Source organism: Dreissena polymorpha, chromosome 5, assembly GCF_020536995.1.
Source record: "Dreissena polymorpha isolate Duluth1 chromosome 5, UMN_Dpol_1.0, whole genome shotgun sequence".
Taxonomy (NCBI): domain Eukaryota; kingdom Metazoa; phylum Mollusca; class Bivalvia; order Myida; family Dreissenidae; genus Dreissena; species Dreissena polymorpha.
The window spans coordinates 104,283,830-104,428,008 of record NC_068359.1 but is presented as its reverse complement, the minus strand read 5'-3'; the positions used below and the strand labels follow the sequence as shown (position 1 = coordinate 104,428,008).

General features: G+C 37.4%; 4 protein-coding genes across 17 annotated transcripts; 1 reads left to right on the top strand and 3 right to left on the bottom strand.

Moving 5' to 3' along the window:
* Positions 1-1,231: 1,231 nt before the first annotated feature.
* LOC127832389 (uncharacterized) lies at positions 1,232-10,060 on the bottom strand. 2 transcript variants are annotated; one of them, XM_052357855.1, is made up of 3 exons: positions 9,808-10,060; positions 7,629-7,838; positions 1,232-3,579 (listed from the first exon to the last, which is right to left on the bottom strand). In XM_052357855.1, the coding sequence occupies exons 2-3, from the start codon at positions 7,708-7,710 to the stop codon at positions 2,417-2,419; spliced, it is 1,245 nt and encodes a 414-aa protein (XP_052213815.1). In that variant the 5' UTR covers positions 7,711-7,838; positions 9,808-10,060; the 3' UTR covers positions 1,232-2,416. The 2 variants fall into 2 exon arrangements, with proteins under 2 accessions (XP_052213815.1, XP_052213814.1); XM_052357854.1 differs by having other exon boundaries at positions 7,629-7,788.
* Positions 10,061-23,143: 13,083 nt separating this feature from the next.
* On the top strand, positions 23,144-61,999 carry LOC127832379 (O-acyltransferase like protein-like). 7 transcript variants are annotated; one of them, XM_052357822.1, is made up of 15 exons: positions 23,144-24,463; positions 29,168-29,391; positions 29,593-29,683; positions 30,356-30,449; positions 30,766-31,133; positions 32,210-32,395; positions 35,733-35,826; positions 36,174-36,275; positions 36,950-37,130; positions 37,936-38,015; positions 41,522-41,620; positions 58,634-58,763; positions 59,775-59,967; positions 60,745-60,887; positions 61,698-61,999. In XM_052357822.1, exons 1-15 carry the CDS (start codon positions 23,476-23,478, stop codon positions 61,824-61,826), a joined length of 3,102 nt encoding a protein of 1,033 aa, XP_052213782.1. In that variant the 5' UTR covers positions 23,144-23,475; the 3' UTR covers positions 61,827-61,999. The 7 variants fall into 7 exon arrangements, with proteins under 7 accessions (XP_052213782.1, XP_052213783.1, XP_052213781.1 ...); XM_052357821.1 differs by lacking the exon at positions 58,634-58,763 and adding an exon at positions 42,160-42,289 and having other exon boundaries at positions 23,147-24,463; positions 61,698-61,990; XM_052357820.1 differs by lacking the exons at positions 58,634-58,763; positions 59,775-59,967 and adding exons at positions 42,160-42,289; positions 42,710-42,902 and having other exon boundaries at positions 23,149-24,463; positions 61,698-61,986.
* LOC127832388 (beta-1,4-mannosyltransferase egh-like) lies at positions 47,182-55,365 on the bottom strand. Of its 2 annotated transcripts, none has more exons than XM_052357852.1 (3): positions 55,266-55,365; positions 53,690-54,504; positions 47,182-49,936 (listed from the first exon to the last, which is right to left on the bottom strand). In XM_052357852.1, the coding sequence occupies exons 2-3, from the start codon at positions 53,775-53,777 to the stop codon at positions 48,750-48,752; spliced, it is 1,275 nt and encodes a 424-aa protein (XP_052213812.1). In that variant the 5' UTR covers positions 53,778-54,504; positions 55,266-55,365; the 3' UTR covers positions 47,182-48,749. The 2 variants fall into 2 exon arrangements, with proteins under 2 accessions (XP_052213812.1, XP_052213813.1); XM_052357853.1 differs by having other exon boundaries at positions 54,390-54,504.
* A 10,233-nt stretch (positions 62,000-72,232) lies between the features above and the next one.
* On the bottom strand, positions 72,233-139,286 carry LOC127832382 (beta-1,4-mannosyltransferase egh-like). 6 transcript variants are annotated; one of them, XM_052357830.1, is made up of 3 exons: positions 139,152-139,286; positions 76,514-76,797; positions 72,233-74,040 (listed from the first exon to the last, which is right to left on the bottom strand). In XM_052357830.1, exons 2-3 carry the CDS (start codon positions 76,791-76,793, stop codon positions 72,848-72,850), a joined length of 1,473 nt encoding a protein of 490 aa, XP_052213790.1. In that variant the 5' UTR covers positions 76,794-76,797; positions 139,152-139,286; the 3' UTR covers positions 72,233-72,847. The 6 variants fall into 6 exon arrangements, with proteins under 6 accessions (XP_052213790.1, XP_052213789.1, XP_052213791.1 ...); XM_052357829.1 differs by lacking the exon at positions 139,152-139,286 and adding an exon at positions 119,049-119,190; XM_052357831.1 differs by lacking the exon at positions 139,152-139,286 and adding an exon at positions 97,730-97,775.
* Between the last annotated feature and the right edge of the window lie 4,893 nt (positions 139,287-144,179).

The following is a 144,179-nucleotide window of genomic DNA, read 5'->3' as shown; positions in this document are numbered from 1 at the left end:
TTATTTCTTGCTTTGTCGTATACATGTAAATGATTTTCGTGATTGTATCTGCATTTTAGCAAGCATTTACTACTAATTTAGTTTATGTATAGATTGCTTTAAATTTCATAAGTAAATTGTTGATAGTGTACTTGAATTGCTATGTTTCTTAAATATTTTTCCGTAAGAGGTATTGTATCATTTCGAGAAGTGAAGTACCGATATAACGAACTGCTATGTCTTGATCCTATTTAACGGCCCCTGACCTAGCGATCAACTTAAATAAGCAGTCACAGGTTTTAGCGGTTAGTCGAAATTCCTCCAAACAAAAATATGTCATTATTACATCTGGATTCCAGAACTAACTATATGTAGGATTTCGTGGTAATACACATATCTCTGCTGGGAATGTACTTTACTTACTATGAGCTACGTTTGTATTACCTTCTAGATTTTCTTCATAATAAATTTCATCAGCTTTTGTAGTTTTTAAGTATTATAAATTATGTAGATTATGTTCATATGTTGTCATACGACTTTAAGTATTATATTTATATTAATAATTTACGAGAAACATGCATGTGTTAAAGAAACAAAATAAATACTAGTATATTGAATCTTGGTATTAATGGTCACTGGCTGTCTTTGGCCAGTGGCCTGAAGTTTTTTTAATTACTAGTACAGATTAAGTCCTCACAGTGCATTAAACAAACCCCGAGGACATTGTTTTTTTTTCAGATCGCAAATAAGCCTCTTGCTGCAGACTAGATGTTGGAAAGCAGCTGTTAAATTTAGGAAAATGAATATTTTAACAGCCAACAGACTTAGCGCTCGGTTGAGATGCTCCCGTTCGCAAATGACAATAGAAAAGATAGTTATAGGATTCAAGTCCTTTACAAATAAACGATTGACAGCATAAAGACGCCAGGACAAGTATAAGTAGGTATAAACCTGGTCAATTAGAGGACAGTCTGAACAAACAGTTTGAAATAAATGCGTGTGTTACTTTTCTATATGGCATATGTTTAATTCGTTTTTATGAAACAGATGAGTCGACAAAGTTGAAGGACTACATTTAAAGCCTTGTGGCATATTACATATGCACAGTGGGGACTGTATATGGTCCAGTAAGCAGATGTATTAATAATGGTAATTCATGCAAAAAACGAATGTTTGATTAGCAGCAGTCGTTATCGAGTAAAACAAGGTGAAAGCCAACTAGAGAAATTATTGAAAATATAAAGCTGGTCAATTAAATTTAAGAACTTTTATTAGAAATATTGACAAATATTGTAAAATTGAATTGTAAAACTATGAATGCACAATAACAAAATTCGATAACGATAATTGACAATGCACTTGCATTTAAGAATGTAAAATATATTTAATCCAACACGTTGTCACATAAACATATATGCATATCTAGCCCGGAAGTTGATTACATGATCACGTGGTAAGTTTTTGAATTCACAACGGTCGAAGTTACTCATTAAAGGGGCCTTTTCACAGATTTTGGCAATTTTTTAACTTATTCATTAAATGCTTTATATTGATAAATGTAAACATTGGATCGTAAAAGCTCCAGTAAAAAATCAAGAAAAAAAATTAAAAAAAAGGAAAAGAACATTGCCCGGAGCAGGTTTCGAACCAGTGTCCCCTGGAGTCCTGCCAGAGTCCTGAAGTAAAAACGCTTTAGCCTACTGAGCTATTCCGCCGAGTACACATTCCTGACGTATTTTATACCTTATATAAGCAATCTTCGTAGTTGCACAAAATTTAACGACAAAAACAGAACTCTCCAAATTATTCAATCGTTTCGCGTTGCAACGCTTTATAATTTTTAGGTTTTAAAATCGTCAAAAGATGCATATAATGGCTATATTAGAGCATGGTTAATGTTCAGTATTACTGTTTCCTCACAAATATCATAACTAAAACGAAAACTTACAAATCTGAAACAACTTTTTTCAATTTTGTCAATTTACCAAAGCGTGAAAAGATCCCTTTAATTGCAATATATAATATTAATTAGACCTAAAAATGTAATAGACTAGCGGACGTTAATTAAAACAAACATGTAAGCGTTATTATTGCAATCCATAAGTGAAATACAAATTTAAAAACAAGCAGATGAGAAAAAAAATGTACATAAAACGTTCAATTGAGTTGACTGTAAAATAATGATTTGGTAAAACAATATTAACATGTTGCGATATTCACTTGTCGATAAAATCGGGTTTGCTATAAAACCTAATTATATGTAATTGGTTAAAAAATAAAACATCCAGAAATCTGTTGTAGTTAAACGCAAATCGTTTCCATCTTCTGGATTTTAAAATTAAAATTACATTATATTTACCATGAGCTATCGAATGGTATATGTACAAATGTATATACAAGATATTTTACCTAAGAGATTCAAGAACGATGTAGGATTTCATCTGAAGGTATGACGACGAAACAAACTCTTGAAACCAGTTTTTTTCTTGCCATACTCTTTCTCTGGCAATGTTAATGACTCAAATGACTCCACTTTGTCCAATATTTCTGGGGCAAGATACTTCGCGTGTTCTTTATATTCACCCAGATCGTCTTTGGCGTATTTGCCGTAAAACAAGTCCTTGAACGACCCCTTGAAAGGCCCTGCCGACAGGCGTCGGCTCTTCATGAAAAATGTGTTTCCAGTATGTGTCATTTTCATGTCCCCCGCGGACACAACTATCGTGGTCTTTTGTGACGCCGTTTGCGATGCCACTTCCCCGACTGTTGTTTTCGCTTTCTGACTGGCATTTAACGGAGCGTATGGCTTGTCGACGTGACCAGCCGGCAGTTTGAAGGACACACTGTTTGACTTGCGTTTGTCGTTGCCTAGCGATTGTCGGTTAGAAATGATTCCAGTTCGAGAATTACCGGAGTTTCCGCTCATGGTGGAGGAGCGCGAGGGCGGCTGATCTTCAACGTTGAACACTTCCTCCTCATTAAATGCCTCAAAAACGCCAAAGGGTAATACATCGGCGACGATCTGATACAAGTTGTCGTCAGCTGCGGTTTTAAGCAAATGTTCGGTTTTATATTTCTCTAAAGTGTCATCAAGCTCATTTATTGCGTTTCTTTGTTCTTCTGAAATCGTGTCCGATTCGTTGTCCTCCACTTTTGATAAATCGAGACTTTCGCGAATGACCAGAGGCCACGCCGGCGTGCTTGTGCGCGGCAACTCGTTGTCACTGACCTCTGCCTGTTGGGTCGATCGCTCCGACTCTCGTTTGTCTCTGGATTTCAGTAGGCCGTTCAGTTTGGCCGCTGCATTGTTTTGAGCGCCGTGAGGTTGGCGAGCCTGATGACTAGGGACGCGGACCACTGTATATCGGCTTTCTAGGTGGCTGTGTCGAGCTGCACTGCCCGGCTTTTGGTGCTGGTAAGACAGTTTAACGTGCACATCCGTCTGGACGTTGGTCACGTGTTTGACATGGTGTTCCAGCAGTTTCCGGTTCACGTGCAGCATGTTCATTATCCGTGTTGAGTCTTTTGTCCCCTGTGGTCTAAAAACGTCATTGGTATGCCGTGGAAATAACAGCTGCTCTTTTTGTTTAAGCTTCTTCCCTGCAACAGAAACATTCACGGTCATTGTGAAAGAGCATGGTTAATGAAGAATTTCAAAACGGAGTTTTAAATAATTTTCCGACATGTATTTCGCAATTGATTCCTCAATTACTAATGACTGCCTTCTTGTTTTAAGCAATTGCGCTAAATAATATTTGCTTTAACTACGACATTTTTTAATTTAATGCGTTGTAAATAATAGATCATGTCTCGCAATGTATTGTATTGTCCTTTGGTGTTGTTTTTGAAATGCTTATTTCGCTATGGGCAAACGGGGCTTAATGCATGTGCGTTATATGTCGCCCCATGTTATCCTGTGCAGTCCGCACTGGCTTATCAGAGACGATACTTCCCGTCTAGACTGAATTATTCGAATAGAAGGTACTTCCTTAATTGAAATGCATTTTCTAAAATAGGAAGGTATCGCTCCTGATTAGCACATGCATTAAATCCGGATTTCTCATAGCGAGGCTTTGTTATGTTCATAATTATACTTAAAAAGTCGAGCTGACGACGACATTTGATGTGGATTTGCAAATCACGGTATACCTGTACGATTAACATACCGCAAGGTTTAAGGTAGTATGAGAATCAAATAGTGTTCCTTTATTTATAAAAACTTTTTAAGTAGAATGGCATTCTAGCATAAACAATTGAATTCTGCGTTTTTTTTTAACTAGTACACCAATCAGTTTTCATTCAAACTTCGTTTTTAAATCTTAACAAGAAACCGTCGGAGACGGGTGATGCTCCCCAAAGTTTTTTTTGTCACAATATTGCACTATATATTCAGATAAAAGGAAACGTCTTGAGGGCACAGTAGTTGGAGGAACAAGAATTTGTTTATAGAAAATTTCAAAGGGCCATAACTCTGTGAAAAATCATCCGACCAGAACCCGCTGATAATATGCACATCTCCTCTTGGTAGTGATGCTTCCCATAAAGTTTCATTGAATTCCGGTCATTAGTTGCTGAGAAATAGCATAGCCCGGACAAGAATTACACTATATGTACAGTTAATGGAAAATTTCTAAGGGCCATAACTCTGTGAAAAATCATCCAACCAGAACCCGCTGATAATATGCACATCTCCTCTTGGTAGTGAAGCTTCCCTTTAAGTTTAATTGAATTCCGGTCATACATTGCTGAGAAATAGCCCGGACAAGAATTGCACTATATGCACAGTTAATGGAAAATTTCAAAGGGCCATAACTCTGTGAAAAATCATCCGACCAGAACCGGCTGATAAGATGCACATCTCCTCTTGGTAGTGAAGCTTCCCATAAAGTTTCATTGAATTCCGGTCATTAGTTGCTGAGAAATAGCCCGGACAAAAATTGTGCACGGACGGACGGACGGACACACGGACGGACACACGGACGGACAGACGAAGCGGCGACTATATGGTCCCCCTAAAATAAATTTTGGGGGAGCATAAAAATGAAGTCGAAATGACAGCTGTCGCGACCAATTTATTTTCCCGCCAACGCAATTGCGTTTTGTATGCCACAAGTCAAACGTAACAAATACAGTAGCAACAATAAGACCAATTCATTATGTAAATGTGATGCTGTACAGCGTTGTTGAATTACAGTAATGCCTATGGAATACCTTATGTAGTGTATTTGATTATGCGATGATGCAAATTCAATGAACGTATCTTTATGGCCCTCCCATTTAATTATGTCTCTCCATGGTTTGTAATTGAAATTGTAATTGTGTTTACATAGAGTGGAGTACAGCATGTCATGATTGTATACAATTATTTCGTCACAATGTATTCAATTGAACAGCAGTCATCCATTGCAATCAGCCAGAACATTACAAAGTACCATACGATATTTAATCTGATAGGGAAATATTGTTACTTCAAGTAATTGAGAACTGACCTATTTATTTCTTCTACCGAAGATTGTTCTATTTCAATCCACGCGCAGATATTGACAAGAAGGATCGTTATGACATACTGCTATATCCGGTTAACATTGGACATGTTAAGTCCTTTGTAAGTGCACAATGTGCTCCATTATTTTATTCCAATTGTTTTTTTATAAACACGTAACTTATTATTTATAGAAAATTATTAGGATGAACATACATTTTTTTATAAGAAAACAAACGTCTGTCTTCAACCATCCACTGTCCACAGAATTTGACTGAAAAATACGTATTAGATTCAAGTCGTTGAAGGGGTATCTCAAATGTATTTCTCCTACATATAGACACACATTAAACTATGCATATTTCAACTTTTCACCAATACATTTTCTAACAACAATAATATATTGATCACATGGTTTAAAAAATATAAAGATTTAGATATGCAATCAAATAAAGCAATGTAGACATTTTAGTTGTTTAAAATAAGTTCTTCATAAAATTTATTTCGTCGGCAAAATGTCAAAAAAGGACTCTCTACACCCATCAAACTGATCTTCCTTTTCCGCACCAACGCGGTATGACCGTTAAACTAGCATGTCTTATAAAGAAATGTTAAGAAGATAAAAACAGTTCAGATTAAATCATTGATTTGTATGTGATTCATTGAAATATAGTACGTTCAAGCTAAAGCAAAAAAATAGCAACATTAGTTGTTGGTAAAAGAACAACTTAAAATATTCGATACACAGCTTCTGTTATGATTCGAACACTTACAAAAAGCACTTTATTACCAACGCTGCGTGTGCGTAAATCAGTACTGCATGAATATTTCACTCCGAACAATTTCCCCACGCTCGCGAAGAGTACGAGTGTCACATATGTATACTTTTTGATAATTGTATAAATTATGTAACACAAATATTTTAATGACAATCGTTTTTTAATACCTGTGTGGATTTTGAAACATAATACCGTATTAGTACCGATATGCCTCTTTAAAGCCTCAGATAGATTTTCACACTGTGCCAAGTCCGGATTATACGATACTACTATGTTCGGCAAAACATATGTAATAAGACATCGTGATATAACATAAATATGACATGTCAATTCACGGCATTTACACCTCTCGCGTACGCGTTTATGCTTTCAAAACCCGATTAACATAAATATGACATGTCAATTCACGACATAAACACCTCTCGCGTATATGTTTATGCTTTCAAAACCCGATTCTATGGCGTTGAAACGACTCGACGAGTGTTGCTAGAAACAGTTGAATGTGACTAGATCAACACACCGGTACATATTAATAATCGCAAGTTTTCGCTACAGGAATGTTTCACTAATAACTTATTTCTACAGGTCCGTTTTAGCGAAGTCCTCGAAACTCTATTCATGGCAAACCGGTAGGCTCTTCATTCACAAGCTTAAACGTGTTCTAATTTGTTTGTTTGTTCCTATATATAACTGTTCATCACGTCGTGTATTTTGACGTCGGATATGATAAAGCATTACTCAGAACCAATCATTGAAAGGAGGTTACCAATCATATCTCTGAGAGGAGGTTACCAATCATATCTCTGAGAGGAGGTTACCAATCATATCTCTGAGAGGAGGTTACCAATCATATCTCTGAGAGGAGGTTACCAATCATATCTCTGAGAGGAGGTTACCAATCATATCTCTGAGAGGAGGTTACCAATCATATCTCTGAGAGGAGGTTACCAATCATATCTCTGAGAGGAGGTTACCAATCATATCTCTGAGAGGAGGTTACCAATCGTATCTCTGAGAGGAGGTTACCAATCATATCTCTGAGAGGACGTTACCAATCGTATCTCTGAAAGGAGGTTACCAATCATATCTCTGAGAGGAGGTTACCAATCATATCTCTGAGAGGAGGTTAACAATCATATCTCTGAGAGGAGGTTGCCAATCATATCTCTGAGAGGAGGTTACCAATCATATCTCTGAGAGGAGGTTACAAATCATATCTCTGAGAGGAGGTTAACAATCATATCTCTGAGAGGAGGTTGCGTGTTTTTCAACTGCGGCGACATCCTGAGTCTTTATTACCGCTTATTAGAAACTTGTATCGCTTTTGAGATGTCTCTCGTTGTTGCTTTGTACTTTCTTTACTCATGTGTTATATAGCTCATATTTACCATTAGAGATGAGCTTCTCCTTCTTCTGACGGCGATACGGACTTGGTTCGGCTTCGTCCAGACATCCCCCGAAACAAAACATGGCCCCCGGATGTTGACCGCGTGTCGCGTGCTCGCACCGTGTCACGTGACTCCAGCAAACGACAGTGGGGAAGGTTTACTGCAAGAATGGTTCAAATGCTGATCAAATACTTCGTGTTTAACGCCGCCCTACAAGCAATCGTTAATCTTTTAATACTTTTTTTAAAAATATAACACAACAGGCACAGTGCGCAATCGCGCAGTCTGGTCAGGAACTATGCTGTCCGCTGTGAAGTCACGCAGGATTTCGTGGTCTCGATGGCGGACAGGATAGCTCCTGACCAGGCCGCATATGACATAAGACCCATTTTTTCATGACGCGGCTCAAATTGTTTAGTCTGTATATGTGACTTGATAACAATACAAATTGATTGCCTGTGGTATTAAAATGTATTACGTGTGAATAAGGAAGACATTTTGTTTAACCAATTTAGAAAGTTATTATAATTTGTAGACTTACTTTCGTTCACTTAGACAACTGCCTTCAATACGATTTCATAACTACCGTTAGTGTATGGAGGTAATCTTTCAGGCTCAGTATGTTGTTATATGAGTTCTTATGTTAATGAAAATTACTTCAAATTATCAACCGAGAAAAATCTAAGTGATATCAACTTTAATGACAGCACACTGCGCGAATTTATTACCTCCGTAAATATGGACCGATTTTACCATAAGTCAATTGTCATGGGTACACTTCATCCATCCATGTACAGGAGTTCTTAGTCCTTAAAATGTCCATTTTATGAATGAAGGGGGATCTTTATCTGGGAATAAATTTTTGGTAACGTTAATTTAAGAATTCTTACCGATTTGGATATAGACACAGAAAATACTGCAACACTTCATCAAGTTGTGATGAAGACAGATTCGTGTTATCAATGATTCTTTCATTGCGACTGTAACCTTGTAAAGAGACAGTGCCAGACTAAAAGATGCGAGTGTTTCAAGGCCCTGTCCAGAGACTTTGTAATAGCAGATGACATAACAGTCTGACATGTACAAATAAACAAATGTACCAAGTAATTGACGTGTGGTATATCGCAAGAGTTTACTTGCAAGTTTTAATAATTCCTAGATAATAAAAAAATGTAATTAATTTACACGTTTTCTATTTTTGTTTTACTGACATGTGTCCATTTCGACATTGAGAAGTAAAATGAGATGATTATCAAATATGCCCAATGGTATTCATTGAGAACAGATATGAGATTGATTTACATGAGAAGTGTCATCTTTTGTCTTAAAATGTGAAGTATCAAAAGCGTTTGAAATATCTTGTTAGATATGATGATGCATATTTTCAAAGGTGTACACTTTTACACTGAATAAATTAATGTTTGAATTTTATTTTTAGTCGCATTTATCAAGCAATTAACAATTGGCATAAGGCTGAAGTCGTTTCAGGAATTTCATGAAATGACTGAAGGCATTTTTCATCCTTTTCACGAAATTCCTGAAGAAATCAGGCATTTCGTGAATTCATGAAGAAATCTGGCATTTCGTGACGTTCCTTAGAGAAACAGTCATTTCACGGAAATCCTGAATCATTTGAGAATTTCGTGCAACTCCTAGTTTCACAGATTTACTCATGGACCGATTATAAAAAGGTTAATAGTGCATATTAAACACAGGTCAAATAGTGAGCTCTAGTTGTACATGTCTAACATAACATGCATACTAGAATAGTATTGTCCATTATCCGTGCTATGTATTGTAGATGCACCTTGTGCATGTCTAAATATATCATACATTGTGTTTCTAAACTAATACCAACACATGTTTAACTTGAGTCCAGATAATTATTATTATCTCATTATGTGACATATTAGGTCCTAATTAGGAGTCAATTTACTCGCCTTCGGGAGATACAACGTCCTTATTAATAGATAGCTCGTCCTTGCAAGGAAATTTTACATTATATTTTACATAAACGGGTTATAGAGGCACTTTCACCTGTAAGTAAAGTCAGAATACTTTAGAATACAAAATACAAATTGTATGATTATGTCTGGGGCAATAGTAAGTTTATATATGTACTAGCCCAAAAACTTGACCGGATAATATAACAACACTTAAAAAATGAAGTATGTTTTACCTTATTTGGAATATCCTATTATATCTTTGATTTCCTATTCACTAGCTTTCTGATGGCGAGCTTTTCATAGCAACTGTATACGCATTCCTACACAATAGACTGCACAATGTCCTCGATGTGCAGATATTTTACATGTCAATATTTATCACTGCCAACACCCGAACTTCCAATTGTGATGATTGTGTAATCGTCTTTTTTTAATTATCCGCTTTATCCAAGGTATCGTGCTAAAAAGCCTTTTGTTGTTGTGCCTTTCGGCTTTTCACACAAACAAAACAAGTGCGAATTTTCCTTTTTGTCCGCCCCAAGCTAACAAATCCGATACGGCTTAAATATAAAGAGTATTTCTTTATACTGAACCACGGTCGTGACGCTCTTTTGTGTCAATCTGACCGATGATGGGAATATAAAACGCGCCGGAATAATTAAGCGGTCGTCCACTTGGCTCTACAAAAAATACCCATGGATGCACATTAATACCTGTTATTATCAAAATTTTTGGCGGGATTAAAATTTACACAGTAGTTTATATTAAATAAACGGTTATGGATGAATTGCGCTGTTTAATGTTCGTTTTGACAAAGTATACTTATGCTCACATATAAAAATTACCTTTAGGATCAAAAACCTATAATTGGAATTGATTGGAATTGGTGAACGAATCGAAGCAAAGTGACTGATCAAATCATATCTTTTCTACAGAAATACTGCATTTGTTTTAAATGTTCATGTCCGTTTTGTTAATATAGTTTTACTTTGTTCATATTCAGTTTTTATTTAAACACAAATATAAATTTAAATACAAAATATGAATTTGCAAAGTTGATTTTGTTCTAACAAAAAATAAACTAAGTATTTACTGCTTAGACTTAACATATGTTAATACTTATTATCATATATCTACAAATATACTTTGTGGGTTCATAACGAGCATTTGACAAAGTGATTACTCAGCCGAAATCCTTATAGCGCTAATTATGTTGTAACAATTTAATTTTAAATAAATGGCCCTCTTTTGAGCTCAAACCATGTTTTACATACTTTCTTGTAATGCATCAGAAATCATGATTGTTTGCTATTTTTATATTGAACTTGAAAGTGCATCAGATATATTAATGTTATGCCAGAAAGTACACGTATTGCTTCCGAACCAGTTACATTTTGTCTGTCAAAAGCTATTATAAACTGGTAAAGAGGGTTGCTTTTTATATGAATGCATCAGGTGAACCGGTTTAGACCAGAACAGAACACAAAGTTTATTGATATAACTTGAACAATTTAAGTTCATCGTTATATATACAAAACTAACAATATATAGTAATGCGAAAGTGACCAAAATAGTACAAAATAAGGTGTTAACAATTATATTACTTCATGTTTGCATTCAATACTTTAGTTTTAAAAGCATTTTTACAATATGTCGCGAGTTTATTTAGGACTTAGGTTTTAGTATTTGTTCACAAAAGTATAAATATATGCATACTAGGTCGGTAATAATAGAATATGTCAATATAAATTTTGTTTGATATCGGTATAAAGAGGTTACAGAAACGATCAATTAACCGGTCAAATAGTCTAGATAAACCTGCAACTTTTTTTAACAATGTATTTGTCATTAACTAAATCTGAATAAATTTCATCTTAAGCGCGCTACATAATGTCATAAACGCTGTCGCCTAAAAAAACAAACAAACATGCCATACCGATGACGAGAAACAATAATGTGTCAAGTAATCAAGTAACGAACACGTTCCTACATAATGTCATAAACGCTGTCGCCTAAAAAAACAAACAAACATGCCATACCGATGACGAGAAACAATCATGTGTTAAGTAATCAAGTAACGAACCCGTTCCTTTGTTTCTGATCGGTTGTGACGTTTTACTCGCCAAAATTTAACTTGCGATCAGTGGGGGCTATTCGCGTAGACATAATGGACACTTTTATTTTACATGCGTAAAGTCATCAATTAAGACTTTGGTCTTCTATTTTAAAACAATTAACAAGACTGATCGCTCGTCAAAGAAGAGCAAAGAAATATCAATCGAGTCAAGATTATTACTTTGTTGTTGACATGTTGAGCACCACTTAATGTCTTTTTTCTGTATCCGAATTTAATATACCGGTAATAATTCCAAGTAATTTACGTTATCAATGACGCCACCACCCTCGTTTGAAGCAAATTTTTATTACGAAAGCAAATTACTCGTACTACCGGTTAACTTATTTATCTACAAACAACATTCGCAAAGGCCTGATAGAGGAACTTGAAGAGAGTGGTAATGGTCTGTGCATTTATGACATTAATATGGCTTCGCCTACTGTGGCCGATGACGTGGTTATAGTATCAAACTCTAAAACGATCTCGAGAGGATGCTTAAGATTTGTTATGAATATGCAAACAGGTGGAGGTTTCTTTATAATGCATCGAAGTGTTCCGTACTAGTCTATAATAAGAAGACAGAAGAGACTTCAACCTTCTATCTAGGACATGAACGTCTGCCCGCTAGCGACAAGTATACCCATCTTGGTATTGAATGCAACTCTTTTTTGACCACTAATAATGCGATTCTGATGCATGCGTTGGACTGCGAGGAACAAACATGAGCTTGTGCTCTAAAGGGGTAGCGCCTGAAAGACTGAGTCCACCAACTCTCTTAACGATATTCAACTCATCTGTTATCCCAAAGGCCTTATATGGCTGTGACCTATGGAACAACAACTCGCAAAGTGATCTTGTACAACTTTCTATTGCACTTTCTATTCTTTTGCATGAAACACATGCAAGGGTATGACGGAAACATCTCAACAGATTATTGCCTGTCAACCGTTAATACCTTTCCAATAGTGAACTGGAAATAAGAAAACAAACATTCTTCGGCCAAATCTACAGATTAAATCCTAAATACCTAGCTAAAGATATCTTCAACAATAGACTTATACGTCACATTGAAATAGAAGGCCAATCCCTCGAACATATCCCTGATGCATACAGGATACTACAAAACTACGACTTAATGAACTCATACGTCCAGGATGGAAATTTCCATACAAAGCGACAATGGAATAAAATAATTGAGCGAAAAGTCGAATGATCATAAAAAACGAAATAAAGAGTCGCGTTAAAGGAACCGATCAATGGGGAGTAACTGCGCATGTAATAGACTCCAATAATTACTCCCCTTTATGGAGTGTAGCAAAGGACAATCCTAAAATACTTACCGTCTGTAAAACAATATTGATTAGCAAAGGCATGTTTGTGTCTAGACAGTTTGTACGAGAATGCAGACATTGTTGCCTGGAAACCGTTAATCTTGTAGTTCATAATATGTGTTATTGTCACTTGCTAGAGGATAAGCGAAAACATTTATGGACAATACTAATTGAATGCATCGGAATAACGGAATTTTCACGCTTCATCCACTTAAATGGCTTAGAACAAAGTGCATTGTTGCTGAAAATTATATCTGAAACTGTTGACTTATATTTTGTGCATTTCACATTGTGCAAAGCTGCTGTTAGCATCCTGAACAAGTGTTGGACGCTCTGAGCCAGGTTTTTTACACATATGATGTTTACGTGTCGATAGAATCTTGTTAGTGTATATTAAAGGGGCCTTTTCACAGATTTTGGCATTTTTTAACTTATTCATTAAATGCTTTATATCGATAAATGTAAGCATTGGATCGTAACAGCTCCAGTAAAAAATCAAGAATAAAATTTAAAAAAGGAAAAGAACATTGCCCGGTACAGGTTTCGAACCAGTGACCCCTGGAGTCCTGCCAGAGTCCTGAAGTAAAACCGCCTTAGCCTACTGAGCTATTCCGCCGAGTACACGTATTTTACGTATTTTATACCTTAAATAAGCTATCTTCGTAGTTTCACAAAATTTAACGACAAAAACAGAACTCCCCAAATTATTCAATCGTTTCGCGTTGCAACGCTTTATAATTTTTAGATTTTAAAATCGTCAAAAGATGCATATAATGGCTATATTAGACCATGGTAGATGTTCAGTATTACTGTTTCCTCACAAATATCATAACTAAAACGAAAATTTGCGAATCTGAAACAACTTTTTTCAATTTTGTCAATTTACCAAAGCGTGAAAAGATCCCTTTAACACTTTATAGCAGTCTTCCATGGAAGGCAAAATGTGTGACTTATATTAATTATTTTCGTTTTCGCTTTAAGACATATCCTCTGCGAATACGTTACACTGAAAAAAAGCGCCGTCTCCTATATATATATATATATACTCTAGTTATGTTACTTATCTTTGTAAATAATCTAATGGCTGTTTTGAGTTACTTCATCCTGATCTCTTGTATGTGTATATACTCGATTGTACTTGATTAATTATAATCTGTATTATATGTTATGCTCTTCATGAATGGAGGAAAATAAAAGTTTATTTATTTATTTATTAATTTATTTATTAATTAATTTATTAATTAATTTATTAATTTATTAATTTATTAATTTATTAATTTATTAATTTATTAATTTATTAATTAATTAATTTATTTATTTATTTATTTATTTATTTATTTATTTATTTATTTATTTATTTATTTATTTATTTATTTATTTATTTATTATTTATTTATTTATTTATTTATTTATTATTTATTTATTTATTTATTTATTTATTTATTTATTTATTTATTTATTTATTTATTTATTTATTTATTTATTTATTTATTTATTTATTTATTTATTTATTTCAGAGTTGCGCACTACAGTGAGTTAAAACACAAAAGTAATCAGCAGTATTTGAGATACAAATGCTTATTAACATTATTATTAAATTAATATAATGATACTTTAATATACGTTATTACCCTTTTATTCAAAATTAACTTTATTGTTGTTTGTATACATGTGTCTATTTTAAAGGCGTCAAAGTTCTTCAGGAGAACGGGTTAAAAAGTTCTTCCTGTCACCTTTGCTCTGCAACCACCCAACCTCATTGCCGTACACCGAATCAGCTAGCTTTGTAATTGTTGTGGTATATATATATTATATCAGCAATACTTACGTTTTGTAAGTATTGCTGAACATATAAATTAACATGTTTTTGCATAAGCTTCCTTGAACAGGTCTTATATATATGTCACAGGTGGGTCTTGATGTGGCGTACGTTTCATTTGTACAGATTATATATAATGAGATGTTGAGCAAATTACCTCATAAGCTAGTTGATATAAGATCTAGTAAAAGAACAAGTAAGAAACATAAAGTACATAAGCCTTGGTGGTCTGTTCATTTAACTGTTTTATGGAAAAGTATGTGTTTAGCTGAAAAGCAACGGTTAAAATGTTTAAATGGAAATAGGCGGTTGTTGAAACATGTATATGTTACAAAACGTAAAGAATTTGACCGTAGCGTCCAGAGAGCTAAAAGGCAGTATATTTACCAGGCACAAGCAGAGCTAGAAGCTGCTGTCTCCAGGGATTCTAGAAATTTTTGGAAGAGTATTGTTAGAATTGGGATTGGTAATGAAAGATTAAAAAAGATTCCATTTGAAGTTATAATGTCAGATGGTTCTGTATGTACTGATCCTAGGCAAATCCTTCAAAAATGGGAGCAGTGGTTTAATGGTAGGATGCTGGCTTAGGGATCGAGAGGTCCCGGGTTCGAATCCCGCCCTGACCGCTGGAATTTCCTTGAGCAAGAAATTTATCCCACAACTGCTCCTCTCCACCCAGGTGTATAAATGGGTACCTGTGAGGGAAATAAGCCAATGTGCCGTGGCTGCATACTGCGCCAAGATATTAACGGACGACTTATGACCCAGTGATCAGGGAAAAACTGTAAAGCGCCTTTGAACGCACATCTCGAGTATGATAAGGGCGCTATATAAATGTGGTATAAAAATAAAAAAGAATAAAAATGGGGTTCCGATTTTGAAAATCTTCTAAGCCCTCAGGTCGCTATGAATGATTCAGACTATGTACCACCTATTGATGGTGCGGGTGGTGATGCTTTTGATGGGTTAGGCTTTAACAACTTATTCACCATAGAGGAAGTCAGAAAATGCATAATACAGGCAAAATTTGCAAAGGCACCTGGCCATGACGATATACCGAATGTGTTGTTGAAGAATGACCTAGCATTGGCGATGCTGCATAGCCTCTTTAGACGATGTTACGTTAGTGGAACTGTACCATCAGAATGATCTAAAGGCATAATAACACCTATTCCAAAGTCGTCTACGTCTGATGTTAGAGATCCACTCTCTTAAAGGGGTATTACATTAGCTCCTTGTATGTATAAGATTTATTGTAGTCTTTTGAATACTAGATTAACAAACTGGAGTACACAAGAAAATATTATATGTGATGAGCAAAATGGCTTTGTTAAAGGGAAAAGCACTATTGATCAAGTAGAGTCATTAACTACAATTATAGAAAATCGTAAACTCAAAAGTCTCCCCACTTTTGCCGCCTTTATCGATTTTAAGAAAGCGTACGATTTGTTAGATCGAAGTACACCATGGAAAAAGTTGCAGCATTTGGGATTGCGGGGCAGACTGTTTCAAGCCATATTTTCATTGTATAAAGATGTTAAATGTTGCGTCCGTCTGAATGGCTTCGACACGCATTGGTTCGATATAACGTGCGGCTTGAAACAGGGTAACCCCCTCTCACCTATGCTGTTTAATTTGTATATTAATGATTTGGATTCTACAATAAATAGTTAAGCTAAAGGAATCAAGATAGGAGATACAAAAATAAGTATTTTATTATATGCTGATGATGTTGTATTATTAAATGAAAATGCCAAGGATTTGCAGTTCATGTTGAATCAGCTATTAGTCTGGTGTACTCAAAATAAAATGACAGTAAAGATAAGTCAAAGAGCAGAGCATTTGGTGGTTTCCATTACTCAACTTTCACAAAGCTCTATGATAGAATGGTATGGCCAATCATTAGCTACAGCGCTCCCTTGTAGGAGACAGGTCTTTTTCGTGTATAAATGCAGTCCACAACCGTGCCATGCGGTACTTTCTTGGGGTAGGGAAATATACTCCAAATGCAGCTTTGATTGGGGAGATGGGTTGGAAACCGCTCTATGCTAGGCTCTGGGGTGCAGTTTTCAGACAATACTTTAGGGTGATGAACATGCCAAATACAAGAAAGAATAAAGTTGTATTTTTGTGGTAAAAAAATGCTAATGTTAGAAATAGTTATTTTAGATTGAAAAAGTGTCTTCAAAATATTAATTGTATTGAATTGTTGAATCTTGCTAGTGGCAACTCTAAACCTGTAGTGCGTTCAGTTACAGCGAACGTTCGCCAATGATCGTTCGTTTCCGATTCGGTCTTATTGAACGATAAGTTCGGCGCGAACGTTTCAAGATGGCGGCTCCCAGATAATTGATTGCGATTTTGATGGAGGAAATCGCGAATAACAATATTATTAAGTTTTTGGCTTAACATGCCAAGAGATGACATGGAGGTATCATAAATCGTGTTTAATGACCAGACACCTGCGGTTTATGACCCCATACAGAGACATACAAGTATAGGTCCCTGGGTTTATGACACCCTGTTTTCTTAGTAATTGTCTGGACAGTATCCGATCATATCGAGATAATCGGTTTGTGATGAACAAAGGGGCAATTAAACACTGGGTGGTTAAAAATGCTGAAATAAAGAGTGTCAACATTGGTGTGAACAATTAAATAAAACATTTACATGTATCAAGAGGATTTAGTTAATCTTTAACATGGTAAGTTTTTACAGACATATAGGTTCAAATCAGTTTCTTTATGTTGATTACATAAAATCAATCAATTTTGTTGTTTGTTTTCGTCCTTATTTTCGTTCGTTCATTGGATTCTATTTAATCTGAAAGAATTTCAATTTCTCAGTATTTTGTTGTTCTTAAAAAGGGTCGCGAATATGATTGAAACCTTATCACGATGCGGTTCATCAAACGCAAACAATAGCAGAATGGCCGCAGTGTTGACGGCCAAAATTGGAGCAAGTGCAAACTTGACGTCATTATCGAAATCCCCAAAACCTCCTATACACTTTGTTTGTAATTCAATTCATTCTATGTACTACAAAAAAATAAAAAAATATCGAAGTTACACTGAACGACAACTTATATGTCCGCCATCTTGGTTTCGCTAGCGAACTACCTCCCGAGAGGGTTCGCTTCGGTTCGCGAACGTTCGCTGCGAACCGAGCGTTCAGTAGCGAACGTTCGCGACCGTTCGCGAACTATAGCGAACGTTCGCTGTAACTGAACGCACTACTGTAATTAACTACATTGAAGATAAACTGTTTCATGTTGAAAAGTTGAAATGGAAAGCATTGTTAGATAGAAATACATCTATAAGAGGAAGTAGTGGAAACAAGCTGAGAACTTACAGATTTTTTTAATCAGATTTTTGTACAGAGAATTATTTGAAAATGAATATACCTTTTAATTACCGTTCAGCTTTTACAAAATTTAGATGCGGTGTTGCACCATTTCGAGTTGAGACGGGAAGATATTAGAATTTAGCACTACAAAATAGATGTTGTCTTTATTGCCAGAATGTTGTAGACGATGAAAAGCACGCACTACATCATTGTATGATAGTCCATTTAGTATGCGAATACTACGAAGTGTGAACTCAAACTATCTCAGCGTTTTAGCCTTTTATTGCAAGTGCTATTGTTATCAATACGATGTGAACGCGGCGCTTTCAAACTTTAAATACATGAACATTTTTAATTTGCTTATTTCTTATCTCTATGCTTGCAAGCAGTAACATTACATACAAAAGCAAGCCTACATTTGCAAATATATTAAATTATTAATTATAAATTTATATCACGAACATGGTAATGCCTCATACGTAACCAACATAAGAAGCCATAAATAACTTTCGTTTTTAAAAGGATTACCTCTTCGAAAGTATACATTTTTAAGTTGTCCACTTAACCGGCAAATTAACCGGATACAATAATAGGTTAACGGGTAAATGTGTCTGTAACCGATTGCATCCCTACTTTTTGAAGGTTAAGCTTAGTTGTGAAACTTACCATTAAAAAAATTCTTGTTACTTCTAGGAGATTCCAACATACAAGACTTAACTCACTGTGGATTTAAACCCAATATAGTTCAATGTAATCGTCACACATTTCTGGAAAAAATCATAGCCCCCGTTGGACGGCAATAACCTTATATTATAGTTGACAAAGCATTTCGCATCATATCATTAATGCATGTTTGTTTGTGTTTTTCAATCTGCGAGAAACGACTTCATGCGGTTGGGGAAAAGTTTGAATTTTATTCGAAAAAAACATTCTTATGAGTCGCTTAAACTGTTAAACTTGCTCTTGGTCTGCTGAAGCGGGGGAGTGCAAGTTGGAACCATAAAAATCCCGCCGACTTAAGTCGCATGCGCCGGTTAAGAAACTATAATGTGTCTACTACGTGTAGCTGAGAACTTTATCTTCCGAACGAGTCTCCTATTCAATGTTTAAGTACATTTTCGAAGATCGAGACGTATAGTTCATGCACTGAACTAAATCTGGTATAAACCGAATTACAATATTGTTTCGACCAACCCGATAAAATCGTATAATTCTTATGAAAATATTTGCATATTACACATAGTCGATGAACGGATCTTGGATATACTTGCTTTAAACGATAAAAGGTAAATGTTAAACATTATTGAACATACATTAGTTAGATACAGGATGATTAACGACCAATCTTTCACATAACCTGTAAGCGTATTTCTAATACGAAAAGCTTGCGTGGACGCTAAAGTTGTTTGTTTTAACTTACAACACCAATAGGGCATGTAACTTGTAATGTCGGCTTTTTATGTTCCCCATATATATATATATATATATATATATATATATATATATATGGGGAGCATATAGTTGCCAGTTTGTACTTCCGTTCGTCCGTACTTCCTTCCGTCAGACTTTTGTTACAGTTTCTCAAAGCGCCTTCAATATTTTATCGATCTCTTACATATATGGCATGTAGGTACCTTGCATGGACCTCTACCTTTTGATGAGGTTTGACGTCACTGTGGTCAAGGTCACCGAGGCTAATAATAGATTTTCACAAAGTGACACTTCTTTTCAAACAATTTACCCATATATCGACAAAGTATCATCGGGGAGCATCCATCAGTTTTACTGGTATCCTTGTTTCAATTAATTTTTATGATGCACTATATTTTGATGTTATTAAATATAATACATGAAAGAAATGTCCAATTCACTATTTAATAGTAATTTTATAGGTAATAGTATATGTAAACGTAAATTTAGCGAATATGTTAAATGTAGCAAAAATATATTTGATTATTTAGTATTGTAATCTTCATACCAAGAAAAAATGTTGAGCCGGCACTAAAACAATAGCGTCGGTCATGTAAGTGGAAACATACAACTATTTGTAGCGTCGGTCATATTAGTGGAAACATACAACTATTTGTTGCGTCGGTCAGGTTAGTGGTAACATACACATATTTGTAGCGTCGGTCAGGTTAGTGGAAACATACAACTATTTGTAGCGTCGGTCAGGTTAGTGGAAACAAACAACTATTTTTAGCATCGGTTGGGTTAGTGGAAACATACACTATTTTTTGCGTCGGTCGGGTTAGTGGAAACACACAAATATTTTTAGCGTCGGTCAGGTAAGTTGTAACATACAACTATTTGTAGCGTCTGTCGGGTTAGTGGAAACATACGACTATTTGTAGCGTCGGTCGGGTTGATGGTAACATACAACTATTTGTAGCTTCGGCCAGGTTAGTGGTAACATACAACTATTTGTAGCGTCGGTTATGTCAGTGGAAACATAGAACTATTTGTAGCGTCGGTCAGGTTAGTGGAGACATACAACTATTTATAGCGTCCGTCTGGTAAGTGGAAACATACAACTATTTGTCACGTCGGTTATGTCAGTGGAAACATAGAACTATTTGTAGCGTCGGTCAGGTTAGTGGAAACATTTATTTTTTTGTAGCGTCGGTCATGTTTGTGGAAATATACAACTATTTGTAGCGTCGGTCAGGTTAGTGGAAACATACAACTATTTGTCACTTCGGTTATGTCAGTGGAAACATACAACTATTTGTAGCGTCGGTCAGGTTAGTGGAAACATACAACTATTTGTAGCGTCGGTCAGGTTAGTGGAAACATACAACTATTTGTAGCGTCGGTCATGTTAGTGGAAACATACAACTATTTGTAGCGTCGGTCATGTTAGTGGAAACATACAACGATTTGTAGCGTAGGTCAGGTTAGTGGAAACATACAACAATTTTTAGGCTTTTACATAGTATAACTTGCACACAATAATTGTAAAATACACGTTTATAGATTGAACTACAACGTTAAACTAATTGGTCAGCTGATTTGTTTTCACAATAGTATTTAAAAACTTTCATGATAATGTTAAAAAATTATCCCAAATCATATTTAAACTGTGCAATATTATTAGTATCTAGTGACTGTACTGTTTAAAATTCACTCATGGATATAGCAGTATAAATGTTTATAAAATTTATTTAAAGAAATGTATTAAAAACCATACTCTTTACCCATGGCACGTACTTTCGATAGCCAATATGACTGACCATCTCCACAATCAATACAGCACCGACATTTAGTTTTAAAATTTACATTTTCTGAGTTGAGTATATTCAGGCTGTATTGTGTAATGCATACACAATGGAAAACGTCCTGGTTCACTATATCTTGTAATGCATACACAATGGAAAACGTCCTGGTTCACTATATCTTGTAATGAAACAAGGGTTATTTTTACCTTTAATGTGTCTTGTTAATCGATTTGCTTATTAAAATAGTTCCATAAAATGTGTACAAACTAACAAAATGATAATATTTGATATAATGTTTCCCTTCAGTTTATTCGAACAAAGGACCATTTGGACCAATTTCTAACCAACGATTATCTTTGTTTAACATTGCGTATTGTGCCAGTAAATGAAAAAGTCATTGTAATATCTGATACAAAACTTTCTATGAACTCTTTCAATGTCATTCAAGTAATTCACATGCATATATGCAATTTAAAATTGAAGCAACAGTGGTATATACAAGCGTGCACAATATTTATTGTTAAACATCTACATAGTAACATATTCATTGCTTTAAAGCTTTCGGTACTGCATGTTGTAATTTAAAATGTCGTTTAACTAATAATTACTTATAACAACTATATCAACTGCAAATGACTAAAGCATTAAACTTGAAGTTGTAAGCAATTATAGTAAATAGGACTTGGGACGTAAACTCGTCTTAACCGAACTGAAAATTCAAATAGTCATGCTAAATTAAATATCTTTGAGGAAATGAATGAAGCGGAATGAAGCTTTTGATGAATGTCGGTTACAATTCGCATACCATTAAGAATTTGGACCACGAGCAATTTTGCGAACATGTTTTTATTTTAAAGCAGTTCCGTGCAACCAAACGACGTAGTAAGTAATTAAGGTTTAGTTCATAGTGCGTTTAAATGTATCGCATTTATTACTCACTGAACAATGAGATTAGCAAGGAGTAAACCATTGACCGTAAGTTGTCTCCATTAATGGTATCAGTGGCCCTTACTGATACGGCGTCAGTCTTACCCACGACTGTATCAGCAAGCAAACACATCAGTTGTTCGATAACACTCCTTTGAAAAGAAGCGGACTGGTCTCTTTATGTGTTGCGCAATTCTCTTACTTAATTAATGATTATTAACGTGTCTAATCGTAACTTAGCTAACAATGTCAATAAAGACTAAACGTAAATAATTGCCCCAATCTCTGTATTGCTGACCTATATAATTTATTTAAGTACGTGCGCTAATAAATTGATGCATATACAATCATAACAACCGCTTTAAATCACTCTACTACTGGCTTCAACTGCATGCAAATAAGGCAAGGAAGTGATTTCAATCATATTGCATGTGGTCAAGTGTTGCAGTTAGTCTTCTTGAGATCATAGATCATATCATGTTTTGTTTTAACCTATTTATGTAAGCTCGATTGCATCGAAAGACTAAGGCTTATTTTCACGTCCTCGAGTCCGTTTCTTGTTTGAAACAGTACTTAGTGTCTACGGGAGAGATCTAAACAACGCTCCCACAATGGAGTTGAATCCGTGACCTCCCGGTCACAATATGTACTACACTACGGCGAGCTGTTTGAAAGCAAGCGTGTTCGGGTCTCGACAGGTAGAGTTCACACGAGTTGACTGCATGCGGTGAGCGGCGACGTCTCCTTAATGCCCTCATCAACGTCCTCTATCGGTTCAAGCGAGACAAGTTAAATCACAGACATCTTTAATCTCACTCAATCATCAACATATCAATACGTCACTGGCAAATAAGTGATAGCAAATCCTTTGAGAATAATAACTTTGTTTAAATAGTGCACGTATTTTCAATGGATAAGAGTGTACTTCTGTCTCGGGAGTCATAGTCGGTCTTTTGAGGTGGTACTTACGTTTTGAACATACAAAAAAGATTCGCAGATGGATTAATTAATAGTCACTTTAAACGGATGTATTACTGAAAATGAATAAAGTTAGCATTTAACCACGAACAGTTTAACTTGCCTGTAATACACTATCGTGTATTTTTGTGAAATCAGTTTGCAAACTATTTATCTCGACAAGATTTATGTGTGGTAAAATGTTTGTCAGCTCAATATCGTTACCGATTCTGGTTGTTTTTACAATGTTGCAAGGAAACATCCGGGTAACGAAGGCTCAAGCGCTAACACCAGCCGCGATTTCCAGCCTGATCAACAATTTCAGCGACAGAGATTTGCTTTTGTTCGCAATGGATATAATTATTAACAATCCAAGCTGGATAAAAACGCTCAAAGAGACGGCTATAGCTGCGTTTCCGCTCCTGAGTCTTGACCACCCGCCAGAATTGTTCACTTCCTACGTGCTCCCGTGGGCGTTCAGTCACCTTCCTGACGTCATCAGTAACGAGGAACTCGTAAACGCATTGCGGGTGTTCATCAATGAAGTAGAAAACCATCGGGCGAACGAAACTTGGATTCTTCAATCAAATGATACTCAAACAGTCTTGGACCACTTTGTCGGAGAGTTGTTACAATCGCTGGACTATTCTACCATCGTAAGGAACATAAGTGCTACAAAATATGCCAACAGTCCCGAGCTGATTTACACTCTCAAGGATACATCCCTGGCGGCAGTGGGCATTCTGGATATGGACGAGCCACCCTACTGGTTCACTACGCTGGTTCTCCCGTGGGCACTGAAACAGTTGCCGATTGTCCTAAACAATGAGGACATAAAGGACATCATAAAAAACTTTATACACGAAGTTGAAACTCATTCGGCAGCTCTACAATCTGAGTCTTATGAGAACACAACACATGAAGACTCGGTTCTGCATTTACTTGGGTCATTAGACTACATCTCCATAGCAGATGGTGTTGTCCAGAAGTTATTTTACAACAATTCTACGGTTCTGCATTTACTCGGGTCATTAGACTACGCCTCCATAGCAGATAGTATTATTCAGAAGTTTTTCCCATACAATTCTACGGATCGGCCACTGAGCGAAGCGTGCTACACAGACACCATGGTCTTCTTCGACAGGCTCTTCCGGGGCGACGACTGGGCTCTGAATAGTAAGTGGTCATTTGAACACATCGAACACAGCGACATGGGCTGATTTAAATCAAAAGCTTATAGCAAAAGCTTGTCCTTGTGTCCGATGCCTGTAACAAGCAATATTGTCTGCGCCCATGGCAAATCATAGATCAATACACTATATACAATAAAGTTTAATGCTGCTAATGTAAAAATAACTATTGATTTTTGACCTAGTGACCCAAAATAGGTGTGGCATGTAGAACTTATCAAGGTGCAGCTACATATGAAGTTTCAAAGTTGTAGGTTGAAGCACTTTGATTTTAGAGCCAATGTTTAAACCTTAACAAAATGTTAAGGTTTTGCGGACGACACGGACACGCTGGCTATGACAACAATGCTCTTGTTTGGTCTTAATTTTTTTCAGCACGATTATATTTCTAAAGATTAATTGTTTATTCCGAAGTACATAAAATATAGGAGGTTTCCTGTCGCTCATCATCTAGGGCATTGCCATAGAAAAGTTTGAATATTACACCACTGCTGCCACCAATGCGCTTGGTACCTGTTTCGCCCTTTCAATCCCAGGACAGACTCGAGATGGCAGAACAGTCATGCAAAACATTACCTTTTTGTGATGGGCTTCCATCCACTGAAATTGTGCTTGTACCACAGAAAGGTCGAGCATCTTTTAGAAGCATCTGTTATCTTACTGTCTTGACCTATTACGCCGAATGTTCTCAACATTTTCCAGTGTGCAATGACGCCGGTGCAAACAACTTCCACTGGGTAGTTCCTGCTTTGCCAGTTTTGTGTTTTTGAACCTTATCAGGTGGTATTGATACTTCCTCCTATTCATTTCGTTGGTTTGCGAACATCACTCCTCCCAAGGAATAATAACAAACAGCTGATGACAAGATGTAGTGTTTCTTTAAAATATGTCCGGAAACTGCAGTGTCTGTTTGAGATCTACTTTTAGCTCCAATTCATCGCGTCATTGAGTGAGGACTAAAATTATGGCAATTGAAGACATTTGCTACATATGATACTTACAGTAAAAAAGACTGTTATTATTGTTCACCTCTGTCTGATTTGCAATTGTTTCATAGTTACATTCCGAAATATACGTACCGGGTTAAATTTCACAAACAACAACACTGCACAGAGAAAAAATAGCATGTCAAGAAGTTTTTGGTGTCATAATAATGTCGGTATAATATTACTTAATATAACATAATATTACATTTGAAATCCAACTAATAATATATCGATGAGGCAAACACGTACATTTGTACTTGTTATCAACTCGAACTCGTGTCACCTTGTGTTTACATAAAAATAATATTTGCAGAGTTAATGCAAAAATGAAAAATGTTTATTTTTCAAGCCGCATATATTGCCCAAGCATAAACCGCTCTTTAAGAGTGCGTACATCTATTAATTACAAAAGAAATAAAGAAATTACTTTGATTGGTATTCATTTTTAACCCGTATATTTCACTCACTTGCGTGTTTGTATAGAAATGTACCATTGTTTTACATGATTGAGACTAAAATATTGAAAAGAATGCGTCATACATACACATGTTTGAAGAGTCTACTAAATCGTTTAAGCACATTTTTCCTTTAATTCATTCTAAACAATACTGCGCAATTCGTAATGAAATAGAGCATAAAATCCACCTGTTAATCAATGTGTATTTGTATCAATAAGCAAACCCCTCCCAAACACCCATCCCCTTGGTACTTTTATGGCAGCCGAAATTCCAAAGCAAATTTTTTTTTAATCCATCCATAAAGACTCAAAATATATTCCGGGTCAGTATTGTGGATTCAATGTTGTTGAATAACTGTCATGTATAATTGCTACTTATTACATGTATTATTAATCATATTTCATCCGAAATGGAAAAATAAATAAATCGTATCAATCTAGTGTATATCTTAATCGTACATAATATCGTAATCGACTTTTTAAGTTTAAGGACATAAACACCTTACGATCAGCTTGTCTGATAAGGACCGGAAAAGGCCGAATGCCGTCAGGTATTTTGGACGTTTAAGTGAAAGGATTCATGTCCAGTTAAAGCTGAAGTCTTTTCAGTTTATGCGAAGGGGTATCCAAATGCAAAGATAAACAATTAAAAATAATTTAAAACATTTACATTACATGTAACACTATCGATTTAAGATTGCTAGCTCAACTTTTCGAATGAAAGAACAACTTTCTTTATTTTTACTCCGGGATCTGTCGTCAGCGTGCGAGCAGCTAGCATTCTGATGGGTTTGGTTGAAACTTGAGACTTGAAACTTGCAATGTACCTCGTCCCACGAATTCCAGTCTCAAGAGCAGTTTAATCCATAATATCGTCTATGTTATCGGTCTGGATAATGCTTTTTTTGAACTTGTCAAGCATGTAACTGCATCGTGCATCATCCGATTAAAAAAATTAACATAAAGGTTCACCATGATGTAACGCCGTGTCGCATGTTAGTCCCGTGTTTCCAGCTCAAATGTAAAGGTCACATGGAGAGAACTAAATTTGGACATACTACAGCTTTTCGGGATTGTCACTTCATCATTTATAAAACAACGTACCTAAAGTGTTCATCTACCGGGCTGTTACGTTATCATGCACTTTATATGTACTTGTAAAATATCTTACACGACCATAATGTAACGGGGTGTTGCGTGTTAGACCGATGGCTCTTGTGTTATAGAGAGAGTCAAGCTTAGATGTCAAAAATCAAAGTCGGACATAATAAAAAGGGTGCAGGATCACGTGACTTTGTGAGGTTGCCCCTTTTAACTTTAATGGATGTATACATGACGGCATGTGAGGCTTTGTTTCAAATAACTTTAAAAATATTTTTCTTAAGAATTTAAACTAGTACATAAAAGACAGATTTCTGTGCTGCTTATGTCAATGTAAAAAACATCGGCATTATTTTATTTAAACACCTTTGTTTTTGTTCAAAAATTCGGTATTTACTGCATTTATTGTACACGGTAATGCAGCACGCAACATGAAATTTTGTCAAAGATTTCAGACGTATTCAAGGATACCTTAAGATATCGGCACAAACATCAAGAGAAAACTGTCTTTTATGCACTAAAGATTTTTGCAAATGTATTTCAATAACTTGAGATATTTGCAACAATAAAGTTGTAAACGGTGTGTTTACATTCTGTCCATCTCGTGTGAAAAACCCAGGAAACCCCGTTGATTCTTCACCCTGATAAAGCTCGTTTAGAATATAACTTCATTAGGTAATTGTTAACAAACTTTTCCCACTGTATATCCGGTATTTTCCACGCAAGACTGTATGCTTAGCTGAAAATTCACATTTAAAGTTGCAACTCAAATTTGGGCTTTGTGAGCAGAATGTTACTTAATCCTTCAATGAACAAAATACCGTGTCACACATTTCCACATGTTGAAGACAAAGTGGGTCCCTTGCTCATGGTGATAAATTCTCGCACCACAGAATGTTCACCATTAATTAAACATCGCGGGCCCCAGATTATTCGGACAGCTTAAAGAAACATAACGGACCCAAAATAAAGTTGGCCTCATCACAGGTAGTACTTTCAGAAAATAAACGAACGTTTTCTGGCCCATGCGTTACCATAAAAATAACTACATCACGGTAACACACTTGCCAATAAATTTGCCATGCATTTGAAAAGCAAAGCACGTATACAATAAAGTATACATATCAATTGAAAATGATATGATATAAATATAAGTTGTATTGATGAATTTTTGTTACGCATATACAACGTAATACTATGTACACCGCTTTGTCGTGTTACGAGACGTCTTTGATTTTATTAAATCATGTTAAACATTATACATTGGGAAGTATTAACTGGCGAAGTTGTTAAAAGGCACAATTATAAATCTTTCGCGATAAAATTAAACCACAATGCAAACATAAATTAATATTGATATCGATTTTTAATGTGATTTCACCATTAATTGAACAATGTCCCGAAAGGCAGTCAAAACGCGACATGAATTTTTTTTATACGTTTTGGTCGACACGTGAATAGTGAAACTCTTTTTATAGAGCGTATATTTAGACTAAATGTCATATTGATTTGATTATGTGAATGAATACAATATGCTGTTTACGATACGCAATTATCTATATTTTCTTAATTATCTTCCGTTCGAAAGTTTTTGTCGAAAGTTTATTGATAAATTAATTTTAACAACTTGTTTTACTCCCTAATGGTATGCACCAGTTACTGGTTGACATTATAAAAAGTAACGTTGCATTCCTTAAAATTAGAAAAAAAAAATCGTGATTCTATTTGGTATGATATTCTTATCTATAATAATCTCAACTATTATAGCACTCATGACTAAGAACGTATAATTAAATATTGGTTCGTGTATGGACGATCATCAGCAAAGCTAAATTCACAATAGTGCGCGTATCTATTGTCAGCGATGGTCTGTAGAATACGCGTGTTAGGAATAGTATATAATCTTCTTAAGCATTGAGTCAACCAGAGCTCGTATGAACTTACTCCTAATCGTATTTCTAGTTTGAATTCGGATTGAGGCTAAAATATTATCTAATGCCGAATATTATATTGAATATAGTTATACGAGTGCATGTGATTGCTTGAGAACTTGCTATGATCTACCCGGTTAATTCCAACTCTTGCTGGAATCCGCTCTTATTACCGTTTATTTATGACTGATCAAGCTGTTACACGCCCCTTTCAGTGTTTGATGCGATCGGGAAGCCAACGACAGGCATCCGTCGCGGAGTCTTGTACTTCGGAGGGACCTATGATGAATGCCAGGCAGTGAGCGCTAGGGTAACGAGAAACGTTTCCGGCGACGAACACCCTGCTGACGCTGACATCGCGTTCCAGGGCAAGTACTGCCGAGCGACGTTTGTCCCGCCTAGAAGCCTCATAGAGAGTGTGGCCGGGGAGCACATTAACGTAAGTAGCAGAGCGCAAATCATGCATGAGTGGCTGGCTTTTCTTATATTACTTGGCGAAGACTTTTTACACTGTTTTTGTTTTCATTTAAGACAGTCGAGAGAATAGTACATATTTACGCTTTTCGCTTTCAAATATCGTATTCAATAATGTTAACACACTTTAAAACCTTTGTGAGCACGTACCGTGTGTGTGTTTCAGAACACGTACGGTTTGCCCCTGACCATATCGCTGGGTCTATGCCTGCCAGACACGTGTACAGGACAGGACATTGAAGGGCTACTCCGTCTTGGTAATAAGAACATTGGTACAGGGTTATTTGATACTAATTCGACCAGCTGGTAGTTCGGTCTTTTAGGTACACGTTTACAAATAGAACAGCCCTAGATATGGTTAAATTTGAGTGCGTTGTTTTAAGGCCTTGGTTCTGAATCTATGCCAATGCTAAAATGCTGACCTTATCACAAAAATACGCGTAGCCATCACTTTCAATACCTATATTTTTGCAACTACGGTAATGAACGCGTTTTGGATCAATTCGTGAACAAAGAGACCGCGGGGTCACCTGCAATCTCCAGTATCAGATTGCTTGCTTGTGTTTCGTGTCAGTTATTTAATGTTTATTGATTTGTTATCCACATATCACAATTTTTAGATAACATATTAGAAAAAAGCGGAATTCGTACAGAAACACTGTATAATTTACTCGTACTAAGCGACATGACATGCATTATATAATTTATATTGTACAACTAAAAAACACCGTCCCATTGACCTAAATGACATAATTTATACTTAAGACCTGATTAACCCCCGTCCTATTCATCTAAATGGCATGCGTTATATTGAACAACTGATCAAAACCTTCCTATTGACCATTATGACATGCTTTACACTGTGAAACTGATGACACCCGTCTTATTGACCGATATGAAATGCGGCATACTGTACTACTGATTAACAGGTTTGCTACGATCGCTGTTCAACCTGTCCGTGGAGCGGGCTGTATGCACAGAGGAGCGGAACTTCCTTGCGGACACAGACGCGCACATTGTCATGTAAGCTTCCGGCATTCAAACACGGTGCAGTCTATTATTTGTCTGATTGCTCACCTACGTTGGAAAATCCAAATGCTGTATTATCTCTTGTCAAGTATTGTAAGCAATGATTTCACTATTTTTGGTTGTAAGAACGTTAAATGAACCGCCGTTTCCATTAATTTAATGAAACTAAATGTTGAGGTTTTAAATCCTAAACGCTTTTAAAAATGACGTATTCATGTACTTGTAAAGGTAAAATCGAGTTTTTGTTACATTTCAAAATAAAATCCTCACAATAAAGAAAATAGTCGAACTGGGTACTTCGTGTACTTAGAGGTATATTGGGCGGTCTGGCGCTGCTGGTTCTCGTCTCGTCTGCGCTTGACCTGTGCTGGATGCGCTGCCGGGAACCAACACACGACACGACGCTCATGTCCTACGGGTTGCACGATGCGCCGTTCCGCACAAACAATGCGTACGAAAGCTTCAATGGCGAGAAGACGAATCACATAGGAGACTCTCCGCATAAGGACGGCTACAAGGACGTCACTGAGACGAACGCTGAAGATTCGGTTCTGGAAAACACCGAGGTCGCTCCGAAGAAAAGCAAGAGGACTCATCAAGAGCTCTCTGAACTAAACATTTCTGTCGACAGTGATTTGACAGAAAATATTTTAAACACCAGTGTAAATGTAGAAGAAGGTAATTCAAACTGCACTTGCATCTATTATTATTATTATTATTATTATTATTATTATTATTATTATTATTATTATGATTATTATTATTATTATTATTATTATTAGTAGTAGTAGTAGTAGTAGTAGTAGTAGTAGTAGTAGTAGTAGTAGTAGTAGTAGTAGTAGTAGTAGTAGTATACAAGTATTATTATTATTATTATTATTATTATTAGTAGTAGTAGTAGTAGTAGTAGTAGTAGTAGTAGTAGTAGTAGTAGTAGTAGTAGTAGTAGTAGTAGTAGTAGTAGTAGAAGTAGTGGTGGTAGTGGTAGTGGAAGTGGTAGTAGTAGTAGTAGTAGTAGAAGTAGTAGTAGTAGTAGTAGTAGTAGTAGTAGTAGTAGTAGTAATAGTAGTAGTAGTAGTAGTAGTAGTAGTAGTAGTAGTAGTAGTAGTAGTAGTAGTAGTAGTAATAGTAGTAGTAGTAGTAGTAGTAGTAGTAGTAGTAGTAGTAGTAGTAGTAGTAGTAGTAGTAGTAGTAGTAGTAGTAGTAGTAGTGGTAGTGGTAGTAGTAGTAGTAGTAGTAGTAGTAGTAGTAGTAGTAGTAGTAGTAGTAGTAGTAGTAGTTGTAGTAATAGTAGTAGTAGTATTAGTAGGAGTAGTAGTAGTAGTAGTAGTAGTGGTAGTGGGAGTGGTAGTGGTAGTGGTAGTGGTAGTGGTAGTGGTAGTGGTAGTGGTTGTGGTATTGGTAGTGGTAATGGTAGTGGTAGTGGTAGTAGTAGTAGTAGTAGAAGAAGTAGTAGGTGTAGTAGGTGTAGTAATAGCAGTAGTAATTTAATTTTGATTATGGTTTTGATTTCGATTTATATTATCATCGGTGTCCTTCTTCTTCTTCTTCTTCTTCTTCTTCTTTTTCTTCTTCTTTTTCGTCTTCTTCTTCTTCTTCTTCTTCTTCTTCTTCTTCTGCTTTTTTAATCTTCTTCTTTTCTTCCACTTCTTCTTGTTTTTATCAACATGATTTATATTATCATCATTATCCCGATTCGCTTCTTCTTCATTCATTCATCTTTTCTATTCGTATGATTATAATTTTATTTTCAGGAAACGTTTACAAGTTGCTTCGCAGCTTCTCAGTGTTTACAAACATGGCTGCCATTTTCAACTCGGAGTCGCAGCCTGGGGACATAACGTGTCTTTACGGGATCCGAGTTCTTTCCATGTTCTGGATAGTCCTGGGCAATACCTACCTGTACACCACCCAGTCTGTATCTGACGTTCCAGTGGCTGGTAAGAAGAGTTGTCACTCACCCATGGCGTCTGTTTAATAGATGATTGTTACTATGTTATTATTTGTTATTATTAAAGTGGCCGTCCAACAGATAAAGCGTCGTGTGACGCGAAACGATATTTTGGGAAACTACGAGGATTGCTTGTATAATTAAAAAATACATCTGCTTTAAGCATAAGCGTGGATGGCCGAGTGGTCTAGGCGAGAGACTTTTTACTCCAGGAATCCAGGGGTCAGTGGTTCGACCCCTGTTGAGGGTTACTTTTTTTCCTTTTTTAAATTGTATTCTTGTTTTTGTACTTGAGATTTTTAGTTTAAATGTTTAAATTTATCAATATAAAGCATTTAAAGCATTTAATGACATGCTTCAATACATGACAAAATCTGTTGGACGGCCCCTTTAAATGGTTTACCGGTAATTCGACATCGGTTTAAAACAGAAATACTGCGTATATTGGTTAATGAAATATGTGTTATTTACATCTCGGACGCTCTGGACACTACCATACAAAATCAAAAGGTCTGTCGAGGTAAATTCATTCGTTTGAAATAAACCAGACGTGTTAAAAATGCTTAATACTGTATACATAGTAAACTCTATATACACGTGTAGATTTGTCCATGGGAGTAACGGTTAATATGACAAAAGTAAAAGGATAACGGTACATATGAGAAAAGCGAACAGATAACGGTTCATATGACAAAGCGAACGGATAACGGTACATATGACAAACCGAACGGATGACGTTACATATGACAAAAACGAAAGGATAACTGTACATATGACAGAGCGGACGGATAACGGTACATATGACAGAGCGAACAGATAACGGTACATATGACAAAGGCGAACAGATAGAGGTACAAATGACAAAAGCACACGGATAACGGTAAATATGACAAAGCGAACGGATTACGGTATATATGACAAAGCGAACAGATAATAGTATATATGACAGAAGCGAACAGATATATGCACGTATGATAAAGCGAACGGATAACGGTACATAAAGCACAAGCGAACACAAATGGTACATTTAACGAAAACGAACGGATAACAGTACATATTACACAAGCAAACGGATAATGGTACATATTACAAAAGCAAACGGATAATGGTACATATGACAAAAGCGAACGGATAACGGTTCATATGACAAAAGCGAACGGATAACGGTACATATGACACAAGCGAACGGATAACGGTGCATATGACACAAGCGAACGGATAACAGTACATATGACACAAGCGAACGGATAACGGTACATATGACAAAAGCGAACGGATAACGGTACACATGACACAAGCGAACGGATAACGGTACACACGACACAAGCGAACGGATAACGGTACATATGACACAAGCGAACGGATAACGGTACATATGACACAAGCGAACGGATAACGGTACATATGACACAAGCGAACGGATAACGGTACATATGACACAAGCGAACGGATAACGGTACATATGACACAAGCGAACGGATAACGGTACATATGACACAAGCGAACGGATAACGGTACATATGACACAAGCGAACGGATAACGGTACATATGACACAAGCGAACGGATAACGGTACATATGACACAAGCGAACGGATAACGGTACATATGACACAAGCGAACACAAATGGCTCATACGACAAAAGCGAACAGATAACGGTGCATATACAAAAATCGAACGGATAACGTTACGTATGATAAAATCGAACGGATAACGGGTAATATTACAAAACCAAACGTATAAGGATACATATGACTAAAGCGAACGGATACTGGTACATATGGCACAGACGAACGGATAACGGGACATATGACAAAGCAATCAGATAACGGTTAATATGACAAAAAGCGAACGGATAACTGTATATATGACAAACAAGAAATATCTTTAAAAAAGATATACGGCGTTGATAGTTCAATGAATGAGATCAAGGATAGCGAATGTCTTTTTCTGTGCAGTTCTTAGCTGCATGACACGCAGTACGGGATGTTACGCGGAGTTTTCGCGGCTTATTTTACATTATTACATATTGCTGGTCATAAACCTATAGATACAAAACAGAAAACCAAAAGAAGAATGGAAGTTAAATTAAAACATATGAGTCAACCGGCAACACGCGAAGTATCCGTATTTATAGGCGCGTTCTTCGAACAAATCTGTTTTAGTGGTTTGTCGGGCATTGCTATTTGATTGATAAATAACAGTATCGAGAATCATCGCGCTCATGCTTAATACATTAGTCAATATGGTGGAATAATTATTGTTAAATTAATCAAAAAAAAATTATCATTGTATTGTTGAAAACACATTAAGAATCTTTTATTGACATACCATAATTATATTGCTGAATATCACATATTTTTCTGGTCTAAAAAAAATCCAGGTCACCCAGTTCACGGATAGCGTCTTTAATATATAACGATTATTTTACTGGCCGCGAACTCCGGTGATGACCTGTATATAAACTCTGACATTCACACACTTGCCGCGAATTGACCCGATACCTCGCGGGTTGAAATGCAATGCATTAAAGTGAGGCCTCGCTTCTACTGCTCTTTAATGGAATAAATGAAGTGTATTCATTCGTACCTAGCCGCGGGAAATTGTATTTGAATTTTATTGGACACTTAAAAAGGTCAGGTAAGGTGAAAAGCTTGCTTTATACAGCTACGCCGAAAAAAACGAACCGATACTTTAACATGTGAGAAATCCGAACGGATAAAGGTACATATGACAATAAGCGAACGGATTATGGTACATATGACAAAAGCGAATAGATAACGGTACATATGACGTAAGCGAACGGATTACGGTACATATGTAAATGCAAACGTATAACGGTATATTTGACAAAAGTGAACGGATAATGGTAGACACGAAAAAGCGAACCGAGAACGGTTCATATAGTATAAGCACACAGATAACGGTATATATGATAAAAGCGAACAGATAACAGTAAATCTTACAAAAGTGAACGGATAAGGATGCATATGACAAAAGCGAACAGATAACGATACATATGACAAAAGCGAACAAATTACGGTAAATATGACAAAAGCAAAAAGATAAATACTATACTATGACTAGGGGAACGGGTTACAGAAAATATTATCAAGCGAACAGAACACCACCATCACTGTATTTGTTTTGAAAACGAATCTTTTAATTGGTAGATTGCCCCTGCAGCATGGGACAATGCAACCAAAGAGTTGTCTCTTTACATATTCATGCCATGCTAGCCTTATTTTCCACGGTCAATCAAGTAGTAAAACGTATTGAAGTACACATGGGTTCCGATGTTGTTGAATGTGACAGTCGTGTTTCAGTGGACCTGATGGACTCGTTCGATCTCATGAAGAGGTTCACTATGCAGGCCGTCATGTCAGCGCCCTATGCTACCGACACTTTTTTCGTCATCAGGTTCGTATATGATATAGTCTTGTGTGGAAATATTAATTATTTAAATCTTTTTTTCAGCTTCGTCAAAATAATTATGCATTATACTTGTGGATTTATATATTATACGTTGTATTTAAATGACTAGCTGCTTACAATAGCAGTGTTCTGGTCGAAGCATAAGTAATCCATATCGTTAATATCTTAGTATGACTTTGTAATACGTGTGTTTATGTACATGTACAATATCTATCTATTAATTTACATACATTTATAAAGTCCAATGTCTAATGTTAAGACGTTTTAAAACTCTACTTTGTATTCGTTACATGTGTTTTTTCCACCACTGTAACTTCCCCTATGTGTTCCAGCGGCTGTTTGATCTCGTATTGGTTCCTTACCAAAGACGAGATGCGAAGCACGAAGATCAATATCAAAATATGGCTCAAGTTCTATGGGGGCAAGCTCTGGAAGTAAGTCAACAAAACCCGAACACATTCATAGAGGCATTGTTCAAGCTCTGTGGGTAAGTCATAAATAGTCGAACACATTCATAAATACATGGCTAATGTTTTGTTGGTAGGTCATGAATAGTCGTAAACATTCATGAATACATTGCTCATGTTTTGTGGGTAAGTCATGCATAGTCATACACATTCATAAATAGATGGCTCGTGTTCTGTGGGTAAGTCATGAACACCCGTGCACATTCATCAATAGATGGCTTATGTTTTGTGGGTAAGACATGAAAAGTCGAACACATTAATCAATACATGGCTCGTGTTCTGTGGGTAAGTCGTGAATAGTCGTGCACATTCATCAATTCATAAATACTCGTGTACATGCATCACGATATTGTCCAGGTTCTATTGAGGCAATCTCTGGGGGTACCGGGTAAGTCATAAATATCCGTACACATTCATCAAGATATTGTCCAAGTTCTATTGAGGCAAGCTCTGGTGGTACCGGGTAAGTCATAAATACTCGTGCACGACTATGTAATTCGAGTAGTTTGTAATTAATAGTGTCTTGTTATTTCATTTGAGTTATATTTATAATTATTAATATTTCAAATTATTATTTTAAACGTAACACATCGATTGATCAATTGTTTGCCCTTCGTTACACAGTATCAATGTTTATTCAGAATGACCCCACCCTATATGCTGGTCATGGTGACCTTTGTGTACCTGTACATGTACCTGGGGGACGGGCCCATGTGGCCGGACAAGATTGCCGTCGCCGACAGCTGCCGACAGGACTGGTGGAAGCACCTTATATACATCAATAACTTCGTCGGCGTGGAAGGTGTGTCGGCTGAAAAACAGGTATTCAAGCACCACGTTTACGCTTACTTATGCTAAGTTTATTTAAAGGTAAATCATATCAATAGTGTAAAACACTGAATATTTTTAACCAATGTATGACCAGTCGCGAATTGCTTAGCATAATGAGAAGAAGAATATTACATATGTCCTCCAGAACGTATGTCATCCCGTTGATTTAATCAGGCACTTTTTTGGCATATCTCCAACCAGAAATACCCCACCATGTCAATTATTTATTTTCATCAATAATAGCCTTCTTATTAAGGTCAGCATATATATCAATCATTATAAAAATGTTTGAATACTACTTTAATATGAAAGTTTGACTTCAAGAACCCTTTAAATTAAAATAAATTTATTAAGCATCGTTTTAGGAAAACTGAGCTGAATACATGTGTGTAAAGTGTCGTCTCAAATTTTCCTAAGCAGTCCACATAGGCTGATGGGCGACGACACATTCCGCATGTCCACATAGGCTGATGGGCGACGACACATTCCGCATGTCCACATAGGCTGATGGGCGACGACACATTCCGCATGTCCACATAGGCTGATGGGCGACGACACATTCCGCATGTCCACATAGGCTGATGGGCGACGACACATTCCGCATTTACTGTTTTTTTAGTTAGAAGAGACATCCTTTATACGAAAAACAAATCATAAAAGCGGGAAGTGTCGTCAATGACGAACTTGTGCGTTCTGCACAGGCTAATCTGAGGCGACACTTTACGCTCATGCATTAAGTCCAGCTTTCCCAGAAAACTCTGAGTTGGCCAGTTAAAGGATTCTCCGTGTGTTTCAGTGCATGGCCTGGTCCTGGTATATTGCGGTCACCATGCAGTTCTACCTGATTTCACCTATTATACTCACCTTCATGGCGTTGTGAGTATTGCATACAAAAAAACCAGTACGAATCAGAAGCTGGGTTATTCAATATATGTCTCCACTTGATATCAACATACATTTGTACTCATATGATTACAGTGACCGCATTTATTTTATCTGTGTTATTTAATTTTGTGATAATTGCTATACAGTATATCGGTGAGCGTTCACACGCCGATAGCTTTCTGATATATACAAGTACAGAAAATATACATCTAATAATATAATTGACAAAATATTCACATATTTGCTATCACTGACCTAAATGCTGCCACCTTCATTTAGCTGCCTACACTATTACACTGCACAGTGTGCAGTCAGACTGCATGTCGTTATTACCGCTACTATTCCACTGCACAGTGTGCAGTCAGATTGCTTGTCGTTATTACCGCTACTATTCCACTGCACAGTGTGCAGTAAGATTGCATTTCGTTATTACCGCTACTATTCCACTGCACAGTGTGTAGTCAGATTGCATGACGTTACTACCGCTATTATTCCACTGCACAGTGTTCAGTCAGATTGCATGTCGTGATAACCGCTACTATTCCACTGCACAGTGTGCAGTCAGATTGCATGTCGTTATTACCGCTACTATTCCACTGCACAGTGCGCAGTTAGATTGCTTGTCGTTATTACCGCTACTATTCCACTGCACAGTGTGCAGTCAGATTGCATTTCGTGATTACCGCTACTATTTTACTGCACAGTGTGCAGTCAGATTGCTTGTCTTTATTACCGCTACTATTCCACTGCACAGTGTTCAGTTTGATTGCATGTCGTGATTACCGATACTATTTTACTGCACAGTGTGCAGTCAGATTGCATGTCGTTATTACCGCTACTATTCCACTGCACAGTGTTCAGTCAGATTGCATGTCGTGATTACCGCTACTATTTTACTGCACAGTGTGCAGTCAGATTGCCTGTCGTTATTACCGCTACTAATCCACTGCACAGTGTGCAGTCAGATTGCTTGTCGTTATTACCGCTACTATTCCATTGCACAGTGTGCAGTCAGATTGCTTGTCGTTATTACCGCTATTATTCCACTGCACAGTGTTCAGTCAGATTGCATGTCGTTGTTACCGCTACTATTCCACTGCACAGTGTTCAGTCAGATTGCATGTCGTGATTACCGCTACTATTCTACTGCATAGTGTGCAGTCAGATTGCATGTCGTTATTACCGCTACTATTCCACTGCACAGTGTGCAGTCAGATTGCATGTCGTGATTACCGCTATTATTCCACTGCACAGTGTTCAGTCAGATTGCATTTCGTTATTACCGCTACTATTCCACTGCACAGAGTGCAGTCAGATTACATGTCGTGATTACCGCTATTATTCCACTGCACAGTGTTCAGTCAGATTGCATGTCGTGATTACCGCTACTATTTTACTGCACAGTGTGCAGTCAAATTGCATGTCGTTATTACCGCTACTATTCCACTGCACAGTGCGCAGTCAGATTGCTTGTCGTTAATACTTCTACTATTCCACTGCACAGTGTGCAGTCAGATTGCATTTCGTGATTCCCGCTACTATTTTACTGCACAGTGTGCAGTCAGATTGCTGGTCTTTATTACCGCTACTATTCCACTGCACAGTGTTTCGTCAGATTGCATGTCGTGATTACCGCTACTATTTTACTGCACAGTGTGCAGTCAGATTGCATGTCGTTATTACCAATACTTTTCCACTGCAAAGTGTTCAGTCAGATTGCATGTCGTGATTACCGCTACTATTTTACTACACAGTGTGCAGTCAGATTGCTTGTCGTTATTACCTCTACTATTCCACTGCACAGTGTGCAGTCAGATTGCTTGTCGTTATTACCGCTACTATTCCATTGCACAGTGTGCAGTCAGATTGCATGTCGTTATTACCGCTATTACTCCACTGCACAGTGTGCAGTCAGATTGCATGTCGTGATTACCGCTACTATTTTACTGCACAGTGTGCAGTCAGATTGCATTTCGCGATTACCCCTACTATTTTACTGCATAGTGTGCAGTCAGATTGCTTGTCTTTATTACCGCTACTATTTCACTGCACAGTGTTCAGTCAGATTGCATGTCGTGATTACCGCTACTATTTTACTGCACAGTGTGCAGTCAGATTGCATGTCGTTATTACCACTACTATTCCGCTGCACAGTGTTCAGTCAGATTTCATGTCGTGATTACCGCTACTATTTTACTGCACAGTGTGCAGTCAGATTGCATGTCGTTATTACCGCTACTATTCCACTGCACAGTGTGCAGTCAGATTGCTGGTCATTATTACCGCTACTATTCCATTGCACACTGTGCAGTCAGATTGCATGTCGTTATTACCGCTATTATTCCACTGCACAGTGTTCAGTCAGATTGCATGTCGTTATTACCGCTTCTATTCCACTGCACAGTGTGCAGTCAGATTGCATGTCGTTATTATCGCTACTATTCCACTGCACAGTGTGCAGTCAGATTGCATGTCGTGATAACCACTACTATTTTACTGCACAGTGTGCAGTCAGATTGCATGTCGTTATTACCGCTACTATTCCACTGCACAGTGTGCAGTCAGATAGCATGTGGTGATTACCGCTACTATTCCACTGCACAGTGTGCAGTCAGATTGCATGTCGTGATTACCGCTACTATTTTACTGCACAGTGTGCAGTCAGATTGCTTGTCGTTATTGCTTCTACTATTCCACTGCACAGTGTGCAGTCAGATTGCTTGTCGTAATTACCGCTACTATTCCATTGCACAGTGTGCAGTCAGATTGCTTGTCGTTATTACTGCTACTATTCCACAGCACAGTGTGCAGTTAGATTGTATTTCGTGATTACCGCTACTAGTCAACTGCACATTTTGCAGTCAGATTGCATATCGTGATTACCGCTACTATTCCACCACACTGTTTGCAGTCAGATTGCTTGTCGTTATTACCTCTACTATTCCAAAGCACAGTATGCAGTCAGATTTCTTGTCGTTATGACCGCTACTATTCCACTGCATAGAGCGCAGTCAGATTGCTTGTTGTTATGACCGCTACTATTCCATTGTACAGTGTGCAGTCAGATTTATTGTCGTTATTACCGCTACTATTCCACTGCATAGTGCGCAGTCAGATTGCTTGTTGTTTTTACCGCTACTATTCCATTGCACAGTGTGCAGTCAGGTTGCTTGTTGTAATTACCGCTACTATTCCACTGCACAGTGCAGTCAGATTGCATGTCGTTATTACCGCTACTATTCCACTGCACATTGTGCAGCCAGATTGCTTGTCGTTATTACCGCTACTATTCCATTGCACAGTGTGCAGTCAGATTGCATGTCGTTAGTACTCCTACTATTCCACTGCACAGTGTAGTCAGATTACGTGTCGTTATTACCGCTACTAGTCCATTGCACGGTGTGCAGTCAGATTGCATGTCGTGATTACCGCTACTATTCAACTGCATGTAATTCCTTTACGTGCACCCTGTCAACTCAGATTACGTGTCGGTTTAGCTCCTCTTCCATGGGTGCTGTGGTGACGGCGGTGCTGGCGGTTGCGGGGATGGTGGCTTCCGGTGTCAAAGAGGTGGAGCACGGCGGTGAGATAATCACGTACGTTGTAGCCGCGTGTTTGCTACACACTGGCAACATAGATTGGGTTCAATATATCGAAGTAACTATTATAACATAATCGGTCAATCCCGAAATAGTACAATTATTATGATTAAAAAAGAATGTCGATATATATTGATCATGTACAAATATAATGTGCAACTCGTTGCAATCTGGAACACAACGCCATTCCATTCAATTGCTCATATAATCGGCTATTGTTTTACACCTATGTACTAGAATAATTTATATAAATACCAACATCAACCACGAACATCATTCCTCAATATAAATGTAACTTTCAAAGGAATTATTCAATCACATCGCACGTACCAATAAGTTCATGACAATAACAATAATGTTAACGCGAAACACATCATCTGAAACAGTTTACGTTCCATAAAACGTCTCTGCATTCTCTGGTACAATTCGGGTTTTACGGCAAAACTACTAACTGAAAGAGTCCCATCCGTCCACTGTCAATCATGTACCTGATCCCATCCGTCCACTGTCAATCTTGTGACTGATCCCACGTGCAGGAGCCGGCTGGACGGCGGCGCCTACTGGAACCACGTGTTTACGAAGCCCTGGTGCCGGGTGGCGCCCTACTGTGTGGGACTGCTACTGGGGCTCATACTGCTGCGCGCCGGCTCTAGGCGACCCAACAAGGTATATAAGAGTCTTGCTCTTAACAGAAATTAAGTAATGAACATGAGGAAACTTATATGTGAACTATTTTATACAAAGACGCCCATCGGTCTTTAAGTTTTATTGATTGAAAGTAAATAAAACAACAATTCTAAATAGAAATTGTCATCTTTTCATTTGTTTAAAGGGGTCTACTGTAAGTAGTTTTGATTGACGAGATACAGAAATAAGTGAAAATCTCGGCATAACATTTAACAAAAGCAACTTCGGTGAAACAAATAACACATAATGTGCGTGTGTGCGTGTGAGACTATGTGAATTTCGTAATTTAAGCCTATACATTTATTTCATTCATTGGTAAAAGTTGCAAATATAAACAAATACTATTGTATTCCAGCAATGATAATGAATAATTCTGTCGTGTGTTCCTTGTATTCCCAGTTGGTGGTGGCGGTTGGCTGGCTGGTGGCGCTGTGCCTGGGTATCTTCCTCGTCTATATCCCCTATACCAAGTACGCAGATGGACTCGAGCCCTGGACCCTGGCACAGCAGGCAGCCTATGAGGCACTGGGCAGGCCCGTCTGGGGTCTTTGTGTTGCATGGGTAGTGTACGCATGCGCAACAGGATTTGGAGGTACATTCGCGTTATTATTTTGCTATAAATAAGTGCCGTTTTATTGAACAAAAACTCAACAACGTTTATATGATTTTTCCACTTTTCATTTATTTTCTTTTTCGACATAATAAATGACGTTTCTAATTATAGATTATTGTTATCGTTTCTTGCAAATACGTGTTTAAAGGAGTTTTCAGGATCAATAATCAATAACGGGAAGGTCGATTTTCGAAGTACGTTTCGATTTTTTGTTGTGAGCACGATTCAAACAACTCGAATGATACCATTTATCATTTTGAACATCATCTTTTCGGTGCAGGTCCACATTTTCCAAATCTGAATGAAGTGCTTCTTAAAGCGGTTACAAGCTTCTCTTAATGGTAGTATTTTAAGTTTGTATCTTTCTAAGATATAACCTGGTGACCTAGTGTTTGACCGCAGTTTGACCAGATTTGAATTTGGCCTATATATTTTCAAGGATCATAGTATACCAACTTTTATCTGAATTAAGTATTAAATGTGGTAACAATTGGTTTAAGATTTTATTAGGTGGTGTTTTCTTTGTTTTAAATGTCTTGAATCAGATACGCACTTGGCCTTGACAATCTTAAGAGCCTGCCTTTAACAAAGTGTCAAAAAGGGTTCATCAATGTGTGGTCTCAGGCGGGGTTATTTGTTTTTTTACGATTTCACCTATTGACCTTTTTTTAGTTCCCATTTGACCTAGGTATTTCAGAATTACGTGTGATTTTTATTTTAGTACTAATTATAAAACATGCTTTATAAATCTGAAGGTCCGCTGAACGAGTTCCTGTCGTGGTCGGGTTTCATACCGTTTTCCCGGGTTACGTACCTCGTGTACCTGCTACATCCGGTACTCATGGTGCTTGTCGTCTACTCGCGGCGAACATTGTTGCACCTCAGTGACTTCGAAATGGTGAGTAGCCCCGTCTGCTAACAGGGAGGCGTTTGTACATGTGTAGTACACTGTAGGATGTTATATAGCGCACTGAAACGCTGCATGTCTTATTCGAGGCATAGACTTGAGCTAACGCCTTTATGCGGTTCTTTTCAATGCATATACAGGGCGCTTTAATGCGAAGAAAACGCAAATCTACTCTGCATAAATGCTATCATTAAATACGACGAATTCACTATTGAATGTATCGCTGATATACAGTTTGTTTTTTCCGTCCTCCATACTTTATTCTGTTTTTCCATAAGTTATCCTTTTTTTTAATTCCCTGAAATGAAACAAGATGAAAAACATCAAAGCAGAAATCAGTGTGATTGCATCAAACTCATGGGCCTGATCGGAGTCATACAAAACTTGATATCTTCGTGTAACTCTTGAAAACGTTGAGTAGTTTCGGTACCTGGACCTCACGGTCGTGTTTTTACTAGACTAATACAAACGAAACGTTACTGCATTTATAAGGAATGAAAGTCAAGCCTATTATAATAAATATCAGCCTCGGTCTGAGAAAACGGGGCTTTATGCATAACGTGCCGTCCCAGATTAACCGATGCAGTCCTAACAGGCCAATACGGGACGACACTTTCCGATTTTATGACATTGTTCGGGTCAAGGAAGTCTCGTCGAATCAAATACATTAAGCTCCGTTTTCGCAGAGCGCACCACATATAGATTGCCCGGTGATTTATGTACGTGTAATAACTTTCTCACGCATCTGTTTCATCTGCATGAGATAACAGGTAACGTCCGTGAACTCTCTCGTTTATATGACAGGCGTACCAGTTCGTGGGTCACCTCGTAGTCAACTATGCCGCTGCCGTCGCCGCCGCCCTCGTGTTTGACTTTCCCTTCCGCAACCTTAAGCGGGTCTTTCATGGTAAAGAGCTGGATGCTGTCTTCTAGGCGCCTCGCGTATAGCACGTTTCCTTCGGGTGTGCTTTTTCTACGCACAACAGATATACGTATTTGCAACTGCTGCTCACTAGTGTATAGAAATGTTAGAAGAGGACATTTTTATTCGATTTTTTGTAGACTTTAGTGCGAGCTAATACTATTGTGAACAGTGTAACTTCATATGTAAACTTCCTTGTGAATTTGTCATTGTTATATATACTCATGTATATCATTTAGAGACTACCACTTGCCTCTTGAATGTATTGTTGCTTTCACAAGTTAAATGAATTTGTTCGAAGATTTTCTTATTTTTGAAAAAAAATCATTAAATATATTTACTAACAAATCGTTAATGTGTTTAATAATATTAAATAAATAACGTATTAGTAAAAATAATATCGAATTCCTCGTGATTCGAAAGCGAGAGCTACTGTGCCACCCTGCGCCACGCGGGATTACATCTTGTTACCAAGAAATACACGCCATATTAGTACTGAACATATTTTCCGAATTGTCGAGGAAAAAGCAATACTATTTAAACGATTTCGAAGGAATAGTATCCATAACTTAGCAATTATGTTTAACTTGTTTCTTATTAAGAAGTTTTATTTAACTTGTATAAAAATAATGTATACAGTCTTTTTGAATATGTGACAATTATTTTGACAATCGTCATTTGACCAAACTGTAAACACGTCCCTTTAAATAAATATTATGCGTTTACAGTATGATATGTAAAAGATATACGTAATGACACTCAAAGATTTTTTTCAAAACCTGTTTATGGTTTGATATCTTTTTTTATTTTAGAAAAGAACATGTTGGTGGTTATTCTGTTCAATTGTTTGTTTTTGTTTTAAACAGACGATCTTTTCATTAAAGGTAAAAAAAACAATAAAAAACACATAATAGAGTGACAAAAAAGAAGGAAAATGATAGTGTATTTAACTAATACATATTTACACAATGCTACCCCCATTTACATTTTGTCAAAACATTTCCATGGATAGCACACGACAGCATCCTCTTTCAGCGCATGCGCTTTACACGGTTTAAATAGAATAGTAAGCATAATACTAGCAGAATACCAGCGATATACTGCAATTTAATTCACTCCTAAGGTACATGATTATATCCGCTCGCAACCAGTAAGTTACTGGACACACGCAGCTTAATTTCGGCTAATCTTCGTAGGATGGATGCCTCTTATTGGCGTCGCACTGAAGTGCGGCGACTAGTATGCAATACGTTTTTTACGCTTATGAAGTTATTTTACGGATCAATGTATATATTTTTGTTGTCAGAATATCTTGCATACTGGTGATTTTGTGTGTAAATTATTGTAAATAAGTGCTGCATTTGTGCCTATTACATTTACTACAACATTTATTGCCAATAATGCAAAGCTAATTCTTTAAATTAATAACTGATCACAGGGACTGGACAATAATAAAAGATCACAGGGACTGGGCAAATACGCGAACCGGTGAAACATTCTGGTTTTGTATAAAAATAAAACTTCTTTGTTCCACTATCATAGCAACCACCTAGTTACTTATAAAAGCGCTATAGAGCGCGAAGCGCGACACTTATTATTATTGTAATAATGAGTCTTGATAAAGGAAGCAGCCGCTTATCAATGAGGAGCACCATCACAGCACCCCAGTCTCATAACTATCAAGTCCTCATTCAGTTTTTTTTTTAAGAACCACATATAGAAGGCCGCAGACCTGACCCGAATTTTGCCTGTGGTATGGACCCTTTGGTATGGACCTTTAACCCCGCTCACTATCCAGCGTTTAAACTTCTGGGTTTACATTTAAACCGACTATAAATAGCTTATTTATATCTTAGTTAGAAGGTGATATTTCAAGCGGTTCCGTAGTGTAGTGGTTACACGCTCGCTTCACATGTGAGAGGCCCAAAGTTCGAGCCCCAGTAGAATCAAATTATTTTATTTGTGTTTTATGTTAACTTTTTGTTTTGATGTAGTTATTTTAGTTTAAATAAATATGCTGTTTTATTGTAACCATTTTTTTGTTTTTATTATGCCCATGAAATATATGTGTGAGAGGAGGGGGGGGGGGTCGTAAACACATTAAAACTTTTACAGTGTTTTCATATCAATGAGTACTCAACCCCTATCGTAAATGAGCAACGTAAAAATAAGTTCAGAATCATCTCCCCTTGAAGTTGAGAAAAAATATGAAATCACGCTTACAAGATGAAGCAGATTCTTTAAAACCTACACAGTTCCAGAGGGGGTAATCACGTGATAGTCAATATGGCGAAGTCCATACCGAGACGGTTATTTTTCGCCGTTTATACCCTTTATTACTTCTGTTTATTTTTTAAATGACGCTAATTTTCCAGCCATATCAGGAAACAGGTGATTAGCGTTTATTTCGTATTTAAATTCGCTTTATATCTCGACTTTACTCCCCGCAAATTTTCTTAGTTGAGCCCTAATTAGGTCATCCCGCTAAGAAATTTCGCACCGAGTAAAATCGATATAGAGCGAATATTACTATGCTATAAAAGCCAGTAACTTTCTTCCTAATTTGACTGGAAAGTGAGCGGAATAAAAAATAATAATACAAGTAATACAGGGTATAAAACGACGAAAAATACCTGCCTCGGCATGGACGTCGCCATCTTGTTTGTCACGTGATAACCCCCTCTGAGTTGTGTTCCATTAATGAAAACTGCACACGGATGCCAGTAAAAAAAAAAATGAAACCAATGTAAATAAAATAAACTATGAAATACTTGGGGGTTATAACACAAAATCATAGATAATGGTAATTTGGGGGTTATAACACATAAACATAGACAATGGTTATTTGGGGGTTATAACACAACATCATAGATAATGGTTATTTGGGGGTTATAACACAAAATCATAGATAATGGTTATACCAGTATCTTTTTCTACTTTGTTTAAAATAATCGGCCAATATATTAATATTTACAGTAGAAAAAAATCATTCCATGTCACTTCATTGAGTGCCTTTTACACTGAAATTCCAGGCGCCCTTTGATGCTTTGCATCAATACTTATCTTGTAACAGTGCTGTGATATTACTAGGCATATCATAAATTTAATTGATCTTGTAACTTTAACAAACACTCAACACATTATCGCGGCTGAACGGTTATTCTCTTAGGATTTCTGTAGAACTCTTGTCAAATAATTTTACAACAATGTGTCTTCGTGATTTGTTTTTTATAATTCGACTTAGTTCATTTTATCAATACAACTTTGGTACATGCGACCGCAATAAAAAAAAGACACTACGAATGACAAGAGAATAACCATACATTCGGTTTAGTCCAGGATTTTAAGCTGGAATGTACCAGGATAGAAGAACAAGTTGAGCCCTGCGCATTTCAAGCCATTTGTATGTGAGTACAATACAATTTTGTACCATGCATGCATTGAGATAACTTGAAGTATAAAGAACAAACATGTATAAACACCATTACAAAATATATGGACAACATCTTAGGAATGGACAATATAAAAGAAAATCGGGCTTTTAACCACGGAGTTATAAACAGTTAGCACGAGAGGGTATACGCGACCACCAACTTGCATCAAGATTAGCTTAATGACATGGTATAATACGTATGTATGTGTAAACATGAAATCTAAGTTATTTATTTAGGCCAAAACAGACACACGCACTGTTTCAATGTGCGAGAAATCTCGTAATCAAGGTAGACCACTATGGATGAGCTGGTGTATATTGATTGTACGAGTTGTCTTTCAAGTGATGAACTACATCCTTACTTTTGGACAGTAACACGAAAACATTTTCAGTTTAAATATCAATATATCTAATTAAATATGTATGAAAGGTCGATGACCGTATGTCCCACTGTGTCAATTTGTGAAAATATATAAACTTTCCTCACAAAACAACAAAATAAATAAATGCACTATGATAAGGCTCGATTTTTGTTTGCATAATTCCTAATAGCCCTGAATTCTATTAGATCAAGTCCATGTCGATCTGAGACGATTGTCGTTTCGTTTGTTTCTGTGTTTCCTTCATAACGATATGGAAACCCCTGGAATTACGCGTGTAAAATCCGTACACCGAAGCGATGGCATCCAGACAGGCCGCCAGTGGGATAATACGAATTGTAGCGAAAATAAGCAATATTTTCCTGAATAGTCCATATTTTCGCGACCTAAATGATTTTGTTGATCCGAATGTAAACAATAACAGAATCAGTCCTCCCATACTTCCAGCGGTAACATTCAGCACAAGCGGAAGTGGGATTGGAAACGCAAACGAGGCTGGAAAATTCAAAATATTCCCAACCAGTAGAAAACAGCCTAAATCTGTTGGGATCATGCCGAGTTTGCACTTAAATGGGACTTCAGGACTAAAAAGGGTATACACGTGACCAACAAACCAGCGCTTTCGCTGCTTGATGTAGTCCCCGAGCGTGAAGGGACTTTTCTCCCACATCTCCCCCTCCACGAAGTTGAACTTGTATCCCTTGCCCCAGGCCACCAGCGCAAACATTACGTCCTCCGCCACGCTTCCCTTCGGTCCAAAGTCAAACCCGATGTCTTTTTCCACGGACTCTTTCACGATGATGTAAGAGCCCTTAAACCCCATGAGCGGGCAGCCGAGCTTGCTGAATGAGAATCTCATCATGCCCAGGTCCACGGAGACGCGCACGCAGTCGGCCAGGGTGGTCCACCAGTTGACCATCTCCTCATTGGCATACGAGATGACGCCCTGCCCGATTACCCCGTGGCCCTGACTGGCAAAGTTCGCGTGTTCGATGGTGGAGCTCTCGGTTAGCAGCGTCTCCAGATGCACCACCCAGTCATCGTTGGAGAGGATGTTTACCGACGGCTCGTTGCAGTACTGCAGCGCGCGCGCCTTAAACAGCGAGTTCTTCAACGTTTGGTAGTCGTTAGGTACAACGAGCTCCCGTACCAGTGCAGACTTGGGGAGATTCAATGCGTTATCAGTCACCACCTCAAACTTTAAGTTGTCAAGACCCACTTTATAGCACGTCTTGATGTTCCTTTCCACATAGGTCTTCACGAGGTCGGGGTACAGGCCCCTTGTGACTACCCGGAAGCAGAGGACCGGGATCTTGGCCTTAACAGCCTCCAGTGTGGGCGTTGCTGGAAACGTTTTCATCGTCACTATGCCTGAAACAACAATAACTCTATTAAATGTCGTACCTTTTTACTCGGCCATGCACTATCGTACCTTATCCTTATATTTCGCAATGTTGTATTTACAATTTACACGGCGATCTACAAGACAAATGTTGTACCTTTACAATTTGCCATACAATATCGCACATAGTTTTTATATTCTGCAACGTTTTATTTTATAATTGACAAGGCGATCGAAATGATGTACCTTTAGAATTAATCATGCACTCTCGTACCTGATCTATATAGACCGTTCCATAATCGATAAATTGACCGCCGCCATATTGTCAGTCACGTGACTGTCCGCCATTACACTGCTGCTAACTGGTGCGAGACTGCGATTCCAAAAGCCAAAAACGTAGAGAATACCCGCTTAACCGTTGTCGGATAAATAAATTACTTAATGAATTAATGTGAGGCGATTATCACATTTTTGTTGTTTAAATGATTGTTTGAAGTTGAGATTGATTGTTACAAATAAAATGTTTTAAATGCTTTCGTGTATTTGTTTTTTTTATATCTGTAATCAAGTGGTAATCATCGGCGAAAATTTGCCGGTTCAGTCGCTCATACTATGTCTTTGATTAGACTTGTTACTTTTAACGTTTCACAAACAATTCACGCATGTATTGTTGTGTTGATTTTAATAGCCGCAACATCAATCAATTTATATTTTAATTAATACTTATTAAAGATTCTCGCGCAATTAATTACGCTAATTGTTTGTAATTGGTCTCATGTGGTAAAAATCTACATTCCAAAATCATAACATATTATATTAAGTATGATATTTTTGATACGCCTTCCTTTATTTTTCTTGTTCTAGCTGATATCAAAGATAAAAAAAATTGTGGTTTGGATTTATATTTAATTATGGAATTTTGTCACGTTAAATAACGAGCTTTTTATTATGAGAGAGTGATATTGATCTTGACGATCTTTTATGTGATTATTCGGAAGATGAAGAGAATGTGATCTATGTGATATATCTATATTTTCATCTGTGAATCATTTAACAGCTATAAAGCTAAAAAATACTAAAAAATGTATTTTATAGGTCTTTGAAGTAACGCAAAACATATGGATAACGACACCAAATGTTTAGTCAATTAATCCACACAAAAAAACTCCGAAAAAAACACCTAAATAATATTTCAAAAATATATTATTAAGCGCCAAACGAATTTATTAATACATTTATTTGCAACTTTAAAAACGCGGCATAAGCATCAAATTAAAGATTATCTGAAGACTGAAAGGCCGACAATTTGACACAACAAAGAGCTCTATGCATAAGCCGTAATATTTTTTGCAGAAAAGCTTCAATAAATTACAATAGTAATACATCTAATTATAAAAAATATAATTATGAATGGCATGAGTACGTTAGTGTGATAAACACGTGAGTAATAGAAAGTATAAGGGGTGCATTGAAAATAAACGTACTACAAAGCCCTATTAAAAGCGAAGTGCATGACAGTATTAACATGTAATTTTAATTTGATGGGTTTTGTACAGAGAATGACGCTATTGAGGAATATAAACATACAACTGAAAAACACAACTTTACATGATGCAATTTGAACTGTGTATTCATGTATATTGAAAACTCGTTACTAGTGAGTATGAGTGGCAAATATCTAACATTTTAACACACATATATCTATATTAATATTTTTTTAAACAATATTTACCCCCGTTCGTGTCAAATGTAATTTCTTGTTTTATGATGTCGTTCGTGCATTGCCGTAACATTAAATCTTCATACGAAATGACGTAGTTTTAATTAACCGATACCCGCTAAATACGTTAAATGTTATGTTTTTAGGTAAATTTTATAATTATCAAATACTTTTTTTCATAAATTAAACCAGGAATTAAACGGGCTAGTATCTTTACGGTGTACAATTTCTGATATTCTATATTGGACATAACTTTTAATTTGTACAATATGTAACATATCTAATGAACGCAACTGTTAAGTATGTCGGAGGTAAAATATTAAACCAAATGACTGCTTAATACTACCAGAAAGAGAAGACATGGTGGCATCATCAATTGTGTTTAATGACCAGACTGTCATCTGCCACCCAGTGTGGTTTATGACACCCCGGGATGACGCCATGTTGTTAGTTAAGTCTGGATAATATCTGATCAAAACGAGATAATCGGATTATGCAGAACAAACGGGCAATTCAACACTGAAATGCAAAGGATTACGCGATTTTAAGATTGATGCATATTATCAAATGATAAATATTGCATTTAGTTTAATTAAATGGTTTTTTTAATGTGTTAACGTGTTTATTTTCCTAGACAAATACCTAAAAAATGCACGTTTTTCAAACATTTTTCTGTTATAACACTAACTTAACATCTCCTCTAGCAGAAAAACTTTATTTCATACAATTTGCATGACAAACAAACAAGTTTTACAAAAAGAAAGAAATTCACCCGTTGAATAATCGGTGCTCTCTTATATATGTTACCGGTTGTTTGGCAGTAGTGTAATGGCGGACGCGGAGAGTATTCAGGGGAGATAATTGGGTAATTACTAAATTATGGAACGGTCTATATTCCGCAAAATCAAAATTATTCCATTTGATAATTGAAACGGAAATTGAAATTCTTGCCCCGATTCATTTTGAACGGGTCTTGTATTATTCTGAACATCCGAGTAAATTTCTGAGATCGATATAAATAATGATATTTTTTAAAGGGCATATAAGGCAAATACAAAATAAAACTTAACGTTTTGTGGAAAAAAAAAGATTGACAAATCCGGTTTTAACCAATGCATGTGCAATGGTCTAATAGGTCCCAATTCTCGAACAATAGATTCACTTAAAGATTGTGTTAAAATTGAAGGTGGAGATTTGTTACTATTGTTTGCGAGCCATGTGATGAACTTGCAGAACAAAAATGTGTTTGCAATGTGTTTGCATACTTTTTACTTTGAACTGGTTTGAAAGTTCCAGTATGTGTTAAACATAATAAATGCATGTCTTTATATGATACTAAACTTATGAGTATGTCATGAATATCTCTGATATTTAAGATTAAAAAAGTCTTGATCTTATGTCCTTCTTTTATAGCTGACTTAGTGTGTAATACAAGCATTACTGTAATAGTATTTTCTACTGGTAATAATAATGAAACATAAATTTGAATTCTTTTACAAAACATATGTCTAAATTCCGCTCAATCGTGCAATAACACCAAACATTAAAAGTAGTTCGTAATTAAAACAGCATTGTCATCATTGATTTATTGAACTTGTTTTTATTGCTGTTTAAGTTAATGGAGATTTATTTCATGTTTGTAAAGAAGGAGAACTGAAGTTGAAACCGGCGCTGAGCCTCCGGGAAGAGATTTAATTAAACGATTAATAAATCAATAAAACTCCGCGAGTTTAGGTCTGCTATTTCTATAACACCGGATTGTTCCCATCCGTATGTAACTCACCTATCAGGGCATCTAGATCGATTCCAGGGCAGAATTGACAGACACCTAACACTTTAATTAATAACGTACAAACGTACCCTATAATGTAGGGTCGATACTCAGTCAATAAGCTTTCTTTAAAAGTAGAGCATTTCATTTCATAAATCCGAGTTAAGTAAGGTCTTCGTTACGTTTAGAATACAGAAAGGCTATGGTAGGTAATGATAGGCCTTACCAACTGTGTTCGTATATCCGTTATTCCTATGGCATTTAGGCATAGATTTAGGAAATGTGACTTACCGGTATCTAGTATGTTAGTTACATTCTTCCATTGCCCAAGTTCTATTGGGGCTAGCTCTGTTAGTGAGTCATAAATACCCGTACACATTCATCAAGCCATTGCCCAAGTTCTATTGAGGCAAGCTCTGTTGATGAGTCTTAAATACTCGCGCACATTCATCAAAGTATTTTGTCCAAGTTCACTTGAGACAAGCTCTGTAGGTAAGTCATAAATACTCGTACACATTCATCAACACATTGTCCAAGTTCTATTGAGACAAGCTCTGTTTTAAATATTCGTACACATTCATGAAGACATTGTCCAAGTTCTATTGAGGCAAGCTCTGTTAGTAAGTCATACATACTCGTACACACGCATCAAGCCATTGTCCAAGTTCTATTGAGGCAAGCTCTGTTAGTAAGTCATAAATACTCGTACACATTCATCAAGACATTGCCCAAGTTCTATTGAGGCAAGCTCTGTAGGTAAGTCATAAATACTCGTGCACTACTATGTAATTCGAGTAGTTTGTAATTAATAGTGTCTTGTTATTTCGTTTGAGTTCTATTTATAATTATTAATATCTCAAATAATTATTTTAAACGTAACACATCGATTGATCAATTGTTTGCCCTTCGTTACACAATATCAATGTTCATTCAGAATGACCCCTCCCTATATTTTCTGGTCATGGTGACCTTTGTGTACCTCTACATGTACCTGGGGGACGGGCCCATGTGGCCGGACAAGATTGCCGTCGCCGACAGCTGCCGACAGGACTGGTGGAAGCACCTCATATACATCAATAACTTCGTCGGCGTGGAAGGAGTGCCGCCTGAAAAACAGGTATACAAGCAGCACGTCACGTTGTGTCTTGTGCAGTTCACTTACATATTGACGCTTACTTATTCTAAGTTATTGAAGGTAAATCATATCAATAGTGTAAACGACTGAATTTTTTTAACCAATGTGCGACTAGTCGCGTATTGCTTAACATAAGGAGAAAAAGAATATTGCATATGTCCTCCAGAACGTATGTCATCCCGTTGATTTTATCAGGCACTTTTTGTGGCATATCTCAAACCGGAAATACCCAACCATGTCAATTATTATCATCAATAATAGCCTTCTTATTAAGGTCAGCATATATATCAATCATTATAAAAATGTTTGAATATTACTTTAATACCTAAGTTTGACTTCGAGAACCCTTTAAATTAAAATTAATTATTAAGCGTCGTAGGAAAACTGAGCTGAATTCATGTGCGTTAAGTGTCGTCTCAAATAAGCCTTAGCAGTCCACATAGGCTGATGGGCGACGACACATTCCACCTGTACTTGTTTTTTGTTAAAAGAGACATCCTTTATACAAAAAAAAACAAATCATAAAAGCGGGAAGTGTCTTCAATGACGAACTTGTGCGTTCTGCACAGGCTAATCTGAGGCGACACTTTACGCTCATGCATTAAGTCCAGCTTTCCCAGAAAACTCTGAGTTAGCCAGTTAAAGGATTCCCCGTGTGTTTCAGTGCATGGCCTGGTCCTGGTACATTGCGGTCACCATGCAGTTCTACCTTATATCACCTATTATACTCACCTTCATGGCGTTGTGAGTATGACATAAAAAACCAGTACGAATCAAAAGCTTGGATATTTAATATATGTCTCCACTTGATTACCACCTACATTTGTACTCATATGATTATAGTGACCGCATTTATTTTATCTGTGTTATTTAATTGTGAGATAACTGCTATACAGTATATCGGTGAGCGTTCACACGTCGATAGCCTACTGATATATACAAGTAAACAAAATTAAACATCTAATAATATAATTGATAAAATATTCACATATTTGCTATCACTGACCTAAATGCTGCCACCTTCATTAAGCTGCCTACACTATTACACTGCACAGTGTTCAGTCAGATTGCTTGTCTTTATTACCGCTACTATTCCACTGCACAGTGTTCAGTCAGATTGCTTGTCGTTATTACCGCTACTATTCCACTGCACAGTGCGCAGTCAGATTGCACGTCGTGATTACCGCTACTATTCCACTGCACAGTGTGCAGTCAGATTGCATGTCGTGATTACCGCTACTATTCCACTTCACAGTGTGCAGTCAGATTGCTTGTCGTTATTACCGGTACTATTCCACTGCAGAGTGTGCAGTCAGATTGCATGTCGGTATTATCGCTACTATTCTACTGCACAGTGTGCAGTCAGGTGGCTTGTCGTGATTATCGCTACTATTTTACTGCATAGTGTGCAGTCAGATTGCTTGTCTTTATTACCGCTACTATTTCAATGCACAGTGTTCAGTCAGCTTGCATGTCGTGATTACCGCTACTATTTTACTGCACAGTGTGCAGTCAGATTGCTTGTCGTGATTACCGCTACTATTTTACTGCACAGTGTGCAGTCAGATTGCATGTCGTAATTACCGCTACTATTCCACAGCACAGTGTGCAGTCAGATTGCATGTCGTGATTACCGCTACTATTCCACTGCACAGTGTTCAGTCAGATTGCATGTCGTGATTACCGCTACTATTCCACTGCATAGTGCGCAGTCAGATTGCATGTCGTGATTACCGCTACTATTCCACTGCACAGTGTTCAGTCAGATTGCATGTCGTGATTACCGCTACTATTCCACTGCACAGTGTGCAGTCAGATTGCTTGTCGTTATTACCGCTACTATTCCACTGCACAGTGTGCAGTCAGATTGCATGTCGTGATTACCGCTACTTTTCCACTGCATAGTGCGCAGTCAGATTGCTTGTCGTTATTACCGGTACTATTCCACTGCACAGTGTGCAGTCAGAATGCTTGTCGTGATTACCGCTACTATTCCACTGCACAGTGTGCAGTCAGATTGCATGTCGTTATTACCGCTACTATTCCACTGCACAGTGTGCAGTCAGATTGCATGTCGTTATTACCGCTACTATTCCACTGCACAGTGTGCAGTCAGATTGCATGTCGTTATTACCGCTACTATTCCACTGCACAGTATGCAGTCAGATTGCATGTCGTTATTACCGCTACTATTCCACTGCACAGTGTGCAGTCAGATTGCATGTCGTGATAACCACTACTATTCCACTGCAAAGTATGAAGTCAGATTGCTTGTCGTGATTACTGCTACTATTCCACTGCACGGTGTGCAGTCAGATTGCATGTCGTGATTACCGCTTCTATTCCACTGCACAGTTTGCAGTCAGATTGCATGTCGTGATTACCGCTACTATTCCACTGCACAGTGTGCAGTCAGATTGCATGTCGTGATTACCGCTACTATTCCACTGCACAGTGTGCAGTCAGATTGCATGTCGTTATTACCGCTACTATTCCACTGCAGTTTGTGCAGTCAGATTGCATGTCGGTATTATCGCTACTATTCTACTGCACAGTGTGCAGTCAGGTTGCTAGTCGTGATTACCGCTACTATTCCACTGCACAGTGCGCAGTCAGATTGCATGTCGTGATTACCGCTACTATTCCACTGCACAGTGTGCAGTCAGATTGCATGTCGTGATTACCGCTTCTATTCCACTGCACAGTTTGCAGTCAGATTGCATGTCGTGATTACCGCTACTATTCCACTGCACAGTGTGCAGTCAGATTGCATGTCGTGATTACCGCTACTATTCCACTGCACAGTGTGCAGTCAGATTGCTTGTCGTTATTACCGCTACTATTCCACTGCAGTTTGTGCAGTCAGATTGCATGTCGGTATTATCGCTACTATTCTACTGCACAGTGTGCAGTCAGGTTGCTAGTCGTGATTACCGCTACTATTCCACTGCACAGGGCGCAGTCAGATTGCATGTCGTTATTACTGCTACTATTCCACTGCACAGTGTGCAGTTAGATTGTATGTCGTTATTACCGCTACTATTCCACTGCACAGTGTGCAGTCAGAATGCTTGTCGTGATTACTGCTACTATTCCACTGCACAGTGTGCAGTCAGATTGCATGTCGTGATTACCGCTACTATTCTACTGCAAAGTATGAAGTCAGATTGCTTGTCGTGATTACTGCTACTATTCCACTGCACGGTGTGCAGTCAGATTGCATGTCGTGATTACCGCTACTATTCCACTGCACAGTTTGCAGTCAGAATGCTTGTCGTGATTACTGCTACTATTCCACTGCACGGTGTGCAGTCAGATTGCTTGTCGTGATTACCCCTACTATTCCACTGCACAGTGTGCAGTCAGATTGCTTGTCGTGATTACTGCTACTATTCCACTGCACGGTGTGCAGTCAGATTGCATGTCGTTATTACCGCTACTATTCTACTGCACAGTGTGAAGTCAGATTGCTTGTCGTGATTACTGCTACTATTCCACTGAACGGTGTGCAGTCAGATTGCTTGTCGTGATTACCCCTACTATTCCACTGCACAGTGTGCAGTCAGATTGCTTGTCGTGATTACTGCTACTATTGCACTGCACGGTGTGCAGTCAGATTGCATGTCGTGATTACCGCTACTATTCCACTGCACAGTGTGAAGTCAGATTGCTTGTCGTGATTACTGCAACTATTCCACTGCACGGTGTGCAGTCAGATTGCTTGTCGTGATTACCCCTACTATTCCACTGCACAGTGTGCAGTCAGATTGCTTGTCGTGATTACTGCTACTATTCCACTGCACGGTGTGCAGTCAGATTGCATGTCGTTATTACCGCTACCATTCCACTGCACAGTGTGCAGTCAGATAACATGTCGTTATAACTGCTATAATTCCATTACGTGCACCGTGTCAACTCAGATTGCGTGACGTTTTAGCTCTGCCTCCATGGGTGCTGTGGTGACGGCGGTGCTGGCGGTTGCGGTACAATTCGGGTTTTACTTCAAAACTACTAACTGAAAGTTTCCCATCCGTCCACTGTCAATCATGTGCCTGATCCCATCCGTCCACTGTCAATCATGTGACTGATCCCACGTGCAGGAGCCGGCTGGACGGCAGCGCCTACTGGAACCACGTGTTCACGAAGCCCTGGTGCCGGGTGGCGCCCTACTGTGTGGGACTGCTACTGGGGCTCATACTGCTGCGCGCCGGCTCTAGGCGACCCAACAAGGTATATAAGAGTCTTGCTCTGGGGAAAATGTGCTTTATGTATGTGCGTAAAGTGTCGTCTTTGATTAGCATGTGCAATCCTCAGGGACGACACTCTCCGCCTTGACTGGATTGTCGCTAAGAAGAGACTTTCTTTAAAGGAAAACAGAAAAGAAAAGCGGAAAGCGTTTTCCCTGTTAAGCCAGTTCGGACTGCGCTATTCATATGTAACGAGACTTTGATCATATGCATTAAACCCCGTTTTCCTAGAGCGCAGCTTATTTTTGTTTTTAAATTGTGTATATCTTTCAATTTCACGCGCATTTAAATGTATAAAAATCTATACAAATAATAACATTTCGCAGAATGAAAATATAATGATTTATACAAATCAAAAGGGTTTTGTTATAAGTTTTTACGAGAGATTGGACATCAACCAATAAGACCCTTTGTCTGGTTAAGGAAAACTTAACCTTGAAGATTCCTAAAATAGAGATCAACATTTAATTTAAATAGCAGTTTATTAAATAAAATAAACATAAATAGCTATGTGATGGACGCAGCAATTAACATGAAAGTGTTTTAAACTAGTATTCAATATTTTATTGACGTTTGGTGTTGTGCGATTTTTTAACAGAAATTAAGTAATGAACTTGAGGAAACTTATATGTGAACTATTTTATACAAAGACGCCCATCGGTCTTTAAGTTTTGTTGATTGAAAGTAAATAAAACAACAATTCTAAATAGAAATAGTCATCTTTTCATTTGTTTAAAGGGGTCTACTGTAAGTAGTTTTGATTGACACGATACAGAAATAAGTGAAAATCTCGGCATAACATTTAACAAAAGCAACCTTCGGTGAAACAAATAACACATAATGTGCGTGTGTGCGTGTGAGACTATGTGAATTTCGTATATTAAGCGTATTCATTTATTTCATTCATTGGTAAAAGCTGCAAATATAAACAAATACTATTGTATTCCAGCAAAGATAATGAATAATTCTGTACGTGTGTTCCTTGTATTCCCAGTTGGTGGTGGCGGTTGGCTGGCTGGTGGCGCTGTGCCTGGGTATCTTCCTCGTCTACATCCCCTATACCAAGTACGCAGATGGACTCGAGCCCTGGACCCTGGCACAGCAGGCAGCCTATGAGGCACTGGGCAGGCCCGTCTGGGGTCTTTGTGTTGCATGGGTAGTGTACGCATGCGCAACAGGATTTGGAGGTACATTCGCGTTATTATTTTGCTATAAATAAGTGCCGTTTTATTGAACAAAAACTCAACAGCGTTTATATGATTTTTCCACTTTTCATTTATTTTCTTTTTCGACATAATAAATGACGTTTCTAATTATAGATTATTGTTCTCGTTTCTTTTCAAATACGTGTGTAAAGGAGTTTCCAGAATCAATAATCAATAACGGGCAGGTCGATTTTCGAAGTACGTTTCGATTTTTTGTTGTGAGCACGATTCAAACAACTCGAATGATACCATTTATCATTTTGAACATCATCTTTTCGGTGCAGTTCCACATTTTCCCAATCTGAATGAAGTGCTTCTTAAAGCGGTTACAAGCTTCTCTTAATGGTAATCTTTTAAGTTTGTATCTTTCTAAGATATAACCTGGTGACCTAGTGTTTGACCGCAGTTTGACCAGATTTGAATTTGGCCTATATATTTTCAAGGATCATAGTATACCAACTTTCATCTGAATTATGTATTAAATGTGGTAACAATTGGTTTAAGATTTTATTTGGTGGTGTTTTCTTTGTTTTAAATGTCTTGAATCAGATACGCACTTGGCCTTGACAATCTTAAGAACCTGCCTTTAACAAAGTGTCAAAAAGGGTTCATCAATGTGTGGCCTCTAGCGTGGTTATTTGTTTTTTTACGATTTCACCTATTGACCTTTTTTTAGTTCCCATTTGACCTAGGTATTTCGGATCTACGTGTGATTTTTATTTTAGTACTATTTATAAAACATGCTTTATAAATCTGAAGGTCCGCTGAACGAGTTCCTGTCGTTGTCGGGTTTCATACCGTTGTCCCGGGTTACGTACCTCGTGTACCTGCTACATCCGGTACTCATGGTGCTTGTCGTCTACTCGCGGCGAACATTGTTGCACCTCAGTGACTTCGAAATGGTGAGTAGCCCCGTCTGCTAACAGGGAGGCGTTTGTAGTACACTGTGGGATGTTATACAGCGCACTGAAACGCTGCATGTCTTATTCGAGGCATAGACTTGAGCTAACGCCTTTATGCGTTTTTTTTCCATGCATATACAGGGCGCTTTAATGCGAAGAAAACGCAAATCTACTCTGCATAAATGCTATCATTAAATACGACGAATTCACTATTGAATGTATCGCTGATATACAGTTTGTTTTTTCCGTCCTCCATACTTTATTCTGTTTTTCCATAAGATATCCTGTTTTTTTTTAATTCACTAAAATGAAACAAGATGAACAACATCAAAGCAGAAATCAGTGTGATTGCATCAAACTCATGGGCCTGATCGGAGTCATACAAAACTTGATATCTTCGTGTAACTCTTGAAAACGTTGAGTAGTTTTCGGTACCTGGACCTCACGGTCGTGTTTTTACTAGACTAATACAAACGAAACATTACTGCGTTTATAAGGAATGGATTGTCAAGCCTATTATAATAAATGTCAGCCTCGGTCTGAGAAAACGGGGCTTCGTGCATAACGTGCCGTCCCAGATTAACCGATGCAGTCCGCACAGGCCAATACGGGACGACACTTTCCGATTTTATGACATTGTTCGGGTCAAGGAAGTCTCGTCGAATCAAATACATTAAGCTCCGTTTTCGCAGAGCGCACCACATATAAATTGCCCGGTGATTTATGTACGTGTAATTACTTTCTCACGCATCTGTTTCATCTGCATAAGATTACAGGTAACGTCCGTGAACTCTCTCGTTTATATGACAGGCGTACCAGTTCGTGGGTCACCTCGTAGTCAACTATGCCGCTGCCGTCGCCGCCGCCCTCGTGTTTGACTTTCCCTTCCGCAACCTTAAGCGGGTCATTCATGGTAAAGAGCTGGATGCCGTCTTCTAGGCGCCTCGCGTAGTGTACGTTTCATTCGGGTGTGCTTTTCTACGTACAAAAGATACAGGTATTTGCAACTGCTGCTCACTAGTGTGTAGAAGTGTTTGAAGATGACATTTTTATTCGATTTTTTTGTAGACTTTAGAGCGAGCTAATACTATTGTGAACAGTGTAACTTCATATGTAAACTTCCTTGTGAAATTTTCATTGTTATATATACTCATGTATATATACTCATTTAGAGACTACCACTTGCCTCTTTTGAATGTATTGTTGCTTTCACAAGTTAAATGGACTTGTTCGAAGATTTTCTTATTTTTGAAAAAAGTCATTAAATATATATACTAACAAATCTTAATGTGTTTAATAATATTAAATAAATAACGTATTAGTTATAAAAAATAAAGAATTCCTCGTGATTCAAAAGCGAGAACTACTGCGCCACCCTGCGCCACGCGGGATTACATCTTGTAACCACAACATATACGCCATATTAGTAATCAACATATTTACCTAAAAGTCGAGGAAAAAGCAATATTATTTTACTATTACCGATTACTATACCGATTTCGAAGGAATAGTATCTATAACTTAGCAATTATGTTTAACATGTTTCTTATTAAGAAGTTTTATTTAACTTGTATAAAAATAATGTATACAGTCTTTTTGAATATGTGACAATTACTAGGTGCGTGAAGTTGGCTCGCCGTTCGACGTTCGACATTAGTTCAACATTCAAATTACCGAATGTCGAGCTGGCTCGGCATTCCAGCTCGACATTCAGTTCGGCATTCGCATATAATGTTGTATGCTTATTTTTGAATGTCGAGCTGGCTCGGCATTCCAGCTCGACATTCAGTTCGGCATTCGCATATAGTGTTGTATGCTTATTTTCGAATGTCGAGCTGGCTCGGCATTCCAGCACGACATTCAGTTCGGCATTCGCATACAGTGTTGTATGCTTATTTTCGAATGTCGAGCTGGCTCGGCATTCCAGCTCGACATTCAGTTCGACATTCGAAGATAGTGTTGTACAATGTTTTTTGAATGTCGAGCTGGCTCGGCATTCCAGCTCGACATTCAGTTCGGCATTCGCAAATAGTGTTGTATGCTTATTTTCGAATGTCGAGCTGGCTCGGCATTCCAGCTCGACATTCAGTTCGGCATTCGCATATAGTGTTGTATGCTTATTTTCGAATGTCGAGCTGGCTCGGCATTCCAGCTCGACATTCAGTTCGGCATTCGCATACAGTGTTGTATGCTTATTTTCGAATGTCGAGCTGGCTCGGCATTCCAGCTCGACATTCAGTTCGACATTCGAAGATAGTGTTGTACAATGTTTTTTGAATGTCGAGCTGGCTCGGCATTCCAGCTCGACATTCAGTTCGGCATTCGCAAATAGTGTTGTATGCTTATTTTTGAATGACGAGCTGGCTCGGCATTCCAGCTCGACATTCAGTTCGAAATTCGGAGAAAGTGTTGTACAATGTTTTTTGTATGTCGAGCTGGCTCGGCATTCCAGCTCGACATTCAGTTCGGCATTCGCAAATAGTGTTGTATGCTTATTTTCGAATGTCGAGCTGGCTCGGCATTCCAGCTCGACATTCAGTTCGGCATTCGCATATAGTGTTGTATGCTTATTTTCGAATGTCGAGCTGGCTCGGCATTCCAGCTCGACATTCAGTTCGGCATTCGCATATAGTATTGTATGCTATTTTCGAATGTCGAGCTGGCTCGGCATTCCAGCTCGACATTCAGTTCGACATTCGGAGAAAGTGTTGAGCAATACTTTTTGAATGTCGAGCTGGCTCGGCATTCCAGCTCGACATTCAGTTCGGCATTCGCATATAGTGTTGTATGCTTATTTTCGAATGTCGAGCTGGCTCGGCATTCCAGCTCGACATTCAGTTCGGCATTCGCATACAGTGTTGTATGCTTATTTTCGAATGTCGAGCTGGCTCGGCATTCCAGCTCGACATTCAGTACGACATTCGAAGATAGTGTTGTACAATGTTTTTTGAATGTCGAGCTGGCTCGGCATTCCAGCTCGACATTCAGTTCGGCATTCGCAAATAGTGTTGTATGCTTATTTTTGAATGACGAGCTGGCTCGGCATTCCAGCTCGACATTTAGTTCGACATTCGGAGGGATAACCGATGGACGACCGACAGAAAGATAAGGGACGACCGATGGACGACCAACGGACGGATAAGGGCAGACAATGGACGACCGATGGACTACCAACTACCAACCGATTGGCGACCGATGGACGACCGATGGACGACCGTGGGACGGGAGAGGGATAACCGATGGACGACCGACAGAAAGATAAGGGACGACCGATGGACGACCAACGGACGGACAAGGGCTGACAATGGACGACCGATGGACTACCAACAACCAACCGATTGGCGACCGATGGACGACCGATGGACGACCGTGGGACGGGAGAGGGATAACCGATGGACGACCGACATAAAGATAAGGGGCGACCGAAGGACGACCGAAGGACGACCGAAGGACGACCGAAGGACGACCGAAGGACGACCGAAGGACGACCGAAGAACGACCGAAGGACGACCGAAGGACGACCGATGGACGACCGAGGGACGACCGAGGGACGACCGAGGGACGACCAACCGTTAGACCAGGGACGACCATCGGTCGCCAATCGGTTTTCCATCGGTCGTCCCTTACCTTTCTGTCGGTCGTCCATCGGTCGTCCTTCGGTCGACCATCCGTCGTCCATCGGTCATCAATGGGTCGTCCATCAGTCGTCCATCGGTCGCCCATCGGTCGTCCATCGGTCGTCCCTTATCTTTATGTCGGTCGTCCATCGGTTATCCCTCTCCCGTCCATCGGTCGTCAATCGGCTGTCCATCGGTCTTCCCCTATCTTTCTGTCGGTCGTCCATTGGTCGTCCATCGATCGTCCATCGGTCGTCCTTCGGTCGTCCATCGGTCGTCCATCGGTCGTCCATCGGTCGTCCATCGGTCGTCCATTCGAAAATAAGCATACAACACTATTTGCGAATGCCGAACTGAATGTCGAGCTGGAATGCCGAGCCAGCTCCACTTTCAAAAATTATTGTTCAACACTATATCCGAATGTCGAACTGAATGTCGAGCTGGAATGCCGAGCCAGCTCGTCATTCAAAAATTATTGTACAACTTTATATCCGAATGTCGAGCTGAATGTCGAGCTGGAATGCCGAGCCAGCTCGTCATTAAAAGATTATTGTACAACACTTTCTCCGAATGTCGAACTGAATGTCGAGCTGGAATGCCGAGCCAGCTCGTCATTCAAAAATAAGCATACAACACTATTTGCGAATGCCGAACTGAATGTCGAGCTGGAATGCCGAGCCAGCTCGACATTCAAAAATCATTGTACAACACTATTTCCGAATGTCGAACTGAATGTCGAGCTGGAATGCCGAGCCAGCTCATCATTCAAAAATTATTGTACAACACTATATCCGAATGTCGAACTGAATGTCGAGCTGGAATGCCGAGCCAGCTCGTCATTCAAAAATTATTGTAAAACACTTTCTCCGAACGTTGAACTGAATGTCGAGCTGGAATGCCGAGCCAGCTCGACATTAAAAAATTATTGTACATTACTATATCCGAATGTCGAACTGAATGTCGAGCTGGAATGCCGAGCCAGTTCGACATTCGAAAAAAAGCATACAACACTATATGCGAATGCCGAGCTGAATGTCGAGCTGGAATGCCGAGCCAGCTCGACATTCGAAAATAAGCATACAACACTATATGCGAATGCAGAACTGAATGTCGAGCTGGAATGCCGAGCAAGCTCGACATTCAAAAATTATTGTACAACACTATATCCGAATGTCGAACTGAATGTCGAGCTGGAATGCCGAGCCAGCTCGACATTCCAAAATAAGCATACAAAACTATTTGCGAATGCCGAACTGAATGTCGAGCTGGAATGCCGAGCCAGCTCGACATTCAAAAATAAGCATACAACATTATATGCGAATGCCGAACTCAATGTCGAGCTGGAATGCCGAGCCAGCTCGACATTCGGTAATTTGAATGTTGAACTAATGTCGAACGTCGAACGGCGAGCCAACTTCACGCACCTACAATTACTTTGACAATCGTCATTTGACCAAACTGTAAACACGTCCCTCTAAGTATGCACGTAGACACACGCAGCTTTATTTTGGCTAATCTTCGTAGGTTGGATCCCTCTTATTGGCGTCGCACTGAAGTGCGGCGACTAGTATGTAATACGTTTTTTTTCGCTTTTGGGAGGAGAAGTTATTTTACGGATCAATGTATATATTTTTTGGTCAGAATATCTTGCATAGTGGTGAATTTTTGTGTAAATTAGTGTAAATAAGTACTGCCTATTACATTTACTACAACATTTATTGCCAATAATGCAAAGCTAATTCTTTTAATTAATAACTGATCACAGGGACTGGGCAATAATAAAAGATCACAGGGATTGGGCAAATACGCGAACCGGTGAAACTTTCTGGTTTTGTATAAAAAAATAAAACATAATCAAAATATATTTATTTTGTGGTTTTTCTACCAATAGCGCAGACTTTTGCTGTTCGAGTTTTGGTTAACGCGTATTTTCGTCAAATTTACAAGACGACAGCGATTACACGGTTTATTGCTTTATCATTATGTACACACCGGTCCATTCTATACATAGATGGTGACGTCACTACGTTATTGTCACCTCTATACTTAGACGCATCACGCACCTCCATTTGGAGGCATTTATGACTACGACACAAAAAAGTCCGCGGATGAATGAAGAATTTGCTTTATAAGTAAACATTCATGTTATGATTTAAAAGTTAAGTATTATTTTGTTCAGTCTTACGGTCTTATGTTAGTATCAATTATAATTTTCGTTAGTTTTCAACTATTTCGCTCTTTATTCATTTTTTTAAAAACAGAACTTTCACTTTCGGTTGTATAACAACATGTATCCTTTATTGACGAAAGTTTGCAATGAAATAGCGTTTTCAAAACCGCTTAAAAAGTTTCAGAAGGTGTGTCTGATGCATGTTTTGAAAAGACACAATGTCATAGTTATATTGCCGACTAGTATGGGAACAATTTGATATTTCCAGTGGCTCCATTTGCATTGCAAGAGAAGTTCAAATTGACTTGTTCAGTTTGTTAAATTTTGACACCCTTATTATATATTTTTTATAAGTGCCTGATAAATTTATTTCTTTAAATAATTGAAATCATTGAAAATTTAGTAAAAGCACGGCATTGATGTTCTATGATGGTCATTTTTAGTGGAATAGTATGTTACAAATTACAATAAAACAATTATAACTATTGTATTAATGAATTTAGATTAGGTGTCATTTTTAAATGGGGTAGTAATTCATTATATGAGATTAGCACATTATATAGTTGAAAAATAAATAACACTATAATGACTTACCATAGTGAAATAAAGTAGCATAGAATATGTTGCAGGTCACAAAATGCAAAACTGAAGTTCAAACTCAGAAGAAGCTTTGCAAATATTTTACACTGACAACACTGTTGATTTTCCAAAAAAAATCCTTCCTATCTTCCTGCCCTAGTTTTTTGGGGAAAATTGTAATATTATTAATATCATTGAGTTAAATTATTAAAATATCAATATGTTTTGATTACATTAGCTAATTATAGTATTATATTATTAATAATGAAATACTTTGCGAGGAAAGTCCCATTCTGTTTTAATTAGTCTTAATTACCTACTAGTTAAATTGAAATTATCAGTGACATCCAATAATTGAATTATATGCGTGTGAATGCATATGTTTTTTTGACAGTTACATAGTTCCCTATTTAATTGTATAACAACAAATAACTATAGTTCCACAACCCAGCCCAAGTTTACACAAACTGAATTAATTCATCAATTGATCCTATTTAATTATATTAAAAACAACATGTGTAAGATTTTGAGAATATCCCATGTATTCCTCTAGTATTCCTTTAGTACACCCAGGGTTGGCACCAATCGACCGCCCCAGGTTTTAACCGGCGGTTTTTACTGGTTAAAACCGCCCCGGTCAATACTCCCAAATTTGTCATTACTGGTCAATACTGGTCGATTGAACTTTACCCCCAATTTTGATTAATATTCCATGCTTAATTAACAATATTGATAATATAAATTAAACAGACATGTTGCCAATAATGTCTTAAGCTATTAATACCCACTATTTTATACCTGTTCATGCAAATAAGTCAAAGTTGGTCAACTGGATTTTTCTGGTTGATTGTGTTTTTTTTCAATTCTAATGAATCATGAATGCTCATGAAAATTCTGTGCTTGATTCAACACGAACCTGTCAATTACTGTGTATTAGTTATTCCTCATGCCCCACGTCCCCAGTCTTCTCACAGTCTTCTCACCTATACAGGTTAGGGCATCCAAAACTGATAATAGGGCCTTAAATGGCACCTTCTTGACACAACCCTTACTTGTCATGTATTCTTGCCTGGATTTCTTTAAGTACTTTTTAAACAAAATAGTGAAAAAATATTTCATTTTCCATTGATATAAAAATTAAAAAAACATAATTAGAAATAATTATTAAAAGAAAGTAGAGTAGACCCACAATTGGTAAACATTATTTGTTGGCAAAATCAAGAACTTTGATTGCTTATTCTTTTGAAGACCAATTGAACTTTAAAATATGAAAACCCTCTTAATACAGAAAGGAGACAAGTTAGAAGTAACTATTAAATTAATAGCAAGTTATCTCCTTTTGTGTGAGTGAAATGAAATAGCCTAAGGGCAGATTTGCTTCATTGTCACTTTCAGAGACATAACACTGCATGCATATTATTACCAATTAAGGCTTAGGGACCAGATTTATGACCCTAGAAACCACACTAGTTCTGTTTGTCATTCTGCCTATTAAATAGATATATCAATAGATCAGTGAAATGATTTATTATGGTTGTTTTTAGGGAAGCCTCAAACAAATTTTACCAATTAAATAGATCTAATTAGAATTGTTTTTATAAGTACCTGTATTGTTTCTTTCATTTATTGAGATCCTTGAAAAATTGAGTAAAAACACAGCTTTGATGGTCATTTAAAGTGGAATAGTTGTGATTTTTAATGAAGAATAATAACTATATCCAAGTTTTAACTGAAACACAAATTATTTTGACTAAATAAATATCATATTGGGATATTTATTTTGAGACAAGTAAATAAAATTGTTTTGTAACATTTAAATTATAATGTCCCAATACAGCTAGTATGAACATTTTACATTGATTTGTAGTACTCAGGTGTTACCTCTAAAAAATATTCTTTAAAAATTAAAGGAAACTCAACGATGAAAATATTTTCAGAACCAGGCAAATAATAGGAAAGTTATGTTTTCACTAATATTAAGTAACAACACACACCTACCATTGAACAATATATCAGGCACTTATGGTGCAATATACAAGCGTTAATTGGATAAGCAAGTGTATATAACAAGATAACAGCTATTGTATAAAGGGGTACTTATGGTGCAATATACAGGCCCATTAATCATCATTGATGAGATTAGGTGACATCTTTGAAGGGGGATAGTCATTCATAAGATGAGATTAGTACATTATCATACAAAAACATTTTTATGTAGTTTATCACTGTTTTAATTATTATTAATAAATTGCTTTAAATTTACCTTTTTTTAATTCATAAAGTTATTAATTTTTCCTTAAATTCCACAAATTCATTTAATAAAAACGGGTAATTGTGTTTTGTGTTTCTTATATCAATAAGTTTTTATTACATTTGCTAATAAATTATATTATTAATAATGAAATAATGTGCACGGAAAGTTCAAATCTGTTTTATTTAGTCTAAACGAGTTATTAGTAAAAAATAAAATATCAGTGACATCCAATAATTTGATAATAAACATATGAATGCATGAAAAAAATGTTGACAGTTACAAAGTAAATATTTATTTATCATATTTATCTGTTACAAGGAAAACAGTGTCGAAATTAATTTTAATTTGATTTTACCATTTTCATTTCACCAATTGACCATATTTAATTGGATAAAAAACAACAAACACTGCATTTGCACAACCCTGCCCAGGTTCACTCAAACTGAAATAAGGTGTTAATTGTGTATTCAAAACGGGTCTTGATTACACATTATTCTTGGTTGCATTTGTGTTGAGCAACATGTATAAGATACTCAGTAAGATTTTGAGGATATTCCATGTATTCCACTAGTACACCAACATGCACTTACTAATGATTTACATGCAATCATTACACAGTAAAACCCTCCAAAAAACAATTCTAAAACCAAAAAACCATACAAGCTGCTTCATAGATATTAAAAGTTAATTAAAGACTTCATAAACAAAATAATAATTTTGATAATAAACAAAGATTGTACTTCAACCGAACAATTATAAATTTATTGGGGGGGGGGAACATCTGCACTAAAACTTAAATGGGGGGGAAACGTCTGGGGAGGAATTGTCTTTGCGGGGAAACGTCTTGGGGAGGAAACGTCTGGGGGGGGGGGGGGGGGGGGGAAATGACCGGAAACCATTCCCAAAATGGTGAAAAAAAACACTGGCATATAAATTAAATGGAAAACATACAATATGTTGTCAAGAAAAAAAAGCTGTAAAAATCTCACCTGCTTGTCTTTGATGATGCAATTAGCACATTCAGCATTTTCAGTATCTACTAAATAAATATATGAAAGTGCCAAATGTCCAAGATACCATGACGTCTTCCTCAAAATGTTAGATCCTTCGAACTCCATTTTATTTTATCCCTGACTAATCCTCTCACACATTAGGCCTACATGTAAGATTCCTTGCAATGTTCACAGCGTTTATTTTAAATCGTTTACGTTCTCAAATTTCAGCAGGTATTTAATTATAAATATTTATTTATGATTTAGATTTATTAACTATTTCGAAGATACAGTCTTGCAACATGTTTAGTTTGTCTAAGTTACGTGTTTAGTGATTCTTACAAACAATAGACTGACATGAAAAGTGGCTCCTTTTGAAGCACAAACTGCATCCAACTATATATTACAGCTGGCCCGGTTTGATGGGGCCTGTTTTTGATAATAATTAATGACCATTTTTCACTTCCGTGTTTATTATGTTTACCAACGCCATGATGGAAAAAGGTCCGTTTCCCACAATGCTTAGCGCGCATTCACACAGGTCAGTAAAGACCGGTGTGACACAATGCACACCGGTCTTACTGACAATAACGTAGTGACGTCACCATCTATGTATAGAATGATTGCTTTATTGATAACCGTTACACTACAGTCAGTTATAAATATCTTAGTTAGGTGATTTTTCAAGCGGTTCCGTAGTGTAGTGTTTGCACGCTCGTTTTACATGTGAGAGGTCCAAGGTTCGAGCCCCAGTAGAATTAAATTATTTTATTTGTGTTCTATGTTAACTTTTTGTTTTGATGTAGACATTTTAGTTTAAATAAATATGCTGTTTTATTGTAACTATTTTTTGTTTTTATTATGTCCATGAAATATATGTGTGAAAGGGGGGGGGGGTCGTAAACACATTAAAACTTTTACAGTGTTTTCATATCAATGAGTACTCAACCCCTATCGTAAATGAGCAACGTAAGAATAAGTTCAGAATAATCTCCCCTTGAAGTTGAGAAAAATATGAAATTACGCTTACAAGAAGAAGCAGATTTTTTAAAACCTACACAGTTCTGTTCCATTAATGACAACAGCACACGGATGCCAGTAAAAAAGGAAACCAATGTAAATAAAATGAACTATGCAATAGTTGGGGGTTACAACACAAAATCATAGATAATGGTTATTTGGGAGTTATAACACAACATCATAGATAATGGTTATTTGGGGGTTATAACACAAAATCATAGATAATGGTTATACCAGTATCTTTTTCTATTTTCTTTAAAATAATCGGCCAATATATTAATATTTACAGTAGAAAAAAAAAATCGTTCCATGTAACTTCATTGAGTGCCTTTTACACTGAAATTCCCGACGCCCTTTGATGCTTCGCATCAATACTTATCTTGTAACAGTGCTGTAATATTCCTAAGCATGTCACATGTTTAATTGATCTCGTAACTTTAACAAACACTTAACACACATAGATATCGTATATATAGCGCGGAACGGTCATTCTCTTAGGATATCTGTAGAACTCTTGTCAAATAATTTTACAACAATGTGAGTTCGTGATTTGTCTTTATAATTGGACTTAGTTTATTTCATTCACTACAACCTTGGTACATGCGACCGCAATAAAACAAATGCACTTCGAATAACAATGTACCATACATTCGGTTTAGTGCTGGATTTAAAGCTGGAATGTACCATGATAGAAAAACAAGTTGATTCCTGCGCATTTTACGACATTTTTATGTGGGTACAATTAAGTCTTGTACAATTCATGCATTGACATAACTTGAAGTATAAAGAACAAACATGTATAAACAACATTACAAAATATATGGACAACATCTTCTTAGAAATGGAAAATATAAAAGAAAATCGTTTTTACGCGGAGTAATAAACAGTTAACACGAGACGGTATACGCCACCACCAACTTGCATCAAGATTAGCACAATAACATGGTACAATGCTTATGTATGTATTGTACTGCATTATTGTGTAAACATGAAATCTAAGTTATTTATTTAGGCCTAAACAGACACACGCACTGTCTCAATCTCGTGATCAAGGTAGACCACTATGGATGAGCAGGTGTATATTGATTGTACGAGTTGTCTTTCAAGTGATGAACAACATCCTTGCTATTGGACGGTAACACGAAAACATTTTCAGTTTAAATATGAATATGTCTGCTTAAATATATATGAAAGGTCGATGACCGCATGTCAAACTGTGTCAGTTTGTGAAAATATAGACAGTTTCCACACAAAACAACAATATAAATAAATGCACTATGATAAGGCTTGATTTTTGTTTGCATAATTCCTATTAGCCCTGAATTCTATTAGATCAAGTCCATGTCAATCTGAGACGATTGTCGTTTCGTTTGTTTCTGTGTTTCCTTCATAACGATATGGAAGCCCCCGGAATTGCGCGTGTAGAATCCGTACACCGACGCGATGGCATCCATACAGGCCGCCAGTGGGATAACGGGAATTGTAGCGAAAATTAGCAATAGTTTTATAAATAGTCCATATTTTCGCGAGCTAAAGGATTTTATTGATCCGAATGTAAACAAGAATAGAATCAGTCCTCCCATACTTCCAGCGGTAACATTCAGCACTAGCGGAAGTGGGATTGGAAACGCAAACGAGGCTGGAAAATTCAAAATATTCCCAACCAGTAGAAACCAGCCTAAATCAGTTGGGATCATGCCGAGTTTGCACTTAAATGGGATTTCAGGACTCAAAAGGGTATACACATGACCAACAAACCAGCGCTTTCGCTGCTTGATATAGTCCCCAAGCGTGAAGGGACTTTTCTCCCACATCTCCCCCTCCACGAAGTTGAACTTGTATCCCTTGCCCCAGGCCACCAGCGCAAACATTACGTCCTCTGCCACGCTTCCCTTCGGTCCAAAGTCAAACCCGATGTCTTTTTCCACGGACTCTTTCACGATGATGTAAGAGCCCTTAAACCCCATGAGCGGGCAGCCGAGCTTGCGGAAAGAGAATCGCATCATGCCCAGGTCCACGGAGACGCGCACGCAGTCGGCCAGGGTGGTCCACCAGTTGACTATCTCCTCGTTGGCGTACGAGATGACGCCCTGCCCGATGTCCCCGTGGCCCTGACCGGCGAAGTTCGCGAGTCCGATGGTGGAGCTCTCGGTTAGCAGCGTCTCCTCATCCAGATGCACCACCCAGTCATCGTTGGAGAGGATGTTTACCGACGGCTCGTTGCAGTACTGCAGCGCGCGCGCCTTGAACAGCGAGTGCTTCAACGTCTGGTAGTCGTTAGGTACAACCAGCTCCCGTACCAGTGCAGACTTGGGGAGATTCAATGCGTTATCAGTCACCACCTCAAACTTAAAGTTGTCCAGACCCACTTTATAGCACGTCTTGATGTTCCTTTCCACATTGGTCTTCACGAGGTCGGGGTACAGGCCCCGTGTGACTACCCGGAAGCAGAGGAACGGGATCTTGGCCTTAACCGCCTCCAGTGTGGGCGGCGCTGGAAACGTGTTCATCGTCACTATGCCTGAAACAACAATAACTCTATTAACAAATTGGCATGGCAAAACACAGCCGCATGGCAGAATAAGTTGCTACTGCCCTTCTCTAGAACTGCAATTGTTTAACTAGCAACTTTAAAACTATTATTCATTACCCGATGTAATTAATAGTGTTAACGAAAAACATCGGACACTGTCGGTTGATTTTCAAATTGTCCGTCGTAGTGTGAACCACGGTGGACAGATTTATCCAAGGTAATTAGTAGTGTTGCCAAATAAATTTCAAACGTTTAACAAACTTTTTTTACTTCACGTTCTTTTTTATTCAAATAATCAGAGATTTATTACTTAAATCATGCTTTATGCACATGCAGGGCAATCGACATGTCAAATGTCGTACCTTTTTACTCTGCCTTGCACTATCGTACCTAATCCTTATATTTCGCAATGTTGCATTTTACAATTTACACGGCGATCTACAAGACAAATTTCGTACCTTTACAATTTGCCATACAATATCGTACATAGTTTTTACATTCTGCAATGTTTTATTTTATAATTGACACGGTGATCGAAATGTTGTACCTTTACAATAAACCATGCACTCTCGTACTTGATCTATATATTACGCAATGTTTCATTTGACAATTAAAACGGAATTTGACATCGTGCCCGTATTCATTTTGAACGGGTCATTTATTATTCTGAACATCCGAGTAAATGTTTGAGATCGATATAAATAAGGATATTTTTTAAGGGGATATAAGGCAAATAACGAATAAAACTTAACGTATTGTGGAAAAAGAATTGACAGATCCGGTTTTAACCAATGCACGTGCAATGGTCTAATAGGTCCCATTTCTCGAACAATGCACTTAAAGATTGTGTTAAAATTGACGGTGGGGTTTGTTACTGTTGTTTGCGAGCCATGTGATGAACTTGCAGAACAAAAAGGTGTTTACATACTTTTTACTTTGAACTGGTTTGAAAGTTCCCGTATGTGTTACACAATAAATACACGTCTTGATATGATACTAAACCCATGAGTATGTCTTCAATATCTCTCATATCCTTTCAGATTAAACAATGTCTTGATCTTATGTCCTTCTTTTATAGCTGACCTGCGCACTTAAGTGTGTAATACAAGCATTACTGTAATAGTATTGTCTACTGGTAATAATAATGAAACATATATTTAAATTCTTTTACAAAACATATGTCTAAATTCCACTCAATCGTGCAATAACAACATCTATTAAAAGTAGTTCGCAAGTTAAAACAGAATTGTCATCATTGATTTATTGAACTTGTTTTTATTGCTGTTTAAGTTAATGGAGATTTATTTCATGTTTGTAAAGAAGGAGAACTGAAGTTGAAACCGGCACTGAGCCTCCGGGAAGGTATTTAATTAAATGATTTATAAATCAATGAAACACCGCGAGTTCAGGTCTGCTATTTCTATGACACTGGATTGTTCCCATCCGTATGGAACTCACCTATCAGGACATCTAGATCGATTCAATGGCAGAATTGGCAGACACCTAACACTTTAATTAATAATGTACAAATGTACCCTATAATGTAGGGTCGATACTCAGTCAATAAGCTTTCTTTTAACGTAATGCTTTTCATTTCATCAATCCTAGTTAAGTAAGGCCTCCGTTACGTTTAGAATTCAGAATGGCTATGGTAGGTTATGATGAGCAAACTTGTTTGTAAATCTGTTATTCCCGTGGTATTTAGGCATAGCTTTACGAAATCTGACTTACCGGTACATAGAATGTTAGTTACATTATTCCAAAGGGCATATAGGGGTAGGGAACAGTAATTAACCAGTATGTTAGGTATTCCAACAAGAAGACCCGGAAGAGAGATAGGGAATGTGACGCTTTATTAACGCTGTTACAAAGGTCGAAAGAGATCTGGAATATGACTTACCCAGTATGTTCGTTATTCCAAAACGAATAGAGAGGTATGGAATATTACTTACCCAGTATGTTCGTTATTCAAAAAATAGAGAGGGCCCTTTATGGAATATGACTTACCCAGTATGTTCGTTATTCCAAAGGTAGAGAGAGGTACGGAATATTACCCACAATGTTCCTTATTCCCAAAGGGCAGAGTTCGGGAATGTGACATACCCGGTATGTTCGTTATTCCAAAGGTATAGAGAGGTAGGGAATATGACTAACCGAGAATGTTAATTATTTGAAAAGGTAAGGTAGGTTGTATGACTTACCCAGTATGTTCATTATTCGAAAAGGAAGAAAGAGGTTGGGAATATGACTTACCCAGTATGTTCGTTATTCCGAAATGAAGAGAGAGGTAGGGAATATGACTTACCCAGTATGTTCGTTATTCCGAAAGGAAGAGAGGGGTAGGGAATATGACTTACCCAGTATGTTCGTTATTCCAAAAGAAAGAGAGATGAAGGGAATATGACTTATCCATTATGTTCGTTATTCCAATAGGAAGAGAGAAGTAGGGGATATGACTTACCCAGTATGTTCGTTATTCCAAAAGGAAGAGATAGGTAGGGGATGGAGCGCAGCGAGTACAGCAGTATACAGCCCAATAGTCCGTACGACTCTAAGGGGTGCAAATGACTCTGGTCCGTGGTCGTGCCGAATACCATGTTTACGAACCAGATGCAGAACACGAGATGCAGGCACGTGAACGCGTGCTGAACAACCGAGCCGGTCGTCTGAAGACAGTTTGCGACTATGCCACCAAACTTGGCACCGGTACGGGATATGTTGAGCTTGGCTGGACGAAACATGACACTGGAATTGAACAAAGGATAGTGTATGTGTGTTCAAACAAGAGCAAACAGGACTTTAATTAGAATAAGAATAAGAACACAATGCAACCGGCTGCATGTCCTTACTATAGAATAATTATAAGTGAACATTTGTTCTCTGGACGAGCACTTTGTTCACCAATTAAACCCCAGTTTCTGTATGCGTATATAAGTTATATTGCAGGCACGATTTTACATTTGAACTTATTTTTTTGACATTTACCCTGACATAAAAGGTTGGTTCTTGCGTGTGGCACTTTATGTTGGTTACTAACTTTGTATTTCGTCATTTTTAAATAATCAAACAGACCAGAAAGATGTTGAATATCAGTACCCCGCGTTTTCCACGTTTTATAATCGATTGACTTATATTGCCATTTAATCCTGTATTCAATGTCAACTAAAAATTAAAATCACAAACACTAAAAAAACTAAATTCAAAAGCTTTCACTTAAAGATGTTCTAAAAACGCAGTAAATATAGCAATTATCAATGTCAACCGACATTGCAGGTGCAACGTTATTCTTGGAATAGTTAGTACAAAGTGTCCATCATGTAACTATTTATAACAAATATATTATACAATTACTCAATATTGTACATTACGAGATTGACCATAACTTATAATATTTAAAGAATAATTGCTGAATGTTTATGAATAACAGGTGTTGCTGACTACAACAACAAATATGTTGCCCAAATATGTTTCTCATGTTAAAAAGCTCACCCAGTGACATCTCACGATAACGATTTGAAAACTTGCAAATGTTTAACATCCCCGAACATAAAAGTAGTTCATTCTTTATGAAGAAACAATATTTGTACAATACAACAAATACATATAACTTAAAAAAAGTACACGGAATAAATTAATCGAATTTGATTATAAAGCCCTACATGGCCACATATTTTACAGTTTTGGGCGGGACACATGTGTCAAATGACGCTCTTCGTACCTACACAAGTCACAAATGTGGCCAATAACATTATTCGTATAAATATTGACATAAAAACCAGCGGTGGTGAATGAAAATTATTATAGTCAAGTGTAAAATGTGTGCTACTTTATATACGGCGTGTATCATTAGTGACAAAAATAATATATTCCTGTAAAAGTTGATAGAAAGGCGAGTGAATCAACCTTGGTCGAACTTTTTCCAACCACACGCTGAACTCAAACAACGCAACAAGCTCTCCGTTTCAGACACTACAAACACCACACTAAAACTGATCAGGTTACAGGAAGCTGCCGAGGGCGACAAACCGGACCGGTATGTCCGGATTAAAGGCGCGTTGCCTACATTTACCAACTCATGTTGATGTCACTTTTACTACAGGTGCATCTCTCACTTTTAATTCAATTTCAGTTGTTTCTACTTTTCTATTTACTGATAATATGTCAATACCGTCAGTACTGTCAATACCACTACTACTGCTACAAAACGCACAGCGCGTATGTCTGCTACTACTTTTACTGCTACAACACGAACAGCGAATATGTCTGCTACCACTACTACTGCTACAACACGAACAGCGAATATGTCTGCTAAAACTACTACTGCTACAACACGAACAGCGAATATGTCTGCTACCACTACTAATGCTACAACACGAACAGCGAATATGTCTGCTACCACTACTACTGCTACAACACGAACAGCGAATATGTCTGCTACCACTACTACTGCTACAACACGCACAGAGAATCTGTCTGCTAACACTACTACTGCTACAACACGAACAGCGAATATGTTTGCTCCCACTACTACTGCTACAACACGAAAATTGAATATGTCTGCTACTACTACTACTGCTACAACACGCACAGCGAATATGTCGGCTACTTCTACTACTGGTACAACACGCACATCGAATCTGTCTGCTACTCCTACTATTGCTACAACACGAACAGCGAATATGTCTGTTACCACTACAACACGAACAGCGAATATATCTGCTACCACTACTACACGAACAGCGAATATGTCTGCTACTACTACTACACGAACAGCGAATATGTCTGCTACCATTACTATTGCTTCAACACGCAAATCGAATCTGTCTGCAACTATTACTACTGCTACAACACGTGCAGCGAATATGTCTGCTTTTGGTACCACCGTTGCTGCTACTTACCATGCGCAAGACAAGCTACTTAAGTTCGTTTAAGTGGGCACGATTTTACATTTGAACTTACTTTTTTACATTGACCCTGACATAAAAGGTTGGTTCTTGCGTGTGACACTTTATCTTAATATCTTGGTTACTCACTTTGTATTTGGTCATTTTAAAATAATCACACAGACCAGGAAGTTGTTGCATGTTAGTTCCCCACCTTTTTCCAAGTTTTATAATAATCGATTGGAACACCCGACAGCATGCACCACTGAGGACTTCCGGACACCCAAGATAGTCCTCGCCGTTAAGTATCGGTATCCTCATGTACAGGTAGCTTATCACACTCTCCGTCAATATTTAAAGGGGAGCACTCGCAGTGTTGTTCATACACACATTTCAACCAGAACAAATATATTCATAAAAACCGGAAAGAAATTTTAAATACTTAAACGTTCAATAAAGCGTAACGAGTAAAAATATATGCGTCGTTCATTTTGACTTATCGGCCCAACAAATTCGATGTTAAGGCTACTTGAAAGTCTTCGACAAACACATTTGAACAGTCAGACCAATGTTTTTAATGGTCATCATACACAGGCGATCAAAATCTTTTTATGTTATTTAACCCTTTGGAAATAATGTGAAGTAAAGTGAAATAACTGTTTACTTTTGGAAATTCACTACATCGGCAAGTTTTAATTTCATTTGTTACACAATGCCTTACAGCAACCTCATTACAATGAGCTTTTCAATTGCTCCTTTGAGAAATGGGAGTTTTCTTTCCATCGAATCAAACCCCATGTACACAACAACCAGACATCATGTGGTTATATGGCTGGCAATGAAAAAGGTACCACAAAGTACATCTGAATCCGCACATGTATATACATTTAATAATCGAACTGTCGCAAATTACATGTTAATTTATAATGGATAAAAAGCAATTGATAAAAGGAGACCGCCACGGTCGGAACTAACTGAGAGTTAAGTATTTCATGGCCCCTCATTCGTTTTAAAATAGTGCCATATTATATAATACAACATCCACATGCCATCATGTGTTCTTACTTGTAAATGTAAATGTATGTTATATCAAGCGATCAGGTGCACAACGTTTGCACAGCCTTTCGCTTTCAGTTTCAGTTTCAGATTATTAGTTGTTATATACCTTCCTCAATAAGCATCTCGATAGAAGGCCAGTTTAAGGCCTGTCTTCATATCTGACACTGCGTCTCAACAATGTAATTGAAAAAGTAGTCAATTTTAAAATTCAAATAAAATCCACACATTCACGGATTTCTTTCTTAGTGCGCCTTGAGTGACATGGTTCATGTCAAATCTTATAAAAGTTATGCTTATATAACATGCATAATTTACCCAGCAAGTAACGAACTGTTGGGACTGTATTATGGGATAGTCATTCAAGTCCATTTTTGTATGACCTATATATGCAATATTGAATGGAAAAAAAATGTGTTTTGATTATATCACATGCTCCAGGTTGGTGTTAAATACCAAATTAGGCTTTGCTTAAATGGAAATGGTCAAACGCAATAATCAGAGAGGTCAACATTTGACGAATGACATGGCGCGATGAGATCTGATTATTTGGGGGTGAAAGATCATACGCAATACTTGTTCAAGTATTCAAATATCGAACCGATGTTGCTGCTAGACGATTTGTGTTGTAAATTCAAACAAGAAAATGTGAATTTAAGTATTCGCAGTCAAAATATTGGAATTCAAAATAAGATAAAGTTCGAAGTGAGGCTGGGTTACACGGATGGGCAGTTAGTGGAGTGTCACCAACATCGAGTTTAAACCGGCATGTGTCAACTAGTATTAGCAACGGTTGCTAAACGAACCCTTTTTTTTAACCAAAATACAGCCCAGGAATAGCCCATGCTCAGTGTATGAAACCAGCACCAATATACAGCCCAGGAAAAGCCAATGCTCAGTGTATGAAACCAGCACCAATATACAGCCCATGAATAACCCATGCTCAGTGTATGAAACCAGCTGAATTTCAGTCATATCATGTCGGCCAGTTTACCTGCTCACACATTTTATTGGTTGGCTGAGTTACCAGTATAAAGTGTACAAACTCTTGCCATTAACAGACATCTGCCCAACTTAAATCCGAGCTAGGGGAGATGCGGCACGTGGGGGTATTTGTCACGTCTGTGACAAAGCTCTTGTTTGCTTAGTAAAGATCTGCATTAACCTTTATTCAACAAAATAATGGGAGAATGTAGAATATAATCATCGTACCTTTCTGTAGGTGCATTGGTTTTAAGAGCCTTGCATTTTCTTTTAATTTATAAAGGACATGATATTTTATATGTAATATCATAACCTGAGGATCAAACTGTGTTATAGAGTCCCACTTTTGTCAAATAACACTGAAAAAAAGGTTAAACAAGGAGATTCCTCATATTTTAATTTATTAATGTGTCATATAATAATAAAATGCATTCTCCTTGCTCCATTATATTATTTTGTATGAAAAGTTGTTTTTCTAATTCTTAATGTGATTGTATATTTATGATGCATAAAACATGAATACTTTTCACTGTCATACTATCGTTCTTGCAATTTTATTTTCAGAAATAGTATTTTTTGTGAACACTTAATCTAGTGAATATATGCTTTTCTTATTGCAAACAAATGTTGTTGTTTTTTAAGTTAAGTATGAATGACTTTTACTTTATTTCCAGACTGCAAAATGTTTGGTCATGAAAAAGCATCCCACAATGTTGCGACAGGCCCATGTTTCAGTTTATCGAGACTAGTCGTGAGACGCAGACTTCTGATTCATGGAGTGCGGCAAACATATCTGTGCGACTCGATCACTCCACTATAAAGACCCGCACGGCATTAAAATGGATATTATCAATATGTGTTGTTGCTCGAAAATATGTTTTTGTAGCAGGAAGTGCTTTGGGCTCGATTAATCTGAGAACTCAACAAAATATTAATAAAATCCTTCTGTGCCTTTTAGTTCTGAAAACAGAAGTAGCCAGTTGGTATTACACATCTCCTAAACAAGTACAGCACAATAAAACTTAAGGTTGTATAATCCTTAATTTTTATAACATCTTCATATCCACACAAAAATATTGATGATTGTGGTGCTCAGATTGCAAAACCACCTGTTTGGCAAAAATAATGCAGATGGTTAGATTATGATAAGTGCAAGAAAAAAGAATAACTCTGAAGATAATAATTGATATGATAATCATTGCTTGACAGAATCACAATTGACCTAGATATTTATTTATGTAGTGGTGTATTTTTCAATGAGTGCCTTAAGATTCCAAAAACATATTGACTTAAAATAAACAATCCCGATGGCGGAAATGACTTATCATTTCATGTTCATGAATCGGTTTTAAAATACTTTGTAGACTTATCTGCTAGGTGGTGAGGACTTTTAGACCACCTGATAAACTTCAACTTTATTTGCCCTAGTTCAGTAACCGACTAAAGATATGCTAAGATAATACTGATGACTGATGAGTCTGTTGTGTCTTATATTCTCAATGCTATCTTAACATCCATTAAATTTCATCTTTAAATCGTGTATAGTATCTGTGAAATTGTCCTGTAAAGAAACATCAGACATGTACATATGTACTAGGGTAATGTTTCTTGTGCATAGCACTTATCTCATTGACAATTATACACCCATGAAATTTTTATGTTGAAATCTGGTATTTATAGTTTCAGAGATAAAGCCCTGAAAAGTTACATCATACAAAAACAACAAAGGGCAATAACTCTTATTTAAAAAAGTGAAGGGTTATGGTTCTTATGCATTGTTCTATAAATGAGATATAGCCCTGAAAAGTTACATCATAAAATAACAATAACAAGAAAGGGCAATAACCGTTATGTAAGAAAGTAAACGATTATGGCTCTCGTGCATTGATTATTCAGGGCTCAACATTAACAGTTGTCCTATTGCCCCTGGCAAGTAAAAGTTGGGTCCGGGCAAGTTATTTTATAATCTAGTTGTCCGCCCAGGCAAGTGCAAAAAAGAACAAAGAGCATTAAATTTGGACTTTAATTGCTGTAATCATTTTGTTAAATGTGCAAAAATAAAAAAAGGTTTTGTGGTGTATCATTTTGATCTTTATTAAAAAATATGAGGTCTACAGTTAATGTGATATTTCATGTTTGGGCAAGTGGCTTCACGTTCAGGGCAAGTAGATTTTCTAAGTACTTGCCAGGCAGGGCAAGTTGGTTTTTAGGTTAATGTTGAGCCCTGTTATTATACACCCATGAAGTTTCGTGTTAAAATCTTGTATAGTATCTGAGATAAAGCCCTAGTTACATCATACAAAACAATAAGAGCAATAACTCTTATTTCAGAAAGCGACGGGTTATGGTTCTTGTGCATGGCACCTCTCCTCAGCTATATTTATACACCCATAAAGTTTCATGTTGAAAACTTATTTTGAGTTTCTGAGATAAAGCCCTGAAAAGTTTGTGAGTGACTGCACTGTCAGACAGACCAACGGTACGTTTAAGTATATTTAGCGTACCCGGGGTACATTAAAGTATACTTAAGAGTACACGGGGTACTTTAAAGCATTACCCAAGCCGAACCGATAATTACCAATCGAGCTTATTAACATATTAAATAAATGATGATAGTGGTAACTATGATTGTGTGAAATATAATACAATAGTTTTCCTGAATTGAGTGTACATGTGAATTAGCTAAAATCATGATAAAAACACCGATTGGGATTATACATTTCTGGAACTGAATTTGGTTCATAATCAGTTTTTAACTTTTTTAAGCTGAAATAATATATATTTATATATATATATATATATATATATATATATATATATATATATATATATATATATATGATCTGAAAATATTTTCTTAAATCAATGTCTTTGTATTAAAACACTGCAACACTCATGACTGTAAATTAGGCATTACCATATTTCTTTACAACGTAATGCATGTACAACATCGATATATAAAACATTTAAAACGAAAATCGTTTTAAAATTGAAATGTTTGCATGGTGTTAGAACTACTGTTTTAATATCTTTGTTGTGAACAATGTGTTTAGGTTCAACGTCCGAAAAAAAGATGTCTGAAAATAACTGCAAGCTGTTAAAACGCGAAATTAAGTTGAATTGAAACAACAATGCGTTAATTTTTTTTTTCATCAATCTGACATTTTTCACGGCGACTGATCGGAGCAATATCAGGGGGGTACTGTGAAAATCGTCAGATCTCAATAATCGACAATATTGACGCTACACCGGTCTATTTCGTTTCCGTAGAGATAACGTCCGTTTGTAAGCTCAAATTTGATTGGCTGACGGGTTCAATGGCTTATTCTAAAAATAAATGCTGCTCGAGCAGCATATTGCTTTTAACTTCTGCTCGACCAGTAAATTGCTGCTCGAGCAGCAATATGCTGCTCGAGCAGCATTTTTTCTGCTCGAGCAGAAGTTAAAGTTTCGACCCCTTTGGTGCGCCATACTGGAGAATGTTTTACCTATTTTTTCTGCTCGAGCAGAAGTTAAAGTTTCGACCCCTTTGGTGCGCCATACTGGAGAATGTTTTACCTATTTGAAGTTTGTCTCTAATTTTGCGCGCATCAGGGGCTGTTCATGAACGAAAGTATGTTGCCTCTCTTACTAGTATCATGTTTCTAAACACGTCCATTTTGATAAATTGAGTATGATATTTCGCGCGAAGTAATTATCCAATTTTACTGGTCAGCGAGTTTTCCCGGAAAGTCATACTTTCCGGATATTTCGCAATATTCGTCTTTCGTAACCTCTTTTCGAAATATGTCAAATGCTTCTAAATAACTAATGCAATATCAAATATTTTGTAATGAAATTCAAAGTAATTGCATGATATTTTTCTTTAAAACTATAGTGCTTATATTGATGCTCTTACGTGCGTTCTACTTTTGTAACAAGGCGTCCGCATGTGCAATGAAACCCCAGTTCAGGACCTAGACTATGATAGTTACTCTTACAGCTATCTACCGGCATATGGTAAAGTAGACGCAGTCTTACAACAACTTGTTATAAGACGCCACGATGTTCAAACACTGGTGTTTTGTTGGTTTATGTTCTGTCATCGTGAAACATACCATCTTTTATGTACCCAATTTAGGGCCTATGTATTTGCACATGCGCTTATGTGATAATTGATCTGTTTACATTTGCAAACGGGCCAATACCTCAGGATGTTATGTGCAAAGCTTCACCATTTAGTACGCATATTTTTTTAATCGTCTCAAAATAAAGGGATATTTTGTCTGGAAAACAGGCGCAATACAGTACCCATGCAAGATGCAAATAATCGGCTTATCATAAAAGTGTTTCGGGGTTTACCTTAAGTCGATTCTTTTTTAGATATTGACAGATTATAAAGCGTATAATGTAATGCTAACGTTTACATGTCGCCTAAGGAACTGATAAGAGAGACGAATTGATACAGAAATAATGCCCTTTCAACTTGTCCGTGTCTGACGATGCAAACTCATATGTGGGTCTTATTAAATAGCGTGTCGTAATACAAAATCCTAGTTGTTAACAAATAAGAAGATTCATACACCTGTTTTTCAACAATTTTAAATTCTCCAATGCAAATTGTTTGTTTGTTATATTAGTGGTTTGAAATTATGTAGGTCACTTGTATTCACAGACAGACTTGTGGTTATAAAAACTTCATATAACAAACAAACCTAAAAGTTTAACTAAAAGAATTCATCTTAAAAACGCTCTGTATATTCTGAAGGAAATGAAACGAGAACTTTACTGTTGAATGGACAACAGGCATTGAAAACAGTATTTAAATGTCATGTTTGCACTCATTATTTTACAAGAGAAACATGATCAGATACGTGACTTATGTGACCCCAGATAGTTCTGCGCATACTAAGACGTCTTAAAGTTTCTTGTGGAACACTAGACAAGGAAACTATGAAGACAACTTATCACATACTAAACTAGTTGATACCAACATAATCAGAATCAATATCTGTTTGGCAAATAACTCGATCGTATATTTCACAAAGATAATTAACCGTTCTTCTTATTTAAACAAAAAAGTGTCTTCATTTTTTTTACACACACAATGATTATTTAGTACAAAACAAAAATTAAATACGTCGCCGATAGAACTTACTGATTTAAGTAATTACAAAGCCTTTATTGAATAGCTTCAACCTACGAAGTTGATATAAAGGCGCAATTATACAAAGTTCTTAGCAACACGCAGCATCAATTCAAATATCTATAACCAATAGTTAAGTCATATGAACAGATACGGCAACAAAACCCAACATGTTTACTTTATGACGCACAGGCACTATACGTTAAAACCTACTTCTAGCTCTGTGAATTGAAGCGTTCAGTGTTTAGGCAGGGTGTGCAAATATTTCAATTATTTACTTGGTCACGAATAAACTGCTTGAGAATATTACCAGTCCGCAAGCCAAATATTGGTCGTTAATTGTGGTTAATTTCGACTTATATTTCAAAACAGTGATGTTATAATTAATACTAAACATATAAATATAATGCAGACCTTAATTCAATTTTAATTTCAATTTAATCTTAGAACTGTCGAAACACGCGTTGTTTTCCGCACATGTAGAGCCGATAATGAGTGTCCGGAACTAGGACTTGTCGGTTTATTGTGGAGTTTTCTCCATGACCTTATATGTATGAGTTTGACATTTAAGTCATAATGACCCAGTAAATACTAATACACTAAATTGTTATTGTAATTAAATAAGATGCCACACATGTTTTAAATTGCTTACCTGGTAATTGAATTTTATACCGTTCTGATTTCAGTTAACTACAATGCATTCTTCTAGATAATGATCAGTAATTTAGGCTCGATTGGTCATTGTCGGCTCGGGTACTACTTACATGTACCCCAGATACACTTAAGAATACTTACGTGTACCCCGGGTACGGTAAAAATACTAAAACGTTCACGGGAATTGTAATGCTAAATCTGTTGTTGTCGGCTATTTCTTTAAATTAATTATATTTATATTTATGTTAATTTTCTGTTAAATGGCCTCCCTATTATCGAAACTCATACTCAAAAAGCATGTTGAAGCTTTTTTTAAATATAAGTTTGTTTCGTAATTACGGTAATCGGTAGTGCCTTTTACGACATCTGATTTTCGGCGGGAATAAAACTCGGGTACAGGGTAATATCGGCCGGGTATGTTTTAGTATATATACCGTACCAGGGGTAATTGTAAGTATACTTAAAGAATACCCGGGGTACATGTAAGTAGTACCCAAGCCGACAATGACCAATTGAGAGTTATTTTGAAATGTTCAATACATCGCGATTCTGCATTCACGCTCTTTAATTTTTATTTTTAATCCGATATTCATCTCTTATAAGTAAATTCAGGTTGGTCCGGATTATACATACCGACGATTAACATCAAATACCCCAATGATTTTAATTCATTAAGCAGTCATTTGAACTCTGCGTTCACGCATGTGATTAGGGAAAACCAGACTCGCCCAATTCAAATAGTAATAATAGTTTTTCTTCACACGCGCAACTATTTACGTCATTAGGTACAGAGAAACGGTGTAGTTTTAAGTTGTTCGCTTGAAAAGGCGAACAATTTCACTACGATTCATTGAACAAAGTAGGGCTGTTGAATCATTTATGTATGAGATTTTAGTTCTTCAGCTACATCCATTTAAAAATTGGCATACACTTTGAATAATATGTTAAATGGGATATTGCTGAACGGATCCTAAATAGCATAACAGTCAATTATCAAATAAGGGTTTATACTCGTCGATAAAGAGTACATGTAAGCATCTTTAAAATAGTGCACCACGCTACCTATTGTCACTCGGCATCTTCGCGCAGCACATATAATGATTCTATCAATCAGCCAACTCTCTGTACGGATCTTAAAGGTTTATAAGGAACAGGAACAGGCTATTAAGAGATTCATTAGCGCGTTCCTCACATTTGACAAAAACATGCTACATGCAATGAGTAGCGTCATATTTAAAGTTATAGACACCATTCATCGCGATGTCTTCTACCAAAAACAAAGACACACTTTAGTTGCACAAATAGAAGAAAATTAATTATATCTTAAAATAAAAATCAATATAATCAGTCACATACTTGCAAAATATAGTTCAAATCATACAATATCATGTAAATATTGTAAATTTGCGCAAACTTTAATACACAATCGAAATCTTTTGTAGTTAACTCTGCAATAATTATGGGCATTGAAAGCCCGTAGTTTATCATTTGCCTATCCTCGTTGAATTTTTAATAATACCGTTGTCAATTGTTGTTTGTCGTTTGCTAGAAATACACATTGTTGAAGGTAATACTGTATCAATTAAAGTTTACACGATTTATCCATGGGCTATATAGATATTTGCGTGATATGACGGTATACATGTACATACATTAAATGAACCGATTAACTCATTCAGCTCATTTTACAGTTGTTGTTTTTTTCGCCCCTAGATATGATGCGATGATCATCATTTATGTGTTTTCCATATTCAAGTGTATTTAATTCTTTATGGGGCCGTTTTAAGATCGTTTTGGAGAAAAACACGAAATTTGTGAAATATGATATGTGTACAAAATACCCCATTAAATGCTATTTCATGGCCAACGGATGGAGATTTACTACATTTAGGTCATTCGTGTAACGTTTCAGATCATTGTTAGTTTAGTTGAAAACAAAACACACGCATTTTTTCTTGTAATAGAATGTTGATTATGAAGTAAAAAAAATCGTTGGAACTAAACAAATAACAATCACGAGATAAATAAATCTAATGCATGAAAACACAAATTGAAAATGTGCGTTTTGTGATTCATACAACTTTGAAGATTTATACGTGATATATACAGTACAAACTTGAAATTGTGAAAGTTCTTGTTGTTCGTTGCACTTTTCACTTTAAACAATGAGAATGAAAGAAGAAAACGATGAAAGTTAGCACACTTTAGTCGGAACAGACATTTATTGATTTAACGCTGCACCGAAATCGTTTTATGTTTATGAGTGTTGTTATTATTGTAAAAAACGCAGCTATTGAATTCTGTGCTGTTGTCCCTAAATTTGATGAGACTCCATAATTGGTGTTCAACTGCTAAGCGCGTTACCTTTATAACGCACTTAACTGTCAACCAGACGTTGGTGTTGAACACCGTGCATCGTAGTCTATATGTCTAATCATGTAATAAAGTGGTACATAATTCTTTGCATAATCTTCCTTTTTGTGCTTATCCTAATCATCCTCACAATCACCATCATTAGCCGCAGAACATCACCATTATCATCAACATGAGCAACAACAACAAAAAACACCATCCCCGCCATCGTGTTCTTTTGTCATCATCATCATCATCATCATCATCATCATCAACAACAACAACAACAACAGCATACTTCCATCACCACCATTTTTCTCCATCGTCCTCGTCATCTAGATTTCATCGCAATCAAACTCTAAACCGCCATCATAGTATTTTCCTATTATCACCATTATAAGCATATCATACACGATATGAACATTATCCTCATGAGAGTATTAATCGAGCGTCTCAAAGCATTAATTCAGTAACAATACAGGAGTACTCCTGATGTGTCCATATCAAAGCGAATATTGACGTGTTCACGAGAAAAATGTTTCTTATTATGTTGATGTCAATTATGACGGTGATGATATGAAGATACGGAATTTGTTGATGATTGTAATACTAATTGTGGCGATTTTAATGATAATGGTGATGCTTAAGACAACGATGACGATGATGATGATGATGATGATGATGATGATGATGATGATAACTGATGGTGATGATGGTGATGATGATGATGATGATGACGATGACGATGACGATGACGACGACGACGATGACGATGACGATGACGATGATGATGATGATGATGATGATGATGATGATGATGATGATAGATGTACTACTTCAATGCACTGTAGTCGCTCTTTGGTTTTGAAGACCGAAGTTGGATGTACACCAAAGTGCGGTTCTACAATGCCATATGTTTACACAATCACAAACAACTCATTCGCCTTCGCTTTAATTGATTAAGAGAAATTGACAATAGCAAAACAATTCAGATCTAGTTTTGTAAAATGCGTCGCGAAACATTTAACCAAAACTAAATATCTCTTTGGTGGCATAGATGAGACATCCAAAATATGTTTTCATGAGCGCGCGAGAAGTTCTTACACGCTCACGTGCAGGTTTTCACGTGTTCAAATTGAGAATAATATATTGTTGATAATCGTTACTTATCACCGTTTATGACCGTTGTGAAACATACAGGATATGTCAACGGATTAAAGCAAAATGGAAGTATTCTGTATTAAGCTACTGTCCGAAAATTGGAAGTACATAATAATTATACCGGAAATCTGGGTATCCAAACACTTATACTCACAAAAGTATTTATTTTCGGAAAATGAAGGGTGTCGAAATGTTGCTTATGTGTACTAGCTACAATTGTATGCAAACTTAAACCGGAAATTTTAGTATTTTAATATATTGACAATATATTGTAAGCGACCTATCAAAATGACTTCGTGAAAATTTATGAAGGTTTAATTTTTTATCAGAAACAAAGATACGACGTTTTTGCAAAATAAGCACATATCTATGGCGTGTCAAACGTTGCAAAATTCCATGTTTCCATATTTATGTGGTATATTTGAATATATATGTTCTATATTTCCATTTGTGTGTGGTATAATTGCATATATCAATTGAATATTTTCTTGCTTCATTTTCACCTATTTTAAATGGCTGACAAATAATATTGCGATCGTCTGGGTACTTGATGATTTCTTGAAACGCATTACCGTTTATGCCGACATTGCGATACACGCGTATGGATTGTCACGCTTGTCTTATTTTTTTTCAATGATTTACCATATATATGTATTGTACTTTGAAAATCTTAATTTTAATCGAACGTATAGTAGTATTGTATGCTTCCCTATAGGACATAGTGTATGCAGAGTGATCGCGGCGCCCTGTTGACAGTTCAATCCACCTGAATACGCGACAGTATCGATCAGCTTTCATCAAACAGAAAGGTACGCATGTGTGCGCAGTCGACGGCTACAATATCGAAGTGCCTTCGAGAGAGGGAGAGGGGGGTCTTTACCAGTGTCAATAAATGATTCAAAGATCTCTCACTATACATGCACGCTGTTTATTCATAGATCTTTGAATGATTGCAATTGATTTTGCCGCTTAAACTAGGTCGGTGACACGAACATCCTCTGGGAAGAACGATTGATTCTGCGTACAGTAACAATGAAAGGTTGAACATATCGGATCATTGAAGAAAAGCTAAAAAATACTCTGTACATAGCGATAACAACATCAATCCGCAGACGTGTGTAAGGGTTTGTTAGGGACCACTAAACTTAACTTAACAAAAACACAACAGAACCCGTTCTTCAAAATGCGACCCTAAAACTAAACACGTACGTCTAAAAGAGCAGCGTTGCGGCGAATGTAGAGCTTGACTCAAATGTAGTGTAGGTCATCAAAACATGAACGATTTCATGAATTGTAAACTCACATGAAACATATGACCATAAACAGCAATATTCTTCCAGCGCTTAATAAAACTATCAATTTTGTCATGGTTACTAACACAATATACATTGTAAATGCAATTAAATCTCTATAACAATGTTCTGTGCAAGACAAATATCGCAGCATCAACATTCATGTGTGAAATGTTAAAAAGCAAAACAACGTGTCATTAACAATAAGAAATATTTTGTTCAACTCAGACCCAAGTGTCAAACGGCACTTCTTTATTATGTTACCAACAATGCTAACTGTCAAAGAACAGAACAGAACAGAACAGATATTTATTACGACTTGTACATAGTACATCGTCAGTGTTAACCATACTATAATAGATATATCAATAGGCCATGTGAAAAGTAAGTGATAATACAGAATTTAGTATTGTATATATGTAATATATATAAAACATAATACATGACAGTAGTGGGAATACCTCAAAAACGGTGATCACATTTTACATCAAAAAATATGCGAAAGGGTGGCAATCAGCTATTATGCTGTTAACATATATGAAAATGGACTAAATACAAATTAGTCATTTTAAGTATTTAATTTGCGCTGTTATGCTATTTAATAGAAGGAAATAGCCAACATATATTGCACTGGCTATATAAGGCAGCAACATGTATAATGAAACAATAGAGTTTCTAAAAAATAAATAACATAAAGCTATACATAGGTATTGAGCAGTATGCTTATTATATTAGAAGTATTTGTGCAAATTTGATATAAAATATTATATACATACCATTAAACAAACAATTGCACACACAAACATACAATAGAACCGGCGGATATTGGCACTCAGTTGGTTGTATTTGTATTCTGAACAATATTCAATATGGACTTTCTGATCAACAGTGCTTCTTTAACAAAAACAGATAATTTAATAGCTTCTTCTTTTTTACACAGTCTCATAAGGCTTAGGAACTTATACACTTGAAAAAATAAGGTTTTATGTATTTTTTCCTGATATCGTTATAACAAGGGCATATTAAAATAAAATGATATTCGTCCTCTATATCACGTGAGCTACAACAAATGCAATATCTTTCTTCCCTAACAATTCGATTAGTACTAAACCTACCGGTTTGGATTCTTAGTGGGTGACTAGACACTCGTAATCTACAGAAGTAAAATCTGAGACTTTTAGATAAAACATCTAGGTATTTTTCATATTCAAACGTTAATTTAAATTCTTTGTACAACATTAAAACAGGACTTTCAAGCGAGCGTAACCAATCTTGTTTAAAACAATCTATGACTCGGCATTTAAATTCAGCCAAGAAAGCGTTTTTGTTAATATACTGATAATTTTCGAACACGTATGCGATCCCATAATCATTTAGGAGATGTTTTACATTTGTTACCCAATTTCTTTTCCCGTTAATACAATCTTTGAGAGCCTCGTTATAAACAACATTTAATATAATATTATCACTGTCTTTGATATTAAACCAATATTTAATTATTCTAATGTATCTATGGATATAGAGTGGATATCTGCCCAGCTCACCATAGACTGCAGCAGAACACGTATTGCTGTTTACTCTTAATAGTTGTTTACAAAATTTAAGGTGAATTCTTTCTATTTCCTTTGATTTGGTATAACCCCAAACTTCACAAGAATAGTTTAGTATGGGTGTTACAAATGCATCGAATACTTGGCAAAATATTTTGGGCGAAAGGTCAAAGTCGTTGCATTTGCAAACTAGAACATTTAAAGCTTTTAACGCCTTTCCATTGAGATGTTCAATGTTTTTACAAAAGTTTCCAGTGTAATTAAATACAGTACCTAGGTAGTTAAAATCATCAACAACTTCAATTGGTTGGCTATTATAGGTCCATTTTTCGTTTGCTAATAGCGCCCCACGTTTTCGAAAGACCTTTATTTTCGTTTTTGTTATATTTACAGTTAGACCCCACGTACAGCAATATGAATACATAATATCTAAATGTTTCTGAGTTTCATCAGGAGTTTTACCTATAATAGACATATCATCAGCAAACAACAACAAAATCACAATTAAATCATCAATACTTAAGCCTGCATCAATATTGTACTGCAAATAAAGCTCTAAATCTTCAACAAATAATGAAAATAATAGAGGTGACATAACCTCTCCTTGGCGTAAACCAATAGCGTAATTAAAGTATTCAGAATAGGAAGAGCATAATTTAACACAAGATTTAACTTTTTGTACGTGTCTTTAACAATTCTAAGTAGTTTTCCATCGAAAGCGAGTTATATGTTGGGATACAGCTTCAAAATGAAAATTATTGGAACCGGACGAAAACAGATTACAAAAGAATAGTTAAGTGCTCACTCATTTATATTTCCAGAAGGAAGTATAAACATATCGAAAGTATGACCATTTTCCCGGTGATTATAAGGTTGTATTGGATAAAAAATATTAATGAAAAAAATCAACTTTTGCCAATTATTTGGACCGAAAACTTAAATTTAAACAGCTTACAACACGAGAGCTGTGTTTGTGGAACACAATGCTGCCTACTGCGATTTGATGTCGCATGCAGCTATTTAGGATGAAATTGTGAAGTCCAAGGTCCGTTTTATATCAATGGACCGGAACGAAACTTGAACTTGATCTAGAAGTCATTAAGGCACACTCACATACCAACAATCAGGACCAAAAAATCTGGAAAATTGTCATTTCAAGGTCCGTATTTTCGTCGAAAATCTATGTAAGTAGACTCTCGCACCAAAATCAGGTCAATATATGCAAGCGTTTAGGATTAAAAGTCGGAAAAAGTGTTATTATAGAGAAAATTTAATGGCTCGTAACTTCGATAACAATCAATGTACCGGAACGAAACTCGATCTGAAAGTCATGCAGGTAGACTCACAAGCTATCAATCAAATATCTGAAAACGTTAAGGAAGAAAACTCTGGAACCGGATTCCGAACTGACGGACAAACGGACTTACAAACTGACAGAAGCGCAGTAAAACGAATTGATGTGGCTTCACCTAAATGCAATATCAATCGTAACCTGGTTTCAGTGATCCGTAATCACGTAGATGTTTACCATGCATTACCGATACGCATTAACCCGTTTCGGTTAAATGATCAACATATAAACTTAAACTTTGCCGTTCATGCAAACACCAGCTTAAAAACAGAAATGGAATCTGATTGTAATAGGCGTAATTCAGACTGACTTCAGTGTCAAAAATTTCAATCTTTTATAAAGAATGTTAAACAATAACCTCAACGAAACTGGATTCTTTCGTTTCTCTAAATAAAACGCCGACAAAGAAACCTCTACGATTAAATTGCGAAACTGAATAGTCAATACCCCGAATACAACACTGATGTCACCACAAGCAACTAATTATGTATTTGTATTATGGTCGTTTCATTGTCAGTTTAAATAGCCTGTTGTGAGTTTATTACGAAATGTACACCACGACGTATACCATGTTAATTCAAATTTAGTCGTAAGGAAAAGCACTCATCATACAAGGAACGAATCCCAGCGTGCTCATGCCTCGTGACTTAACCCCAACGTGCCCATTTAATATCTATAAAACCCAGCGTGCTCATGTCACATGTTTAAAACCCCAACGTGCTCGTATTTCGTGACTAAACCCCAGCGTACTCATGTCTGAATTCCGAACCTTAGCTAGCTCATGCCTCATGACTACACCCCAGCGTGATCATGCCTCATGTCTTAACCCCAGGGTGCTCATGTCCCATGACTAAACCCCAGCGTACTCATGCCACAGTTCTAAACCCCAGCGAGCATATATCACATGACCTAACCCAAGTGTGCTTATGCCACATGACTAAACCCCAGCGTGCTCATACCTCAAATATAAACACCAGCGTACCCATGTCTCAAGTCTAAACCCCAGTGTGCTCATGCTAAATGACTAAACCCAGCGTTCTTATGCCTCAAGTCTTAAGCCAAGCATGCTCATGCTTTATGTCTAAATCCCAGCGTGACTATGCCTCGTGGCTTGACCCCAGCGTACCCAGGCCTCGTGTCTAAACACCATCGTGCTTTTACCTCGTGACTAACCCCTAGGGTTCAAAGGCCTCATGTCTTAAACCCAGCGTGATCACGCCCCATGAATAAGCCGTCTTTGCAACAAATCTAAACCTCAGCTTTATCATGTCATTTATACCATTCACTTTTATATGAACATCATTTAAACTCATTTCACTAACATGCCACCATTCTTAAAGGAGCCTTTTCACGTTGTGGTAAATTGACAACATTAAAAAACTGTTTCAGATTCGCAAATGTTCGTTCTTGTTATGATATTTGTGAGGAAACAGTAATACTTAACATTTACCATGCTCTAAAGTATTTATTACATGCATCTTTTGACGATTTAAAAACTTGAAAAATATAAAGCGTTGCAACGCGAAACGATTTAATAATTTGAGAGTTTTGTTGTTGTCGTTAAATTTTGTGACACTACAAAGATTGCCTTTATAAAGTGTAAAAGACAACTATCATAGTATGAGCACGGATGACCGAGTGGTGTAAGCGATAGGCTTTAACTCCAGGGGTCAGTGTTTCGAGCCCTGTTAGGAATCACTTCTTTTCTTAAATTTTATTCTTGTTTTTTTACTTGAGCTTTTTAGATCGAATGTTATTATCATTATTATTATTATTATTATTATTATTATTATTATTATTATTATTATTATTAGTAGTAGTAGTAGTACAATCAAATTTATATAAAATGGCTTGCAGTTTTATACAAATGGAACGAAACATTAATTGAATTTACTAAAATAGCAGATAAATTGTATAAGCATATTTGTATTGATGTGTGTCACGGTTGAAAACTGCTGTTTTGAAAGAGTTAAGAGTGTGGTACACTTTTATAACAATTACGCAAGTTCAACTATTGACCGGGGGATCGCTTGTATAAATAGTTAATTTTTAATCCGCCTGGGCATGAATGGCAACAATACCAGTTGACATAAACAAACATCTAAAATCGACATGAAATGTTTACTGAAAATCTCTTCAACCATAACGTCTCCAATGTCATTAACGCGCTCTTGTTCGTGTGCGCATGCGTTATTATTATATTATGCAATTATTCTAATTATTATAATATTTAAATATATACCGCAAGTATCAAAGTTGCTGTGTAGTTACTGTTCGGTGCTGTAATTAAAGCTCAACAATACGATATGTTATGACTGGTATTTATATACTACGAATTATTTTATTTATTTATGATTAATTAATATTTAACTTTTTTAGAGATAGCCGCTATGATTACATTAATATGATGTTACTGAATAGTTGCATGCATATTCATGCTCTGTTTGTTCATTCAATAAACCAACAACACCTATTCATTATTATACTAAATCGAACTTAATTTCTATGTTAGTTTTATCATAACAAACTTCGTCACTAATTCGGATACAACTACTCAAACGGAAAGCAAAATAAACGAACCATATCTAAACAATTAAAATTCACATCCAATTCATATACCTTGCAATATGTGTCAACGCTTATACACTTATTCACTAACTCAAATATAACTATCCCATTCGGAAAAAATAAACGAACCATATTTATCCAATTATAATCCACCTCAAATATATTTAACTTACACTATGGGTCAACGTTTATACACTTACCATAAACCTATTCAAATTTAACTTCTCATACGCGAAAAAAAACGCAAATAAACGAACCATATCTATCCAATTAAAATTCACATCCAATATATTTACCTTGCAATATGTGTCAACGTTTATACACTTATCGTAAAGAAGTGAAAATCCAGCTGCTTCATATTATCATACAACTTTATTCACTTATTCAAATACAACTACTCATATTTTAAAAGTAAAATAAACGAACCAGATTTATCCAATAAAAATACCCATCCAATATTTATACACTGCAATACGTGATGGGTCAACGTTGTTCAACGTTTATACAATTATGAAAACCCGATTAACTTGTTAAAATACAACTACTCATACGGAAATAAAGAAAAATAAACGAACCAGATTTATCCAATTAATATTAACATCCAATATATATATACTCCTGAATACGTGATTTGGCAACGTTTATAAAATTATAATGAAATACAACTACTCATACGGAAATGAAGTTAAAACAAAAAGAACCAGATTTATCCAAGTAATATTCACATCCAATATATATACACTGAAAATTGTGATTTAACAACGATTTTACAAGCCAACCCATCAAGTTCGACCCGCTGTAACACACGGGTGATAACTATTGGGCCATGAAGTTCATTGGTCGATAGTCTCGTTCCAGCTCGCTTCGCACGGACTTGTAAGGCAAAAGGCAAACGGATTAGCAAAAATAATGCATAGAAAATACATAATGGCTTTCAAACAGATGAAAAGACTTTGAGTTATAATGATCTAATCCCCCGACATATTAAACGTGCGTTTAAAATAAAGTACTCGTATCTATTGACACGAAATAAATTAATCGAATTAGGTTATAAAGCCCAACAGGGCCATATATTTTACAGTTTTGGGCGGGACACGAACTTTGCATTAACTTCCACTCTATAAACCATTGAACTTCAAGCTTGGCGTTGACCATAAACCTAAATAACCTGAAAGTGTTTACTGATAAGAATGAAAGTGTTTACTGATAAGAAGGGGATACGCCCTAATGCACACTAAGATCTCATGCAAATCCGATCAACTAGTGAGGCAGGCCAACATCAGGTGATATAAAAAGTAATTGTCATTTCTGCATAGCTCGTTTGAAATCCCATAAATACATGAAAGACGAGTCTCACAGTTCAATGAAAGATATCTGAACAGGAAATACAATTTCTCCATTTAATAAAAGTGTACACTATTCCACGTTTAAACAAGAGCACCGCCTTGCGGGTGCAGACCACTCATCTATTTTCTTTTTAAAGGTGAAGGGACTCTCATTTTCAATCACAAAGGAGGGAGGGGCGGAGTGAAGAGGGGTGTATAGTGTTGGGATGTGGAATTTATTACATTATCTTCCAAAAATGCGAAAAAAAAATCGGGGGGTGGGGTGGGGGATTTTTGGATGCGATGGTCGGACGGTATTTCAAACATAAAATAATAAAAATAAATATTTGTGCTTTTTAACCGTTTCAAAAAAAAATAAAAAATTGTGGGGGGGGGAGGTGGGGTGGGGGGAGGGAAGTGTGAGGGTGTGGTGGTAATTTGAGAGATGATCTTAAAAAAAAAATTAGGGGGGGGGGGATTCGGGTGGGGGGAGGGGGGGGTGGGGGGATTCTTGGGTGCGATGGTTGGACGGTATTTAAAACATAAAATAATAAAAATAAATATTTGTGTTTTTTAACCGTTTCAAAAAAAATGTGGGAGTGGGGTGGGGGGGGGGGTATAGTGTGAGGGTGTGGTGGTCATTTGTGAGATGATCTTAAAAAAAAATAGGGGGGGAGGGGGGGAGGGGGAAGGGGGGGAGGGCACAGGGGATGGTTTGGGTGGAGTCTATTGTGGTATGTCAGGTAAGAGTAGTTTTGTCAAAGTATCAATCAAATCTAATCATAAATAAAGAAGTTATGGCAATTTTAGCAAAATTTAATAATTTGACCTTGAGAGTCAAGGTCATTCAAAGGTCAAGGTAAATTCAACTTGCCAGGTACAGTTACCTCATGATAGCATGAAAGTATTTGAAGTTTGAAAGCAATAGCCTTGATACTTAAGAAGTAAAGTGGATCGAAACACAAAATTTAACCATATATTCAAAGTTACTAAGTCAAAAAAGGGCCATTTAATCCCGTAAAAATGACAACCAGAGTTATGCAACTTGTCCTTTTACTGTACCCTTATGATAGTTTGCGAGTGTTCCAAGTATGAAAGCAATATCTATGATACTTTAGGGGTAAAGTGGACCAAAACACAAAACTTAACCAAATTTTCGATTTTCTAAGTATAAAAAGGGCACATAATTCTGTCAAAATGCACGCCAGAGTTATCTAACTTTGCCTGCCCAGTCCCTTCATGATAGTAAGTAAGTGTACCAAGTTTGAATGCATGCCATAGCATTGATACTTTCTGAGAAAAGTGGACCTAAACGCAAAACTTAACCAAAATTTTCAATTTTCTAAGTATAAAAAGGGCACATAATTCTGTCAAAATGCACGCCAGAGTTATCTTACTTTGCCTGCCCAGTCCCCTCATGATAGTTAGTAAGTGTACCAAGTTTGAATGCAATAGCATTGATACTTTCTGAGAAAAGTGGACCTAAACGCAAAACTTAACCGGACGCCGACGCCAACGCCGACGCCGACGCCAAGGTGATGACAATAGCTCATTTTTTTTTTTCAAAAAATAGATGAGCTAAAAAGACATTAATCGATGACAAATCAAATAAAGGTACATGTACTAGCTTTTTGAATGCCGAGATACCTAAAACGAAGACCGCCATGTTTATTTATAGTATCCAATCGCTCAATTGACAGCAAAAACTGATTTATGTGACCGATAACACTTTTCTTTATAAAGCATGTCACTAATGTGACAAATAACACTCTTCGTACTAAACGCAGGTAACTAATGTGACTAATAAGAACACTCTTCGTACTAACACATGTGACTTATGTGACTAATAACACTCTTCGTACTAACACATGTGACTTATGTGAGCAATAGCACTCTTCGAACTAACGCATATATGTGACTAAAACACTCATCGTCATATATACTTTTATTCCTCCATATACAAGACACGAAGATCAAAACACAATATAACTATATATAAACAATGGTTAGATAGATACAAACATAAACGATATATATGGATGTTAATATCAACATCAGCAAAAAAAGAGAACTTTATAAACAATATTATTTAGTAAAAATGTGTTATGTTACGTAGAAGAGTCTCCAAGTTGTCCCATCTAGGAGGCAAAAGCGAAATTTTAGACAGGGAGCTAGGAGTATCGTGATATCACGATCATTATATAACGTTAGATATATCCCCAGGATATCTGTAGCCTAGCACCGAAACACGAAATTGCTAGACAAACAAACTATTTAAATGTACTGTATATACTATATATAAGTTAATGAAATCGCAATGTAATCATTTAGTGTGTCCCCTACTGTAAAAACATTTTGCAGACTAGTGATGAAAGTTTTGTATGATTGAGGTTGTCATAATTTATATTAAGAAACATCCGGAGTATATAATTGCACTGCTCAGAAAGACTAGAGCGACACATCTGGTTGAAAGCACCAAGTCCGTTTGTGTCTATTATGGTATTCCATAACTGTTCACGAATGTTAGAATTCATATTACAGAGCAGAATACGATGGGGCACTATATTCAAATTCACTCCATTACATGTGCACATGTATTTATATACGAGGGCATAGTAAGTCGCCCAATTACTCGCATTGTCTTACTACATAGAGAGGAGAGTTCAGAATTATTTCTGGCGATAGTCCATAAACCACACACTCCGTCAGACCGTAATATTGTTGAGCCAAGAAAGGGGTACTTTTCTGAACACTCGTGAAACAGATTTACATTCCTTTTTTGTGTAACGTGTCGGCGGAGCATGGTTTTCCACACACTTTTCACCGGGAACAGGCCTTCTGCAATGTTATGGAATACCATAATAGACACAAACGGACTTGGTGCTTTCAACCAGATGTGTCGCTCTAGTCTTTCTGAGCAGTGCAATTATATACTCCGGATGTTTCTTAATCCAGGATGTGGTGTAGTTCGTACTTGCATAATATCGCACGTATGTCAGGAATAAAACCATGGTGCTGTTTGTCAAAGTTTTCATAATACAAGAGTCTGCTGTTAAACAAATGTTTGGCCATGTATGTATTTGGCAGGTTACAGAGTTGTTCTAGAAAAACCAGCTTTCTGTAATCAACTATTGTCTCCATAGGCACGGCATGGATAGCACATAAAGTAAAGTTAGTTGCAGTGTTTCGTGGCAGACCCTGTATGTGTTTAAGGCAAAACCTATGAGAACGTTCTAGCTTAATTATGTCGTCTGCACTTATTGAAGTCCACAGTTCACAGCCATAAAATGCTTTAGGTATCACAACAGAGTTATAAACTTTTATAGATGTTGTTGGATTGAGTGCAAGGGGAGATATTCCACTATTAACGATACTCGGATATGTCCCTCGAAGCTTGTTGCACGCGTCATCAACCATTCCTGTAGAACGTAGAAACGGGTCGCACTTCAAACCGAGGTGAACGTAGGAAGATGCCTCTTTGATTGTGTGAGTACCGAGTTTGAAAATTCGGTTTGTCTCTCCCTTCAGGCATTCATTAAAAACAACGACTGCACATTTGCTCGAGTTATATTGGTACTGCCATTGTTTTGAATAGTTGCTACAGATTTCAAGCATTGCATTTAATCCATGAACAGAGTATGACAGCAACAGCATGTCGTCGGCGACTGTAGGTGAGCTGACCCGAATATTGTACACACAGATACCAGCCCCAGATTTCTCTAAGGTACTGATAAGCCCGTTGATGTAGAGTACGTAGAGCAACGGGGAGCTGCGTCCACCTTGCCTCGTGCCTTGAAGGACGTCGAACCACTCTGAGTGATTCCCCTGATACCGGATACAGCTAGACATGTTCGTGTATATAGCACAGAATGCAAGAAAGCTTGTGCTGTCAATGTCTGTTTCTGTATACAGCTTGTAGAGCATCCCGCGGTGCCAAACGGTGTCGAAGGCCTTTCTGCCATCCATAAAGCATGCATATAGCTTGGAGTTGGACTCCCGTGCAAAATACACAGATTCACGCAGAATAAAGGAAGTCATTAGGCAGGGTAATCCGTCTTGGAAGCCACCTTGTTGTTTATTTATATTCGTCATTATATTTACTTTTGACCTTGTCAATAGGACTGATTCGTACAATTTTAATAAGACGGAAGTGAGAGTTATGGCACGAAAATTATCCGGCAAGTCACGACGTTTGTTCCCCCCTTTGTGCATAGTAATGATGACGCCACGCTTCATGCTGTCTGGGACGTGTCCGGTACGTAGCATCCAGGTATAGATGTTCGCTAGCACTGGGGATATCACCTGTTTTGCATTTATTAGATGTTCATACTGGAGATTGTCATATCCACCAGCTTTTCTCTTCGGACACGTAGATATTATGTGATCTACGGTTTCTGGGAGTACACGGTCTTCGGGGTCTGGCTTTATATTCGTCACAATAAAATCGAGTTCCGATGAGACGTGCTTTTCCCAAGTATCACTGCTATGAACATCATCAGGGTCGTGATGGGGCTGATACAACTCCCGGAAATAGTGGTACCGGCCGTCTGAGATACTGTCTCGGTCCCTCACCGTTGTACCATCAAAGTTGATACCCGAGCTAAGACTAGAGCGGTTACGGTTCCTGCGGGCGTTTACCATCTTCAACAACTTGTGAGAGTCGACTTCGGCCATTCGATCAATTTCGTTATTTAAGTTTGACAAACACATGTGACTTATGTGACTTATAACACTCTTCGAACTAGTACTAACGCATATGACTTATGTGACTAATAACACTCTTTGTACTAACACATGTGACTAATGTGACAAATAACACTCTTCGTACTAACACATGTGACTTTTGTGACTAATAACACTTTTTGTACTTACACATATGACTTATGCGACTAATAACGCTTTTTGTACTGACACATGTGACTATTGTGACTAATAACACTCGTCGTACTAACACATGTGACTTGTGTGATTAATAACACTCTTCGTCCTAACGCATGTGACTTATGTAACTAATAACACTCTTCGTACTAACACATGTTACTTATGTGACTAAAACACTCTTCATACTTACACATGTGACTTATGTCACTAATAATACTCTTTGTACTTACACTTGTGTTTTATGCGACTAATTACGTTCTTTGTACTAACGCATGTGGCTTATGTGACTAATAACACTCTTCGTACTAACACATGTGTCTTAATATGACTAAACACTCTTCATACTAACACTTGTGGCTTATATGACTAATAACAATTTTTGTACTAACACATGTGACCAATGTGACTTATAACAATCTTCGTACTAAACCATGTGACTTATGTGTGACTTATAACACTGTTCGTACTAAAGCATGTTACTTATGTGACTAATAACACTCTTCATACTAACACTTGTGACTTATGTGATTAATAACACTCTGTGTACTAACGCATGTGACTTATGTGACTAATAATAATAATAATAATAATAATAATAATAATAATAATAATAATAATAATAACTTTATTTCACGAAGATAACACATTAAGAAATAGCATATCTTTTTTACAATGTGGTCTTCAAAAAACACAGTATATGTAAATATAACTCAACAATGTCTAGCATACTGCAATCAGCCTTAAAAAAAAAAATTACAAAAGCATCATATAATGAAAATAATAATACTAATACAAATAATATTAATAATATAAAATAATATTTATAAAATTACAATAATAATAATAATAATAATAATAATAATAATAATAATAAATAATAATAATAATAACAATAATAATAATAATTATTATAATAATAATAATAATGGTTATTTCATTCTTTCATAACAACAGACAATCACAAAGCAAAAAGAAGAAGAATAAAATACCCAAGGCGGTATTTTAATCCATACAACCCACAATATCAAAAAAGGTTTTGCGTTTGTAGCAAATGATTTTTAAGGTGCCGTTTAAAGGAATTAATTGTAGGTGCTTGTCTTATATTATTTGGAATAAGGTTTCATATATTTCTCGCACAAAAGGAAAAAGTACGCTTTCCGTAATTCGTTTTAAATGCAACATATGATAAATCGTTGTGGGTGGTGGACCTAAGAAAGTATGTATTGTTATTTGATACAAAAATAACGTCATCAAAATAAGGAGGCATTGAGCCATCTAAAACTTTGTACACTATAGTCCCAACAAGAAATTAACACCTATTTTCAAATGACAACCAGCCCAGTTTATTGAAAATCGGAATTGAAGGAGAGGAAAACGGCTTATTCAGTATTATTTTTGCAGCACGTTTCTGTATCGAAATTACCTTCTTTAAATTTGATCTAGTGGCTGAGCACCATATTGTACAACAATAGTCCATATGTGGTAAGATGTATGAATTATAAAACAACTTCATTGTTTCATAATTTAGATAGGGTTTAATGCGTTTTAATAAGGCTAGCTTTGAGTTGAGCTTTCGACAGACGTTATTAATATGCAGTTTCCAAGTGAGATGTTTGTCAACAGTTATACCAAGTAAATTATGATGTTCAACTTGATCAATAACAATGTTGTTGATTTTAAGTAATAAGGTGTTTGCAGACTTTTTAGCACTGGAGAATATCATGCATTTAGTTTTGTTTGGATGTATTAACATATTGTTAAAAGAGCACCAATTTGATATTATATCTAAGCCATTTTGCAAAGTACTTTGAATGCTTTTAATGTCAACATCAGCTGCATGTAAGGTAGAGTCATCTGCATAAAGATCTAACGCTCCCTTTTGAAGGAAAAACGGCATGTCATTAATATATATAAGGAAAAGAAGAGGGCCGAGAATAGATCCTTGAGGTAAACTAATAACACTCTTTGTACTTACACAGGTCACTTATGTGACCCTTAACACTCTTCGAACATACGCATGTGAACGCATTTGATGTATAAGACGTAAAACACTCTTCGTACGAACACATGAGATTATGTGTATAATACCACTCTTCGTACTAACGCATGTGATTTATATGAACGATATTACTCTTTGTACTAACACACGTAACTTATGTGGACGATAAAAGTAAGTACTAATTCATGTGACTTATGTGACGCTTAACACTCTTCGTACTAACATTTGTGACTTATTTGACTAATAACACTCTTCGTACTAACGCATGTGACTTATGTTACTAATAACACTCTTCGTACTAACACATGTGACTTATGTTACTAATAACACTCTCCGTACTAACACATGTGACTTTGTTACCCTTAACACTCTTCGTACTAACACATGTGACTTACCTTACAAATAACACTCTTCGTATTAACGCATGTGACTTATGTTACTAATAACACTCTTCGTACTAACGTATGTGATTTATGCTACTAATATAACTCTTCGTACTAAAACATATGACTTATGTTACTAATAACACTCTTCGCATTAACGCATGTGACTTATGTGACTAATAACACTCTCCGTACTAACGCATGTGACTTATGTTACTAATAACACTCTTCGTATTAACGCATGTGACTTATGTGACTAATAACACTCTCCGTACTAACGCATGTGACTTATGTTACTAATAACACTCTTCGTACTAATACATGTTACTTATGTGACTAATAACACTCTTCGTACTAACACATGTGACTTATGTTACTAATAACACTCTTCGTATTAACGCATGTGACTTATGTGACTAATAACACTCTCCGTACTAACGCATGTGACTTATGTTACTAATAACACTCTTCGTACTAATACATGTTACTTATGTGACTAATAACACTCTTCGTACTAACACATGTGACTTATGTGACTTATAACACTCTCCCTACTAACGCATGTGACTTATGTTACTTATAACACTCTTCGTACTAACGCATGTGACTTATGTGACTAATAACACTCTTCGTACTAACGCATGTGACTTATGTTACTAATAACACTCTTCGTATTAACGCATGTGATTTATGTGACTAATAACACTCTTCGTACTAACGCATGTGATTTATGTGACTAATAACACTCTCCGTACTAACTCATGTGACTTATGTGACCCTTAACACTCTTCGTACTAACATTTGTGACTTATTTGACTAATAACACTCTCCGTACTAACGCATGTGACTTATGTTACTAATAACACTCTTCGTACTAACACATGTGACTTATGTTACTAATAACACTCTTCGTACTAACGCATGTGACTTATTTGACTAATAACACTCTCCGTACTAACGCATGTGACTTATGTTACTAATAACACTCTTCGTACTAACACATGTGACTTATGTTACTAATAACACTCTTCGTACTAACACATATGACTTATGTTACTAATAACACTCTTCGTACTAACACATGTGACTTATGTGACTAATAACACTCTCCGTACTAACGCATGTGACTTATGTTACTAATAACACTCTTCGTACTAACACATGTGACTTATGTTACTAATAACACTCTTCGTACTAACACATATGACTTATGTTACTAATAACACTCTTCGTACTAACGCATGTGACTTATGTGACTAATAACACTCTTCGTACTAACGTATGTGATTTATGCTACTAATAACACTCTTCGTACTAACACATGTGACTTATGTTACTAATAACACTCTTCGTACTAACGCATGTGACTTATGTGACTAATAACACTCTCCGTACTACGCATGTGTCTTATGTTACTAATAACACTCTTCGTACTAACGTATGTGATTTATGCTACTAATAACACTCTTTGTACTAACGCATGTGATTTATGTGACTAATAACACTTTTTGTACGAACGCATGTGACGTGTGTGACTATTAACAGTCTTCGAACTAACGCAAGTGATTTATATGGACGATAAAACTTTGCGTACTAACACGTGTAACTGATGTGGACGCTAACACTCTCGTGACACAGGTAACAAATGTGGTCAATTACATTCATCGTTACGACACATGAAACTACTTTATTATCTACTGATAATATGTCAATACCGTCGGTACTTTCAATACCATTACTTCAGCTACAACACGCACAGCGAATATGTCTGCTACAAATACTACTGCCACAACACGCACAGAGAATATGTCTGCTACCACTACTACTGCTACAACACGCACAGCGATTATGTCTGCTACCACTACTACTGCCACAACACGCACAGCGAATATGTCTGCTACCAATACTACTGCTACAACACGCACATCGAATATGTCTGCTTACCACTTCTACTGCTACAACACGCACAGCGAATATGTCTGCTACCACTTCTACTGCTACAACACGCACAGCGAATATGTCTGCTACCACTTCTACTGCTACAACACGCACAGCGAATATGTCTGCTACCACTACTACTGCACCAACACGCACAGCTAATATGTCTGCTACCACTTCTACTGCTACAACACGAACATCGAATGTGTCTGCTACTACTCCTACTGCTACAACACGAACAGCGAATATGTTTGCTACCACTTCTACTGCTACAACACGCACAGCGAATGTGTCTGCTGCTACTACTACTGCTGCAACACGAACAGCGAATATTTATGCTACCACTACTACTGCTACAACACGCACAGCAAATATGTCTGCTACCACTACTACTGCCACAACACGCACAGCGAATATGTCTGCTACCACTTCTACAGCTACAACACGAACAGAGAATATGTCTGCTACCACTACTACTACTACAACACGCACAGCAAATATGTCTGCTACCACTACTACTGCTACAACACGCACGGCAAATATGTCTGCTACCACTACTACTGCCGCAACACGCACAGCGAATATGTCTGCTACCACTTCTACTGCTACAACACGAACAGCGAATATGTATGCTACCACTACTACTGCTACAACACGCACAGCAAATATGTCTGCTACCACTACTACTGCCACAACACGCACAGCGAATATGTCTGCTACCACTTTTACTGCTACAACACGAACAGCGAATATGTCTGCAACCACTACTACTGCTACAACACGCACAGCAAATATGTCTGCTACCACTACTACTACTACAACACGCACAGCGAATATGTCTGCTACCACTTCTACTGCTACAACACGAACAGCGAATGTGTCTGCTGCTACTACTACTGCTACAACACGAACAACAACTATGTCTGCTACCACTACTACTACTACTACAATACGAACAGCGAATATGTCTGCTACCACTTCTACTGCTACAACACGAACAGCGAATGTGTCTTATTATTGTTTTTAGTTATTAGTTGTTTTATGCTGTACGTAACAAGCATCTCAGTTGAAGGCCGGATTAAGGTTTGTCTTCATATCTGACACTGCGTCTCAACAATGTAATTATCAAAGTAGTCAATCAAATACAAATTAAGTCCACAAAATCACGGATTTCTTGCTAAATGTGCTTTGAGTGACAGGGTTCTTTTCAAATCTTTTTAAAGTTATTATTATAAAACATTCATAATTTACCAATCAAGTAACGCACAGTTTGGATTGAATTATGGGATAGCTATTCAAGTCCATTTTCGTATGCAACATTTAATGAAACACAATATTGTGTTTTATTTTTATTTTTTAAAAACATGCTCATGGTTGGCGTTAAATAGCCTCGGCTTAAATGGGAATGGGCAAACGGAATAATCAGAGAGGTAAACATTTGACGAATGACAAGGTCGCGATCAGATCTGATGATATGGGGGAGGGTCTTAAGCAATAATTGTTCAAGTATTCAAGTATCGAAACGATGACGATTTTTTTATAAATTCAATCAAGAAAACGTTATTTTCAAGTTTTCCATGTCAAACTATTGGAATTTATAGTAAGATAAAGTTCAAAGTGAGGCTGGGTTACACGGATGGACAGTTAGCGGAGTGTCACCAACATCGAGTTTGTACCGGCATGTGTCAACTAGTGCACGTATAAGCAACGGTTGCTAAACGAAACCGTAAAATCTTCATAAACAATATACAGCCCAGAAATAGCCCATGTTCATTGTATGTTTCCAGCTGAATTTTAGTCATATCATGTCGGCCAGTTTACCTGCTCACACATTTTATTGCTTGGCTGAGTTACCAGTATAAAGTGTACAAACTCAAGCCATTAACAGACATCTGCCCAACTTGAATCAGAGCTAGGAAAGCATGGAAGTATTTCACGACCAATCCATACAAGATTATGTAGCCTGTTCGGGGAACGAACCTGCGATCCTCGAATTTGTAGTCCGGCGCTCTACCAACTGAGCTCGCCGGCACGGATGTTAAATTCGAAATCTGAATGAGGTCAAAGTCAATGTGAAGTTGTGTAATACATGTGGATGGAGAATGTTCATAAACAAAAACAGTGTAAGTATTGAAGAGTCACAACATGGGGCTGTTTGAACCACACGAAAATGTGAAACCTGTCGCGGACGGACGGAATGACGGACTTTGTAATCGCTTCACGTTTCCCGCATCCTAATGCCAAAATCACGAAGGAAAAACATAAGTATAATCGTACAGAAAAAAGTTCTTAAATGAATGACGCATTGAAGTAGCTGAGATTAAAAGAGCTTTTTAAGATTTCCTGTTTTGTAAGATAAAGAGATACAGAAATTTCAGCATGCTGTCTACAGATCCACAATGCAAATATGGCCAAAATGCTAACACCCCCCCCCCCCCCTCCCCCCACCCCCATCCCTTCATGCAGCGCGCGCATGTTGACGATACCTAACAAGCTAACAAGTCGTTGGGTAAGCAATAACATGCACGTTATTTTTTCCGAGTAAATATCGATATTTTATTATGTATTCTTATCAGTGATAAACTGTTGGGGAAAAACTTCAAAGAATGTTAAAGGTTGATAATATTTGAAAGTTGTATTTAATTTAAGACTGTTTGCGTTGACTTTGAAGTCCCTAGTTATAAAGCCTTATTAATCGTTGGGACGTGCAACATCAAATACATCTTATACATGTTAACAAGTGGTTAGATATGCTATGTAATGTGTGCATCTTGAAAAAGGCTAAACAAAGGGAGTGTCCATAGTAACTTGACTCAACATTGCGTAATTGTGCTGTTAACTTTCAATGAAGTGTCTCATTCGTCCTGTTCCAATTGCATTTCAAAATACCTAAATGGTTGTATTGCGAAATGTCGCCAAAATGATTCACTTTCGGATGATTGGGTAACCGAGTCCGGTTTATGTCTGGGTAAATATTAGCATGCAAGTTAACACGTATGTAATCAATCTCTGGCCTAAAATCAAAGAATATCGATATTGACTGTGAAATAATCCACTCTTCAACCATTTGTTGCCTGTTTGATCTACACGCCTGAATACTCATGGTACGTTAATACAGACATTAAACGCATCCAATGGACAACGGAATATATCAAAAGTGTTGAGACACATACCTTCCTTTTTTCATGTATAATGTCAATTCGAACGTAGATTTCTGTGTTTTTAGAAACACATATAACCAGAAATGTGCATATGATGTCCCCACATTCCGATTTGGTCTGCAAACTCCACTTATGTCGGAAAAGACGAACCAAAATAATTAGTAATCCGATTAGTGGAAATTCTCACGCTGGTAAATAACTTTTGTTGTTAACTTGTATCCCTCTAGCAACATTACTTTGTGAGTTACGCACGACACAATAGAAGAAAAAATATATAAAGGAGCCAAATTCCATTTGTGCCGAAAACCCGAGAACCAAATTATTGAAACCTGCAACTGCACATGCTAGTTTAAAGTGTCAGCCGTCGAGCAGCAATATTTTTTCAGTAACACGCGATAAATTAAACTAAGTTTGAGCTTATTTGAACTGCAGCTTGTACATGATGAAAGCGGATTTTTAATACTATTAATACTGATTTGTAAGGTGAATGCTCGCTTTCTTCGAGCAAGTATTTTACATGATTTTCATGAAGGTCTCTGCTTTTGTCATAACTTGTTCTCGTTTCAGTGTTTCCCCTTCCATAAACATGATAAAGGAAACTTTTTGATACATTGCCATTGGATCTACACGTATAAACAATCTAGTCACATTTCGCTATATATTGTCATCAAATTAATGTGTATTCCTGCCGTTTGAGTGATTTTCACGAAAAATCACATATCGTATTTCTATAAAACATAGCTTCTTTTGGGTTGATAATCGTTACTTGTTACCGTTATGACCGTTGTGAAACATGCAATATATGTCAACGGATTAAAGCAAAATGGAAATATTCTGTATTAAGATACTGTCCGAAAATTGGAAGTAATAATTATAGCGGAAATCTGGGTGTCCAAACACAAACTAGATATTGTCAGTTACCTCTCAAAATGACTTCGTGAAACTTTGTGAAGGTTTAATTTTTTATCAGAAACAAAGATACGACGTTATTGCAAAATAAGCACATATCAATTGAATATTTTCTTGTTACATTTTCACCTATTTTAAATGGCTGACAAATAATATTGCGATCGTGTGGGTACTTGATGATTTCTTGAAACGCATTACCGTTTATGCCGACATGTCGATACACGCGTATGGATGGTCACGCTTGTCTTATTTTTTATTTTATTTTTCAATAATTTACCATATATAATAATATACAATATATTATGTGTTGTACTTTGAAAATCTTGATTTTAATCGAACTTATAGATGTATTGTAAGCTTTCCTATAGGACATAGTGTATGCAGAGTGATCGCGGCGCCCTCCTTTAAATCAGTTCAATCCACCTGAATACGCGACAGTATCGATCAGCTTTCATCAAACAGAAAGGTACGCATGTGTGCGCAGTCGACCGCTACAATATCGATGTGCCTTCGAGAGAGGGAGAGGGGGTGTCTTTACCAGTGTCAATAAATGATTCAAAGATCTCTCACTTTACATGTACACTGTTTATTCATAGATCTGTGAATGATTGCAATTGATTTTGTCGCTTAAACTAGGTCGGTGACACAAACATCCTCTGGGAAGAACGATTGATTCTGCGTACAGTAATTATGAAAGGTTGAACATATCGGATCATTTAAGAAAAGCTAAAAATACTCTGTACATAGCGATAACAACATCAATCCGCAGACGTGTGTAAGGGTTTGTCATCGGAGAGGAGGGCCACTAAACTGAACTTAGCTAAACTTAACAAAACCCGTTCTTCAAAAAACGACTATACACTAAAACTAAACACGGACATCTAAAAGAGAAAAAATGCGGCGAATGTAGAGCTGGACTCATATGTAGTGTAGGTCATCAAAACATGAACGATTGCATGGATATAAGAATGGTAAACTCACATGAAACATATGACCATAAACAGCAATATTCTTCTCACGCTTAATAAAACTATAAATTTGGTCATGGTTACTAACACAATATACATTATAAATGCACTTAAATCTCTAAAACAATGTTCTGTGTAAGAAAAATATTGCAGCATCAACATTCATGTGTGGAATCATGCAAGCAAAGCAACAAATCATTAACATTTAGAAATATTTTGCTCAACTCAAATTCAACTCAATTTTCCAGATGTGAAACGACACTTCTATTATGTTACCAACAATGCTAGTTGTCAAAGTGAGTTATTAGCTGGGATACAGCTTCACAATGAAAATTATTGCAACCGGACCAAAACCGATTACAAAAAAATAGTTGAGTGCTCACTCATTTATATTTCCAGTAGGAAGTAAAAACTTATCGAAAGTATGACCTATTCCCGGTGATTATGAGGTTAAATTGGAGAAAAAAATAATCATAAACAAATTTATCAACGTTTGCAAATCTCTTACTGTCCAAGTAACCTTAAATGTAAAACAGCTTTAAAAACGAGAGCTGGTTCACATAGATAATTAACATGCATTACAGCTACTCATAAATCCGTTTCGGTTAACTGATCAACATATATACTTAAACTGTGCTGTTCAAGCAAACACCAGCTTAAAAACAGAAATGGATCCTGAATAGGCGTAATTCGGACTGACTTAAGTGTCAACATTTTCAATCTTTTATAAAGAATGTTTAACAATAACCTCAACGAAACTGGATTCTTTAGTTTCACTAAATAAAACCCCGACAAAGAAACCTCTACGATTAATTTGCAGAACTGAATAGCCAATACCCCGAAAACATCGCTGATGTCATCGCAAATAACTAATTGTGTATTTGTATTTGGGTCGTATCATTGTCAGTTTAAAAAGCCTGTTGCGAGTTTATTACGAAATGTACACCACGACGTATATCATGTAAATTCAATTTAAGTCGTAAGCTAAAGCACTATTCATACGAGGAATAAATCCCAGTGTGCTCATGCCTCGTGACTTAACCCCAACGTGCCCATTTCTTATGTATAAAACCAAGCGTGCTCAAGCCTCATGTTTAAAACCCCAACGTGCTCGTATTTCGTGACTAAAGCCCCGCGTGCCCATGTCTCAAGTCAAAACCAAAGCGACCTCATGAATCATGACTAAACCCCAGCGTGCAAATGCCTCATGTCTTAACCCTAGCGTACTCATGTCACATGACTAAACCTCAGATTGCTCATGCCTCAAGTCTTAACCCCAGCGTGATCATGCCTCAAGTCTTAACCCCAGTGTGATCAAGCCACATGACTAAATCCCAGCGTACCCATGCCATATGACTAAACCCCAGCGTGCACATGCCTCATGACTAAACCCCAGCATGATGATGGCTCATAACTTAACCCCAGCATACCCATGCCTCATGACTGAATCACAGCGTATTCATGCCTCATGACTTAACCCCAGAGTACCCATATCTCAAGTCTTAACCCCATTGTGCTCATGCCACATGACTAAACCCAAGCGTGCTCATACCTCAATTCTTAAGCCAAGCATGTTCATCCCAGCGTACCCATGCCAAATGACTAAACCCCAGCGTGTTCATGCCTAATGACTAAACCCCAGCGTGCTCATGCCTCATGGCTGAACTCCAGCGTACTCATGCCTCATGTTTAAACCCCAGCGAGCCCATGTTTCAAGTCTAAACTCCAGCGTGCTCATGCCTCAAGTCTAAACCTATGTGTGCTCATGCCTCATGACTTAACCCCAGCGTACCCATGCCTCATGGCTTAACCCCAGCGTACTCATGCCTCATCACTTAACCCCAGCGTACTTATGCCTCATGTTTAAACCACAGCGAGCCCATGTCTCAAGTCTAAACCCCAGCGTGCTCATGCCTCAAGTCTAAACCCAAGTGTGCTCATGCCTCATGACTAAACCCCCACCGTGCTCATGTCTCAAGTCTAAACCCCAGCGTGAGCATGCCTCATGACTAAACCTCAGCGTGCCCACGCCTCATGATTTAACACCAGCGTGCACATGCAACATGACTCAACCCCAGCGTGCTCATGCCACATGACTAAACCAAAGCGTGTTAATGCAACATGACTAAACCCCAGAGTACCCATGCCTCATGACTAAACCCCAGCGTACCCATGCCTCATGACTAAACCACAGCGAGTCCATGCCTCATGCCTTAACCCCAGCGTACCCATGCCTCATGTCTTAACTCTAGCGTACCCATGCATAATGTCTTAACAGTAGCGTACCCATGCCTCATGTCTAAGCCCCAGCATGCACATGCCTCATGTCTTAACCCCAGTGTGATTATGCCTTATGACTAAATCCCAGCGTGTCCATGCCTCATGTTTAAACCCCAGCGTACTCATGCCTCATGTCTAAACCCCAGCGTGACCATGCCTCATGTCTTTACCCCAGCGTACTCATGCCTCATAAATAAGCCAAAGCGTGTCCATGCCTCATGTCTAAACCCCAGCGTACCCATGCCTCATGTCTTAACCACAGCGTACCCATACGTCATGTCTTAACCCCAGCGTACTCATGTCTCATGACTAAACTACAGCGTGTCCATGCCTCATATCTAAACCTCAGCGTGCCCATTCCTCATGTCTTAACCCCAGTGTGATCATTCCTCATGACTAAACCACAGCGTGCCCATGCATCATGTCCAAACCCCAGCGTACCCATGCCTCATGTCTAAACCCCAGCGTACTCAGGCAATATGTCTAAATCCAAGTGTACCCATTCCTTATGACTAAACCCAAGCGTACCCAGGCCCCATGTCTAAACCCCATTGTACCAATGCCTTATGTCTTAACCCCAGCGTACCCATACCTTATGTCTTAACCCCAGCGTGCCCATGCCTCATGTCTTAACTCCAGTGTGATCATTCCTCATGAATAAACCACAGCGTGCCCGTGCATCTTGTCTAAACGCCAGCGTACCCATGACTCATCTCTAAACCCCAGCGTACCCAGGCAATATGTCTAAACCCCAGTGTACCCATGCCTTGTGACTAAACCCCAGCGTACCCAGGCCCAATGTCTAAACCATAGCGTACCCATGTATCATGTCTTAACCCCAGTGTACCCATGCCTCGTGTCTTAAACCCAGTATGATTATTCCTCATGACTAAATCCAAGCGAGGTCATGCCTTATGTGTAAACCCCAGCGTGATCATGCCTCGCGACTTGAGCCCAGCGTACCCAGGCCTCGTGTCTAAACCCGAGCGTGCTTATACCTCATATCTAAACCCCATCGTGATAATGCCTCGCGACTTGATCCCAGCGCACCCAGGCCTCGTGTCTCAACCCGAGGATGCTTATACCTCGTGTCTAAACCCCATCGTGCTTATACCTCGTGACTTGAGCCCATCGTACACAGGCCTCATGTATAAACTCCAGCGTACCCAGGCCTCATGTTACTCCAGCGTACACAGGCCTCGTGTCTTAATTCCAGCGTACCCAGGCCTCATGGCTAAACTCCAGCGTACACAGGCCTCATGTCTAAAGCCGAGCGTGCGCATGCCTCATGTCTTAACCCCGTGTGATTATGCCTCATGACTTAACTCCAGCGTAATCATGCCTCATGTCTAAACTCCAGCGTACCCTGGCTTCATGGCTAAACCCCAGCGTACCCAGGCATTATGGCTAAACCCCAGCATACCCAGGCCCCATGACTAAACTCCAGCGAGCCCATGCCGCATTTCTAAACCCTAGTGTACATAGGCCATATGTCTTAACCCCAGCGTGATAATGCGCCATGAATAAACCGTCTATGCAACAAATCTAAACCACAGCTTCATCATGTCATTTAAACCTTTCACTGAACATCAATTAAACTCATTTCAATAACATGGCACGTCGTTAAAGGGGCCTTTTCACGTGTTTTTTATTGCCAAAATAAAAAAATATAAATTCAGATTCGCAAATTTTCGTTATATTTATGATATTTGTGAGGAAACAGTAATACTGAACATTAACCATGCTCTTAAAAATGTATCACATGCATCTTTTTTACGATTTAAAAACATGAAAATTATCAAGCGTTGCAACGTGAAACGCTTTAATAATTTGGAGAGTTTTGTTTTTTGTCGTTAAATTTTGTGACACTACGCATATTGATTATAATTATAAAGTATACAATACAACAATCATAGTATGAGCACGGATGGCCGAGTGGTCTAAGCGATAGACTTTTACTCCAGGGGTAAGTGGTTCGAGCCCAGTTGAGGGTTACTTTTTTTCTTAAATTTAATTCTTGTTTTTTACTTTAGCTTTTTAGATGCATTGTTTACATATATCAATTATTATTATTAGTCTTATTATTATTTATTTTATTATTTTATTATTATCATTATTATTATTATTATTATAATTTTTATTATTATTATTATTATTATTATTATTATTATTATTATTGATAATAATAAAATATGCAAAAATAATAATGTTAATCATCATCATCATCATCATCATCATCATCATCATCATCATCATCATCATCAGAAGAAGAAGAAGAAGAAGAAGAAGAAGAAGAAGAAGAAGAAGAAGAAGAAGAAATAAAAAAAGAAGAAGAAGAAGAAGAAGAAGAAGAAGAAGAAGAAGAAGAAGAAGAAGAAGAAGAAGAAGAAGAAGAAGAAGAAAAGACGGCTGCGTTTATTTATACACAAAAATCCTCTACTCGTTATATGTGGAAGCATGTTCATGTAAATGGAGCAGTTACCGATACAAATTACATGATTCGTTTACCATTGTGTTTTTGTTTTTTGTATGTTTGACTTCTTATAACGATACCAACGCGTTTAATTCACATATTTGCGAAATTATATTTTCTTTCTTATCAGTACAATCAAATTTATGTAAAATTGCATGCGGTTTTATACAAATGGAACGAAACATTAATTGCATTTACTAAAATATCACATAAACGGTATAAGCACCTTTGTATTGATGTGTGTCACGGTTGAAAACTGCTGTTTTGAAAGAGTCAAGAGTTCTGTACACGTTCATAACAATAACGCGAGTTCAACTATTGACCGGGGTATCGCTTGTATAAATAGTTAATTTTTAATCCGCCTGGGCATGAATGGCAACAATACCAGTTGACATAAACAAACATCAAACCGATCGCCGTGGCCTAGTGGATAAGGCGTCCGCCTCGGGATCGGGAGGTCGAAGGTTCGAGCCCCATGGGGAGCGTTTGTTGAAGGATGGATGTTTGTCATGGGACTTGTTCCGAGATGGCCGCGAGCGTTAAACATGAATGGTTACCGACTTCTATCCGCCTGGCGCCTAGCATAGTGATATGAGTTGGGAGGTACATGGTATACACGCAAAGGTGTCTCATAAACCAAATTGGCTGGCCCTTTCGATAGAGGTGACACTATAATAAAAAAGACCTTTACCTTAATCTAAAATCGACATGAAAAATCACTTCAACCAAAACTTCTCCAGTGCCATTAACGTTCTCTTGTTCTTGTGTGACGCTGACTTGATGCTTCATTTGATTTGAATTCATCATGCGATTACATTTGTTATTGTTATATTATAAAATTATTCTTATATTTAAATATATACTGCAAGTATCAAAGTTGCTGTGTGGTTACTGTCCTGTGCTGTAGTTAAAAGTTCAACAATACAATAATTTTATGATTGGTATTTATATACTTACAATTATTTAATTTATTTATGATTAATTAATTATTTTTTAGAGATAGCCGCTATGATTACATCAAAATGATGTTACATAACATGTTCATGCATATTCATGCTCTGTTTGTTTATTCAATAAAATTACAACACCTATACATTATTAAACGTAATCGAAATTAATTTCTATGCAAGTTTTATCATAGCAAACGTTATCACTAATTCAAATACAACTACTCATACGGAAAACAAGCAAAATAAACGAACCAGATTTATCAAATTCACGTCAAATATATATACCTTGCAATGTGAGTCAACGTTTATAAACTTATCGTAAACCCTTATTCACTTATTGAAATATAACTCATACGAAAATAATAAACGCACCATATTTATCCAATTAAAATGCACATCCAATATATATACCTTCCAATTTGTGTCAACGTTTATACACTTATCATAAAGAAGTGAAACTCCAGCTGCTTCATATTATCATAAAACCATGTCCATGTATTCAAATACAACTACTCATACGTTAAAAGAAAAATAAACGAACCAGATGTGTCAAATAAAAATTCCCATCAAATATTTATACACTGCGATATGTGATGGTTCAACGTTGTTCAATGTTTATACATGTTTATCCAATAAATTTATATTCACATCCAATATATATATATATATGCTTCAATATGTGATTTGGCAACGTTTATGCAATTATAATAAAATACAACTACTAATACGGAAATAAAGTTTAAAAAAACTAACCAGATTTATCCAAGTAATATTCACATCCAATATATATACACTGAAATATGTGATTTCACAACGTTTTTATAAGGTAACCCATCCAATAAGACGCGCTGTTACACACGGGTAGTTACTATCGGGCCATTGGTCGATAGTCTCGTTCCAGCTCGCTGCGCACGGACTTGTACGGCAAAAGGCAAATGGATTAGCAAAAATAACACATAGAAAATACATAATGGCTATCAAACAGGTGAAAGGACTTTGACTATTAATGATCTAATCCCATGACATATGTACGGAATCCGGATAGGGCCAAGTTATGTGTCGCGTGTCGACCTTCGAGGTCGACACACGATACTCAACTTTTTTTCGTACCCAATGACTAAACCCAAGCGTACCCAGGCCCCATGTCTAAACCCCAGTGTACCCATGTCTTATGTCTTAACCCTAGCGTACCCATACCTCATGTCTTAACCCCAGCGCGCCCATGCCTCATGTCACAACCCCAGTGTGATCATTCCTCATGACTAAACCACAGCGTGCCCGTGCATCATGTCTAAACGCCAGCGTACCCATGCCTCATCTCTAAACCCCAGCGTACCCAGGCAATATGTCTAAACCCCAGTGTACCCATGCCTTATGACAAAACCCCAGCGTACCCAGGCCCAATGTCTAAACCATAGCGTACCCATGTATTATGTCTTAACCTCAGTGTACCCATGCCTCGTGTCTTAAAACCAGTATGATTATTCCTCATAACTAAACCCAGCGAGCCCATGCCTTATGTGTAAACCCCAGCGTGATCAATCCTCGCGACTTGAGCCCAGCGTACCCAGGCCTCGTGTCTAAACCCGAGCGTACTTATACCTCATATCTAAACCCTACGTGGTCATGCCTCGCGACTTGATCCCGGCGTACCCAGGCCTCGTGTCTAAACCCGAGGGTGCTTATACCTCGTGTCTAAACCCCATCGTGCTTATACCTCGTGACTTGAGCCCATCGTACACAGGCCTCATGTCTAAACTCCAGCGTACCCAGGCCGCGTGTCTTAACCCCATCGTACACAGGCCTCATGTCTAAACTCCAGCGTACCCAGGCCGCGTGTCTTAACCCCATCGTACACAGGCCTCATGTCTTAATTCCAGCGTACCCAGGCCTCATGGCTAAACTCCAGCGTACACAGGCCTCATGTCTAAAGCCGAGCGTGCGCATGCCTCATGCCTTAATCTCGTGTGATTATGCCTCATGACTTAACTCCAGCGTAATCATGCCTCATGTCTAAACTCCAGCGTACACAGGCTTCATGGCTAAACCCCAGCGTACCCGGGCATTATGTCTTAACCCAAGCGTGATCATGCCTCATGTCTAAACTCCAGCGTACCCAGGCCTCATGGCTAAACCCCAGCATACCCAGGCTCCATGACTAAACTCCAGCGAGCGCATGCCGCAATTCTAAACCCCAGTGTACATAGGCCTTATGTCTTAACCCCAGCGTGATAATGCGCCATAAATAAACTGTCTATGCAACAAATTTAAACCACAGCTTCATCATGTCATTTAAACCTTTCACTGATATATGAACATTAATCAAACTCATTTCAATAACATGGCACGTCGTTAAAGGGGCCTTTTCACTTTTTTTTTAATTGGCAAAATAAAAAATTATAAATTCAGAATCGCTAATTTTCGTTATATGTATGATATTTGTGAGGAAACAGTAATACTGAACATTAACCATGCTCTTAAATATGTATCACATGCATCTTTTTTACGATTTAAAAACATGAAAATTATCAAGCGTTGCAACGTGAAACGCTTTAATAATTTGGAGAGTTTTGTTTTTTGTCGTTACTATCGGGCCATTGGTCGATAGTCTCGTTCCAGCTCGCTGCGCACGGACTTGTACGGCAAAAGGCAAATGGATTAGCAAAAATAACACATAGAAAATACATAATGGCTATCAAACAGGTGAAAGGACTTTGACTATTAATGATCTAATCCCATGACATATGTACGGAATCCGGATAGGGCCAAGTTATGTGTCGCGTATCGACCTTCGAGGTCGACACACGACACTCAACTTTTTTTCGTACCCAATTTTTTCGTACCCAAAATTTTTTACGTTCCCAATTTTTTTCATACCCATATTATTTTTTCGTACTCATTTTTTTTTGTACCCAAATCTTTTTCGTTCCCAATTTTTTTCGTACCCAAATTTTTTTCGTGCCCATTTTTTCGTACCCAAATGTTTTTCGTACCCAAATTTGTTCGTACCCATTTTTTTTTTCGCACCCAATTTTTTTTCGTACCCATTTTTTTCGTACCCAAATAAAAAAATCGTACCCATTTTTTTCGTACCAAATTTGTTTCGTACCCAAATTTTTTCGTACCCAAATTTTAATTCGTACCCATTTTTTTCGTACCCAAATAGTTTTTCTTACCCTAATTTTTTTCGTTCCCTATATTTTTTCGTACTCTAATTTGTTTTCGTAACCAAATTTGTTGTTTTTTTCCTGCCCACATTTTGTTCGTATCCATTTTTTTTGTACACAAATTTGTTCAAACCCAAATTTTTTTCGTACCCATTTGTTCGTACTCATTTTTTTTTCGTACCCAAATTTTTTTGTACCTTATTTTTTATTTCTACCCATCTTGAAACGCATTACCGTTTATGCCGACATGTCGATACACGCGTATGGATGGTCACGCTTGTCTTATTTTTTATTTTATTTTTCAATAATTTACCATATATAATAATATACAATATATTATGTGTTGTACTTTGAAAATCTTGATTTTAATCGAACTTATAGATGTATTGTAAGCTTTCCTATAGGACATAGTGTATGCAGAGTGATCGCGGCGCCCTCCTTTAAATCAGTTCAATCCACCTGAATACGCGACAGTATCGATCAGCTTTCATCAAACAGAAAGGTACGCATGTGTGCGCAGTCGACCGCTACAATATCGATGTGCCTTCGAGAGAGGGAGAGGGGGTGTCTTTACCAGTGTCAATAAATGATTCAAAGATCTCTCACTTTACATGCACACTGTTTATTCATAGATCTGTGAATGATTGCAATTGATTTTGCCGCTAAAACTAGGTCGGTGACACAAACATCCTCTGGGAAGAACGATTGATTCTGCGTACAGTAATTATGAAAGGTTGAACATATCGGATCATTGAAGAAAAGCTAAAAATACTCTGTACATAGCGATAACAACATCAATCCGCAGACGTGTGTAAGGGTTTGTCATCGGAGAGGAGGGCCACTAAACTGAACTTAGCTAAACTTAACAAAACACGTTCTTCAAACAAGAGCACCGCCTTGCGGGTGCAGACCGCTCATCTATTTTCTTTTTAAAGGTGAAGGGACTCTCATTTTCAATCACAAAGGAGGGAGGAGTGGAGTGAAGAGGGGTGTATAGTGTGGGGTTGTGGACATTTATTACATTATCTTCCAAAAAAGCGAAAAAAAAAAAAAAAAAAAAAAATCGGGGGGGGGGGGTATAGTGTGAGGGTGTGGTGATAATTTGTGAGATGATCTTAAAAAAAAAAAAAAAAAAAAAAATCAAAAAAAAAATTTGGGGGGGGGGGGGGTGGGGGGGGGTGGGGTGGGGGTATAGTGTGAGGGTGTGGTGGTCATTTGTGAGATGATCTTATAAAAAAAAAAAAAAAAAAAAAAATTAGGGGGGGGGGGGAGGGGGGGGAGGGGGGGGAGGGCACGGGGGATGGTTTGGGTGAAGTCTATTGTGGTATGTCAGGTAAGAGTAGTTTCATCAAAGTATCAATCAAATCTAATCATAAATAAAGAAGTTATGGCAATTTTAGCAAAATTTAATAATTTGACCTTGAGAGTCAAGGTCATTCAAAGGTCAAAGTAAAATTCAAGTTGCCAGGTACAGTAACCTCATGATAGCATGTAAGTATTTGAAGTTTGAAAGCAATAGCCTTGATACTTCGAGTGGATCGAAACACAAAATTTAACCATATATTAAAAGTTACTAAGTCAAAAAAGGGCCATAATTCCGTAACAATGACAACCAGAGTTATGCAACTTGTCCTTTTACTGTACCCTTATGATAGTTTGTGAGTGTTCCAAGTATGAAAGCAATATCTATGATACTTTAGGGGTAAAGTGACCAAAACATAAATCTTAACCAAATTTTCAATTTTCTAAGTATAAAGGGCCCATAATTCCGTCCAAATGCCAGTCAGAGTTACATAACTTTGCCTGCACCGTCCCCTTATGATAGTTCATAAATCTTGCAAGTATGAAAGCAATAGCTTTGATACTGTAGGAATAAAGTGGACCTAAACACAAAACTTAATCAAATTTTCAATTTTCTAAGTATAAAAAGGGCACATAATTCTGTCAAAATGCCAGTCAGAGTTACATTACTTTGCCTGCACAGTCCCCTTATGATAGTTAGTAAGTGTTGCAAGTATGAAAGCAATAGCTTTGATGCTTAAGGAATAAAATGGACCTAAACACAAAACTTAACCAAAATTGTCAATTTTCTAAGTATAAAAAGGGCACATAATTCTGTCAAAATGCATGCCAGAGTTATCTAACTTTGCCTGCCCAGTCCCCTCATGATAGTAAGTAAGTGTACCAAGTTTGAATGCAATAGCATTGATACTTACTGAGAAAAGTGGAACTAAACGCAAAACTTAACCAAAATTTGCAATTTTTTAAGTACAAAAAGGGCACATAATTCTGTCAAAATGCACGCCAGAGTTATCTAACTTTGCCTGCCTAGTCCCCTCATGATAGTAAGTAAGTGTACCAAGTTTGAATGCAATAGCATTGATACTTTCTGAGAAAAGTGGACCTAAACGCAAAACTTAACCGGACGCCGACGCCAACGCCAACGCCAACGCCAACGCCAACGCCAACGCCGACGCCAAGGTGATGACAATAGCTCATAATTTTTTTTCAAAAAATAGATGAGCTAAAAACGACTATACACTAAAACTAAACACGTACGGGACACTCAAAACATGAACGATTGCATGGAAATAAGAATGGTAAACTCACATGAAACATATGACCATGAACAGCAATATTCTTCCAGCGCTTAATAAAACTATAAATTTTGGCACTTCATGGTTACTAACACAATATACATTATAAATGCACTTAAATCTCTAAAACAATGTTCTGTTCAAGAAAAATATCGCAGCATCAACATTCATGTGTGGAATCATGCAAGCAAAACAACAAATCATTAACATTTAGAAATATTTTGCTCAACTCAAATTCAACTCAATTTTCCAGATGTGAAACGACACTTCTATTATGTTACCAACAATGCTAGTTGTCAAAGTGAGTTATTAGTTGGGATACAGCTTCACAATGAAAATTATTGCAACCGGACCAAAACCGATTACAAAAAAATAGTTGAGTGCTCACTCATTTATATTTCCAGTAGGAAGTAAAAACTTATCGAAAGTATGACCTATTCCCGTGATTATGAGGTTGAATTGGAGAGAAAAATAATCATAAACAAATTTATCAACGTTTGCAAATCTCTTTGGACAGTAACCTTAAATGTAAAACAGCTTTAAAAAAGAGAGCTGGTTCACATAGATTATTAACATGCATTACAGCTACTCATAAATCCGTTTCGGTTAACTGATCAACATATAGACTTAAACTGTGCTGTTCATGCAAACACCAGGTTAAAAATAGAAATGGATCCTGATTAGGCGTAATTCAGACTGACTTGAGTGTCAGCATTTCAATCTTTTAAAAAGAATGTTTACAATAACTTCAACGAAACTGGATTCTTTAGTTTCACTAAATAAAACCCCGACAAAAAAACCTCTACGATTAAATTGCGAAACTGAATAGCCAATACCCCGAAAACATCGCTGATGTCATCGCAAATAACTAATTGTGTATTTGTATTTGGGTCGCATCATTGTCAGTTTAAAAAGCCTGTTGCGAGTTTATTACGAAATGTACACCACGACGTATATCATGTAAATTCAATTTAAGTCGTAAGCTAAAGCACTACTCATACGAGGAATAAATCCCAGCGTGAACATGCCTCGTGACTTAACCCCGACGTGCCCATTTCTTATGTATAAAACCAAGCGTGCTCAAGCCTCATGTTTAAAACCCCAACGTGCTCGTATTTCGTGACTAAAGCCCCGCGTGCCCATGTCTCAAGTCCAAACCCAAGCGCGCTCATGAATCATGACTAAACCCCAGCGTGCAAATGCCTCATGTCTTAACCCCAGCGTACTCATGTCACATGACTAAACCTCAGCGTGCTCATGCCTCAAGATTAAATCCCAGCGTGATCATGCCTCAAGTCTTAACCCCAGTGTGCTCAAGCCACATGACTAAATCCCAGCGTACTCATGCCTCATCACTTAACCCCAGAGTACCCATATCTCAAGTCTTAACCCCATTGTGCTCATACCACATGACTAAACCCCAGCGTGCTCATACCTCAATTCTTAAGCCAAGCATGATCATCTCAGCGTACCCATGCCATATGACTAAGCCCCAGCGTGTTCATGCCTCATGACTAAACCCCAGCATAATGATGGCTCATGACCTAACCCCAGCATACCCATGCCTCATAACTGAATCACAGCGTACTCATGCCTCATGACTCAACCCCAGAGTACCCGTATCTAAAGTCTTAACCCCATTGTGCTCATACCACATGACTAAACCCCAGCGTGCTCATACCTCAATTCTTAAGCCAAGCATGATCATCCCAGCGTACCCATGCCATATGACTAAGCCCCAGCGTGTTCATGCCTCAAGTCTAAACCCCAGCGTGATCATGCCTTAAGTCTTAACCCCAGTGTGCTCAAGCCAAATGACAAAATCCCAGCGTACCCATGCCATATGACTAAACACCAGCGTGCACATGCCTCATGACTAAACCCCAGCATGATGATGGCTCATAACTTAACCCCAGCATACCCATGCCTCATGACTGAATCAAAGTGTACTCATGCCTCATGACTTAACCCCAGAGTACCCATATCCCAAGTCTTAACCCCATTGTGCTTATGCCACATGACTAAACCCCAGCGTGCTCATACCTCAATCAATTCTTAAGCCAAGCATGTTCATCCCAGCGTACCCATGCCATATGACACTAACCCCAGCGTGTTCATGCCTAATGACTAAACCCCAGCGTGCTCATGCCTCATGGCTGAACCCCAGCGTACTCATGCCTCATGTTTAAACCCCAGCGAGCCCATGTTTCAAGTCTAAACTCCAGCGTGCTCATGCCTCAAGTCTAAACTCAAGTGTGCTCATGCCTCATGACTAAACCCCAGCGTACCCATGCCCCATAGCTGAACCCAAGTGTACTCATGCCTCATCACTTAACCCCAGCGTACTCATGCCTCATGTTTAAACCCCAGCGAGCCCATATCTCAAGTCTAAACCCCAGCGTGCTCATGCCTCAAGTCTAAACCCAAGTGTGCTCATGACTAAACCCCAGCGGGCTCATGTCTCAAGTCTAAACCCCAACGCGAGCATGCCTCAGGACTAAACCACAGCGTGCCCACGCCTCATGATTAAACCCCAGCGTGCTCATGCAACATGACTTAACCCCAGCGTGTTCATGCCACATGACTAAACCCAAGCGTGCTAATGCAACATGACTAAACCCCAGCGTACCAATGCCTCATGACTAAACCCCAGCGTACCCATGCCTCATGACTAAACCACGGCGAGTCCATGCCTCATGCCTAAACCCCAGCGTACCCATGCCTCATGTCTTAACTCTAGCGTACCCATGCATAATGTCTTAACAGTAGCGTACCCATGCCTCATCTCTAAGCCCCAGCATGCACATGCCTCATGTCTTAACCCCAGTGTGATTATGCCTTATGACTAAATCCCAGCGTGTCCATGCCTCATGTTTAAACCCCAGCGTACTCATGCCTCATGTCTAAACTCCAGCGTGACCATGCCTCATGTCTTTACCCCAGCGTACTCATGCCTCATGACTAAGCCATAGCGTGTCCATGCCTCATTATAAACCCCAGCGTACCCATGCCTCATGTCTTAACCACAGCGTGCTCATGCCTCATGACTGCGTATCCAGGCAATATGTCTAAACCCCACTGTACCCATTCCTTGTGACTAAACCCAAGCGTACCCAGGCCCCATGTCTAAACCCCAGTGTACCCATGCCTTATGTCTTAACCCTAGCGTACCCATACCTCATGTCTTAACCCCAGCGCGCCCATGCCTCATGTCACAACCCCAGTGTGATCATTCCTCATGACTAAACCACAGCGTGCCCGTGCATCATGTCTAAACGCCAGCGTACCCATGCCTCATCTCTAAACCCCAGCGTACCCAGGCAATATGTCTAAACCCCAGTGTACCCATGCCTTATGACTAAACCCCAGCGTACCCAGGCCCAATGTCTAAACCATAGCGTACCCATGTATTATGTCTTAACCTCAGTGTACCCATGCCTCGTGTCTTAAAACCAGTATGATTATTCCTCATGACTAAACCCCAGCGAGCCCATGCCTTATGTGTAAACCCCAGCGTGATCAATCCTCGCGACTTGAGCCCAGCGTACCCAGGCCTCGTGTCTAAACCCGAGCGTACTTATACCTCATATCTAAACCCTACGTGGTCATGCCTCGCGACTTGATCCCGGCGTACCCAGGCCTCGTGTCTAAACCCGAGGGTGCTTATACCTCGTGTCTAAACCCCATCGTGCTTATACCTCGTGACTTGAGCCCATCGTACACAGGCCTCATGTCTAAACTCCAGCGTACCCAGGCCGCGTGTCTTAACCCCATCGTACACAGGCCTCATGTCTTAATTCCAGCGTACCCAGGCCTCATGGCTAAACTCCAGCGTACACAGGCCTCATGTCTAAAGCCGAGCGTGCGCATGCCTCATGCCTTAACCCCGTGTGATTATGCCTCATGACTTAACTCCAGCGTAATCATGCCTCATGTCTAAACTCCAGCGTACCCAGGCTTCATGGCTAAACCCCAGCGTACCCGGGCATTATGTCTTAACCCAAGCGTGATCATGCCTCATGTCTAAACTCCAGCGTACCCAGGCCTCATGGCTAAACCCCAGCATACCCAGGCTCCATGACTAAACTCCAGCGAGCGCATGCCGCATTTCTAAACCCCAGTGTACATAGGCCTTATGTCTTAACCCCAGCGTGATAATGCGCCATAAATAAACCGTCTATGCAACAAATTTAAACCACAGCTTCATCATGTCATTTAAACCTTTCACTGATATATGAACATCAATCAAACTCATTTCAATAACATGGCACGTCTTTAAAGGGGCCTTTTCACTTATTTTTAATTGGCAAAATAAAAAATTATAAATTCAGATTCGCTAATTTTCGTTATATGTATGATATTTGTGAGGAAACAGTAATACTGAACATTAACCATGCTCTTAAAAATGTATCACATGCATCTTTTTTACGATTTAAAAACACGAAAATTATCAAGCGTTGCAACGTGAAACGCTTTAATAATTTGGAGAGTTTTGTTTTTTGTCGTTAAATTTTGAAACACTACGCATATTGATTATAATTATAAAGTATACAATACAACTATCATAGTATGAGCACGGATGGCCGGGTGGTCTAAGCGATAGACTTTTACTCCAGGGGTAAGTGGTTCGAGCCCAGTTGAGGGTTACTTTTTTTTTCTTAAATTTAATTCTTGTTTTTTACTTGAGCTTTTTAGATGCATTGTTTACATATATCAATTATTATTATTATTATTATTTATTTTATTATTTTATTATTTTATTATTATCATTATTATATTATTATCATTATTATTATTATTATTATTATTATTATTATTATTATTATTATTATTATTATTGATTATAATAAAATATAAAACAAGAGCACCGCCTTGCGGGTGCAGACCGCTCATCTATTTTCTTTTTAAAGGTGAAGGGACTCTCGTTTTCAATCACAAAGGAGGGAGGGGTGGAGTGAAGAGGGGTGTATAGTGTGCGGGTGTGGACATTTATTACATTATCTTCCAAAAATGCGAAAAAAAAATTAGGGGGGGGGAGATTCGGGTTGGGGGGAGGGGGGGTGGGGGGGATTCTTGGGTGCGATGGTTGGACGGTATTTCAAACATAAAATAATAAAAATAAATATTTGTGTTTTTTCACCGTTTCAAATAATAATTGGGGGGGTGGGGGTGGGGTGGGGTAAGGGTGTGGTGGTCATTTGTGAGATTATCTTTAAAAAAAAATTAGGGGGGGGAGGGGGGTGGGGGGGTATAGTGTAAGGCTGTGGTGGTCATTTGTGAGATTATCTTTAAAAAAAAATAAGGGGGGTGGGGAGGAGGACACGGGGGATGGTTTGGGTGGAGTCTATTGTGGTAAATGCTATTTCAAACATAAAATAATAAAAATAAATATTTGTGTTTTTTAACCGTTTCAAAAAAAAATTGGGGGTGGGGTGGGGTGGGGGGGGTATAGTGTGAGGGGTGTGGTGGTCATTTGTGAGATAATCTTAAAAAAAAATAGGGGGGGAGGGGGGGAGGGAGGGAGGGGGGGAGGGGGGAGGGGGGGAGAGGGGGGAGGGCACGGAGGATGGTTTGGGTGGAGTCTATTGTGGTATGTCAGGTAAGAGTAGTTTTGTCAAAGTATCAATCAAATCTAATCATAAATAAAGAAGTTATGGCAATTTTAGCAAAATTTAATAATTTGACCTTGTCACGGTCATTCAAAGGTCAAGGTAAAATTCAACTTGCCAGGTACAGTAACCTCATGATAGCATGAAAGTATTTGAAGTTTGAAAGCAATAGCCTTGATAATAAAGAAGTAAAGTGGATCGAAACACAAAATTTAACCAAAATTTAAGTAAAAAAAGGGCCATAATTCCGTAAAAATGACAACCAGAGTTATGCAACTTGACCTTTTACTGTACCCTTATGATAGTTTGCGAGTGTTCAAAGTATGAAAGCAATATCTATGATACTTTAGGGGTAAAGTGAACCAAAACACAAAACTTGACCAAATTTTTTATTATTTAAATTGCAAAGCGTTTCTAAAACAATATGTATAAATATGCAACAATTCGACGTGACATGTTTAGAGTTCACAGCGTCGGTATTTTGCCCATTAAACGTATACATTTTTACAGAAATAATCGCGAAATAAATACTTTAAGCTACACGTTTCTGTTATCGGGGTAAACAGAACAAAACAAATCATCCAACCTAGTTTCAACATTAATGTATGGAATAAGTTAAATTTTAAGCAAGAAACGTGTGAGATTTGTAAACATAAAGGACAGTATTTCAATTAAAAATGACCGTATGTAAACTTTCTAAGCTTATTACGCTGGATGGATGTTTATGTAATTATACTATTTTAACGGTTTGAACCGGTTAGCTATCAGTCGTCACGCTTGAAGTAGCAATACCTAAAGAGAGCAAGTACATGTGCATATTTCAACATTTGCAAAAAACAATAATTCCCAATGTCACACAAGAAAAGGCGCTGTAATGCAACAATCGAGATATGAATATAATGGGGATGACAAATACGGTTTTTATCACCGACTATATTGGAATACTGTAATCCAAAAACACACGATAGGGAGATTATTATTTTTTAATGTAAAGGAAACTATAAAATGTATTGGCCAAACACAAACAAATGCCTTTAAAATAAACACTTAAATCTGAGTAAACCGTCTTTGATTGGTTAATTGAAAGCGTTTGGAGGTTAAAACCTATTGAAAGACATACCGATTCGCACACTCAGCATATAATAACTCACAACACATACACTTGCAAATATAAAGCAACCGATTAAACCTACAGATATGCACTTAAAATTAAATGCAAAACACTAGTATATACTGTCGGTCTTTTTTTAATTCGACGACATATCTGTTTGATAGTCACCAGAGCAACAGAATGACATTCTTCGGAGGCATTAAGACCCCGAATTCCTAAACATAAATTCTTGTCAATTGAATGCGGATAAACACAGTATTTTTAGTCATTTAACTTAGCGCTATTTCATTTTTATAATACTTAACATAACTACTTCCGAATGTGTTAAGTATATCATGTACGAATTTTATGCAAATCATGACAGCGTACTCAAGACTTTAAGTCGGTGTCTGGTTGGAATGCGGTAAAGCGAACATTAGACAACCGAAAATTATACAATATGTAAAATGTGTAAATGAATCATCCATAAAATAGCTATTGCCTTATGTTATACTCTGGTTAATATCGAGTTTCTACGAGCTATATCCGGTGATGCCGTTTATGTCAAGCGATGAACACATTGATAATAAATATATATGTGCAAAAGAAAACAACACACACTGGAATGTTTATTAGCTTAAATTGTTATAACGCAAACTGCAATTCAAGAAGCGATAGTGTTTGAGTAGTATGGATAAATATAAAACAAACTTGGAATTAATTTAGCACCAAAGGTGCCAATGTAACAATTGTGTGTTTCAATGCTACGAGAAGACTTCGTTATTTGTAAATGTCAATTTTAATACGCCCGTTAACATATATGTATATTTACGTACTTTCCAAAGTATAAATCTTGCAACATAATATTTAGAAAAACGTTTATTGTCGGCCAATTTTAACAGCAAAATCAAATAATTAGTATGTGTTTATTTGCATTTAATTGTTTTGCATTTATTCATTTGCCGGTTACCAATGTTTTAACATTGTTATGTTATTAAAACACAATTACAGCAGCCAATGTAATGTCTGCGAAACAAAGCCCGGGTATGAATAGGTGCACCAGTATTGTTAACCAGTATCGACTTGAATATGTTTAGTTGTTGAACGCCAACCATCAAGTTGGCAGGTGAAATTTGTATACTCAACTGCAAAAAGTAACTTTGAAAATTGATTTCGTAAACATACGTTTACCTTGGTAATTATTTGTTTAAATGCTGCTAATTTTAGTTAATAGGACTGTTCAAAAATAAAAATCGACACTTGTTCATGTGTCATTTACCACGTCGGATGATATAGTTATGTACTATATGGTAGAGCTATGGCAGTACAATTTACCTGTATACATAATTGAAGTAGCCGTATGTTTTTTTCGCAAGATACTTAACAATTGTATGTTGACATGTTAAATTCTTGTACTGATACAATGAAACAGCAAGGTGCTTTTCGTCTATCTCATGACTGCTTATTATTTGTTTTTTTTTTAAGAATGCTCTGGTGACGGAATAACTAAACCGTCATGTATTGCTAATGCTCTAACATATCACTAATGTTGGCGATGCATGCTAGCCAAAATTGTCATGTGGTCTTAATATTTGCGAACTTAATACATGTAGTATAACTCATTATATACCTATGTTTAAAAGTAATGTTTAATACCCTGATATACATATTGATAAGTGTGTTTTATAATCGATTCCGGATATGTAGATATATTATCTTTGATATATGGAAAATTCAATTACAAAAGTTGAAGTTTTTCAAAACCATTATACTGCATCAGAGACACGCAAAGCACGTGTTAACGAACGCATTTCTTCCATATACTGATTAAGTCCAATAATACATTCGAAATATCAATATGTTTAATATTATTATGATCTGGTATTCGTTGTTACCTCACGTTGATTGCATAATTTAAATGATACATTCTGTATATCTTGTTTATAATTATAATCGCTGGGCGTTCATCATATGCACTTCACCACTGCGACCTGTAATTATGTTTAGTATTATCATGGTGAACCATTTACCAGACTGACGTTCGCACATTGCAGGAATGTTTGTATTTCGGCATGCACATCATTCAACATATTCTTCATACCATAGCTGGTAATTAGCTGAACCTCTGTTTTAAAAAAGAGCAATTCGAAAACATATCGGTTTTGGTTTGCCAAAGATGCTGCATTACAAATGAAAGTACAAATTCGGAATATATATGGATGATTTGAATTGATTTTATTGATTCCATAGTTGATATATATTCAAGTATTCCTCGCAAATACCATAACTGCAATGATTATTTGAAAATCTGGAATACTTTTTTGCAAAATTTTCATTTTATCAAAAACGTGAAAAGGCACCTTTAAAGAGCTGTATATATAATTAAACAAGATATGTCCGATTGACTCGTGCAATCATAAGTGAGCGATTTTGTTCATTTTCAGAAAAACTGTGCATAGCATTTTATTGCGGTGGAATTTGCATTTTAAATGCAACAATTTGTTTATGCGAGCGGTGATTGCTTGAAATACAGGTTCAATACTAGACAAAAGGCCTCGGTGTTAAGCAGTCATACACGATGCATAAGTAAAATAAATCTACCCATATACTATGCTTAGAATGTTATCATAAGCACCAAAATAGTGTTGGAACGGCGTTGATATTAAATGTAGAACAAAGTAGCAACAACTCATTAATGCTTCCCGAACTATGAAACGTATGTTCTGGTCAATTACGTTCGTACTAGTTTAGCTCGTTTCAGGTACGGAAGAGCCCAGACAGGCGTACTCGATCCATGTCATGCTTTACAATGTCTGGACTATGTACATCTTATGCACCTTTTAAAGAAATGTCATGTGTAATAAAGAAGATGTAATGCCAGGGTTCGGTCTCATGGAATCATCGTTGAAAACGTTTTCTGAAAAATAACACAACGCCTATTGCTCCTTCATTCCAGGAAATGCCATTTTGAATGATGTATCTAAAATGATCGTATTTGGTTTCATAAATCATACTAATGGATACCGTTTCCTGCACATTTATGATCACTTACTTCATTCAAGCTGAAAGTAATATTGTCAGATTAATAAGATATATTTTGTTGAATACTTGATAAAAAACACGTACCAAGCAGTATTTGCATGCAATGTGTTCTTACCAATTAACTCATCGGGTAACCAGTGTATACTCGTTTTTTAGGTGTACACTTTAATTTCCTTTAACCCTTTCCCACTTACATACGTATTTAAACGCATGTGTAGTCCCTTTTAAAGGTAACTTTAACATAAGACCTTTCTTACTAGATTTCAATTTCAAAGGCTTCATTTCCAACCCTAAGCTACTGATGAGCAGCAACCAGCATAAAACCTGAACTGACTGCGAGTTACTCGCAGGCTGTTCTGGTTTTATGCTGTTTGCTCACAGCCATTTGCACTTTGCATCTGAGTGGGAAAGGGTTCATAAACTTACTGCAACACAGAAAGGTTATATCAACGTAATCACCATTAAAGGTTATACTATGGGGTTACGCATTATTTGATGCTAAACTGTACGGCTATAACAGTCCACTTATATATCACAATACTGTTCGTGTGCGTATGCTTCCGTTTGGTAATGAACATGCAATAGTTCAGTAATAATAGTACTATTTACACACGACTACATTAATATGTGATATGGATATATATGTTTTCGATAAGATACCTTAATGTACCTTAACATAAATTGTACCAGTATATGATTTTTATTAACCATGTTTTCTTTGATTTAAGCGACTTACACTATTAAACATTCTTAACCAAACATCGCATTGATAAAATAAACGATACTGTGTAATCAATAAGAATAGCACCTTAACGACGGAGCAATTTGTATTCGTGCAATCATGGTACAACGGTTTCAGTCATGAGCATTGGGTGTAGTGTATGTGTATGCTTAGACAGCTTTTATTTAGTAATGTCATTATACATACGAAATAGTGGGACCGCCCGACTATAAGCCTCTTTTTCGAAGAGTTTTAAAGATTTCAAAGTTTCTGGGAGTCCCAACAATCAATAATTGGTATTAAGTGTCTTCATATTAAAATCCGTATTGATTAGCATACGCTTTATTATTCCAGACATTAGCGTTGCAGATGTTGTGAAGCGCTAAGCCGCTTATATTAGTGCACGTTGATATCGGGATGGTAAAGTACAGTTTAAGGAAATGTGTGTTCTTTTCAAAAGTTCCTTACAGGCTATGTCAATGTTAAGTATAAAGCTTTGGCTTATTTCAGCAGCTTGCTGAAGCATCAGATGGAATGGAAAGTTAATTGTGTGTTGAAGTAAAACACCTAACATTACTTGTAAATAGAGCAATATGAACCGAATGTCAACAGCCGACTGGACTTATTCATGTCATGGGTAATCTTGTAAACTATTTAAACATAAATACAAACATCACTTTCGTAGAACACAAATAAATTATGTTTGTTTATAACGAGAGTGCATTATATTAGTATGGCCATTGAAATTGCAAAGCCTTTCTGAAATAAAAACTGCATAAATCTCCCTTATAAATGTGCAACAATTCGATATGACATCTTTAGACTTCACAGCGTTGTTTTTTCCCTTTAATCATATACATCTTTACAAAATAATCGCGAAATAGACTTTTAGCTACACATTTCCGGTTTTGGGGTAAACAGAACAAAACAAAATGTCGAGCCTATTTTTAACATTAATGTATGCAAACAATGAAATTTGAAGCGAAAACCGTGTGTGCAATGTGTCAACATAAAGGACAATATTTCAATTAAGAATGACCTTATGTTAATTGTATAAGCTTAATATGCTGGGTGGATGTTCTTATTATGATGCTTTATTAACGGGTTTGAGCGGGTAAGCAATTACTGGTCACCGATATCTCTCTACATGACTGATCGAGCGTCACTCTTGTCTCGAAACTAAAGAGTGCAAGTAAATGTGTATATTGCATATTTTACAGTAAAATATGAATCTCACGTTCAGCATAACATAACTCGCAATATATACACGTGTAAATAAAAAGCAACCCATTCAACTCACAAATATGCACTTCCAATTAAAAGCAAAACAATATGATATAAATTCGGTTTATTTTCAATTGACTGCCTATGTGTTTGATAGTGACCAGAGCAATATAATGACATCATTCGGAGGCTTTCAGACCCCCGCATTCTTAACAAAAAGTTTAACGTTGCCAATTGAATGCGGATACGCATCATTATTTTTATTATTTAACTTATTTTATTTATTTGTTATGATACTTAACAGAACTAGTTCCGAATGCGTTGTATGTATAAGTATATCAATTTACACAATTTATGTTAATCATGCCAACGTACTCAAGACTTTAAGTCGGTGTCGGGTTTGACTGTGGTAAAGTGAACATAAGACTATCGTAAACTGTACAATATGTAAATGAATACACCATCAAGTAGCAATTTCCTTATGTTATAATCTGGTTAATATCGAGTTTCTACGAGATATATCCGGTGATGCAGTTTATGTCAAGAGATGAATCCACTGATAAAAAATATATGTGCCAAAGAAAACGTCACACAATGGAAAGGTTAATAGCTGAACTTGCTGTTATTCATACTGACGTGTCGCAATGCAAGAAGCAGATGTGTATGAGTTGAAGGGATACATACACAACACACTTGGAATTAAGTAAGCACCAAAGGTGCCAAGGTAACAATATTTTGTTTCAAGGTCCTATAAAGACTTCATTATTTGTAAAAGTCAATTTAAGTACGCCCGTTAAGTCCCCTTATGATAGTTAATAAGTGTTGCAAGTATGAAAGCAATAGCTTTGATACTGTAGGAATAAAGTGGACCTAAACACAAAACTTAACCAAATTTTCAATTTTCTAAGTATAAAAAGGGCACATAATTCTGTCAAAATGTCAGTCAGAGTTACATTACTTTGCCTGCCCAGTCCCCTTATGATAGTTAGTAAGTGTTGCAAGTATGAAAGCAATAGCTTTGATACTTAAGGAATAAAATGGACCTAAACACAAAACTTAACCAAAATTTTCAATTTTCTAAGTATAAAAAGGGCAAATAATTCTGTCAAAATGCACGCCAGAGTTATCTAACTTTGCCTGCCCAGTCCCCTCATGATAGTAAGTAAGTGTACCAAGTTTGAATGCAATAGCATTGATACTTTCTGAGAAAAGTGGACCTAAACGCAAAACTTAACCAAAATTTTCAATTTTCTAAGTATAAAAAGGGCACATTATTCTGTCAAAATGCATGCCAGAGTTATCTAACTTTGCCTGCCCAGTCCCCTTATGATAGTAAGTAAGTGTACCAAGTTTGAATGCAATAGCATTGATACTTTCTGAGAAAAGTGGACCTAAACGCAAAACTTAACCGGACGCCGACGCCAACGCCAACGCCGACGCCGACGCCGACGCCAAGGTGATGACAATAGCTCTTTTTTTTCAAAAAATAGATGAGCTAAAAATAATAAAATGAATAATCATCATCATCAGAAGAAGAAGAAGAAGAAGAAATAAAAGAAGGAGAAAAAGAAGAAGAAGAAGAAGAAGAAGAAGAAGAAGAAGAAGAAGAAGAAGAAGAAGAAGAAGAAGAAGAAAAAGAAAAAAGACGGCTGCGTTTATTTATACACAAAAATCATCTACTCGTTATATGTGGAAGCATGTTCATGTAAATGGAGCAGTAACCGATACAAATTACATGATTCGTGTGATTGTTGATCCATTGTGTTGTTATTTTTTGTATGTTCGACTTCTTATAACGATACCAACGCGTTTAATTCACATATTTGCGAAATTGTATTTTCTATCTTATCAGTACAATCAAATTAATGTAAAATTGCATGCGGTTTTATACAAATGGAACGAAACATTAATTGCATTTACTAAATTATCACATAAACGGTATTAGCACCTTTGTATTGATGTGTGTCACGGTTGAAAACTGCTGTTTTGAAAGAGTCAAGAGTTCTGTACACGTTCATAACAATTACGCGAGTTCAACTATTGACCGGGGTATCGCTTGTATAAATATTTAATTTTTAATCCGCCTGTGCATGAATGGCAACAATACAAGTTGACATAAACATACATCAAACCGATCGCCGTGGCCTAGTGGATAAGGCGTCCGCCTTGGGATCGGGAGGTCGAAGGTTCGAGCCCCATGGGGAGCGTTTGTTGAAGGATGGATGTTTGTCATGGGACTTGTTCCGAGATGGCCGGCTCGTGAGCCGCGAGCGTTAAACATGAATGGTTACCGACTTCTATCCGTCTTGCGCCTGGCATAGTGATAGGAGTTGGGAGGTACATGGTATACACTTTCAAAAGGGGTGACACTATAATAAAAAAGACCTTTACCTTAATCTAAAATCGACATGAAAAATCACTTCAACTAAAACTTGTCCAGTGCCATTAACGAGCACTTGTTCTTGTGTGTCGCTGACTTAATGCTTCATTACGTTTGTATTCATAATGTGATTACATTTGTTATTATTATATTATAAAATTATTCTTATATTTAAATATATACCACAAGTATCAACATTGCTGTGTAGTTACTGTCCTGTGCTGTAGTTAAAGCTCAACAATACAATATGTTATGATTGGTATTTATATACTACAAATTATTTGATTTATTTATGATTAATTTTTTTTAGAGATAGCCGCTATGATAACATCGACATGATGTTTTATAACATTTTCATGCATATTCATGCTCTGTTTGTTCATTCAATAAACCAAGAACACCTATTCATTATTATACTAAATCGAAATTAATTTCTATGTTAGTTTTTTTATAACAAACGTCGTAACTAATTCAAATACAACTACTCATACGGAAAACAAGCAAAATAAACGAACCAGATTCCAATTACAATTCACGTCAAATATTTATACCTTGCAATATGAGTCAACGTTTATAAACTTATCGTAAACCCTTAATCACTTTTTCAAATATAACTACACATACAGAAAAAAATAAAATACACGCACCATATTAATCCAATTAAAATTCTCATCCAATATATATAGCTTGCAATATGAGTCAACGTTTATACACTTATCATAAAGAAGTGAAACTCCAGCTGCTCCATATTATCTTAAAACCTTATTCACTCATCAAAATACAACTACTCATACGTAAAACGTAAAATAAACGAACCAGATTTGTCCAATAAAAATTCCCATCAAATATTTATACACTACGATATGTGATGGTTCAACGTTGTTCAGTGTTTATACATGTTTATCCAATAAATATTCACATCCAATATATATATATATATATGCTTCAATATGTGATTTGGCAACGTTTATGCAATTATAATAAAATACAACTACTCATACGGAAATAAAGTTTAAAAAAACTAACCAGATTTATCCAAGTAATATTCACATCCAATATATATACACTGAAATATGTGATTTCACAACGTTTTTATAAGGTAACCCATCCAATAAGACGCGCTGTTACACACGGGTAGTTACTATCGGGCCATTGGTCGATAGTCTCGTTCCAGCTCGCTGCGCACGGACTTGTACGGCAAAAGGCAAATGGATTAGCAAAAATAACGCATAGAAAATATATAACAGCTATCAAACAGGTGAAAAGACTTTGACTAATCATGTTTTAATCCCCCGACACATGAGAAGTGCGTTGAATATAAAATAATCAGATTTGTTTCGACATGATTTCGATTGAAAATATTAAAGGTACTCAGCATAAAACATCGTTTCTTTATAAAACAAAAATAACAAAACGGATGCCAGGCGGACCATGGATTCTCACCCAACGTAACCATGATAACGCGCGCACATTAAAATGACATACCTAAAGTTATTTGAAGTAGAAATGGCAATAACAGCCAACAACGCTTTATTACATATAACTGCGTGCGTTAATCAAAGTTTATGAGGTCCTTCCACGTCTGGGACTTTATGATATGTTGACCCGGAGTGTGACGCGATACTTATAACAAATTAACATACCAGACAAACGAATGCCGGGACGAATTTTTAAATATTGCTAAATCTTAGGCTATTTAGTTGTTACTGAAAGATTTTCAATGTTGACGTAGTCTTGTGTTGTGGGAGAAGTCGAAGTACTCGGCGGTAACTCTCCCTGTCCGGTATTTTGACCTTCAACCAAACTTACGTGACTCCGTGCACGGGTATACATCCGGGTCCCACTGCACTAAACGGACAGCCTACCTAAAAAGAATCTCATGTAGAATGCTTTAAATATAGCCATAAAATATACATGCATGGGCAAAGTTTTTATCGATATTCGTTAGGTAACAGGGCTTGCCTTTTAGGAAGCTCTTTGACTCCGACAGCGATTTTAAATTTAAAAGCACTTGTTCACATCTGTTTGTAGTTATAAAAACATGGCATGTAGGTACTAACATAAGTATACTATTAAGAATAATCAAAAGTAATTATAATATCATTGCTTTTTTGTCCTTTATGCTTAATTGGGATTCGAACTCGCAACCTTGGGAGCTATATCAAATGCTCTATAGCTGTTCCATTCAAGCTTTCGCACGTAGAGTACTTTAAAGATATGTTAGTAGAACAGTTGTTTAAGTATCGATGAAAAGCATTACCAGGAAATATTTTATCTCTTTGAATTACAATAAACACGACAGACGACACAGTAGTTTACATTTTTTCTAAGTTTAAATTGTTAATTCGCATACATGTATTTGAATACGGTAAATGCCTTCTTTTTAGCCTATGATTTTTTAATTTCTCATTTTTCAAATCTTTGAAGAAGTTCTTACAAAGTACATGTTCCTGTGTTGATGTAGTTAGTATTAATACGAGACGCGTTCTGGGAAAATGTTACTTAATGCACGTGCGCGAAGTGTCAGCCCGGAAAAAAATGTGCAGCCAGCACAGGGTAATCAGGGGCGAAATTTCCGCTTTTATTGTTTTTTGGTTGACATGAAGTCTTTTCTTAGCTAACATCCAGTTTCTGCGGAGAGTGTCGTTTCCGATTAGCCTGTGCGGATTGTACAGGCTAATCTGGACGTCACTTTAAGCACATGCATTAAGCATAGTTTTCCCAGAACGAAAACAATACAGCCGAGCTCCAACAATAAAACAAGTTTCTTAACAATCATTATTTACATATCCGAGTCATATCAAAACTAACATATTTCTACTTCAACGGTAAATGCGAACGCACTTCAAATAAGTTATCTAGAACAAATAATGTTTTTCGTTGGATTCATCTTGAATGACATTATGCCACACGCAAGAACTTTTATGGTCGTACATTGTTGACGTTGTTACGCTGTTGAATTGGTTTACGTTTACAAGTATGGGAACCAGCAACCAGGCATGGTATACATTAGGCCTCTTCAAGCTTAGGTAAACGCTGCAAACCCCACTTGAGGCATGTTTAAATAGGATTGCGGCCCAGTCAACACAATATAACACATTACGGAGCATTACAATAGTATCATAAAACACATGTATTGCCGCTCAGCATTCTGAGCTATAAGAGATGGTAGCGTTGCACAAATTATGTCATCCACTAAGCAGCCCCGACACAAGCGCTCAAAGAGCCCGAAACACAAACACAGAGAGCTGTTTACTGCTTGATATACCTTGCACAAAATACATCATAATATAGGTATAAAACACAGCCTTTGTCCGAATTTATACGGATTGACCCTAGCGGCTGAGTGCAGAAGCTCAGAGACTGTACGACAAGACAATAGTTGTGTATATACTACAGTGTACATAGACAGTGGAGGACAACACGATACTGGTTGTGGAAACGATAACCTTTTGTTCAACTCTACAGATCTGGTAGAGGCTCGTCTACATAGGCGGTGAAGATATACAACAACAACAACATGGCCGAGAAAAACTGTTATTGTTGGCGTCAAATAAATCACTTTCAATAGCCTTAAATATCTTTCTATTACATAATTAACAGATCAGGAAAACACTTATACTTCCTTTGTAATGTGTATACAAAAGAAAATCCACTTAAGCCAAAGTCTCACGTTTGCCGGTTGCCCCGGTCCATACCAGTTTGCTAACCCCGGTCGACCGGCAAAGACCGGGATAATTCGTAGATTTTTTTTAACGCAGTCACACTTTTTCACGGTGCCGCCCCGGTTGAAGCCGGTCAACAGCCCGGCAGAGTCCCAGTCAACCCGGACTGGCAACGGTTTATCCCGTAGAAGCGCCGGTAGAGCCCCGGTTGTCGTCGGTAGTGCCCCGGTGAAAGCCTGCAGCGTCCCGGCATAGCCCCGGTTGTCGCCGGTAATGCCTCGGTTGGGCCCCGGTGAAAGCCGGCAGAGCCCCGGTATACCGTAACACCGCCGGCACTCACCTTGTCTATACCGGCATCAGACCCCGGCAGAGCTACGGAAACGCCCCGGTTTTACCCCGGTCGTCGCCGGTAATGCCCCGGCGGAGCCCATGTGAATGCCGGTGGCGTTCCGGCAGAGCTCCTGTTTTCTTATAAACCGTAGCTATACCAGGACTCTAACGGCATTCACCGGAGCGTTGCCGCCGCGCTTCCGGGATCTGTATGGGCCCCGGTGGAGCTAAGGTGCCGTCCCGGTTGTTCCCGGTGCCGTCCCGGTTGTTCACGGTGACGTTCCGGTCGTTGCCGGTCCTTCCCGGTGACTCCCGGTCATCCCGGTGGTATTAAAGATTTTAATACTTTCCCGGTGGAGCCCCGGTTTTCCCCGGTTCATCCCGGTCGTCCCCGATGGAGCCCCGGTTTATCCCGGTAGAGTACCGGTTCATCCCGGAAGATCCCGGATCACGCAAAGGGGCTCCGCCGGCATCATAGTGAGACTGGGCCTTTACCCTGATAAAGAACGGTGTACAGATTGTGTACGTTGTCTCAAGTAGAACTTTTCGCGCTCGATTTGAATAAAACTTTAAATACTCATGCGAGGTCAAGGGAAATGATTTAAAACAACCATTTCAACCAACCAAACCACTCGATCGTCACGTATTTTGCTATATTACACTTTTCTTTGACGTGAAATTATGGCATTGATAAGGGCTATAATTTTGGCGGTCAGTAAATAAAGTACCATACTACAAATCGCAACAGCTTTATAAAACTCGCATTAAACAATAAAAAGCATGTATGTTTACAAATATGTATGCAGCTTATAGACATGATATCGTATAACTAAAACTAATGTGCAAGATGGTGTGCGTGTTTGGCTCTATATATTGTAAGCCATTATCTATATAATGCATTAAATTGCTTTAAATGGCACTTGCTTGTTTCTTTGTATAACCTCCTCCTTTTATACGCCTGTTTAAAACAAAACGAAACAACTGCGGTGGGCGGGAGGCTTGTCCAGAATGATGTCTCCTCTATATTTAAAACGTATACATCTGATTTACATGAAACGAGTTGAACGTGTTTGTGGTTATCATTTCTCAGCCACATCGCTTGAAGAACTTCTGGACTATGGATTGTGATAATAATATAAACTGAAGATGTAGCTATTTAAAAGTCCTGGTTACATTGACAAATGATCACTTGACCTTGTTAATAGAAACGTTCTAAATAAGATAATGCCATTAGGATAAACGAAACTCACTTTGGACACACACTGTGTTATCAATGAAAATGGACAAATTAATCAGACAATGCATGGACATCGTTGGAAAAGCTGTGACCTCTAATTTCCACCTTTTATGAATATGGGACAGTGTTCTTTGTGAATTACACTTATTCACTCTGCCTTATTTGTAAAATAACCGGATTATGAGCTTAACCTATGATTGCTTTTACAATATACACAATCGCGATGGCTGTAAATGCGTAGTTTTATAATGGAAATTAACCAAATACATGTAGTTCAAACTAGTCTGTGCACGATACATTGTAAAAATGCTTCTACCATCACCAAGCAATTTTCAAATTACCGTAGACAGTTATTTATTGAATTTCACTGATTTGTCTATACTTCATAGATAAGAGTTGTTTGATAAACTTGTTATACCTATTCATGTGAAGTTTTTTTTATAATGCTGTTAATATTGAGAGATCACATACTCTATCATCATCAATCCTCTCTGCGCCGTCTGGTGCTTGAGGCGACGGCAAGGGAGCGCCACTTTGGCCTGTCAGCTGTTGTTGCGAGTGCTGTCTGCAGAGTGAGGCCTCTGTTCTTGAGTTCTCGCTCCACGGTTCGGCGCCACGTCTCTTTCGGTCGTCCACGGTTTCTTTTCCCCTGTGGAGTCCATCTCAGTGCCACCCTGGGTAGCGAGTCGGGTGGCATTCTGCAGACGTGGCCTAGCCATCTCCAGCTCCTCAAAGCGATGGTTTCAGCGATGCTGTTTGCGCCAGCTCTTTCACGCAGTTCCATGTTCGTGATCATGTTTGGCCAGAAGACTTTCATGATCC

Bases quoted from the DNA above. Each gene is read 5' to 3' on its own strand.
- LOC127832389 (XM_052357855.1), bottom strand. From the start codon at position 7,710: ATGTTTTGTTTCGGGGGATGTCTGGACGAAGCCGAACCAAGTCCGTAT. The intron at 3,580-7,628 runs GTAAATATGAGC...TTTCTGTTGCAG, and splicing joins GGAGAAGCTCATCTCTAATG to GGAAGAAGCTTAAACAAAAA.
- LOC127832388 (XM_052357852.1), bottom strand. From the start codon at position 53,777: ATGTGTACGGGTATTTATGACTCACTAACAGAGCTAGCCCCAATAGAA. The intron at 49,937-53,689 runs GTAAGTCACATT...TTGTTGTTTCAG, and splicing joins AACTAACATACTAGATACCG to GCATAGTGACGATGAAAACG.
- LOC127832379 (XM_052357822.1), top strand. From the start codon at position 23,476: ATGTGTGGTAAAATGTTTGTCAGCTCAATATCGTTACCGATTCTGGTT. The intron at 29,392-29,592 runs GTAAGTAGCAGA...TGTGTGTTTCAG, and splicing joins TGGCCGGGGAGCACATTAAC to AACACGTACGGTTTGCCCCT. The intron at 37,131-37,935 runs GTATTCAAGCAC...CGTGTGTTTCAG, and splicing joins GTGTGTCGGCTGAAAAACAG to TGCATGGCCTGGTCCTGGTA.
- LOC127832382 (XM_052357830.1), bottom strand. From the start codon at position 76,793: ATGTTTCGTCCAGCCAAGCTCAACATATCCCGTACCGGTGCCAAGTTT. The intron at 74,041-76,513 runs GTAAGTCATATC...TTGTTGTTTCAG, and splicing joins TGGAATAACGAACATACTGG to GCATAGTGACGATGAACACG.